Here is a 142406-nt window from a genome sequence, read left to right as displayed (position 1 = left end):
GGAACCGGATTAGTCATGAGTAACATTTAAATAACAGCAATTCAGCCTGCACGGTGCTGAAACTTCGGTAAGATATATCCCTGATTCTTTACTACAGGTGTAAGACTATTGCAGTCTGTGGTGACTGTTAATAAGCTACCCTGTGGAAGAGGACAGATACGTGGTTGAAAGTCCTTTAAAAAAATGTGGTAGAACTTGTAGCAGGCGCACCTGGGTTGTAGGGTTTGGTTACCTGTAAGATACGGGTTAGTGGCAGTTAGAGAGAGCGCAGCATAAGGCTAATAAAAGTCCTTTTTAAGAGCATTGCTCCCGTGGCTTCTCCGCTTGTGCCACTTCCCGCCACATCTGGAAGTGTTAACACGCCGCGTTGAAAGTGCTGCGTACTTCGACACTGGAGCAGAAAGCATATTAAAGCTCTCTGCGTGCCGCTGCGTTTGACACACTGGTGCCAGAAAGCCCCGGAGCTTATTTGGAAGCGGGACGGTGAGATTTCTCTTGGCAGTCGCCGGCCGTGTAGCGGTTTATCGCCTTAGCCTCGGGGCACTGTCACCCCGTCGCTGCGCCCTCTCGGTCCGAGTGTGGAGAGGGCGGGTGCGCTTTAACCTTTCGGCCTGGCCGCCGGGCTGACAAAAGCCTTAGTGCGGGGGGCAGGCCAGGAGGCGCAACCAAGCGGCCCTGTGTTTGAGTGATTTTTGAGGACCCAGAGTAGTGTGTGTGTGTGTGTGTGTGTGTGTGTGTGTGTGTGTGTTTGAGGTCCCTGAATAATGCGTGTGTGTGTTTTCAGGACCCATCCTAGAGCTTGTGTGCAGATATGTGTATGTGGGCGCTTGTGTGTGTTTTTGTGAAGAACTCTTCTGTGAATGCGTGTTTTGTAAGAAACTGAAGCCAGCTTCAACTCTCTAATAACGTTGGCCACTTGAGGGGGTGAAGCCACAGGACAATTTGGATTAAACTGGACTAATACCTGCTTGAAGTAGTGGAGAATATTAGAGTGAATTAAGTCTTTAATTATGTTGTGCTGAATATGAACCGGATTTCCTTGGATTTACTCGCGGGCAACATTTAAACAACACGGCACTCGGGTGCGTACAGCGGTGAAACTTTGGTGGGATATATCCCTGGTGCTTTACTACAGGTGTCAGAGTATTGCAGCCTGTGTGTGAGTGTTAATAGGCTCTCCTGTGGAAGAGCGCAGGTATGCGGGTGAATGTAAGCAGTGCCAGATTAAAGCCGCCTGCTCGGTATCCTCTATCAATCAGGCGTGAGCGCAGCAAGGACACGGGACAAGGTAACACCTGCCTAATCGGGGGCTGCTTGCGTCCGCCGGCCCATCTGCTCCTGCCTGGCCCACAGCTGCCGCCGGGATGAGCAGCAAAGCGCCTGGCTGGGCGAAGCCGTGCGTCCATCTGGGGGGGGGGGGGTGGGTAGCATTAGCGCGGGGATCCGGCTGTCGCAGCGGCGCGGGGTCTTCACACGTCGCCGGGATGTGGCGTGCACGGCGTGCGTGCCGCTTGCCTGTTAACACGCGGGAGGAGTGCCACCTGCACATTGTCAACCCCAATGCTGCAGTTAGCGTCTTATCCTCTCACACACTCCAGACGTGTGGTCCACTCGCATTACGCACGTACACACGCGCACACACGCGCGCGCACACACACACACGCTCACCCCCGGCTTACCGGTACCTCACATTCCCCCTCTCTCTCTCTCTCCCGGCAGTCGCACGCAGGGTCTGCTTTGTAAGGGGGTCTTTAGCATTTTCGTCCCTCGTAGTATGATTTTCCCGCTGTCCTGCTGGAGGTGCAGGAGCAAGTCCACGTGCCGCAGGGAAACGCTCGGAAGCCCTTCCCGTAACCTGCTGTACGCTCGCGCGGCGCATTTCAAACAGCGAGCCCGTAAAAACTGCCCCATAAGGGGACGGTGAAAACTGTGGGAGCGCAGAAGGTCTTTCCGTCCCCTCGGTGCCTTGTGTCCGCTCGGAGGAGAGTGCTGTGACTGTAGACACGGCGCGAGCTGCTGCGGCTGCTCTGTTCCTCCGGTCATAACTGCCAGTTCCGTCTCTTTCACTGCGCATCAGTGGGCCTTTTCTGCTCGCTTGCGCGGTCTCCCCTCTGTTTCATCGGCGGCCAGAGCCTACCGCGGATTCCCCTCAGGCGCGCCTCATGCGCTCCCCATGCGGGCCCGATTGGGGGGGGGGGGGGGCTTGAGTGGGTGAGGGGGGGCAGCGCCCGGCCTGTTCCTGGAAAGCATTGTGGGTAATGAGCCCGGTGCCTGTGCCAGAGGCAGGAGCCAGGTTAATAGCGGTCGGCCGTGTTGGGGAACAGTTGGCGTCGGCAGCAGCGAGGTGGGGGGTGGGGGGGGGAGCTCTGAGCTGAGCGGAGCGCCTTAAGCAGCGTCCTCCGCTCCGGTACGTCGCTTTAGCGCGGCGCGACCGAGGCCGAAATACGGCTTCTGTAATACCCCAAGTGTCTGCGCTTTACGGTAAATTCCCCCCCCAGCCTTTTAACTGAGCGGCTCAGCTCGCATTTAATAATTACTGCAGACTTCTTGTGAAAGGCATAACCGAAACCGACTTCGCCCTTGCGACTGCGGCGGGAGCCCAGGAGAGCGCGTGGCAGACACAGAAAACATCCTGTTTTGGGTATGGTTTTCAGAAATCCACTTCCCCCCCCGCTAAGAACACTTCCCACAGCGTCTCCTTTTTCCCCGTTCAGGGGAAACCAAGAACAAAGAACTTTTTACTGCTGACTGCAAAGGTCAGCTCGCAGTGACTGCGTTTCGAGTGACCTCATAACTCCGAGACAAAGCAGCGGGCGCCCGCGTCTGGCCGCCCTGGGACCGCACCGCGCCCGTGCCAGCGCCCGCGGCGAAAAACAACGTCTGATCGGTCTAGACTGACAGATGACGGGAATCAAGGGATCATATCCACTTTGGCTGTGCATGTTTTTCTCTTTTAAATAGATAATGCTGAGATCAAGTTCTGGCAAGATATTAAATGGAAAAGACGAGCTGGAATGATTTGGCTTTGAGGCCGTGAAGCTTTGAACTGCAGAATGTCTTTCTTTTCCTTTTTTTTTTTTAAATATTTTGCATTACATCACATTCATTTAGTGGACTCTCTTATCCAGAGTGACTTCCAGGACAAAACAACAGAAGTGTGTCCGTTCAAGCTGAATGGGCAACAGTGTCAGACCAGGCTAACACTTCCAAACCAGTGTGTATGAGCATAACCTTATTCAAGTACTATTTATACCCCTATTCATAACACTGTATTTATGTTCCATGTGAGTGACCGCTCGCTGTCCGGGTTTGCTGTGGTTGAATTGGCACCCGATGTCCAACTATGTGTAACGGGGTGGGACTGAATGTTAAACTCTTATTATTCAACCGTGACACCACTGATCGATTATGTGGATGGGTATTGAAATGCCTCAGACGCAGAGTAAATAGTTCTCTTCTCTCTCATCAGAATTCACGAGCCAGAGCCCACAAACCCAGCGTGCAATTATGACACTTCATTGATTGTCGTCATTAATTTTTCTGCCCCGAAAGCAAGCGAATGCAGATCTGTTTGCAGTGAGTCATTGTTTCCACAGCACTTTAGCGCAGTTCCAAACAGTGCTTATCGGGGGGGAGGGGAGGAGGGGACAGGGTTCTGATTACTTGAGTATTCAGTCTTGGCGTCCGAGGACTGTTCAAACGTCGAACGGATTGAAATGCTCATCCCCGGTGGATGCTCTCGCCAGCGGAGCCACAGCCAGGCTGTAAGCAGTAGTTTTCGTTCCCGTGATGAGGGAATCGCTGTCACTGAGGCTCCTACCTGCTTGACCTTGCCGGAAGGCCTCCAGCTGCAGCCTGGCTGTGTTGCGCGACGGACTAGACCGGTTTGTGCCTGGCTCTGCTTAACATGTCTGGAGAAGGCTTTCACCCCTCTGCCCGAAGAAAGCGTATCCTTCAGAGCCTCAGACAGGGTGCGTCGCTTTGTACAGACGACGCCTCTCGTGCTGCGACGCCGTGTGGAACTTCCAAAGAAGTCTCAGGTGTTGAAATGCGGTCGGGGATGTTCTGAGGTCAGGGCGCTCCGGCACACGCGTGCACACGCTGAGAGAGAGCGAGCTGAGGTTCGGTGGAGGTTACGAGCGGTTTCCTTTCCTGGATAAAAAAACACCTCGGAGGTGCGCGTGACTCACCTCTGAGAGTTCAAGTAAGTTGTGTAACGTTACTCTGAAGAACAGTCAACAGGCAGGGCAGGTCCAGCTGACTTTCACTCACAGAGCTGTAGCAGAGCTTGTGTGCTGTGTGCTCCCACCATCCTCTAATGCTGCTGTTAACGTCTCGCTGTCTCGCTGTCTCGCTGTCACTGAGATGGCATCTGCAGTCCTGTGGCTTAAAGTGCACAGACCCCTCTCTCAGTTACTGGTTGGGAATGTGTGGGGGTGGTTAGGATGTAGGGTTTGGGTGGGATGTGACTGTATGGCCTAATGGATAAGGTGTCTGGCTTTGGATCAGAAGACTGAGGGTTCAGCTCCCTTCGTGGTCATTGAAATACTAGGGTCTTAGTAGGTGGTGTGCATGTCAGTTGTGAGACATCAGGGCCCCGTCGGCTTCAAATGATGGCAACGTCTGATGTACAGAATAGGAAGAAAAAACCCCCTTCCGCTGAATATGGATACCTGTAGCCTATGGCACTGTCACTGAGTCACTGGTGCCTTCCCTCAACTGCTGACACAAGGCTGCACCTTGAAGCGGCAGACCCCATTAGTGCGGAAGCACAGGACCTCTCCTTGGCACGTGCCCGTTCCCGCTTTAATAACCCGGAGCTGACAGGTGATCGCAGCCGCAGGAGTAATGAGGCGCGGTGAGGTGCTGCTACCCTTTGCAGTGAGGCATCTTGCTGCTCTTTTACTGGTTGTCTGATCCTCCCAGCCCGAGCGCCAGGGTTTCAGCAGCAGCCAGTTCCGGGGCTGGAACCGCGTATATTCCTACCGAAATACTCGACCAAACTCTTTTCGGCTCACCCATTCCGCGTGCGTACGCCTGCTTTGAGCATAAGCGCTTTATCCTTACTCTGCCGATTGAACCCCCCCTCTGGCTGCTTCCTCTGCTGTTGGAGGTGGAAGCCGAGCTGCAGATAAAGGCTTTGGCGAGTTTCTGTTTTGCAAGCAAGAACTATGCAAGTCTGCAGTGAGGTTGCAGCATATTCTCCCTCTCACATTGGAGGCGCTTATGATAACATTTCAGGCGGGATGATGGTGACACAGTGTGGTGTCTAACAAACAGCCAATAGCAGGCTGGTATTGCCCTGTGTGGCAGCTCCTACACTTTTCTCTACAGCACTTGTAATTACAGCAACAGATATAATCCTTACGCAACTGGCTAGTTACAGTGTTGCTGTTCATTCTGATATGATATATTATGAAATACGGATTGGCGTAAGACGAGTGCTACAGTGAGTGCTCTGTTTGCGGTACGTGCCTGTGTTGTCGGCAGTTGTGTGCGTGAAATGCTATATCTGGATGAATTCTGTCAGGTTGGGTCACGCTTTCCACCCCATCGCTCCTCTGTTGTCTGTTAACACTGGGCTCAAACACAAGTTCAATAAAAATGTTAGTATCCTGCCTTGGAAATAGCCTTGGACTTTGCTTGCTTCCATGATCTCAGAGTTGTTTGTATTTCTCACCTTTACTATATTGGAAGTTCTGTGTGTATGTTTAATTTAAAATCAGTAGGCAGGTAGATTATGGATGTGTTTTTAATGATATAGTTTAGGTCGTGTACTTAACTCTTTCGTGTGACTTTGTGTAATGAGGTTCTGAACCGTGGCCTTAAACCAAAGGTCTGGACTGAATGCTGGACCTGATACTGAACTGATACACTCATCAGTCGTGCCGATGCATGATGGAGATGAAGTCACCACAGCTTGTACACGGAGCGTGTGAAACGGTCTCTCCCGTGGCCTGTCCCCGGTGCAGAGAGGCAGGCCGCCTTGTCTGCGTCGGGTTCGCAGCCGCGAGGTGAGGGCCCGGCACTCTCTGATCAGAGGGCCGGCGGCGGGACGGGAATTCACAACGAGCCGCCGAAGCGCCGAGGGAAGCTCGGCCCTAATAAAGCGCTTTTGTCTGGGCAGGCTGGATTGGGCGGTTTATTACGGCTGCCGACCGGGCCCTTTGTGAATGGCAGCAGTGCAGACAGTTGTGAGAGCGAGCACACGGGGGGGAGGGGGGGGGGGGGAGTTGTCGAAATGCCTTTATGGAGTGCGCCTAGACAGGAAGCGCCTCGGGGCCTTTTGAAGCACTCCGCTGCCAAAATCGGAGGGAGGTGTTCGCGTCCCTCTCTCCCCCCTATTGAGGGCACAAATTGGCTCCGGAGAGCGTGAACCACGCTGGCTGTTTGGAGCCTCGGTCAGAGCAGGCCGGCCCTGAAACGGTAGCTCTTCGGTAGCTATAGCTATTCTGGGTTTCTAATTAGTCTGGCCTAATAAACCTGGCGATTCTAAATCCGTCCGAGCGCCCCCCTCCCCGCCCCGTCCTGCCACACCCCCCAGGACCGGCACGCTGAAGTGTGCCATGCCGTTCTGGAGGAGGATCACATGCGGGGACCCACAAGACGTGGTCCACTTGCTCAGGGCTGTCGGAGGCTGCAGGCTCTCCCTGCGCGAGAATGCGGCCTCTATAACGCTTTTGTAAGGGGCAAAGCGGAACTGATCTGGGAAAGGGGTGTCTGGCCTGGGCCGGGCTTTAAAGAGACCCGCTAGCCCCCAGCTGCCCTGTACCTGCACCCCTGCGGCAAGCGTTGCTAACATGGCTTCCCTCTCTCCCGCAGGGCCCGGCACAGAGGCGGTGGACGGCAGTCTGTCTGTGAGCCAGCATCGAGGGAGAATCGTGAGTAGCTCTTTCACTTTGTTTCGGGGGGAGGGGCGGGATCTGGCAGATATGCGACCGGCGTCCAATCGGGTTCCCCGCGCCCGCCACGAACGGCTTTGATGCGTAGCGTTAATGCACTGTAATCGTTCCCGTCTCGTTCATCACTGTCACCGCTGCCGTGTGCGCTCGGGCTCAGCCGGCCGGGCCGCTGCCCGCCTCTGTGAATGGGCGTAGGTGCGTTTTTTAAATGAGCGGCGCGCTTGTGCGCGGCGTCGGCTGGGGAAAGCGTTTCATCATACAGCTGGGGAGAAGCCGGGCCTTGAGGGCCTGCTGTGTAAGAGACCTTATCGGCGGAGACGTGTTCAGGGCTTTCAGGGCTGGTGGAAGGCGCTCGTGGTGCCTTGCCCTTATTCCTGCAGTCTGTTTCCAGTGCTTCACGTTCACACACTGCAGGTCTTTGTGTGACATTGTTGAGCTTCGCTAGTCGAGTTTCACTGCACATTTCCCTGTTCTTGTTTGGAAAGGGAATTTTACATTGCTTTGTGTACTTCCTGCATTGGTGACACCTTTATCTAGGGCAATCTGCATAGCTTACAGTTCACCGTGTAATCTGTTTATACAGCTGGCTATTGACTGATGCGATTCGGGTTAAGCACTTCGCACAATAGTTCTACGGCAGTGCCCCACCTGGGCCTTGAACCCGCAACCGTAAACGCGCACTGCTGCCCCCTGCTGACCGGCGACTGTCACTGACAGGGCTTACAGGTTCAGAGTCCTGTCCTCCAGCGCTTCTCTTCCTCTATGGGACAGCACAGTGGCTGCAGTGATCCATTTTAAGCTTGGCATTGTGCAAAGGGTACTCTGTCAGCAAGCACTGTCATTTGAAAGACTCTTGCGTCGTACTGGAGAGCTGGCACTTTGGCGGAGCTTCCAGGAGAGCCGCATCAGAGAGAGGGGCCAGACGGAGACGGGGTCCCTCTGTTCCTCCTGAGGTGCTCAGCTTCTCCGCAGTGGCTCACGTGTTTCGTGTCCGGGGGTAGAAAAAGGGAGTAGATTAGCGCCACTTTGAAGCGTTTGCCGGGAGCCGCGGCAAGACCCGCTGTAATCACCGCTCTCTCTTTAATAAGGCGGAGAGCGTTCCCCCCGCGGGGGGCTGGAGTTTAAACACTAAAGCAGAGCCTTTAATAGCAGCGGCCCGGCGCTGGTGCTGAATTTAGACCGCGGCTGGGGCATGCTGGGAAGGCAGGCGGGAGGGAGGGAGGGAGGGCGCACGCGTGCCGCTCTGGTGACGGGGCCTGGGAAAGACTAAATTTGGAGGGGCGCGGAAACGGGGCGAGGAAGCGACGTGTCCTCTGCCCTGGTTCAGCTTTGCTAGCGCTGGCCTGTCCCCTGAGATGAGCCCCCGCCCAGTGCTGTGGCACAGAGGGGTGGCAGATATGACCATTTGTGTGGCTGCCCTTCCAACTACAAGATGGCACAAGCGGACCTATACAGCGTAGGGAGCTGATGCTTTCCTTTGCTTATATGTCTGAATAACGCGGGACAGAGAGAGGTCAGTGCAAAGCTGTGTGGTCTTTGAGGAGCAGTGGTGTTGGTAAGATGCCTTTTGTAACTGACACGGCTTGGTGCTAATTCAGATTACAATTACATTATTATCATTTGGCAGATGCTGTTATCCAGAGCGACCTACATACTGTCCATCTATACAGCTGGATATTTGCTGAAGGGATTCTGGGTGAAGTACCTGGTCCAAGGGTACAGCAGCAGCGCCCCAGTGGGGAATCAAACCGGCAACCTTTTGGTCACAAGCCCTGCTCCTTCCCGCTATGCTACGCTGCCGCCCCCCCCCCCCCACCCACCCACCCTGACGAGCAGGGCGGGGCAACACTCTCCAGTTTCTCTTATTCAGAGTGCCGGCTCTTGCCCCCGCGTGTCAGTCTCGCACAGAGCGTGCGTATTTACGGCGTGCACGGCGGTGGCTGCGTTGCGCGCGCGGGTCACTGGGGACCCGTGACCTCTGCAAACGTGCTCTGCCTCTGGTCGCACGTCGGCCGTGGTGCGTTCGCCAGTACGGCTCGTCCCCTCGCTGAGCCCCTCTGCGTGAGCCGTGATGTCAGAGCGGCTGGCCCTGCTGTGCGCTCTGCCTGTGGAGCGTTACTCGTGTGCGAATCGCACAGATGCCCTTTTACATTATTTGCACATGCACATTACCCACTCGCAGTGCTGGATATTTACCTAAGCAGGCTAGCCCAAAGGCTTACCTCAAGGGTGCTACAGCACTGCCCCAGCTATTCAAACTGGCAGCCCTCCCTGTTGCAAGCCCAGGTCTGCTGGACTGCTGCTCGCTGGTGCTTAGGCCCCGGCGGAGATCCTGCACGGGCTTATGGAACGGCCGTCCTCCCTCACCGTTACTGATGAAAGGGAACTCCATTCCACACACAGATCTGACCGGTACGGTGCTGGCCAGCTCTCGCATCGATTGCCGTCCCCTTGAGTCAGAGTCTGAGGCATTTAAAAAAGGCAGCTAGCGATCGTTGAAGGGAACCCGGGGAAGATTCATAAATTCAGCCCAGGGCCCTGAAGATGAACTCAGAGCTGGAGCCAGAGCAGTGGATGCACTGATGGCGGGGGTGTTTTTTTTTTTGGGGGGGGGGGGGGTCTAAATAACGGTAAAACAAAAGCCCGGATGCGAAATGAAGGCCCTGGCCCGGACCCACGGAATTAATAGACTCTCTTGCGGGTCTTGGGCGCTTTTGATGAGCCGGGGTGTGTTTTTCTGAAGTGCCTGCTTTGCATGGGTGATCAAAAGGCTGAGGTGCGAGTGAGGGGCTGCCAGCAGGAGGGCTGCGGCCGCCTCTCCCTCTCTCCTCTCTCCTCTGAGGAGGGGCGCGCTGTTTGCCCTGAAGTGCCCCCGCTGACGAATTCGGCCCCCTCTTCCCGAGCGTGCGGTTTATTGTCCGCGCGCGTTTGATGCTGGCGGCGGCCCCGCGGGCCGAGCCGAGGCCAGCTCCGGCGGAACAATGAGTAAACAGCGGTCCGAGGGAAGACGGGGCCGTCTGAGAGGAGTTTGATATACTAATTAGTTAATCTCCATTGGAGTCTTCATCAGACGGCGGCCTGGGCTTTCATCTCTCCGTCTTTACGGGAAATGGGGGGGATGGAGAGCTCTGTGGTCTTGGGGAGAGGTGGGAGGTGGGAAGCAGGAGCTGGGAGGTATCTCGTGGGAGGTGGGAGGTAGGGGGTGGGAGGTGGAGGGTGAGAGGTGTCAGGTGGGAAGTGGATGGTTGGAGGTGGGGGTAGGAGGCAGGAGCTAGGAGCTAGCAGGTATCAGGTGGTAGATGGGAGGTAGCAGGTGAGAGGTTTCAGGTAGGAGATTGGAGGTGGGAAGATGAGGAGAGAGTGGCCTGGAGGAAAATCTGTCCTGTACTGTGATGGAAGTCAGGACCTCTGTCGTCTTCCATGGTATTTCACAGTCCTCATCCTCTGTATGGAGCTTTTCAATAAGCCCTCTTAAAACTGGTATCAGGCAGCAAATTACATGCATGTCTGATTTTGCATCTGTTGACAGTGGTGGTGTGTGTGTGTGTCTGTGTGTCTGTCTGTCTGTCTGTCTGTCTGTGTGTCTGTGTGTGTGTGTGTGTGTGTGTGTGTGTGTGTGTGTGTAAGAACATATTGTATGTAAACACGGTATCTGGCAGGTCTGGGCTCTCTGTATTGCAGTATTCAGCAGGACTGGATGCAAAGTTAAGTATAACGTTATGAATGCCTGCCTCCTGTAGAGTGCTTCACTGGGCCTGATGCGGCCTTGTGTTCAGAAGGCTGTGATGAAGGCTGTCGGAGCCGCTGCACGTCGGCGCTGGCCACTTTTGTCTGTGCTTCTGTTTTCAGACTGCAGTTATTATGCCATTAAAATAAAGCCTCTTTAGTCCTCACCGTCACTCCACGGAGTGCCTTTGTTTCTGGATGAGCAAGCATTTTTTCCCCTTTATAAATGGGCCGCCGAAGATTTTTTTTTTTCCTGCCATTTTCTTCAATAAGTGTTTGTTCCAGCCTTCTGTGGACCCTGAAGTGTGGAACGATGTGTTCTCCTGCTTGTCAGTTATCTGTGTGGTGCGGTTCGGGAGCTTCTCTGTTGTCAAACTCTTCCCCAGCAACCCCGGCTAGGCCGTTAACGTAGAAGAGTGGCCGGGGAAGGGTCAGGCAGAGGCCTGGTTTTCGTGTTATTTTACATGACATTACATTATTGGCATTTAGCAGACACTCTTTATCCAGAGCGACTTACATTGGTTACAGTTTTTAACAGTTTTAGCTTCCACAATGTAATGCATTTATGCAGCTGGATGTTTACTGAGGCAATTGTGGGTTAAGTACCTTGCCCAAGGGTGCAGCAGCAGTGCCCCAGCGGGGGGAATCAAACCGGCAAAACTTTTCGGTTATGGGTCCTGCTCCTTAACCACCATGCCACCCTTTTCTCAGAAGGGCAGGTGTGGAGATTCGTGCGGTTGTTTTTCGAGGGCGGAGGTCACCGGGGTGACTTTCGGGAGCCTCCGCCCAGGAAGCGCCGAGCTAGCGGGCTGCAAACCCGCGCCCCGCCCGGGCAGCACGATGCTGTGGCGTCACAACCCGCCCTGCGCCCGAGGCGGGGTTATTAATCCACATGCAGGGGGTGCCTTCACGCCGAAACGGGCTGTTCGCTTATCAATTTCAGCAGGAGATTGGCGTCCCTGTTTTAAATGATTCATGGGCTCCTGTTATTTGCCGGCGTGTAAAGTGGGTCGCCGGTGGCTCAGCTCGGATGGAGGCGCGTGCTTTCCCCCGTTAAAGAGGGCTTTTTTAAAATGGGGGTCGCACAGCCTGGCTCGGAAAGGAAACCGCAAAGCGAGTGACATCTCGTGTGTGCTGTGCTGGGGTGGAGCCCCTGTGTCTCTGCCTCTCAGTCAGCATTAATAGCTGTTATAGCTGGGGATGTACGCAACTGGAAGCCAGTCAAAAACCGCCAGTGGCCGGCCGTCGCCTGCAGCCCCTGTGGTGTGTTACTCATGTCGTGGGTAGTTGTCCCTCATTGGTGGCCATTGTTCCAGGTTCAGCCTGTAGAATCGCCTCTCTTTGCTGAGAGACTGTCGGTAGACCCTGTCTGGCTGTACCCTGAGAGCGCCTCGGCTGACCCTCAGGTGGGTGTTTCCCCAGCTTAACATAGAAAGCGGCGCTCCTGTGAGGAGGAACACCGACTCTAGCCCACTGTACCTTCTGCAGTGACTGATGGATTTTCCCTGCTGCTTCTAGATTTACTGTATCTTTCATTACGGCATGTCTTGGAGTGTTATAAGCAATTTGCTAAAATGACTATATGACTGCCCGTATTTTGTCAGGCTTTTGAAGTCATACTGAAACTACTGGAATCGGAACGCTCCGTTGCACAGATATTGAATAGTAGGCAGACCTCTGTGAATTACAGCCTGCTGTTTTTCTTCGCTGATCAGTAGAGGGCGCCATAACCAGAGAAAGAGGCACACGTGCAGTTATCTGCGTTGACGCGTGCTCTGCTTTCTGTAGGTTATTATGATGAAGACGCTTAGACCTCTGTTAGTTCCCCCTGCTTCACTGCAGTTCCAGTACGTGCTCTAAGTTATTAAAGTCTGAACAGTGTTTTCACAACAGCCCCTGAACCTTTGAAAGTTTACGGCAACATTCACAGGTACAGCACCTGTGTGTGTGTGTGTGTCTGTGTGTGCGTCTGTGTGTGTGTCCCACGGGCCTACCGTGATGTGCCAGGAGCGCAGGCAGGGGGGCTCCCCTTTCACCCCCCCAATTACCTGTTCTTCTTTAGAGACGCTCCGCTGTATGCCCTGGCTCTGCTGCCGCCCGGGCTTTGATTTCCTTCGTCCTCTCAGAGCGCTCGTTCCTTTCATTCTCCCCCCCCCCCCAAGTCACACTGGAGCTTCTGTTAGTCCCCTGCCGCCTGCCCTACCCCCGGTCCCGCTGCGGCGGTCAGTGCTGATACCGCCTTTGAGTAGCGGATCGCCTCAGAGGGGGCAGCGGGTTAGCCCCGTCGGTCAACAGGGGCGGAACTATCTGTGGGCCTGCTTATGTTTTACTGTCATTACTCGGATTGGCTGAGATTAACGAGCGGCTGGCAGCAGGCGTTTTAATTAAAGGGTGGGTTTTACTGCTACAGGAAAGAGGAAGGGCAATTTAAGAATCTGCTAACGTGTCAGTATTTAAATTGAAAGGCTTGATTGCGGTTTAATGCCCGTGATCCCGATCAGCCCTTTGTAAGCGGGGCCCGTACACATGTTGGTGTAAAGAGGCCGCCCCCGGTGCCGCTTAAGGGTATCGATTATCGCCCCGCGTCCATTTCGTGCCGTAAACTCTGCTGCGATTTATGAACTCGCGCTCCACTTTCGAGCGGAAAGCCTACTGAATGTGACTTTGCGGTTATTTTTTCCCCTTGCAGCTCCACGTCTGACCTGAGGGTGGGGAATTTTACAGCTTGTGCTCGTGAGGCGTCTTTAATGCAGCTGTGCCGTGAATTTGAGGCAGTGGGTCAGACCCCGGCTGGAAGATGTGAGCAGTGTTGTAATTATTTGCATGATCTCATCCCGCATGGTTTTGAATGCCTGCGAGTTTGGGCGTTTCGTGTTGGTGTCCCCTCTAGTGCTATGAATTCCAAAGCTTGTGCTTTGCTACACAGCCTCAGGGCTTTGGGGTAGAATCAGTGTCTGGTGGTTCTGGTGGCGGTGGTGAAAAGTGTGGCAGATGTTGGTGTTGCATGGGCACGAGTGGCAGGCCCTCTGGCTCACAGGGCTGCAGTGTAGCATATTGGTAAGAAGCAGGACTTGTAATAGAGCAGAACTCCTAATTGAAAGATTGCAGGTTCGATTCCGCAATGGGGCAGTGCCGTTGTACCCTTGGGCAAGGTACTTAACCCAGAATTGCCTCCGTAAATATCCAGCTGTATAAATGGATAACATGTAAAAACTGTAACCTATGTAAGTCGCTCTGGATAAGAGCGTCACCTAAATGCCAATAATGTAATGTAATAACATAATGGGAAATCCCTCCAGTGGGTCCGTCAGGAGATCCGTTTCAGCTCAGCTCGGGTGTTAGGTTGATAGGCAGGGGGCTCTCCACCCCCGTCCAGTGCTCCCCATCCCTGCCGTACGCCGGATGCTGGAGATCACCGGGCGGCGGCTCCGCGATCCTTCATCTCCGCCCTCACAGCGGCCTCATAAAGAAGCGTGGAAATCGCTTTGACGCTCCGCTGGCTCTCACTTCGCCGGCCTCCGCGTTCCAATAAGAGGAATATTAAATTGAACTGTTGCAGCCGAGGCTTCATCCCCCTGAGCCGTTTGATTTCCCAGCGGATTGCCACGAAGGTGCCAAAACACAGTCTCCAGAGCTGTCCTGAGGCGGCATTTTGGCCCCGCGTCTCAAAATCCCTCTCAGTCTCTCTCCTGCTAATATCCCACTGCCGTCTGCACAGGTAGGGGGACATTAAAAGGGCAGTAAACCTGAGCAAATGCAGACGCTTCATCCAGGCTGGCTGAAAGTGAGTCCTCCGTTTTGGGGCGGCTCTTCTAAAGACTTCCTGCTGGGTTGATGCGTGTAGACACAGATCAAAGGGAAGACTTTCTGAGGTCACGGACGGTCAGCGAGCCCTTGCCGACCCAACAGGAACAGGTGACCGAGGCTGTGAGAGTGAGTGGGGTCGGTTTGTGTGTGCACCTGGTGCAAACGGAGGAGCCGTGTGAGAGCGCGACCAGCAGAAGGCAGCACTGAGCGTGACGGCTGATGAGCTGACTGCTCTGCCCCAGGCGCAGCTTGGCGGCCGCGGAGGCCTCTTACTTTGTGGCTTGGCTTTGCTCCAGGTGGGATGCGTCAGCGTTCAGTACGTAAAATGTGTTACTGTCACTCGTCTTTGTGGAGATAGAGGACAGCCAGCGTCATGCCCTCCTGTCCTTCAGTCTCGGTACACCGTGCACACAGCTCTCTTCTGTACTAGCCAGTGTATCTCAGTAGCCATGAGCTAAGGGTGTGAGCGGGGCTAACTAGTCCTTGAGAGTAGCTTCTGATTAAGCTGACGTGGATGTTGTGCTTGCTCTCTGCAAGCTATCTGTTAATGGAATGGTAATGCCTTCTTGTAATACAAGGGTAATGCCATTGCGTAACATTTACACTTATTCATTTGGCAGACACTTTTATCTAAGGCTTTTATCTGAAGCTACTTTTATCCGAGTACAAAACAAGCAAAAAGCCATATTAAGAGTATAACATGTAACATAATGTGAAGGTAATGCCTTCCTGCAGCATGATGGTAATGCCTTCCTGTAACGTAATGGTAATGTCGTAATGGTAATGGTAATGGGAGTGATGCTGCCCTGTGATGTCAGAGCGGTGCTGTCCTGTAACATTATGATGTCCTGTGACATCAGTGTAATGTCCTGTAATGTAACGGTAGCGCGAGTATCGGGAGGACGATGGAAACGGGCCAAGCTGAGACCTGGACTGGGCCTAGAGGAGCCGCGTGCGGATTCCCGGGTTCCGCGCGCCGTTCTCTCACGAGACGGTGCCTGATAATCCCTGTTAAGATGTTTATAATGAAATTGGATTTAAAGGACAGATTGCGGCGCACTCGAGTTGGGAGGCGTTTATTTGAGGGGAAACGAGACCGGGAAGGAGAAGAAGCAGGGCCGATACGCATCTGTCCGCTTCATGATTTATGGATATTGTTTTTCCCCGCCGTGAATCGATAGCCAGGGAGCTGACAAGCCGAAAAACAATATTCATAAATAATGAAGGAGGCGCTCTTTGACCTCTTCTGTTTCAGGCAGGGGACGAGGGAAGCCGGCCATGGTGAGGATTCGCTCATTTATTTTAGGTCTTCAAAAACTTTTTTTTTTCCTCAGAAACTTTTCGTTAAAGCTAGAATTAGGAACACAGTTCTCTGGAGACATGAATTGATGGCAGGTGTGTGAGACTGCTGGCATGGCCACTCCTTCTTTTTGTTTTTTTTGGTGTGCCATCGTGTCTCGGAGTGCCTGAGAGATCTATAACGGACTTGGTCATACTTTATCCGTATGACTCAGAAACCGCTCTGTTGGTTCTCGTCTCCTGAAGCGTGGGCAGTCTTGACCAACTGTCAACGTATAGATATCCTCCTTTGTACACTTTAAATAACATTATCAGATGGCGTACTGGAGGATTATCTTGGATGCAGTGGCTGTGTTTTTGAATGGCGTTTTTGGCTGCGGTAATTTCATCTTGGATCGTAGTTGTTGGCTGCTTTAGTTTTGTACTGAATGACAGTACAGGATGTAGTGGTTTTATTGAAACGACTGTTTCAAGTGCAGTTCTTTTACATAGAAGGACAGTACTGGATGCAGTTGTTTTGTATTGGATTACCGTATCATATGTAGTAGTTTTATTGTAAGTGATCAGAGGCTGTAGTTTGATTTTGTATGACTGCATCGCACGCTGTAGTTTTATACTGAAGGTCAGAACTGACTAGTAGTTTTATAGGGGATAGTATTGGATGTAGTAGTGTTATTATGGATGACCATATCAGGTGCAGTGGTTTCATTTAGGATGAGTGTAGCGGATGCTGAGGTTTTATATTTAATGAGCACATGGATGACATTGGGCGCAGTGAAACAGTGAAGACATGAAGGCACCCAGGTTCTGTTCAGTTTATGCACCACGCTTCCTGCATCTGCTCCTTTCAACTATTTGGGGCGTGACCTCCCCATACATCAGAGGAGACCGAGGCCCTGTCCACCTTCCCAGGCTACTGCAGCAGAGTGCATGAAGGGAGAAAGGAGGAGAGGCGGATGGATGGGCAGACAAAGGCGGGGATGGACAGATTGATTGAGGGAGGAGAGAGAAGGCAGAAGGGAAGAAAGAGCAATGGGCTGTCAGGGACATGAGTCACGGTCCCCACGCTGAGTTTGAGGGCGCTCACCTGAACGTCATTGTCAGTCAAGCCAAAGTCATATGCTTTCAAGGGCGAAGACACCCCATGCCTCAGCATCAATTCCCTTCATTTTGAGCTTGCTCGAACAACCAGTTTCTCTGGGGGGAGATGCAGCTACGAGAAGATTATTTACTGGTTACGATTCAGGTCTTTGAACCATTGTTCTTCTCTGGCTAAAAGCTGCTACCTCAGTACTCTGGGCATTCGGTAAGGGAAGGAAGTTAATGTACTGAGGGGATTGAATTCTCCCTTAGCAGAATCAGTCTCTCTGCCAGTAGCACTTAATGTAAATTAGAGAGGGAGCTCCAGTGCTTTAATCTCATCAGCTGCGTCTGCTTCCCACCCCTCTGCTTCTCTGACTCCCGGCGGGAGTCCTCGCCTTCTGTTCGGACACGTCCGGGCGCTGACTCACGGGTTACGGGGCGCTTCCGTGTCCCGTGCCGCGCTCGAGCGGTGCCGTGACCCCATGGGCTGATGACGATGAATTGTGGGTAAAGTCAGGGAGCAGTGCCCAGGAGATGGGGCATGGATTCAGTGCACAGTGACGGGGGACTGGATTTCACCAAACGCCAACACCCCCCCCCCCCCCCCCCACCACCATTCTGCAGCCAGGTTCGGATCACCTCTGAGGTGAAGGTCCTCCCCACCCCCACGCAAGGGCGAAATGCAGACAGCGCATCCGTTTTTGCCTCCTCCTTCTCATTTTCTGTCTGCGGGGAAAGTAAGGCGGTCGATTTCTCTCGATATGCCAATGTCCTGGGCTGCCAAGTGCGTCTGTGGAAGAAATCCTCCTTTTAAGAGGAATGTGCAAATCATTATCATCATTGGCAGCTGTCATGATCTTCTAAATGATGCTTTCATAAACCTCCATTAAACCTCCAAGCAAAAGAGTATAGTGTTTCCTGTATCCACTCGAGTGCTAAAATTGTACTATTTCCTGTATCTACTTGTGCCATTTGCCAGCTTATGAACATTACTGGCGCTTGTGCTTATGAAAATTAATTTTCCTGTCACCATTCATGATCCCACTTATCTTAGGAGTATTACATTCCTGTGTTCCCTTGTGTAACCCCCCCAACCCAGGGGTGTTGTATTTCCTGTATCTGCTTGTGCCCCCTCTCCAGATAAGGAGTGTAATATTTCCTGTATCTGATTGAATCGCTCTTCAGCGCTGGTGGTATCTAGCCCCTGGTATCTGCTCATGCTGCCTCCCCCCCAAGCCTGAGAGTGTTGTATTTCCTGTAATCGCCTGTGCCCCCGGGCCTGTGAGTGTTGTGTTTCCTGTATCTTTCTGTGGCTGGATGGCTCTGTGAGAGAGCGCTGGAGCCGCCGTCACCAGAGCACGGTATCACACATCATCATTATTCCCTCATTATCCCTCGCTGATGAGGCTGCTTACCCGCGCGCCTGAGCCGCGGCCGGAAATAGCTCTATCTGCGGGGCCGTCGGGTTAAACGCCCGCGATAAGGTGCGCACGCCACCCCTCCGGGAGAGGGGGGGGGAGTCAATTTGCAGGATGGAGACGGCGTTGCTGCCGTAAACACTTTGGGCGCTCTGATTGATCGGCTGCCGAGCGCAAGCCGCCAGGAACACGGCCGCGCTCTTTCTCTTTCTCTCTCTCTCTCTCTTTGTGTCTGTCTTTCTCTCTCCCCTTCTCTCTCTCTCTCTCTCTCTCTCTCTCCCCTTCTCTCCGTCTTTCTCTGTCTCTCTTTCTCTCTCTCTCTCTCTCTCCCCCTCCTGTTTTCTCTCTGTTACTATAAGCAGCTCTGCTGAGGGTCTGTGCGTTTGCATTAGGGAATCGGCAGTGTGGGGAAGTGTGCCCTTTCGCCGTGGCGACCGCACAGCCGATCCGTGCCACTTCAAGGCTTTTTATCCGCCTCCGCTTGATGGCTTTCCCGACCAGAGGATGGGGCCCTGACATTTGAAGCCTGCCTGGAAGGGGCGCGTGGCGATGGGGACGGGATAAGGTCCGCGGGCCGCTGTGCGAGAGCTCCTGTCACCCCCCTCCTCCCCTCCTCTCCGGCTGTCAGACGCGGCGGATTCCTTGGAAGCTCGGATTCCTCGCTCGCGGTCTCGTCAGAGAGCTGATTGGCAGGCTCCCGCGAGCGCCCGTATCACAAGGGCGGCCGGTCTCGGGGGAGGGGAGGGAGGGAGCACGGCAGCGGCGGCAGCATCGGGAGGAGGAGGAGGAGGAGTGGGAGGAGGAGGAGACGAAGCCGATCGCGGCTGGGGGGGGGGGGAGTGCGGGGGGAGGGGGGTGTGGCCAGGAGCAGAGCGGCGGTGTGGCTGTGCCCGCGGGGAGGCAGAGCGAGCAGTTGGAAGTGGCGGGATCAGGAGCGGATCAGCGCAGCAGCCCGGAACCAGGCGGAGACGAGAGGACAGCGCAGGGCAGGAGAGCGCAGGAGAGAGCAGGCCCCCCCCGCCCGCCTGCTGGACACCCCCACACCGCTGTGCATCAGGTGGCCTCGCGTAGCCTGGGTCACCCCGGGCCCGTTCCTGCAGGAAATGTGAACCCCTCCGCCCTGTTTTTCGGACAACCGAGGCGCGTGCTCCGGAGCTGACCGAAGGGTGAGAGGGGCCCGGAAGCCGCAGAGGGCGGCAGCTGCGAGACGGCCGTCTTCCTCCTCCTCCTCCTCCTCCTCCTCCTCCCCCCGGTCGGCGGCGGCCCCCGATGAGCGAGCCCATGTGCGGCTGTGGCTGCAGCATCATCTCCTCCCTGATGAAGAGGCTGGGGCGCTCCGCCTGCTGCTCCCACCTGCTGGCCTGCAGCCACGCCTCCGAGCACCTGCAGCGCCTGGCGACCCGCTGCCCCCCGCCGCCCAAGGTAACGCGGGGGGGCGGGGGAAACTTTGGCTAATCTTAGCACCGCCGCTGCCGTTTAGGGGAATCTGGAGGAGTCTGGCTATGAAACGTGCGATTCCCGGTGACCGACCTTGCAGCAGCCTGCGAGTATCATTTTGCCATCATCGAGCAGGGCAGGCATGGAAATGCACCGCAGTAATTGATTTTCTAATGGAATGGGGGTAATTTACTGGCTGTCTTGACGACACCGGGCTTGCTTTGAACTGTGGAGCAGTCCTAATGGATGTGATGGTGGAGGGGTGGCTGAGTGAAGCTGCCGGTAGGGATCGTTGAGAGAGAGATGGGGCGGGGTGGGAGGGGTGAGGGGGGTGCAGCACACCACAATGTATCAGGGGTGGGGGGCGGGGGGGGGGGGGGGGGGTGGTGGTGGTTAAGCGTTTGCTTTCTCCCACTTACAGGGTCACTGGGAAATGTACGCTCCTTCTCCTTGATCTCGAATCCCTGACCTGTCTCCTTTTCGCTCGGTCTGCTTCTCACAACACCTTCTGACTGATGGCGAGTGTTTGGGAAAGTGTTGTGCTGTGGATTGTGCCGATTGTGTGATGGAGCTGAGAGTGTAATTGAGAAGCAGGAGCAATATGCTTTCTGCTCTCTCCGCGCGCGGGGGGGGGGCGACTGTCTCAGTGACAGCACTGAAAATTGGAGCCCTGTTGCGATTTCCCCTTAGTGAGCACCTCAAAATACATAACTGGGCAGAAGGAACAGAAATCTATATATTTACTTAAAAATCGGTGGTTTTATTTGATTATGGTGTCGTACGGAAGTCCTCGGCACACTACGAGTTGTTCGCTTTTGATTTTCGCTTTGAAGCGGCGGGGTATCGATCATTACAGTTCTCGCTGAACTCTCTCTGACTGACTGGAAAGCCCATTTACTTCAAGGACTTCTGGTCCCAAGCAAGATATGCCTCTGAGCCCATTAATTCTAATTATAAAGATTGCCATCACTTTATAACCACTTATTAGACCGGCTTGAGCACCGTAATTCATCCATCAGCTTTCTACAGCTGCGAGTTCAATACTCTGTGGCCACGCTGTTAATCTGATGCTTACGCTTTACATCATTGCGTAACGGGCCTCGTTAATCAATACCAGCACAAGATGTCCATGCTTTCAGTAATTTTGCAATGTGCAAATTAAAATATAACTCATAAAATGTGTTTTTGAAGGTTTTACCATACATAAAGTGGGTGTAAGAAGGGGAAAGATGATTTTTTTTTTTTTTTATTATAAAATGCTTTTTATGTTATAGTAGGCTACTGCTCAACATGGATGTGATAGGATTCTAAACAGTGGCTTCTGTGATGCTTGAATGAAAAGAGCATTGAACTATGGAGTTGTGTCTGGGGCGGCAGTATAGCATAGCGGTATGGAGCACGGCTTGTAACCTAAAGGTTGCTGGTTCGATCCCCCTCTGGGGCACTGCTGCTGTACCCTTGGGCAACCCAGAATTGCCTCAGTTAATTTCCATTAGATGAATAGCATGTGAAAATTGTAACCTGTGTAAATGGCTCTGGATAAGAGCGTACCTGCTAAATGACAATAATGTAATGCAGTGTAAAAGGGATGACTGTTTCTCTATGCAGAGCTTTGGGTCTGTGCTCTACCTTGCTATATCAGAACCCCGGGGTGGATGCCACTAATTGCTGTCTTTGTAGGTGCCATCATCGTTTCCTTTCTGTAGGTGTAAGTGACACGAAATGTCAGACGAGCGCTTAGCAACGGAGAGTTGGCACCGCTGGCTCTTTCAGTCCTGGGTGAAGGGCGGTCAGCCTCATGATAAAGAAGCAATGAGGTCTATCCATGGCTGGCCATAGCCACTCAGCGTGTGGTAATGAGAATTCCTCAGCCAAAAGCTTTCAGCAACAAGCTGCACCATCTGAGTCAGATATTCAGCATGCTTCTTATCGTCGCCGATACATTGTTTGGTTAATTGAAGCCAGGCCCTTGGATGTGTTGGCAGAATTGGCAGCAGTTAAAATTGTGGCGTAACATTTTTCAGTGGCAAGTAATGTTCGTGGTTCGAGTTTGATGAGCTCACATGTGCAGCCTCAGAGGGTGTTGCAAGGGGGCTGTAAACTGCCCACCCCGACACTGAGGGTAACAGTTGTGTTTGTCAAACTGTAGAATTGACCTGTTTTTACTTTTATATTGGCAGTTTATAAGCGTGCATCGTACGAGCAAGCTTACAGAAACATACAGACACAGCATTTGGAAAGATGCTGTATGCATAGCTTACAAAACAACTTTGTCTGCACTTCAGTAGGTGAAAATTAAATTACTGTGTTAGAATATTTCAAATAACATTATTACTGACTAAACATTTAAACTGTTCTGCAGATCCCAATCCTGCAAGCATTACAACCACCTGGACTGAATGAAGGGGAGTGTAAGAGTTCTCATTTTTGTCTTGTTTTATTTCTGGATTCTTAGAAAGCTGGGTCACACAGTCGGCCGCACTGTTGAGTAGCCGGTTTCGGGAGTGCAACTGTCCATTGCAGTGTAACAGTTTGCTTGCTCATATGCTTTGACTGATTGTAGATTTGACATTTTGCTATCCAGTGTTTTATCAAAGTATTTCAGTTCAGTGCTTTGTTTTACTGACGCTGCTTAGTGGATTACTGCCTTCATTGCCCAGTATTTGCCCCCCCCCCCCCCCCCCCCCCCCCGTTGACAGTGGCACCCTGTTTTGAATTTCCTCCTGTAAAGGTAAACTGTCCTCTGGTGGAGGCCCTGCTAGTTCTGGTGTCTCATCTCCACGCGATTTTATATTGGTTGCTTTTGTCCCTGATCAACATTACTTTCCATTTTGATTGGCTGAGCAGAGCATGTATTACCATGAGGGCTGCTATGGACGTCCCCCACGAAAGGGGCTGAACTGGTGAACTCTGTCACTGTTAGGGGTTGTAGCAAATGTGTCACAATTACAAGAGGGGAGCCACTGGGGAGACAGTGCTACACAAGAGTGCATGGTGTAGTGAAACCTGTTTATGATCAGAATGTGCTCACTTCCATTTTAGGCTTCTGGTCAGAATTTTAGATAAAAAAAATACTGTACACCAACACCCATGGCTTTCTTGGATCCAGGTTTATTTTTACAGCGTATGAAGTTCAATTATAAGGGTATATCAAACTGAAAATTCCGTCAGATCAGCAGAATTTTTTATCTGCAACCAGACATTTGATAGGCAGTGTACAGCTGTGCACAAAGTATTTTGTGTGTGTGTGTAAAATTATGTAAGAAAATGAAATCTTTTGAGATGAATTAAATCTGTGAGAACTGAAATACACCAGTGGCTATTCACTAAAACCAAAACAGGAATGACATCTTTATATTTGGCCTTAACAAAAACCATTGAATCACAACTCAAAACAGCTTACTCGATGAGCTCTTAACAAAATATGCATATGGAGATCTCAGTTTTCTTTCTGCTTGTTGAGGTGACTCTGAAGACTTTTCTCCCAGTACAGATGAAAGCAGCAGTAATATTTTTATCCATCCACAGAGCTGAAGCTTTTAGCGTCCAGTTGAGCAGCAGTGTGTATGACAAGGTAAATATTGATTTTTCCGAATCAAAGCGGAGTGGAGTGGCTGCGTCTGTGGCAGCGGCTTTGAAGCGGACGGTCAGCGAGCGGCTCGGGGTGGACGAGAGTCGTGCTTCCAGTCAGCCGTCGCCCTTTGTGTTCCTCGGCTTTGATTTCGGTACTTGGGGAAGACAACGCGGCACAATAACGTCTGCGCAAACACGGGCCAGTTTCTCGTGCCAGCCTGTCTGGTTTTTGTGCCCGTCCTCGTCTGGAGGAAAGTTAAACCCAGGTGCTCAGGGCGTCCGACTCAGGTGGCGCCAGAACCTTCCGGCAAAAGCAGGCGGGTCGCAAATGGCGGCTGATTAATTGGCCTTTGCTCTCCCGGCTCCTCCTCATGTCCTTGGCGGCGAAAGGATACGGATCTTCCAGGAGAGCGAATGGCAGACCCGTCCCGCCAAAATCGCTGAAAACTTGTTCCCCTCTCCGCGGGTTGTTAGATTTCTGAAGCCGAAAGCGAGTATATTCAGTTTCTGCCAGTTGATGAATGAATGTGTCCGGTTTCCTGCAGGAAAAAAAAGCTGAACCTGTTTGCCCGTTTTATTCCTGTCCCTGCCGTGATACATTGTTCCTTCGAGGATCCGGTGGTTTCACTGAGGAATTAGAAACGCCTCAGCCAAGGCCAACCTTTCCCAGCGCTGAAAACTTGACGCGATTCTATTTATCTTTAAGGAACTGGATAATGTGCAGCGGCAAAGTTACAAATCTTTTAAGTACATTGCCTTGGCTCTGACTGTGTGCTCTGGTGTGAAAGATGATGATTCCTTTATATTCCGCGTCCGCTTTGATCACACGTTCATAGAACTGCTAGTGACTGGAAGCTACTGCATGGAAACTAGCTTTTTGAAATCAACTATTCTGGCCAACATATGCCTGTAGTTTGGTTACATTACATTATTGGCATTTAGCAAAACACTTATTCAGAGCAACTTACATTAGTTACAGTTTTTTATAATGTTATCCTGGATAGCTGGATATTTACAATTGTAGTTGTGGTGCCCCAGTGGGGAGTCGAACCCGCAACCTTTTGGTTACGAGTCCTGATCCTTAATCACTATTCTACATCTCTGCCCCACAATGAGGATGTCTGAAATATGTGCATTTGTGCATGCACGCTCTCTGGCTGGATAATGCAGTTTGACGTAAGCACCTCCTCTCCCGAGTGCAGCGTTTGGGACAGGTGCGTTCGCAGCAGAGATGAAAATCCCACCGATCTGAGCCCACCGTCGCAGCGGCACCATCTGCTCTTTGAGCGGCACGTTCCTGCAGATTGAGATTGAAGCTTGCCACAATGTCAAGGAAGCCGTTTTCAAAGGGTGTGGTGCTAGCTGGTAGTCTTTAATCTCCCCATGCTGGGTAATAAAGTGCCGCGCCCAAACCTGAAGCGATTGCTGTGTGTCGGATATCCGCTAATTCCTTGAAGGCCTTGCTGAAAGCCAGGTACTCGGCTGGTTCAGTTTGCGGCGGTCTCTCCGAATAGTCTGCAGTTGCTTTTACGCTTTACACTTTACACTTGTACCGCTTGCCCTTGTGTGGGAGTGCTGGGTTTTAGTGAAAGCAATTCTCTGATACACACTCATCAGCCGTGACTCATTTTCACACTGCGAGTGCCGCAGTGCCCATGGAGAGCAAATGCCGAGGATAGACGCACCTCTCTCATCTCAAAAGCGCCTGAACCAGTCATAAAGCGCCAACAGTAGTGTGATGGGGAAGCCCACCCAGCTTCGGCAGAACAAACTCAACCGTGTTCCGTCGCTAGACTCCCGGTCATTGTCAGAGAATGGCACGGGGCAGACTCCCAGGACTCGGCCTGCACGTAGAATGAGCACCTTAGCCGGATAAGCCATTCAGAAGCCCCGAATCAGGTCTCCTTCTTCATTAGGGAGACTTTCAGAAATGATTGCCTGGGTCATAGTGTAGCAGGCCCTCAGTGTTGACACCATAGCTTCGGCCTGCCGGGGGATATGGGTGGGTAGGTCAGCCAGGGTCTCCTCATCTGACCGCTCTCGGTCACACTGTAATTCAGCGGGTGCCTGCAATTTGCTTGGATGGCTTAAGCGGAGTAGCACCTATCTCCCAATGAGTGCTGTGTGACTTGGAGGTCGAAAAATAGCCATTGGCTGGGTGTGAGTGTGTCGGAGGATTGCATTTGTAGGGCCTGAGTGTTGCTGTGTGAGTGCAGCGGTTGCTGCAGTGAGACGGGGTAGCAGTTCCCTAACAGGATTGCATACAGGGAGGGAAAAGAGCATATGAAGAAACACTATCCACAACCACACCCCTGACGCGCTGCGTCTTTCCTGATTTTATTTATTTGTGGTAAATTTGTCACTTTCAGCTTTGCCTGTTGTAGCCAACTGGGAGCGTGCTTGAAAAGTCCCCACGTTTAATTTCAAAATGTGCTCACATTCCTCAGAAGGGTACTCAGAGTTTGCTGTACAATGCTGTAGCGTTCTCACTACTGCTGAGCTTGAAAAATGGATACCTAGCCTGAAAGCAGAAAAGATATTTTCCCCTGCATTAATATAATTAGAGAAATTATATCCTACAAAAAATCAGAACACTCTTGAAAATGAAATGAAAGTAATCCTGGTATTTTGGAGCAGTGAAATATATCTATGTTTCTTCTCTTTTGTTTGCTGAGGAATTCAGTGGAGGTCATTTATTGGAAGTCCACCCTACCTTATTAGCAAAATGGAACATGATTGTAGGTGAAATATTGTAGGTGAAAACAATACCAGCCCAGGGGTGAAAACAGAAGAAAAGTGTTTTTAGCCAGTCTTACAGGTGTCTTACATCTTAGAAGTATTCAGCAGCTGGGACATGCCCTGTATAAACTTTTCTTGTTTGTGTTGGAGAGTGAAGTCTCCGCAGACTTTTCAGATCATTTCCATTATGCTCTGTAGCAGTTCAGTGTTCAGAGTGTATTCAGGCACATAATAATGCGAAGAAAACAGCATCATGCCAACCCCCCTGCCATCCCAGAGGACAAAGATTAAATATTGGCAGTAATAAACTTGGTTATTAGTAAGGAAAGCAGCCAAATTCCTATTGCCCTACTTGGGATATCGTCCTAACAAAAACCAATGTTTTATTGGTAAATTGGATGAAACAAACTGCTCCTACCAGCCCTCCACAATGCAGTACAGAAATGAGAGCTTGAGCTGGCAGTATGTAGGCCTATATGGTGTTTTGGGCATGCGAGTGAGTGGCTGAATTAGTGGAATATAGCAGCCAATACCGTGTAGGAGCAGGCTGGCTGGCCAGCTGACTGGCTTGTTGCCGTGTGAGTGCAGAAATGGGCCACAGTGTGAGATGTGGCTAATGTGAGTTTCACAGGCTGCTGTTCGGGGCGCGGCTGGTGCGAGTTTCACAGGCTGCTGTTTGGGTTATTCTCTGCCCCCAGTCTGCCTTGGGTGCTGCTCCAGGGTGCTGTTCCAGCACACTCTCTCTCTCTCTCTCTATGCAGCTGTGCTGTAGTCTGAGACAGGCACATTTGGCGCCTCTCACGATAAAACCCAAAACCTCTTATCAGAAATCCCTGGATGTGGAAGATCTCTTAACGCTGTCATCCGCAGGATCAAAGAACGTGTCGTCACACCAAACAGGAAATAAATTCTTGACAAGTGGAACAGTTTCTATTGGTGCAATAGCTCTGTACTTACCTTTGAATGGTAATGTTCAAAATCGACAAGTAGCTTACCTTTTTGGATCCTTGGCATTGTCTAAAAATAGCCAAATTGTTGCGTTTTGTTACTTTTTTTGTAACAGTACCAAAACATTACAGGCACTGATTAAAACGGCGTTTTCCCTCCCCTTGCAGATTTGATCGCTTTCACAAACACCAAGTATCCTCTTGGAATCACGCTGCCATTTGTGCTGCGTTATAACAACTGCACCTTAGCCAAACTGCTAACGTTAAGTGGAATAACTGTAGAATCGTATAGCATTTGTGCAGCATTATAACAACTGCACCTTAGCCAAACTGCTAACGTTAAGTGGAATAACTGTAGAATCGTATAGCATTTGTGCTGCGTTATAACAACTGCACCTTAGCCAAACTGCTAACGTTAAGTGGAATAACTGTAGAATCGTATAGCATTTGTGCAGCATTATAACAACTGCACCTTAGCCAAACTGCTAACATTAAGTGGAATAACTGTAGAATCGTATAGCATTTGTGCAAGCATATAGTTTTCAGTTTTCCTCCTTCACACCTGACCTGGTCCTGTATTGCAGCTTTTGAATAGAGAGCAAAGTTTTTTCTCAGTGGTTAGGTAAGGCAGAGGGATTGACAGCCCTGTCTCCCACTGAAGCCTGCAGCTGGCATTTCTGGCAGCATGGCGAAGCCCACTGGCACCTTAACATTTACAGGCACGAAACCCAAAGCCATGCCCACGCTGCCCTACGCCAGACGCGCTGACATGCTTACCAGAGGGTATGGTGTTCTTCTAATAGATCAAATGAGCCAGAAAGAATATTACTCAAGCTCTTACGCTCCTTCCACTGCCCGGGCTGCTGTCAGGGAAATGGGTACTTGCTTTGCGTGCGTGTCCCCAGCAATTTGTTTATTAAGCTAATTGCGGAAGCTTTGTTTTTAGGTAGGAGCCGCCGTGAGGTCTGCTATTTATAGCTTTCCTGTGTAGAACCCACAGCTCTGAACTGCCCCTCCCAGGGGGAGGGGGGGGGGGGGGGGTCTACTGCTTATCTGAAGGAGTGATGCTGTGAGTATGAATAGCCTGGCCTCACAGGGCAGTGAGGTTCTGCTCTTGCCAACACCCAGAAACACACAGAGAAGCACAGCTCCCATTCTGGCTGCCTCCTCTGCCTCTCGGTGTTACGTCTCTCCCAGCCTCACACGCCCAAACACGGGGGCTTTCCATGCTTCTGCTCAAGGTGGGTTCTTTACGGGATTTTTTTGATTCGAAGAGTCCTTATTGGGGGCCATCTTGAGTGAAAATGAAGTTAGAGGACTGACATGTTCAGTGCCATTTTTTTTTTTTTGGGGAGAACCACAGTTCTCTCTGTGGCTGTTAGAAAACCCAGGCCTGCTGTCACTGGTCAGTTCAGCAGGGTCTCTGTGTTTCTCGAACTGTGTATGTCCACAGATTTGGCTGACAGAATGTGATGTGATATTCTGCAGTTAGCCGCACTCCAGCATTTTATTAAAATACATGGGTTCTTCCAGCTTAATTACTTAAGGGCTGTTTCAGAAGCCAGGGGTTGAGCTTGGCCCCCTGAATGGATCAGAGCTTCTCCCTTGTGGAACATGAGGAGGTGTGAGAGCTAGTTTGGCAGGACAGAGGCCAACCTCAGGACACGGCTCCCTCAGATGCACCCTATTCGTTGTGCAGGCTCAGGGCAGCCATGTAGCGAATGCAGCGGTGTGTTTAGAATATCAGCCGTAGCGGTAGGAGCTATTTATGTTGCTTTGGTTTGTGGTCCTACTGCAGCACCCTTTTAGAATGTATGTGTGGGTTTGTGTTTAACAGGACTTTTTTCAGTTCATTTGTACCTTGAGGAGCTATTCTGGAGATGTAATATGAAATATGGGAGGGGTAGATTGCCTTTTCCGGCAATTCAGGCCAGCCTTGAAGAGGTGCGCACCAGACACCATGAACCTTCGGCGGCTCTTTTGCAGTAGATGTGGAAAAATGTGCTGCCATTTAAAGCCGGGCCGCGGTTATGAGAAAATGAATGGTATCCGCTGTATCGCCCCGGCTGTTCTGCACGGGTGCCCCCGACTCCCGCTCCCATCCCGTCTGCTGAAATCGGCCCTGCGTGTCTGACTATTGTAGTATAAAACCCCTGCAAACCCGGCTCTTTAGTAGTCATGCATAATTAAGGGCTCTCACACAGGGGAGCTGGATAAGCTCCGCTTGTTTTCACAGCCTGTAACTATCTTGAGCATCGCTTACGGAGCGGCGCGGGCCTCTGGTGCGCGTTGCAGGGGTTGCCGCGGATGTCGGGCGCTGTGTGTGCGTGTTTAGCGCACGAGATTGCTCTGTGAGAGAATGTGTTGCGTTTATGCAGGCGATTTTCAAATCACAAGCGTATCTCAGCCCTAAAAACACATTGCAAAGATGCATTTTAGCAGCGAAGAAAAGCTATCAAAACACCCTCTTGCATTGGTTGTAGTCAGAATATATTTAGCTTCTGTGGTTGTCTCTTTCTCGTTTACCATATGTTTAGCATGAGAAACTCATATGGTAGTAGTGATACACAAGGTTCCCACGGTCCTTAAATCGTTGAAATTGGTTTCATCCTGGAACAGTCACGGGAATTTGTCAAATATCCCTTAAAATATCCTTAAAAAGTCATGCAGTTACTGTATATTAATAGGTCTGTATTCAAATGTTTCCAAAGGCTAAAAGATTCAAGCATTTCACGATATTGACTGCATCAGTGAAATGTGGCAACCCATTTACACCTAACTCGGAAATGCCACCACAGATGCACAGCTTAATTTGAAAGGAATTTCCCATCAGTCCCTCCTGTTAATCAAGGTAAGGTAAGCAGTTTTCATTGCAGGAAATCTAACAAGGACATTGACGTCTGTATTTGAGGTGGATTGTTGTCATATTCTAGCCTGTTGTTTAAAAACAGAGGTGCGCAGATTATTACATTTATGAAAAAGTCGTGCAGATTTGCTCAAAATTCATTCTTACTAGCCTGTTTTTGACAACAAGCAAAGTATTCAACTAGTTTGGTTGAACTTTCTTTCAGGTCCAGCAATGTCATTATGCAGATGTTGCTAACAAAATTGGCTAGCTCACTGTTTTGTATGACCCAGTCCCAGTGGGCATAGGTGACCGGCGCATGCTGTCGAGAGTTTCTGCAAGTGTGTGCACGCCGGAAATACGGTGAAAATGATTCGCAGAAAGTGTTTCCCTTAGCCGTTTTATCTTCAAAGTATCCCGATTTCATGGGAATTTGGCTACGGCATTTCGGACAGACCAGACTGGCCCTCTGGATCCGGTGAAAAACAGTCTGTAGCCGCCGAAGCATTCCGAAAGTATTTTCTTTAGAAGGCATTCTAAATTTAAGATGTTGAATGGGCAAAAATTTCAGTCTAGGAGTCTGTAACACAGTTAACTGTTGGTTCTCCTCGCTGCTGTTCTGAAGCTTGTTGCCTCTTGAAAGTGCAGTGCATTAAACATTAATTCTCAGGCTTTCTGTTGCCAGTCAATGCATTTCTTTTCCTATTTACTGCATCAATGGATCAATGCGCTCACCCCTGGCCTGCGAGTTTTGCAGCGCCGAGAGAGAGGGTGCAGTGCTTCTGTGCCAACGCTCTATATACCGCATTTGTGTCGACAGGAATTGGCATCACCGTGGCAACTGACGTGCAGGTTTTGAGGAAACTCGAATAACAGGACATCGCACTCCGGGAAAACACGCGGCCGCTGCCAGGCGACGGTCAGGAAGCGAAAACGAAAATGTCAGTGTTTGCGGAGGAAAACGGGAAAGGCGGGTTTTTGCTCGTGCCGGAAGCGTGGGGGACAGCCAGATCACTGTCTCTTTCCTAGTCTCTCTCTCTCTCTCTTCACTCCATCTTACCGGGTTCAAGTTTTTCCCTGTGGCAGAGTGTTGGTCACCTCTGAGCATATTGCTGTCACAAACATAAAAGGTGATGGTGTACCAATGGCACTTCTGACGTGTGGCATTAGATGTCTCTAGTGACAGCTTCCTAACAGACCCTAGCAGCTGAGTCCTGTGAATTTAGTCACTGCAGACAGTTTGGAGTGACATCACTCATTCATATTTGTCATGAATAACTTGTTGAAGAAATGATAGCTGTTATAGTATTAAGATGTTGCTTGGCTTTTGTTTTGAAAAGTAGAAATGTTCACAGGCGGTGTATACTGATGTATACTGATCAGAATGGGGTCTTCTCCCTGTTTTGTCTTGAGCGGTTCAGCATTATTTTCTGCCTTGTTTATGAGTCGTGCATGTGCGTATGCACGTGGTTGTGTGCCTTTATAGGTAGGTGGGAGTCTGTGTGTGTGTGTGTCTGTGTCTGTGTGCATGTGTACTTGTGTGTGTGTGTCTGCGCACACGCTTATGTTTGTGGGTAGCTGTGTGTTTGTTTGTAGGTGGGGGTGTCTCTATGTTTCTTTATAGGTGTGTGTGTGTGCGCGAGTTGGGATCCATTCAGACTGCAGTAGACCTGCCACTCTTATAGAGTCATTGACCCTGCAGTCCGCTGCTGCGTGCTATGAGCTGCCGGCCAATCTGCCTGTCAGCCTGTGTCCTCCCGGGCGGGGGGGGGGGGGGGGGGGGGGGGGGGGGGGGGTCGGTGAGGCATTTCTCTGCCCACAACCCGCATCAGGGCCATCCTTTAGAAAAGGGGACAGGAACAGTCTCCAGCTGAGCCTGACCAAGAGCAGATAACTTCTATCTCCGCCGGAAAGAGGCGTTTTCAAGTCATAAATGAAAGCGGCGAGGCGGGGGCTGCTGAGCGTTAGCGGCCGCCTGGCACATGAAAGGGGGACGCGCGGTGAGCTAAAGACGCGGCGTTGCCGGGAAGGTCACACGCTGGCAGCTCATCAGTCCCGCTTTGAGGGAAGGCTTCTGGAATCAGAGGCGGCGGGCTCGGTCCCGGGTACCAGCGCGAAGACTATTACTCGCGTAAAATTGGTTCCGCTCCCCATCTCCCACCGCTAAAGACTTAACGCTGCCAAGCCGGTATTTCCTCATAAGTGTTTCTGGTGCTAAATAACCGAGAGGTTTGTGTTATTTATCACCTCGCGTACAAGCCGACGCCTTGCGAACCGTACGTTTCTTACCAGGGGGAACCCGTACAATTTGAATGGCAATTAAGGAAATGCAAGTGGTGTCATGTGTAACTTAGCAATCAGCTGAAAACCTAAGAAAAGGGTCTTTGAGCAGCTTTTTTTGTTTAACATGCTCTGTTTTAACACAGTGATGTGGGAGACATATAATAGCAGATAATGAGGATTTCTCGTCCTAATAGAATTTCCCTGGCGATAGACTGGGATGGCAATAGACTAGGATAGCGATAGACTGACCGCCGATAATGGAATTGGCTGGCAGAGCCAGCTGTGACTGCATTTTTTTTTTTTTTTTTTTGAGAAATGCTATTGGCAGATCCCTTCCCTCCTTGAATACCATGTGGGCGGGTGTGACTGGGCACAGGGTTAGGGCTATGGGTGAATGTACAGCCAAACAGAGGTAGAGATGTGTAGGTAGGTACAATTTAGGCAGTGTACACCAAAGCTCGCTCCACTATGATGATGGTAGTGAGAAGGAGGAACGTATACCTGGAGTTAGTGAAGAAAGGAGAGGCAGAAGTCTTTGACATGACTGGACCCCACTCTCTTCCAGTATCGGGGGGAAAACGGTTCAAATGCTCCTTAATCACTCACGCCGCCACTCTGTCACTGACATACATGAAGACTGCAAGCTCATAGAAGGTTGTGGGTTCTAATGCACAAGTTATTATTTTCCCTCCGGTAATTTTGTGTTGTGTATATGGAGCATTGAACTCTGGGCTGGAGGGTTGCATACAGGCTCACACATCTTTGCTGTAGCCTTGAGGAAGATACACAATACAATGACTCCAGCATCAGCACGCCTGGTCATCACATATGAACTACAGTTTACACCTGTTCAGAGACCCCCCCCCCCCCCCCCCCCCCATGCCTGTAAGAAAGGACAGCCTGTACATCTGAGTTTCCTTCTCTTTTCCCCACTCTCTCTCGCTTACATCTGAAAGTACGCCAGGCACTGATGCCTTTAAATCAGCGCTGGCGCTTTATCATGCAGAGAGTAATAAGCTTAATTGTGCTCTGAAACAGCAGCGGAAAGCTGATCAGTTGGCCGGCCGGGAGCATAACAGTCTGAAACGGTTGACTGCACTGGCCGGCTCTGATGCAGCAAGGCATTGTGGGAAACCGGGGGAAAAAATGTGACCCCCACACCTGTGTAGTTAAGCAAAAGCTTCTGTTCCAGTGAATGTCGTTGTCTTGTCCGATTCTAGCCACATATGCTGCTTTATGGGAAATCCATATAAAATAGCATACGTTTCAGAAGAATGACACAATCCAAGTATGTTTTTTATACCAACATTCCAGCAGAAGGTTGCCAAGTATATGTTGTTCAGTGAGGAGTCAGTCTGTTCTAATATGGCAGTAGACAGAAAGTGGACCTCAGACCCAGGAAGAAGTACCATCCACGCTGCATTATGCAGGTGGTCTGCATGGGAGCTGGAGCTATGAAGGTATTAACTGCACTGCAGTTTGAACAGTGATCACAGGTAGTGTGCATCATGCAGTCAAAGCCCCAAACAGACAGGGCAAAACAGAGTTTAAAGGACTGCTTGTGACACGGGAGGTCCTCGGCACTGATCTGGGATCTGCTGTTCTTTAACAGCAGGGAGTCAAGATGAGGTTGGTGAAAAGTGCCAGCCAGACAGGCAACACACTGCAGTGTTGACAAAGCATTTCTGTAACAAAACGCTGTAGATGAACCATCACTGCACGCAGTGGCTCGGGGTGTGCGTCAGCACACTCCTCCTGATGTGGTCTGTCTCACGTTACGAGGCGTATCGCCATTAAGAATAATGATATTCTTCTTTATTTTGCAAAAATAAGCACCGAAACCCACACGCACAGTTCCGCTGCCAAGATGTAGGCTACGCTTTCCTGTGATTGACAGATGAGAATGCTAACGTCCTCTTTAGCCAGAGAATAAAATACAGATCATTACACCGATGCAAACGGAAGCATGAGCGCGCACTTGAGAGCACATTTTGTTGTTAAAAGAATACCACAGAGGTCACTCACACAGTGCTGATGTGATTTAATAAAGGCAAATTGAGGTACTGGGTGCTGTTAGTTTGACACTGCCCTGGTATTAGCTGGGTGACTGTAGTGGGACTGCAGCCTAAGCTCTGAGGGAGAGACACTCCCGTCCAGTTCCAGCTTCCCACTGTGAATTGCTGAGCATTAGTGGTCTTCCACTCATGTCTGCAAAGTCTGTGGTATGTGGGGCCAGCCAACCACATTTCCTGCAGCCATAAGCATATATCTCCGATACATTCTTTTCCCTGTGTTTTTAACCAAATAAGGCACTTCTCTCATTGGGTTTTTTTGATATTTTATGTAGCCTCGTTAAGCCTTGTTGAGCACACTTTTCAGCGTTGTTCCAGTGTGTTGACTTTTATAAAAATAAAAATTTCAAAACATATGTTACACAGTCAGTCACCAACGAGTTTCTGCATTTCAGACGAAGAGCGGCGATAACTGTGGTCTCGCATAACGAGGGCTTTAACGAGCCTAATAAAGCGGCCGCGCGGAAATTAAACACCCGTTACAAAGCTGAAGGGGACAAATGGCCGTTAAGCCCAATTATCCGGGGAAGAATTTCTTTCCCGCGCCTCGCAAAAGGCGGGCGGCTTTGATGGATCATCGCCGCAGAGCGCGTTGCAGGTAATTGCAGCCGCAATCAGTCATTTTCCCTCTGCGCCCCCAGGGAAAACCTGTGCTGTGCGTGTTGAGATCCAGTCGCTGTTCACACCTGATACATTTCACTCAACAACATGTTGCTGAAGTAAATTTTGAGACACGGAGGTTTCTTTTATTTCTTAGTATTGCCAAATTTAAGGCGCCTTTGAATGTTGGATCGTGCTTGTGTTCACCGTTCTTGTGTTGGCGGCAGTGTAGCATAGTGGTTAAGGAGCAGGACTCGTGAGCGAAAGGTTGCCGGTTTGATTCCCCGCCTTGGGCAAGGTACTTAACCCCCAGTAGCTTCAGTAAATATCCAGCTGTATAAATGATAATATTGTAACTGATGTAAGTCGCTCTGGGTAAGAGTGTTTGCTAAATGCCAATAATGTAATGTAATGTTCACTTGTATCATTCAGAGGAATCCTCACCCTCACGCTGGGCTGGTGGACCATTCTTAGTCTGCTCCTTCTGATAATTGTTTTTTATCCATCTGCGCCCTCTACTGGCTGCAAGGTAAAACTGCAAGCAATGAGATTAAAAACATGCATTTCAGTACGTACATTTTTTTTTAATCCATTTTTTTTCTCTGAGCTGATTTACGGTGTTGCCTCCGTTTTACGTTTTCATTATCTGTGTCACACAACTATCGGAATGAGGAGGAGTGTGGGGATAATATATACGAAAGGCATAAATTCTTTTTTCCTGTAGTGTTTCGTAGAGGTGATGATTTGCTCCAGCCGTCCGCAATGATAAATCTTGTTTGGCCAACATTTTACAGTCTCCACCGGTGCCATATTTTTAAAGTGTTTAATCAAGTTGTCTGCTGAAGGAGTCCTCCCCCCTTTTTCTCACGCACCGTGAGTGAGACTGCGTGAGACTCACGCCCCCCTGGTCATACCCGAGTGAGGTCTCTTTGTGGTGCTTAAGCGGTGTGCATATCAAATTAAATTGGGCAAGGTCAGTGGGTGGTTAATGACTAACATGGCTTTGCTGGCAGGCAGTAACTGTGCAGCCCTGCTTAATTCACACATGCGTACCGTTCTGCAAAATGCATGTTCAAAATACCCGAACACTGCCACACTCTGGGGAGTGCTTAGAATCAGCAGCAATCTTATTCGTTCCAGGAAACCCTTGATTACATTCAGGCCAGGGTCAAATATCAATCAAAAATCTCTTCTTTTGAAGCAGAGTATTTCAGTTCAGGATTTGGAAAATATATTTAGGACGTACTGGGTTGCGTCAACTATTTAACATGCAGTTTTTTCAGATGCAGCTGGAGTGTTTGATATCTTGACGTTTGTGGCTCTGCTGAGTACCCTCTGATAGCTGCACCTGTATGTTAAGCAACCAGCACAGAGTGTGAACTTTTACACATCTGTGCATCTTGTTCTTCTTGGTTTCTCACACAGACAGACAGGTATCTTTGAAAAGCTGTTTTAGCAGTTTTACATGTGAAAAACCAAGGGCCTCTTAGAAATTGTGTGAGAATCAGCAGAAGTAGCACCGAGTAATGTGTAGACGTGTCATTTAAATAAATGAACTGGTTTTGAAACTTTGAAATTTTGTAAACTTTGGGACTACCTTTGAAGACTTTGACATGTAACACAAATATGTGTATTCGTTTATTAAGGTTTAAATGTATTTTTGAACTATTTGAAGCGTCTCGAAAGGCACATTTAGTTTCTTTTTAAATATTTACGCACTTAAAATACCTTTTCCACCATTAAATATGAAAATGCTTCAAATATGATTACAAGTCAGATTTTTAATGTTTTTACCCAGATGTGGTGTAAAAAAGTCAAGACCCGTGCTGATCCAGCCAAGGCTGGGACCTGGTGGTACCTCTGTATATTTTTTTGCAACCTTGCGTGCTTATTTTTGACACCTCTTACCTGTCGGGTGTCTGTTGTGATCCAGCTGCGTGTATGTCTGTTCTGAAAAGGAAGTACTTGCATTTCCACAGGAATGCAGATTAGTGGCACTCATTGTGCTCTTCTGACTCAGTTAATTCGCACACTTTTAAAGTGGAGGACCAGAGGCTCAGCTCGGAGAATTCTAATGGGCTTTCCTCGTTAATGACACGCTGTGCCCACAGTCATCTCCTTCCTTTTTTCTTTGTTCCACTCGATCCTTTTGAAACATCAGTATCCCCATTTCCCCCCTCAGACATCTGGAGACTGATGCCACCTGCTGGCCAGATTTCTCAGTTTTATCCTCAGGAACATTTCCACTCAGATCAGGGGTGTCCAAACCTCTACTGGAGGGCCACTTGTCTTGCACGTTTTAGATCTCTCCCTGCTCTGACACAGCTGATTCAAATGATCAACTCGTTATGAACTCCTGAAGCTGCTGAATAACAAACTGATCATTTGAACCAGTGTTGGAGCAGGGAGAGATCTAAAACATGCAGGACAAGTGGTCCTCCAGGAGAGGGTTGGACACCCCTGACTTAGATGCATCAGTTGAGCCGAATTGGTGTTGAGTAATCCATTTTAGAATTACTCATAAATATGAGATGCTCGCAACTCATTAGATGCTGATATCAGATCAGATTTGGCCATGTTCTCTTGCATGCAACATGCACTCGGTGCTGCTTTGTGTGTGTGACGGCTGAGATCTGTGATAACTTGGTGACTCCAGGCCTTGCGTGGCTGTCAGAGGTCAAGATGAGGGGGTAGAAAAGGTAGCGCTTAGAGCTCAGACATGTGGGTATTGGGGGGGAGAGAGAGAAGGAGAGATAGAAACACACTCGCACACACACATACATAAAGAGACCCTTGCAGGCCACTGCCCTGCCCACACCTTCATTCTAACCCCCCCACCTCTTCTGCCCAGTCCAGCCCCTGAGCTGACGCCACAGTAACATTCCCATACATTCCAGTGCAGGCACTGTTCTGATAGTGCTGATGTGTGTGAAATCTTAAGCCCTGTTTCTTACGCCTTATCTTTCCAGAGGGGCTCAGCACAGCCAGAAAGCTGGGGACAGAATACAGTGGCACTTCAGTCCCATGTACCAGTCACTCAGTTTTTCATGTGACACTGCATTCATGTGACATTTCTCATGGATGTGAATACTCATACCTCACTTTTGGTTTACAGTGTGTTAGAAATGACAAAAGTCACTTATTCTCTCTGGGGTTTCTCTGTGATTGAGAAACAGCGTGCAGGTTATTACAGAGATGTGTATGTTGAATAAAAAACATGATTGTTTTCAAGCTGTTTTTTTTGTACTCATGATAATGTATAATATAATGTATAATATATAAAATAATGAGAACGTAATACATAAACGCAACAGTTCACAACTATGCCACCTGACTTCTGCTCCTTCCAAACCTGAGTTTCTGAGGTAAAAAAATGCAGGTTATAACCTAAGAGAGCCCTTTAGTCCACGCTTCTCCTGCCAGTGCTGTTGTTTTCACTCCAATGGAGAGCTGCCTGTCACTCCAAGTTCCTTCACACACACAGCCATGCTCACACACCACCCCCGCTGATCAGACATGTAAACTGCAACATCAAAAAAAAAAAAAAAGTTGTATGCCTCAAATTTACAGGCTTAAAAATAATCACCAATTACGGAGTCCCGACAGCATTTTTGGCCATTTTCCCAGAAGGCAGTGTGGAGAAACTCTCCCAGGCTGGCCGCCAGGCATAGAGATGAGTGGGGAAAGCTGTGCACCTTTCGTGCATTTTTGAATCATTACAGGGCGCCCCGTGTAGCACCCTGTCAAAAATATTGTACCATTAAACAAGTGGTAAAAATGTAAACTTGTGCACCGTATCACGCCAGTTGCAGAACTCCAGAGATGATACGTGTGACACGTTAAACAAGAAGCTGGACAGCGTCAGCAAAGCCGCAGTGTAGAGGGAGGTGTTCCTCACAGGTGTATCAGCGGTGGATGATGGGCTGAAAGAGCGAGGCCTGGCTTTCCTCTCGATCCCTGAACGGCGACGGCATGACCTTGCGCAAACAAGCATTACTTTTCTACTATTGCGAGCAAACTGACAAACTTGTTAAAGTTAGAAAGGCCAGCTTTCATTACCAGGCAGTGCTGACGTTGGGGCTTCCCAGCTTACAGGATCCGGTGCAAAACGCTCAGCCGTGCAAATGCAGCACGCACATTATAAAAGGCGTCCCGCAGTAGTTCTCTGTGTTTCTGTGCTGACCCTCAGCAGACGCGACCCTGCAGGACGGTGCAGTCTGGCCTGCTCTGACTCGCACAGGCCGCCAGTGAGCGTGGAGTGCAGAAAGAGAGGGGGGATGGTGTGAAAAAAATACCAGCCAAGCAATTACGGCCTCGCTCCATCTTTCTCCAGAAGGGCCTTTCTGCTTCCCTATCGATTTGTTTGTGTGTGCCAGGCTTTTTTTTTATATATTTCCTTTTTTTTCCCTGAGATCTCCAGCCCTCAAATTAATCAGAACCCTCCCGACCGAGACTTCAGCCCGTCGCAAATCTTGAACCTTTTGTGGTGCCTAAACAGTCAGTGGCTTCGAATGCTTTCGCTCAACCCTTTTCGCGGGCCTTATCAATCTTTTTTTGCCGAGGCGTAGAATCACCCATTCGGCGTGCTCAGTATTAATCCCGGGGTTTTTTTTGTATATAGATGGGCCACGTTAAAGGCGAAGCTGTGTTTCGGGTTGTGACTGAGGCTTCAGGCCCCGGCCGAACGCCACACTGCACCTTGCAGCACGCTCCTTCAGAGCGCCACGCCTCAGACCCCATCTGGCCTTCCCACAGCGCTGGTGTTCATTTGTTTTACAAAAATTAATTTTAGAAGCATGAATAAAAGATGGGTTGTTATTGCCAATTAAAGAGTGGTCTTTGGGCAGTGCTGGTATTCTCCTTGGGTAAACAGCACTGATGCAGGCACTGTATTGGAGGGTGTTTGTGGGGGTTATTAAAATGAGTGTAATAACATCTCTCTCTCTCTTCCCCCCCCCCCCTCCTCCCCTTTCTCTCTCCCTCTCTCTCTCTCTCTCTCTCCTCCCACAGAATGCCAAGCCCTTCCCATCCTCAGACAGCCTAGCGAAGGTGCAGGAGGTAGCAAGCTGGCTTTTGGAAATGAACCCGGATCTGCTGGGGGGCGGCAGCAGGCGGCGGCGGCCGGGGGGGTCGGCGGCAGGTAACGCCTCGTCCTCGGCGCGGGCGCCCCGCGAGGCGGCGGGGGAGGAGGGGGGCGAGGAGGAGGACCGCATGGACCGGGTGCTGGAGGAGGAGGAGGAGCAGCAGCAGCAGCAGCAGGAGGAGGAGCAGCGGCGGCAGCGGCAGGAGAGGGAGGGGGCCCCGGCGGGATCCGGGCCCGAGGCCGAGGTGAACGGGGAGAGCGCGGAGAACGGGCCCAGGAAGGGGGCGCAATGGGCCTGGGACCCCGAGCGGCCGGAGGAGGACGAGGAGGAGGAGAACAACAACAGCGGCCGGCTGGACGACGAGGACGAGGAGGAGGACGAGGAGGAGGAGGAGGAGATGGACCAGGACAGCGACGACTTTGAGAACTCGGAGGACAGCGGGCGGGAGGAGGACGGAGAGGAGGGCGGCCGCCTCCACTCCCCCTCCCTCAGGAACAATATCTCTGACCCCAACGACAACGTGGAGGTGTCGTCGGAGCAGCACCCCCGCACCCCGGCCTCGCCCTTCAAGACAAAGGTGAGCCCCCCACACCTGCACTCCACACACGCCTCCTTCATCACAACGCCAACCACAAGTCAGCATTTAATACTTACAAACCTCAAACAGTCTGGCACCTTTATAACCAAGGAGTTCATTTCACTTTAGAAGTTTTCTCTTTATAAAGGTGTCGCTTGACCAGAGCTTTGAAGTAGATAAAAATTTGTTCAGCAACAACAAAAAATTCCATGAGCAAGCATTTTAATTGCGCTTACATTTGAGTTTCTTTCCCTACCTGCGTGGGCTCTGAGTCCGTCCAAGAACAGCAGAATTTCGGGCTTTTTTGCACCTGCAAAACCCACCAGGTTTATTCTCTGTTGCAAAGCCAGCGTCCTCATTTTCTTCTAGATCCAACAGCAATACGCTCCCTCTAGTGGACAAATGGGTACATGTTATTTAACAGGTCCTGTGCTCCCCATTTGCTCAGTGTGGAATTTCCATGCATAAGCAGGTGGCAGGTCAGCGCCTCTGCTGTGTCCTGCCATTGAAGAGCGCGTGGAATCCGCGGGTTGCCATACCTCAGCGGCTCCGCTCTGTGTTATAGCGGAAGCGTGCTCCCTGCCAGCGCTGTTGAATGGGTACAGGCGCACAGGTATGCGCTTCAGGGCTAGAAAGGGGCCCTGTTTCTGTCACACCGCGTGAGTGACAGTCCCCTCGGGCTGGTGGCAAAGGGGGCGGGGTCAGGTTGACACGCGGGGGCGGTCTGCTGACTGAAGCGAGTGACTGTGGAGAAAGAGAATCCGCGCCCTCCGACCCCCATAGCAACAGCATGTTTCACTCTGTCACCCCAACCCCCCAGGGAATCCGTGGGGCGGGTGGGGGGTCATGTTGGGTGGGGGTCTTCTGTAACCCGGCCCACACTGAAACAGGCCTTGAGGCAGCCCCCATTGGGCCTTTTTTAATTAGGGAGAGGCCTAATAAAAGGCGCAGGGAGAGTGCGACTCAGCTCAGCTGTTTTAAAGCAGCCTGCCTGCAGTCTCTAACACTGTGAGAGAGTTGACACCCCCCAGGTTCGGGGGGGTAACATGGGCTGTCCCTGAGGCAGATTTACGGCCCGCCCTCTCACCCCGGAGTGGAGCAAATGCGTGTCGCCAGGGTGCAGGTACAATGGGGAGGGGGGAGGGGGGCAGTCCCGCGCTCCGCGGCTCTGAGCGAGGGGAGCAATTGTCTCTGCCGCCAGGCCCCCAGTGAACTCCGCCGCTCGCCTGGAATGCGTCTTTTGTGCTGAGCAATGTGTCTGCAGGGCCTCCTATAGGGCCGTCCGCGCGGACACGCCGGCCAGTGGGGACACACCGCCCGTAGAACGCACAGCGCACAGACAGGGCATATAGCACGCTGACAGAGCGTACAGCACACCACAGCCCGCATCCGCCGCCCAGGGGAGACGCTCCTCTCTCACCAGCATGGGGAACAGAACCATGAAGCGGGTCGCGCTGCTCCTGGTGAGTCCACTCCGCGTGTCTGTACCGCTGATCTCAGGGCCCGCTTTGCCTCTGTTCCAGCTATCGGCGCCGCTGATCTCGTTCCTGTCGGAGTGATCTCAGACCAGCGTTTGGGGACCTGTAAAGGCATGAGTGTTTTTTTTAATGGGAAGTTTGCGTTGATAAATGTGTGACAGCACTCTAAGCATGGACAGCTTTCATTTTCAGTACCCTGTAACAGTGGTACCGTGGGGTTTTTTGTTATGAAAAGAAGAGATGGTGATTTGCATTGTGCTTTGGTAACCGCGCACCCTGACGTATTACTGGTTGCTGGGTTTGCGAGGCGCTCTGTTGACCCGGCAGTGGAGCTGTGGGATGCTGTGGGAATGTGAGCATGTCCAATGCGCAGTGTTTGATAGCTCCCGCATTTGTTTCCTGGCTCTGATACACAGGGCATGTGAGAAAAGCGGGAGTGAACTTTACCTTCAGGGCTGAGCTGGTCTCATTGCTCCAGCCTTCCTGATGTCTGAGCTACAGTTGGCTGTGTTGCCGCTGTGCTCCTAACTCTTCCAGTGCATCTATGTCATGAAAACACTCTGTGATTGTAAAGGCACTGGGTGTGTGCGTCTTGAAGAGCTGAGAGAGGCAGCCGTTAGCAGCTTACCTCAGTTTAGCCAGTAGCTCTTTGAGCTGTTCTCTGAAAGAAATGGTCAGTTTGCTTTATGACCATTGTTTAATGTGTGTCTCTAATTGGAATTTGATACTACCTTTGTCTGTTCAGGAAAAACAATAAGCATCATTAAGTGAACCTCAGGAGAGGGATTACACCGCATAAGTGGCCCTGCTTGGTGTGTCCAGCCAAATATTTCCCCTGTGTTGTATTACCTCTGGTGACTTTAGAGGGATATTATTCAAAGTAGACGAAGTGGAACAAGGCGTCTAGCTGGCCAGCATTTGTTTGGCAGAGGGAGGTATAAATAAGGCAGGAATGCTTTGTCCCGGGCTCACTGCAGCTATTCTCAAAGTCTGAAAGTCAGCGCTGGCCCTCTGACCCCGGTCACTCTCGCTGCGTGACCCCTGGGGGTCACGTCGCTTTTTCACGGCCTTGCTTTCTCACAGGAGGAGGGGAGACTCCGGGGTGGCCCGGGAACAGCCCCCCTCACCCCCCACCCGGTGCTGCGTCAGACTGCAGCTCCATACAGCCGAGAGGTTTCCGTTCCACGCTCGACCGTCCGATTCAGAATCAATTTGTTTACTTTTCTGAATCGTCAAGAAGGTGTTCAGGAGATATTCAAGCCCCTCCTTGAAATTCTGACTGCTGTAGAAAGCGATGTGACCCGCTGAGGCTGTCCGGCCCGTATCCCGGCGACCGGCGCGTATCCCGGCGACTGGCCCATATCCCGGAGACCGGCCCCGCTGTGGGCAGCACTGTGAGGAAACGCTGTCCTTTACCCCTCATTGAACACTTAGCTGAGCAGAAGAGGAGAAGGCTGGCCGTTTGGAAGTGGTGTGAGAGGTGCGCGGGGGTGGGCGGCAGGAATGTGAAAGCGTGACCAGCTGAGAGCACGCTAAATGGCTGAGAGGAATGCGTTTTGGGCTGGGACGGGGGGGGAGGGGGGCATTCCTGTGGGGCAGATGGCTGCACACTCTCAGCTGCAGGTGCTGTGGGCCCCCCTCGCCACAGGGCTCGAATTAGACTCTTCCCCCTGGCGCGTGAAAGGTGTGAGCTGGGATCAGGGATGCCACGTACCGCCCTATTTGGAAATACGGACTCTGTTTGTAGCCTGAGGCCATTTGTTTCATTGGACTACCTTAATCCCAAATGTTATATGTTATGTTATATGCATAGCAGCTGTGGATGGCTTCAGAGTGCCACTGTATTAGACACAGATGATTGCAAATAACAGTGCCAGTGGTGTAATATCAAACTTTGTTTTAATTTGTTGCGATGAAATGATACATTTTAAAGTACCTGATATTTCCGTTTCGCTAGATATCAGTTTGGACATGTCATGTTTTTGCATGTAGATTCTTGGCTTAGGGTGCTAACTACTTAGCTGTCTAGCTGTGGTTGTGCAAATGTTGGCGGCCGGCTTTCTGCGTGGCTCCTCGCGTAGATGTTACGATGCTAGCGTCAGCTAAGCGGCCGGCTGTTTCCAGGCTTCATTCACACAGGGGACTGCTCTGTGAAGGTGACACTTCCTTTATTGGTCGGGGTGGAGTCTGGCACTTCCTGTGCGTAGGTGTGAAACGGACCTGACGGCTGTGGAAACGGGGCGTGTTTTACAGTGTATCAGATGCGCTTTAATCTAAGCAGCGGGCGCCCTTGCGTTGTGTTGGTCTCACATGATGCCATTCGCAACGCGGGCCCCGGTATGAAGCGGGGACGAAGGCCCTCGTAATGGTCTAAAAACGGAGCGGGGAAGATACCAGCGTATCTGCTGCGTTGTTGCGTGTTATAGCAGGGAGGTGGATGGGGACGGGTCTCTGCCGGCAGCGCTAATCTCATGCCTGATAAGCCGCTTCTCAGCTGCGTCAGGGGCTGTCTCTGTGATGCGTCGGGGTTACTCTGAGGGGTGAGGCTGAGTTCGCTTCCTTTGTGAGAGTGTTTACACACCGGCGTTCGCTTTTCTTCTGAATGGGACGGTGAAACGGGCGCACGCTCTCTCCCGGGGTGGTGGCCGCACGACCCTCTAAAGAATGCCCCCCCTCCCCCCGGACCCAGCTGGCTGGGATTAGGCAGCTGATTGGCTCGCTGTCCCTCGCTGGGGGGGGGGGCTGGTGTCTGCCCCTTTGACTCCCCGTAATCCGCGGGAACAATGGCGAGCGGGCGCTCTGAGCCGCCCACGGCGCAGGCCGCTGGACAGAGGGCCCGTTTAGGCTGGCATGCCCGCCCTGTGGACCCTCTTCCTCACTTCGCGCCAGTCCCTCAGGGGCCAGCGACGGCCGCATCATTCACGGACCATTTTCGAACCTGCAGCCCCTCCGGACAGCGGCAGGATGCTCCTCTGGTGTGGAGACAGCTTTTTATTGGCCGGGGGGGGAAAGAGCCGTGTGCGCACAGAGAGCCAATCGGGCTCTGCGCTGGAGCCGGTACCTGCGCACGCACAGGAAAGAAACACTTCGTAAACCCAAAGGGGGATTTCAGGGCTCTCCTGGGACCGGAGTCACTCTTTATTTCAGAGCTTCACAGAAGGAGGAAAGCTTTTCCAACAGCTTCAAAGTGCGTGTATAATTTAAAACATAAATACATGTAAAGGGCACCCAGAAGAGACTATCTGCTTTCAACTACATCAGCGTTTGTTTATAGAAATCTATCAGTTTAATTACTACTGACTAATGAAGGGTTTACACATTCTAAATGGGGTAATTGTATTTCTCTGATGTGTGTTTTGTTTAGGGAATATCTGCATATAAAAAAAGGCTCCATCGTTAACGGTTTTCCTCCCCCCTCCTGTATTCAAAATACCCTTCGGCCTTCTTCTTACCCTTCTTCTTAAATAGCGCTTGACAGCACGCGTCTCTGAAGGAAGCTAAAGAACTTCGAGTTGCTCCAGCACGGTAAATTAGAAGCAGTATAGCTAAGCAGCGTGCAGTTCATCAGTATAATATGCAGTGAAGCCTATGGTGGTATTATGTGTAAGTAGTCACTGGTGATGGTGAGCGCATTAGCAGGCCTGCTTCATGAGTAAAATGCACTCCTCAGTTAGACTTCCGCAGAGGGGGGTGCAAACGCTAATGGCACTTGAGGACTTCACCCTCCCTGCCCTCCCACACCCCCCGCCCCCCCCCCCCCGGTTCCTTAAGCTGTGGGTGGGACAGCTGGCCTGGCCGCCATGGGAGCGGCCCTACGGGGTCATCCCCGCCACGTCCGGAATGTCAACAGCCGAGATGGCTGGGCGGATAGCGGAAAAGCTTGCAGTTCGGTCCCACGCCGCGTCGCGAGGGTGGCTTTTTTCAGAGGGGAGCGGTTCTAACGAGCTCTGGGACTCTCCCTCCTCCCTCAGCGGGGATTTCAGACCGCAGCGGGACCGGCTTTCCCCCCGCCCTCTGTCTCTGCTGAAGAGAGGGCTGTCCTTGTTCTCAGCGGCCTCGGAGAGCTCCGTCCTCGGTGGCCCTCTCTGGCTCCTTTCCGGCTGAAGAGAAAAGCAGAGAAAACATTTACTCTCACCGCTTCCTTTCCGTCTGTGGTGAGGAGGCAGAGTGTGCAGCTGCATCTCCGCCGCCGTGACCCCCGTGCCTGACTGTAAGGCACGCTGCCGGTTTCCAGTCTCTCTGTCCCTCCCATTCACTCCAGGGTTGCCAGCATTGCGTTTGGCGGGCCGGCGCACAACCCACAGGGTTGCCAGTGCAGCGTGCAGCGGATAACACGTGTATTTCTGCTGTGCGCCTGTAGGGGGGAGACAGTTTTGGCTCCGTACCTGTCCCTGCCCCGCTGTCACCTGTAGCTCTCGCGGCGTGACGCGGGACACAGGGTTTCGCTCCCGGCACACCAGGCTGACGTGGTAGAGTTTCCCCTTGTAAGCCCTGGTGTTAACTGAGCTCTGTCACACATCCTTTCTGCCAGCTGTTCTGAGAAAATGAGTCATTCAGATTGCAGAGTAATGAAAAGTCCTTCTGATAGCCTGTCGCTTTCGCTCACGGGCGCGTACAGACCAGCGCTGTGGACGGGCGAAATTGCTTCCCTCTCTCCCCGCTGGGAGGCCGAAGGAGAGAAAGCAGGAGGGGGAGGAGAACTGTGCGAGCCGGCCTCACCTCTCAGAGTCGGCAGTTTCAATCAGTCACGGAGCCGCGCGGGCGGAGGCTCGGTCACCTGCCTCGTCAGCTGGGCCGCGGGAGGACGGATGGCGCGATTATGGATCGTTTGAGCGTCCTTAATCGCGCCGTCCCGACATGGGAACGACCCCCCTGCCCGCCCCCTGCGGCTCAGCTCGCGGGCGCTGATTCATTCGGCACTCTGCCCCTGTCACAGCGACACCCCCCCCCCCTCCCCGTCTGTGCCGTAAATTCTCCAGGCAGGGTCTCAGTAATGGCCGTGCAGTGTGCTTTTAATCAGTGACCGCTGTAGAGCTGAAGGCTTGTAGGCGAAGTTTACCTCCGTAAAGTTTCTCCTGCCGGCCCCTCCCCTTTTTCAGCAAGCCCCGCCCCCTTCTGTACCCCAGCGCAGCGCCGGCGTGACGGATGTCACCCTCCTCCTATTAGAGGCCCCCGGCAACAGCAGCAGCGGCGGCACATCGGAGCGGCGCTGTGCTACAGATGGCTCCGCTTCCTTTTTTTTCCCTCCTTTGTAATTAAGGGTGTAATTTGGAATTGACACGGAGAGCATCATTTAACAGGATGATTAATGGAGAGCTCTGCGGGGCGGAGATGACTGTGTTTGGCAGAGCCGCGATTGGCCGTCTCCGTGGCAGCGCGGCCGGCTGCGGTCTCTAGGTGAAGCTCGGCGGAGCGGTGACCGCGCGGCTCCGCCCCCGCGGACCCGCTGCTTCCTGCCAGCTCGCTTCTCCGCGTGGCTGACCCGGCCAGGTGACTGGCGACCGCAGTTTGCTGCTTGTGCGGGTCCCGGCTGAGTCGCCTCCTTCATTGTTTCCTAAAATCCTGCGCTGACAAAAAACCAAGAAAGCCCTTGTGTTCGGAGAACGGATCCAAGCCATTCTCTGCAGCCGGGGCGCCTGGCCACCTTGCGCTGGGCGCTGTGCTTCGTTACATTATGAAGGAAAGCAGCTTCTTGGCTGCTTTACCTCGCACCTGTGACACGTCGGTGTAATTCCCACTCGGGGCCACCAGAGGGACTCAGAGAGCCGCTCAGAGACCTGCGGCCCTGCCTGCCCGCGGCACAGGCAGCTGCGTCTCCGTAGCAGGAGCTGGGTCGGGCTTATTAATTAATCAGCCTTTCCCTCCGCGCCGTGGGCCTCGGAACAGCCCCAAACAACCGAACGCGCAGTCTGCCTCAGGGCTTCCGACAGGGCGGGGAAACGGCGGGAAGCAGCTGCGGGGACTGTCCTTGAGTGACTCGCGGCGCGGGGCTGGGGAGAGCGCACTTAATAGAGCGTAGTGAGTGATGGAGTGAGGGGGAATGCACTGTGTCATTTTATTAGCGTAGCGGAGGCTCGCGCTGCTGGCAGCGCTAACTCAAAGCAGTAAAGTCTGATGTGTCCGCTGTCCTTTTTGCCTGAGAAAAGGGCCTGAATGAGGGAAATGTGGTAATGGGCTCATTATTCGCACTAAAAGACCGACCACACTCGCGCGCGTTATTATATTCACCTGTTACGCGGTCATAAAGTCTTGCACACAAACACGCGCGCACACACTCGCACACACAGATCGCTTTTAGCCCATCAACATTCAGAGCAGAAAACGTAAATAAATCGAGTCCAAGTAATGAAGGAAAAAATTGGGTGAATGTTACAGTTCCCTTTAGGGGGGGAGAAAAGTTTTTAGGTGTCCCCAATTTCAATTTGAGAACAAATTTAGTGTGGGTTCTCTCTCCTTTCAAATGGGACTGAGTCCGCCTTGTCCCCGCGGCAGACTCATTTAATCATGCGCAGGGTGTTGGAGACGCTCGGCCGAGGATTAGGTGCCCCCGCCCCCCCCATCGCGGTCCAGACACGCCGCCGTATCCCGACATGCGAATACAGACGCGTTTGGGCTGTCTCTCTCAGTTGGACAGGGCGCACGGTTTCTGATTGCAGGACCTCCTCTCACCCTCACACATCTCTGTCAGGCCTGTCACTCAATGGGAGAGGTTCCTTAAGATGTGCATTTGTTCTAAACCGCACTATAAAAGATTCACGGACACGCTGAATTTTTGATGGCTGTCAGCAGGAGAGAGGCTCGTCCTGGACGAGCGCATCATCAATTGCCGTGGGCGATGAATGGGCAGCAAGCGTTGGACAGGTTTGGGGCGTGGGAGGGCTGAGGGTATAGACCTGCCCCCAGGGCAGTACTGTGGGGCTGTAGTGTGCATCATGTGACCAAAGACATGCCAGTAACTCGCAGCACGCACCTCTCACTTCACTGTGAAAGCCCTCCCTCCGTTGTTGAACTTCAACAGCTGGGGCGGAGGCGGTTGCTAGGGAATGTCTGTAATCCTCGAAGCGGCTACCCGCTCGTCTCCGATTCTCATCACGGTCGATCCGTGTGAAATCTGCCCACCTGCCAATCTCCCCGAGTCAAAAACGCACGGGCCCGACCGCTCATGAACATTAATGAGTGGCGGGATGGAGAGCACCTTCGCGGCAGGGGGAGGGAGAAGCCGACCGAGCGTACGCGCTGCATCGCTGATAAATGCAGTATCGGAGTCCTGACTCCCGTCTGGAGAGGCGGGTTGAAGTGACTGTTTGCATTCACTCTGTGGGGTTGCGGGAGTGCGTTGTAGACCTTGAGGCAGCTCCTTGAAGTGTAGCAGAACTCAGTGACGTACAGCACACAGTGGTCAGCCCATTCAATTGCAGCGTGGCAGGCTTGGTCTTGTAATTAGCAAGATTTCCTGTGTGTGCTCGTGTGTGTGTTTGTGTTTGCGTGTGCGTGCGCGTGCGTGTGTGTGTGTGTACTGCAGTGTCTGTACAGGACATTTTCAGGGTGTACAGGGTGTCTGTATTCTCAGGGCGTGCTCTCCTCCGCAGGACTGCGGGGGGGGGGGGGGGGGGGTCAGCTCCGGCCGGGCACGGTCACCCTCACTCCAGATGCGCGCGACAGCCGAACCGCCACGTTCTTCTCCGCTAGTGTTGCCATGGCTACCCCGGAGCAGCGTGGTGCGCGCGCGCCATGGATGAGGGGCTCCGAAACCACTGTGGGTCTGAGGCAGCTGGACTGGCTGAGTTTGCTCCATCTGGTGTGTGTTCAGCACGGACCCGTTCCGAGCGGTTTTGAAGGGCCGCTGAGCATTCTGGGGCCAAATCAGCCTCGGGCATCGCTACTGAATTTACTGAATCTCACATCCATCCTGCCATCAGTGAAGACCAGTCTAATGATTCTGTGTCTGTGCCACCTCTGAACTCCCTCTCTATCCCTTACAAAACACTAGAGATTAAGGTGTTGTACATAGTCTTCCATCGTGCGGGCTAAAGTACACAATTTAACCTTCAGCTACCTCTGTGTGCAGGCCCTCCTCCTCTTCCTCGGTGTACTCCTCTGTTGGCTGAACTTGCTCCTGCAGCCGAATCCTGTGTGTTTAGCTGTGATTTTGGTCAGCGCGGATAAAGGATTAATGCCCCCTGAGCCCACTGTCAGCCCGCGAGGGAGAGTAAGCTCTGTGCTAGCGCATGTGTGTCTCTCGGCTGCGTGTGTGTCTTCGCCGGCGCAGCTCTCAGTCCGGGTGCCGTCGGGACAGTCCGGCTCACCCTCGGAAAGTTCCGGGGCCCAGCGCTGCGGGTAGCTCGGGGAGGGCGCGACTGCGGCGTGCTCAGAGCCGTACAGCCCGTCTGCCTGAGAGACGCCTACTCCTCTCTGCTGCGGTCCAGAGGGAAAGCTGTGCTACTAAGCCAGAGTCGTGAGAGCTGTCCATTTCAGCTCAGTGCAACATGGATACGTACACACACACACACAAAAAGCTCTCTGACCCATCTGCATCGGCACATTATATGGCCAGCGGATTCCATATGCGCAGAGGGATACACACACACACACACACACACACAAAAACCTCTCTGACCCATCTGCATCGGCACATTATATGGCCAGCAGATTCCATATGCGCAGAGGGATACACACACACACACACACACAGCTCTCTGACCCATCTGCATCGGCACATTATATGGCCAGCGGATTCCATATGCGCAGAGGGATACACACACACACACACACACACACACACACTTAAATCCACAAACCCGCTTGATTTCAGATCTTAACGGAAAGTTCCGGATCAGGCTCGCCCCTCTTCACGAGGGGTTAAGGGGAGATTGGCGTCAGCGGCGGGAAAACGCAGAGCACACGTCCGCTGGAAAACGCCATCTGGTGCGAGCGAGTGCGGAGCACCCGCTCCCACACGGGAGGATTAAAACCCAGCGCTTTCAAGGGAGCTTCATCCCCCTTGTGTTCTGTGAGGAATCATATTGAATTTAGCAGAGATGAGATGCTCTGCAGCGGAGGGATTCATGTCTTATTTCACACCGAGCGCGCTTACTGAAGGCCAGCCGGTCTGGTTGAATGTTATTCCGCAGATCAGAGCGTTTTGGTGAGGTTGAAACTGTATTAATCTGCCAAGACTCATTTTGGGAATTCCCCCGACGGACGCTAAAAGCCCGCACTGGGGACACACCGTCCCTCTGTGTCTGGCCCTTTAAGAGACAGCACACGTTCACTTTCCCGCACTGTTATTTTGCCCGTTTGAACCCGGGGCAGTGGAGGTCAGAATACTTTCCTTTATCCAGGAGATTATTAAATATAGCATGTTTTTGTGGTCTCCCTTAAAGTGTCCCTTTTTTTTTTTGTAAGTAGCACATGACCAGCTCTCAGAGATGGATGGCCGAATATCTTTGGCGTGTTCGAGTCACAAGGCCGGTGGCGGCAGGAGCTCCCGTGCATGGTATGCGAGGGGAGAGAGTCCTTCAAACGCGCGGCTTTGAGCAGCGTTGCGCGCACCCCCCAAGGTCACCCCCCCCTCATCGCCCGCATTCCTGCCAATTACCTTGGCCTGATCACGTTAGCGGAGACAGCGGAGGCTCAGCGGAGACAGGCATAGCACATTGTTCCTGAGTCTGAGATTAGCCCAGATGTCATGGTGCCCCCTGTGATTTTTTTCACAGGACTTTCCTAATAAAAGCAGCCCTTTGTCGGGTTTTGTGGGTTTACGCCAACCGAGTTTTACTCCGTTTCACAGTTCCGCAATCACGGTCACACCGAATGCAGGTGTTTAAATAAGCAACTTCGTGCGCTTCCTGACAAAATACAATTTTGTGACTCCTAAATTATTCAGAACACTTCGGGCTTTAGAGGCAATAAACAAGATTTGGAGTTATGGTTCAAGTTGTCGGTGAGACGCACAATATTATACATAAATTTTTTATGTCTGAACGAAACCTCGAAGAAAGTCAGCTCTTTTGGTAACTTTTTAAATTGGTCATTCACGGAACACGATGGGTCGTTCAGTGACAAGCGTACCAGACTTTGATGCTTGGCTATTTTACGACTTTTGCTTGAAAAATTTGCAAGTGGGGCACAGTTTAGAGTTTAAAAAAAGATCTGTTGACTGGTCAGAGGTCAGCAAAAAGGGCTAAAAAAAAATCCCACCTTCGTTAGAACAATTTTCCGGGGCTAATTTTAAAAGCTGCCCTCATACACTGTGCCTCATTTGACCCTGTTTGCTGATTTCAGCTTTCCACAACAGTCATGACCCTCACATTTCAAAGGTTATTTTTGAAACCGCATTTAGCCTAACCCTTTACCCTGTGAGGGGATGAGTAAGAAATCGTTTGCTTCAAAAACAGTTTTCCCCCACTGATTACAAGCACTTTTGGTTTGGACCCCCCCATTAGCCCCTGTCCCTGTGGAGAATCTTTGGAATATCTTCCATTTACATAGTTAGGACTTGCTTATCTTATGGCTCATTACATCACATTACTGTCATTTTGCAGACGCTCTTGTCCAGAGAGACTTATACAGGTTATATTTACTGAGGCAAGTGCGGGTTAAGTACCTTGGCCAAGGGTACAGCAGCAGTGCCCCAACAGGGAATCAAACCAGCAACCTTTTGGGTAGTAGCCCTACTCCTTACACTATGCCATACTCACCAATAAAAGCACAGCTCAAGACAGGACATAAGGGCACACGTCATTTGGCTCTTGCGTCACGTGACACAGAATGACTCAGCAGCTGTATTCCGCGGTGTCGTACAGAAGGCGACAGGCCCCCCCTGTGGTCCACCTGGCGGCGGTCGCCTCTGTCCCGGCCGCGGGTAATTCGCCACCCACTCGCGAGCGGTAAACACTTTAAATCTTTGAATGCAATAACGCCCCGCGCTGCAGAATTGATCCGTCCGCCCACGGCGAGCCGCTTCTCCGCCGCGCGTGATTGGCCGCCGAGAGCCTCGCCTGAACTTGAAGGCTGTTGCTCCGGCTAACGGGCGGCCGGGGCGATGTTCAGGACCGCGGCTGCACTCTGTTTATGAAGAGCGCGGTCGTGCCTAGAGCCCCCTAAGCGTGTGTGCTTCGCCGGCGCCTTTAGCGGGCTCGCTAAGCCTCTTCCTCACCGTTTCAGGCCCTCCCGTTTTACCGCATCGCTCGGCTGAGGAAAACAAGAGAGCACGGAGAGCAGCCGGGTTTTCACAGTGGAAGGAGCGCTGTTTGTGTGTGTGCATGAGCTCTCCCGAAAGCCTGGGAGTTATTTAACTCTGAAAGGAAGCCGAGAACAGAAGGCCACGTTGCTTTGGTGGCGGGTTGGGAAATGAATGTGCCCCGCAGCCACATGGAGGCATGATGGGGGTTAGTATGAAAATGAAGGGAGCGGGGCTGGCTGGGGGTGGTTCTGCATGGATGTGATTAAAGTGAACTGGGCTGGGAGTGGAAATGGAAATGAACAGACTGTAACTGACTCCCTTCAGGGAGGAGGAATAGAATGGAGTGAGTGAGGCTGGGAATGGGTATGCAAATTAAGAGAGCGAGTTAGGCTGGGAGTGGGTATGGAAGTGAGTGGAGTGAGTTATGCTGGGAGCAGACATCAGTACATCAGTTAGTGAGCTCCTCGCTGTTTTTAAGAAACATCTTAAGACACATCTCTTCTGCGCTCACCTGATCACCTGAACCTCCACTACCTAAAGCAATTTCTCATATCCTAAACTCTGTTCTCCACAAAAAAATCAAATTTATTGGTTTAATGCACTTGTCTCTACCAGCTAGCTTGTACCTTATCTGGCCAACTTTTGAAGCCTGGTAATGCTGCTCTTCTGATATTGTTGGCTCCTTATGGTTTTTGGCTTGTGTTGTACTCTGCCTCACTTGTAAGTCTCTTTGGATAAAAGCGTCTGCCAAGTGAATGTAAATGTAGTGAAGATGCAACAGTCAGAGCCCACAGCTCTTCTACAGTGTGGGCATGTGGTCTGGGAGCAGCGCATTACTGAGCTGTTTGTAAGAGGCAGTGCAGCGTGTGAGAGGATCCGGCCTCCCTCCTCCCCCTCTTCCTCCTCCTCTTCCTCCTCCACCGCGGGGCTGGGAGGAGCGCCCCCCTCGCCCCGCCCCACCCCGGCCCTTGCTCGTCCGGCGAGGCGCTTCTCCTCACGGGAGGTTTCCCGAAGCCGCGCAGCACGCCTCCCTCCCTTTGATCCGCCGGAGATGACCTTTTAACAGAGTTTAACCGCCCTGGCGGTGACTCACCGGAGCGGAGCGGTGGGAAGAGCCGAAGCTTCGCGCTAATTCGGCTCGGACGCGCGAGCTATTTATTGACTTCACTTAGGGTGATGCAAATGAAGTTAGACGAGCTGAAATACAGCCTCGCTTCAAGGGTGTGTAGGCTTGTTCTCTGGAGAGAGGGGAGGAAAAAAACGCCTGTGGTCGAATGCGCCAGGCGTTTTTAAATCAGGCCTATAATAAGGCCTCTACATCATCTCCACTTCTTGTGTGTTTGACACGTGCGGCCAAACGCGTTTCTGGGGTTATGTTATCAAATATTTACCCCTTTCCCCTGATAAATTATAGTTTAAAACTTTTCAAGACATTGCTGATTTGTGAGCGAGCTAGCTGTCGAAGAGAAAATGCTGTCAGGTGTATGGCACTTCATTCAGTAGCCTGTGTGCTAAGTGAAACATTCCTGCAGTATTACCCCATACGTGATTTTTCCTGCTGTGCTGTATTTGAATGCAGTGATGTCATTTTTTGTTGTGACTAAGCTCCTTTGCTTGCCCAGCAGTGCACGCTTGTGTGTCATATTAAAGTACAGTACGATTTCACTTGCTTTCCACAGTGAGCACAGTCAGCGTGCTTGAGCTTCAGGAAAATAGACCTATTACCGTATTAACATACAGTACAAGTTATATCGCAGTTGATGGTCAGGTAGCTGTGTGCTACAGTAAGCAGAGTCAGTGTGTGCCTGAGCTTTCAGTAAGAGAGACCTCACACCCTGTCACTGCATGCTAACGCTATATTAAGCGCCGCCACGGTCGGAGTGTATATCACAGATAGCCCCCCGATCCCCCCGGGTGCTAAAACGACATTCGCTCAGACCCCCGTCCCTGTCCACGGGGGTCCTGTCATGCAGCGCGACACCTGTCTCCCGTTGTGCTGCTCCCTCCCTTAAATAAACCTGGAGGTGTCAGAGCCGCGGCGAAGGTGACACCGGTGACACCCGCGCCGCCACGGGGGGGGGGGGGGGGGGGCGCAGATAGCCTCCCGGGGGGAGCGGGGCGGCGGAATTTCGGATGTGGAATCCAAACGCCTCGTTAGATGCGCGATGCTGCGGCGGTGGTCGCCGTTTGAGGGGGTACAGCGGGGGGGTGGGGGGGGAGAGTATATCAGGGGAGCAATGCGGTGATGAAAGGGCGAGAGCCCACGGGGTGCCGGTGTCAGCCAGCGGGGTGAGGGTTCCATACTTTTGAGATCACGACCCACCTATTGAGCCGGTGCTTTCTTCGTTCAAAGTTTTAGCTGTCTGCAGACCTGCGTTTGCCCCAACAAAGTCTGGGCTAATTCAGTGTATTCGTGTAATTGGTTGATATTTAAGGAGAGAGGACATTGGGACATTTGCCAGTATGTAAAGACTTTGTCAGAGAAAGCTAAAACATCCAGATAGAGAACCTGATTATCCTGATTACTTGCCTAAAGTCTGTGACATAATTTAGTTATGTACATTACATTTAGATGGAATTTAAACTGGAATTGAATTGCGGCTGTAAAATGTGATATACATAACATTACGCATGCCGTTTTTGTACATTGATTTGGCCGCCCACCCCCGGGACTCCCGCGACCCGCAGTTTGGGAGTCGCAACAGGGGAGGACATTTTGCCACCAGGCTGTGCTGGGACACGTTCCTGCGGCGGACAGGGGGACCCGCTGGGGGGGAGGGGGGAGGGCCTTGGACAGGCATGCCCCCCAGCTGCTCGGATTGGCAGGCGCAGCGCGTGATGTCAGCCGCAGGGGTATTTTAAAGGGAAGTATTCAGCTGGAGCCTGAACTCGCAGCGTCCACACCAAGCGCCTCAGTATAGCCCCAGTATAGCCCGGCGTCGGCTGTTCCAAAGTCCAGGAAGCTACGCCAAACCTGCCACCGTTCAGCCGGCCTTGGAGCGGGTCCGCCCTCCGCCTCGTCAGCGCCCCCCTCCGGGCTATGAGCCGCTAGCCCGCCCCGCGGCGATGCTCCGGCATTGCACCTTACCGGGCTTTTCCGCCGCCGGCCACCGGAGGACGACACCCGAGGCCATGGAGAGGGGCGTGGAGCCGGAGCCGGCGCCGCCGCTGCCACCGCCGCCGCCGCAGAACGTGCTGCGGATCTTTAGCATCAACATCATCACCCACGGCCTGCCCTTCTGCCGGCGCAGGGTGAGTGAGCCGCGGCTGCCAGCGCTGCCCTCCCCGCCCGCCTCAAATGTCAGGGGTCGCTCCCCCGCCCGTCCCCCAGCCGCACATTCGCCCCATTTACCCCCCGGATTCCGCTCCTTTACCCCTCCCCATGCGGGGAGAGCGCGCGGCCTTTCAGACTCTCAGGGGCGGCATTGGCGTTTTCTCTCCTAAATCTACGAGACGGAAGTTTTCCAGCTTTTTTAGCCGCTCCCCCCCCCCCCCCCCCCCCCCCCCCCCCCCCCCCGTTCCCTTGTTCTGAATGTGCGAGAGGCTGGCGGAGGGCGAGGCTTGTCTCTCCGAAATAGCGCTGACCCCTTCCCCGCGTGACGCAGGTGCCCCCGCCCGCTGCTCTGATGAGACGGAACGCGGGCAGCGAGGGATTATTAATAACGGCCCCTTCCCCACACACAGCGCTCGCTTTGCGCTCTCCCTCTCTCTCTCTCACAGCCTCACTGTTATCCGCTCTAATGCTACTGGACTGGCTCTATTACTCCCGAAACCTACAGTCCTGCCGTCCTGCAACAAAGGGCTGTCCGTTTCACTCTCCGCTTTCTGCCTCTCGGCGAGCGTGTCTGTAATGGCTCCGGTTCAGATACGCTGTGAAGTGGCTGTGTTAGATCTCACCTCGTGGGATGGCTCTTTCTTCGGTGGTTCGAGCGCGCGTGGCGTTGTGGTCGGTAACCCGAGCTGGATCTGCGATAATGTTCAGGCACGCTACACGTGCGTTGTGTGGAGTACCGGTGAGATTTAATTTTTGTTTTAATTTCACCCCGCTTGTGAGACCGCTTGTATTTTAATACACGGCCCAGTGCTCTGCACACCGATACCAGTGTCGAAGCAGAGCACAACACAGCGGTCCTAGCGATGTTTGGTCCCGTCAGAATGGCCTTAGAGGGAAGGTTGGCGTGGTCGGTTTGTGCGGCGTGGACATGTTGTGTGCAGGGGGGGCGGCTGGTGAGGTCGGTCCCTCTCCTACCAAGAGCACCTGAGGATTCCGCAGGCACACGCTCGGACGGCCATGTGCTGCGCCGCTGTGCATCAGGACCCCGACGCTGACCTTAAAAAGACTAGCACCGGCACGCCTATTTATAGCATGCGGAGCTACGCAGTTTTAAAACGCTGCGATTTCAATGTTAAAGCTATTCTTTTCTGTAGTCATGCTGGTATGGGCAGTCTGTGGTTATCTACGCATCGGGTAGCTGAATGGAGTTTTAAATGTCATGTGCACAGATTTGCGTAAGTTGCGATGCAATATTATATCTCGACAACTGGCACCTGACATGTTTGCGCTTCGATCTAAATAAAGCCCTTTGCTGATGCGGAAAGTACAGATCGAGGAAAAACGCCCAACCGTTTTGCTGTGGTCAATATAGGATATAAATAGGGTAATAAGCCCGGAGAGGTGGACTGGAAGTAAAAACACGTTTACAGTTCTCACCAGAAAGGCTTCCAGTGATTTCACACACTCAATATGGAAAAACTACTCTATTCTGCTATAGAAGCTAATTATCTGGGTGTGAAATCGCACAGTGTAAGCTTTATATTTATATTTAGTGTGTCAAATCGTGTGTTCACAACACCCCCCCCCCCCCCCCATCCAAGAGATGTGGTCCCACCGACGTGCTGCAAATTAAATTAGAGGCTCCTTCATTCCGTTGCATATATGGTGTCTTTTCCCTGTAAGGAGCGTGAGAGACTTTTGACAGGGCTGTCTGGCACCCTCGGTACCCACCTGAAGAGTGTGTGCACGTACGCGTGTTTTCCGCCTCACACTCTGAGTTAGGAACGATTTCAGGAGAGACTGACCATGCTAATTTCCCCCCACACCTCATGAAATTTCACAGGAAGTAGTGTACGCTCAATGCGTTAATTGAAAAAGTATCACAATAAGAACAGGCCCAAAAAACTTAACTCCATCTCTAAATTGGCCAGAGTTTCCCCTCAGTCTTCCCACCTGACATTCGACAAGATTGTTCCGCGGAGGCGATGTAGTCTCCGAATTCCCCCCAGAATCGCTTCGTTACCAAATAGCCTGTCTGGGAAGGCCGTTCTGTTGATGGAAACCAATTGTTCTGATGGATTCCCGATGATTAGTAATCCGGGCAGTTCGCATATCCTACTCAATTGCCCTTCACAACTGGAGACGAGGGCCGGCCGTGATCTGGGGGATATATTTATCTCTATTTGTTCATGGCGCTCATTTAAACATCTCTTGACATTTTGCTCTCTTGCTCTGGCTCGGGAGTGTTTCTTGCAAGGGGACTGGCTCGCCGTGTAGCTGGGGGGAGGATGTAGCGGTTGAAGAGCTGTTGAGGGCTTTGTGTGAGCGCGGAGGCGATGGCGCTAATTCACTAACCTGTATGCATACGGCGCTCTCTCCGTTCTCTCTGGTATCCTGTTGTTGAAGGGGGCGTCGTACGGAAGAGGGCCAGAATGCTGGTCTCGTCCCTGATCGGTGCCACGGCCAGCGGTTCAAACAGCTGGAAGGTGGAGTCAGCGGTGTCTTCATTTGCTCCTGCTCACACTGAAAGGGAGATGGGACTCCCGGACGGCGGTGTGGCATAGTGGAAAGGAGCAGGACTCGTAACCAAAAGGTTGCCAGTTCGATTCCCCACTGGGGCACTGCTACTGTGCCCTTGGGCGAGGTACTTAACCCACAGTTGCCACAGTAAATATCCAGCTGTCCAAACGGATAACATGTAAAAATTTTGTAACCTATGCAAGTTTCTCTGGATAATAGCATCTGCTAAATGACAATAATGTAGTAACATAATGTAACGGGACTCGGAGCGGAGGTCTGGGTAAATGGTGGGAGAGGGATCCTGGAAGCACAGGGAGAGATGCGGGACAGGCTGGCGAGTGGCACTCCTGAACAGTAGCCCTGGGTTTGCCCCCCCCCTCCCCCCGCCGAGGGGCTCTTCAACGCTGCACCTGTCGCCCCACCCTGCGCATGCACGTGGGAAAGAATGCGGGGGTCTTGGGTTTCTCCTTCCCACGCCGCTCAGAGCCGGCCCCCTCCTCCCCGTCCCTCCCCTGGCAGTAAAGGTATTGCCGAAATGGTTTTCACCCAGGGCGCAGTCAGTCATGACACTTTGTGCTTCTGTGGTTTTGAGCCGCACAGTGGAGTCGGTAATGGGGTGTAATTGCCGTAATGAGCCACAGGAGACGGGCCGAATGTACCAGACGGGGGCTATTTGAAGCTGCAGTCTTTAAAGCAGCCTGGAGCTTGGCGGAGGAAATTCTACAAGTGCCTGTCTGAGGATTCTGTCGATTATTGCAGATTTACACTCCACGGTGTTCGGTGCCTTATTCTCAAACCGCTTTCAGGAAGGTTATCCAATTAGAACTGTAAGCGGAGGCTTGTTTCTTCAATGCAAGAAAATGTTTCCAAGTATAACGGTCAGATTTGATCAATGGGAGTGCATGCAATGTTATTTTGTAAGCGTTTTTTGAACTTGCTGGCCTGTGTTTAGACGTGCCCAGAATTTTATAGATACCATTTCCACTGTTCAGTCGGGACTTTACAGAGATGGGAGGGTGAGAGAGAGAGAGAGGGAGGACTTGCCCTCCCACTCATCGACTTTAGCGTTTAGCTGTTGACCACCCCGCTAGAGGCTGGCACATTGAAGACAGTCATAGGCCACAGGGCTTCAGTGACATGTGACCGAGGCGGTCCAGACACATGGAAACGCGTGAGGGAAAAAGAGCAGAGACGGATTATCACCGGTCCCGGGAGCTGCGGGTTGCAGCCGGTCTGACCTCGCTCGAAAACCGCAGTTGGGATTAAATTCAGGTGGCCGAGCGGCATAATCTTTCCCCGTGGCGTAAACCCGTTCCCACGGGGCGAAACGCCTGCCTTTAGCCTGGAGATAATGGCATGATGTGGGCTCTCTGATTTAATTTCTCATCATATCAAAATTCTCATACAGTTTTTATATCTGAATTTTTGTTACACACAGGAAAATGACAGTCCCCAGGGTAGATTAACACTCAGTGTGTGAGATGCCCCTGTCTTTCTCTGGTCTTTGTAATAGTTCGGAGCAAGCCCCTTCTGTCGTCTCCCACAGCTGTGCCACGGTGTAAACCGTGTATTCACAGAGGGGAGCAAAGTCCCCCCCAAACCAGCACAATCTGTGGGATTCCCTTTCCCAGAGACTATCCCAGCGTGCACCAGCTCTGAAAGCGGTTCTTCTCCTGCAGACACCGGAATAGCTGGAATTTGTCGGTCTCCGTTGCGCAGGAGATCTTGCGTATAGTATACCGCACTGTTCCCCCGGAACTTACCCGAAGAAGGAAACCGCTGTCCGTGAGAATCTCTCAAACCCTCAATCTGCGGCAAACTTGTCACTCTCTGAGGGGGCCTGGTGGTGCCTTCTTATAAATAGCCGGGACCTGGATTAAGTTTCCAATTAAAGACTGCTGGATTGAAACCCCATCTGCCGGGCTGGCTCGGATATCCAGCTGTTGCGGAGATGGTTATCAGGAAAGGGGTGAGCTCCACAGCAGGGCTTCCCACCCTGCCCAGCCTCACCGTGCAGCGAGGAAAGGTGATCCCGGACCAACCCAGCGCAGCAATGTCGGGTTCCTCAGCCAACAGAAAGCGATGAGTGATTTCTTTAGATACGTCTCAAGTGATTATGGGTTTTGGCAGGAATGAGTGGTCTGCTCTGGGCTTCTTGTGTCCTTACGGGTATGTGTAGGCGGTTCGAATAGGGTCTGCATTCCTGGAGATCTCCCATAATCACATCAGCTTGTAGAATAGCATTTCATACTGATTCCGAGCTTATAAAGTGGCCTTCTTACTCATGTTTGATAATTTGAAAGACTGACAATATCAGCAGGTCTCTGTGCCTTCGAATAGATCTGGGCTTAGATATAGAATTACCAGACTGGTTGTTACAGACAGCACTGTGACAGAAATACATCGTACCACTCTACCAAGGCCTGACACAAAATAAAGCTGTTTTTGGTATTGGCTACCTTGCCGACACATTCCTAACAAAATTTTGAGAAGTCTTGAACATACAGACCTGTTGTTCATCTTGTGTTGTCTGTATATATCTTATATTTTCCTGTGTGATGTAATTTGGATTATTGTGCCGGAAATGTGAGTTTTGAGCAATAACTGGTCTGTAAAAATTTAAAGCACTCACGTCATTAATAAAAATGTTTACTGCAATTCATTATTATTTAAAATTTACTATGCCAAATAATCATACTGTAACCCTAAAACAGGATTCATTTTGCAGAAACACAAAATTTCTTGATTATACATGGCTTTCACAATCTAACATAACATACAATATCTTTGTTCTATTATATCAAGTGTTTTTATGTTTAAAAAAGTAATTTAATTCAGCTGCAATGCCTCAAGGTTATGCAGCTCTCCACGTCAATGTGACATTCACAAGTAGTCTTAACGAAGCTCTCGAGAGCTTCCATTCTGATGTTTTGAATGTGAGATTTTAATGATGAGGCCCTGCGTTCGCCTGCTTTGCCACCTTTGACCGCGTGCCTGCCTCGGACGCGATTGGTGGCGTGCGTAGACCCTTCACCACAAATAACACACAGTCACAGGAATGTTGTCCTGTCCCGCTCATTAGCTAACGAAGGTCTCCGCATCGTTGGGCTCGCACAAGACGGTTCCCTTCAGCAAAAACTGGCACTGTGTACTTAGCAACAGCCTCTGTGGTTTTCTCCTGTGAGCGGCCGTGGCAGAGAATGCAGTGATTTAAGTGCCCTGTCCCCAGTGCCTTTTCGAGTTTGATTGCTTGTCTTGATGTTTAATGCGTCAGTTGATTTTGGTGACACATTGTGCCAGCGGTTATGTGGTATACTGCCCTTGGACATCACATCTTTCCCTCTGCTCCCCATTCAGATGTTTTATGAAAGTGTTTCCACAGAGTCGTGCATATTTTGTCAGGGACGCCACGGTCAGAGTGTTTAGTGAATGAATGTGTTTCTATGGTTTCACGCCCCAGACCTTTCAAAACTATCAATCCCACCCACTTTCCACAGTTTTAAATAGCTGGTAAAAATTTAAGAGGCTCACAAGTGCTTTTTCGAAGTAAAGCTTTATTGTCTGTCCTCGTTCGACGCCGTTTTCAAGAAGCGAATGTTTTTTTCCGAACGGATAGTTCAAAGAGAATGAATCTCTTATTCGCTGACCTATTTAGCACATTTGGAGCAGCCGTGCAGTGTTTTTAAAGTGTGGCTGTTTGTTCCGTTTCAAGAACCTCTGCCCATTCCAATCACGCTCTACAAGTGGGGCTCTGAAGTGGAAAACCTGGGGAGCCAGGTAGCCATTGCAGCCAGGCCCGGCTCAACTCTGGTATAGAATTACTCTAACATAGAATTTCTGTCACTGGCCCATGTAGAGCTCCACCCTATTTACACTGTGTGTTTGTTGAGCAGAGCAAGAACCAGTCATGAAACTGCCTTTAACATGTAATACTTAGTATAATACATAGTATCACTCTAGCAAGGATTCATATGAAATAAAGGTATTTTTATGAGCTATCTGAGAGAGCCAGTAAGCCATTTTAGCCAGGCCTGGCTCAACTGAAACAGGGCTTGAGCCTGAGTGGTTTCATTAGTAAAGGGGGGGGTATCTGTGTGACAATCACTGCGGGGACGGGGTTAGAGAAGAGGAGCGTTCTGCTCAAATCCTCGGAGGAGATGTCCGTCCCCTCCCTGTTCAGATGCTTTCTGCTCACTGTCCTCGGAGGAGACGTCTGTTTTCTCCACATCCCAGAGAGACCGCTGTGTAGCACAGCTCTGCAGGGGGCAGGGAATGGTGAACGTAAGCCAATCGGCGAGGAGTGACGGTTTTCCCTCCAAACGCGCTCAGAGAGGCCCTCGTTTTCCGCGGCGCCGAAAAGAGGCGAAAAGTTTCTCTTTTCAGGAACTTTCCTGTTGACTCGGCCCAGCTGCGCGCCTCGGCCTCCCGCGGCTTCTTTCGGGGATGAGCCTTTCATTTCGGGAGAAGGCCCCGCGGGCCCCCGCTCGGCGTGCCGCGGATGAATGTTTGAAATGGCTGGCGTGGTCCCGCGGCTCAGCTCGGTGTTCCTCAGATGCAGGCCTCGGCTTTGCCCTCCGCCGGCCGCCCCGGGTCTCTGTTTACTCGCAGCATTTGAACGGCGGCGGTCGTCAGGGGCCCGCTGAGCCCTCTGGAAACAAACAGAGTCTAATTTAGGGGCTTGGAGGGTAAGAGATTTTCGAGGAGCGCGAATCTGGAGTATTTGTTTTCGCGGGCTTACTTGCATTTTTAATCACGGCTCTATTGATGCAGTCACACTGGCGTTTGAAACGCGCGTAGGATTGATGTGGTTTTTCCGCAGTCAGTGGGATGGCTTGAGTACCCGTCTTCCCCACTACTTGGTGCCGCTGGGTGACGGCTGGTATCAGTGCCAGGCAGAACAGGCTGTCTCAGTGCAGATGTCCCCACTCACCTGATCAAAACAGGGGGAGTAGGATGGGAATACACACAAGTTGTTGATTTTTCTTGTTTTTACTAGATGGGATGCAGGTGGGCTTGTGTGTGTGCCGTGTCAGCGCTGTCAGTATTCTCCTGCCGTGACTAGTTACGCCCTTGGCTGGTTTCGGTCATACTCCCAACGTTGGGGCAGGTGTATTTACAGTACACACACATGCACACACACAGGCCCAGACCGCCGCGCCGAGCAGACGCGTGACTGACACGAAGCGGCAGAGAGACACTCATCCTGCTGGAGCCGCTGTCCTCCAGCAGACCACTGCGAGGGGCGGGCGGGGCTGCTCCGAGCGTGGCTCACACTGGGGGGACCGTGACGGCCATCTGCACCGCTCGTCTCCCCCGCCCTCTCTATTAATAACCCACATTAGGACATGGCTCATCTCTCCCATATAGCCGGGCAGCTGGGAGGAGTCCTCGGGTTTTTAATAGAGTCCTCGCCAAACTCCAAATTCAGTAGAGATGCGCTAATATGCTGTGTGTGAAGGGCCTTCCATTCCCCAGACATCCTCCCTGCCATAAAGCTTATAAGGCTTTATAAACATTCCGAGTTGGTCAGAATAATTCACACTAGGAACTGTACTCATTTTGCGAGCTATTCGCAGCATGAAATCGGATGCTGTGTCATTACGGAGCCGCTTGTTTTGTCCGAGCCGTCTCTGGACTCGTCCCGATGGCTGCGGTTGCCAGTAGCTGGCTCCCGCGCAGACGGATTGCGGCGCGGCGCAGCTGGAACGGTTCTGGTGGTTTGAAACCCAGCCCGGCCGCGGTAGCGTCCTTTAGCCCAAACGGGACTCCGCTCGGCCAAACTCTGCCCTGCGGCGCGCGGCCCTTGCTTTGGTCCTGCCGCGCCGCGTGGAGGAGCAGCGCGAGACCGCTAAGCGGGACCAAGGACGTAGAAGTTCCCTTCTTGTTTTAGCCGTTTAGCTCACTGTCCTTAACCTGGCTCAGGGGACGCGCGGGGCGCGTTCCTGATCTCCGACAGGAGAGGTAAAACGACTTTGCCCCGGAGGTGCCGAAACTGATCCGAACAGGGCCTGCAGGATCAGGGGCGCACAGCTTCTGAGCCGTGCAGTTTGCTTAAATGAAATGGGGTTTGTAAATTGGAGCAGCGCACTTTGGGCCCTCGCGCCCGTCTGTGTTTATGCATTGCTAATCACGACGGCTGCACTCGGGCGGGTTGGAGCTCCGGGTTTTCCGTGTTTTGTAGGTCTCAGAGCTGCCGGCGCCGGGAGCGCGGGGCTGTTAAGTTCCCTGCTGCTCCATTAGCTCTGAAAAGTGTTTATTTATCAATCTGCTGTCTCCAAATAACTAACACAGCATGCTGGGGTATCCCATTCCCCAACAGTCACAACAGTGTGATTAAAACAGGTACGTGACTACGGTCACTCCTCTGAAGTGAATTTCCATACATAATTGCATGACCTTCATGGCTGCGAGTAACACCTTATGTTTTTGTTAAGTTAATTGAAATTCTTCTTTTTTTCCCCCCCTTCCCTGTTCTGTGAGCTACTTACAGGATAGAAACTGAAGAGTCCCCCCCCCCGTCCAGCCCTTCCCAGTCTCAGGACCGCCCACTTCTTCCACAGCCCGGTTACTATTGGGCCACCCCACACGCACAGCAGCCAATGAACAGCATAATGGATGTGTCCATCCGCACAATTGGAGAGCTCTGCATATAGATCCTGAAGGCATCACATAGTCCACTCCTGTTCATAGGGTTGCTATTAAATTGTAACAACCCACTTGAAAAAGCCTTGAATGTAAGGAGCGCTTTATAGCTCTAGCTCTATAGTATAGTATAGTCTAGTCTGTGAGTCTGTGTGATCCACTGGGCGACACTGTAAACTTAATGAGACTGCAGGGTGTGCGGGGAGAGGCTGCTCAATTATTGCATTTTTTATTGCCTTGTCAGTTGCCAGCAGCTGAATGTTGTGGTAGAGTTTCAATTTGCAGACACTTTAGGCAGGAATCACCAGCATGCTTTAAATAAGCTAACCCCATAATGCATGTTAATGTAGTGCTCATCTGTGCTTCCGGGTGGAGCGTGTCGGTGTTGGAAGTGTTCAGGGGGCTGGGCGTGCGGGGACTCTGCGGACAGGGTCGGTGAGTGGCTCGAGGGTGCCTGTCCGGGATTGCCAGCAGGTTCGGCGGCCATCTCTTGCCAACGGTCCCAGCCCCGAGCGCTGTCCGCCGTCCATCACGGTCCCCCCGGAGCTGCCTGGCCGCGGCGCCTGGCCCGTCTGCCAGGGCCTGTCCTCTCCGCGCTCTCCCGCCGAAATAAACAACACAGCTCCTCCGTGGCCTGGTTCGGTGGCTGCAGGGTTTTAGTGTCAGCCCCAATAACAGATTGTGGGCTCAGTCCGGTCAAACCTTGCACGTATTTGTACCGCACAGCTCTGCTGTGCTGAGATGGATTAGCGTATTGGCCCTATGATGGAAAGCTTCCTGAGTAGCGGGCGTATAGTACAGTACTGCATATGAACTGTGCCTGTTATCAGGCCTTTGCTCAATGGCCTTTATGTTCATTAACATTACGAATGCTGTCAGTGTGCATCGAATAATACATGGAGGTGTGTTAGCGTGTCAGATGAAGGGAGCTGAACAGCGCTAATACCCCTCGTTCACCTCGTGATGCGCTGTGCCCGTGGTGGGTGGTGCTTTGACTGGACCGTGGGCACAGCACAGCAGTTTATGAGGCGAAAGAGGGGTGTTAGTGTTGTCTAGTCAAAGCACAACCCAGAGTCAACAGCAGAGCAGCTTTTTGGTGCATTTTGGTCCTCTTCCACAGAGCAGGCTGTGGGTAACAGAGGAAGGGGTAACAGGCTGCCTCAGCTCCCGGGCCCTGTTCCCCTCAGAGCGCTCAGCAGTGTCCTCAGGCCCTGTTCCCCTCAGAGCGCTCAGCAGTGTCCTCAGGCCCTGTTCCCCTCAGAGCGCTCAGCAGTGTCCTCAGTACCTGTTCCCCTCAGAGCGCTCAGCAGTGTCCTCAGTACCTGTTCCCCTGCTGAGAGCTCAGGCCCGGCTCCGCGTGCTCTTCAGCAGAGGACTCGCTCTCATTGTCCGCCTCTCCCACGTCTCCGTTTATTGAATCACGCGCTGCGCCAAAGCGCCGAGCGACTGAGGAGACGGATGCGTTTTTTATGCAGAGCCGCCCGCCCCCCGTGTAGCGAGGGGGTGACTCTGCTGGCTATTAATAGCACCCCCGCCGGCTGGTGAGCCCGCGGGCTGCGCGTTCTGACAGGAAACTGCGCTCTGAAGGCCGGGACCCAGCAGAACAGACCCGGCCCGCGGGCCCGCTCGCCGCGAAACGTCGCGCTCGTCTCCGAGCGGCTGGTCCGCGTGGCTGTCACACGTCTGACAGGGGTTTGTGTCCCCAGCGCGTGACACGTTAGACTCAGGGGGCTTTCGTATCAGGGACCCGGGCCCGGATCCGAGTACACTTGACCCCAGAGTCCAGTTCGTTTGATTAGTGTGAACACTGTGTACCGTACTGCAGTTTGTGAAGGGTTGCTTCATATTATGTCTTTTTACGGCTTCCTTGTTAGCGTAGGTTAGCAGAAACGTCTCGTCCGGAATGATTTCCAGTTTTACATTAAATAAATCCTGTAACTCACTTGTTCAGCTGGATTTTACTAGAGCAGTTGAGGTAAAATGCCTCACTCGTTTACAACCTTGGAAATGAAGTCTGGCGAGCTCCCATTGATCCCATAGTATTGCACATACTGCATCATTTTATGACCACGTTAAACTGGACTATGCGTTTTGCTTTTATGCATCTACATAATCCCACTGGAGTTGTGAGGGATCAATTTATAATATCCTTCTCCTTCAGGAAGCCATGTCCAGATTATTTTGTATTTGCCCAAACTGACTGCTCTGGACCTTGAATCACACGTTTTAATGCTTATGTCTCCTCTTTATCAGTGCAGATGTGCATTGCTCCCAGAATGCCTTTCTCCAGCACCTGCTGATATGGCACACTCAGTAATTAGGCTATTAGCCAATGAATGAGTAGGTGTATAGAAAAAGTATACAGACATATTGGTAAACGTGTATATCACTTCTAAACTTCAGCATGCACACACACCCATCACACACGCAAGCAGCAGTGAAGAGCACTCGAGCGCGCTATCTGGAAAAGCATTCACGCGTGAGGCAGAACAAGATGTGAACTCACTGCGCTCTCCATGATACAATGGCCGTCAGCTGGAGCCATTCCCTCTCGCCGCGCTTTGTCCTGCCAGTAAACATCTGCATCTGTTCGCCAGCAGACAGTGGGGCCGTTATACGAGCCGTGTTACAACAGAGCACCGTCGCTTCTGGTAGATCGCATTGTTCTGCCGCGTCGCTTTGAAAGAGTTTCAACTCCGGTTAGGCTTTATCGAAGTTCTCGAAGCGTCTGTAGCCTCGTATCCCAGCATGCCGTGTGTACTGAGGTTGTTGCTGCCGCACCGGCCTGAAGAGTAGTGTATCCTGGCCTTTCACACCTCCAGAGAACCACACTTGAACACAGAATGGGTGGAGTTGCTCCCGCTGCCGTGTTTAGAGAGGAGGGGAATGTCCAACCGCGTATCGACTGCCGCCCGTGCGACCGCTCATCGATCTGGCATCTGACCGTGTATCGATTGCGTCTGACTGCATATTGATCAGGTCCGTAAACAACTCAACATCGAGCATCTGTGCGCCTCCAGCCTCTGTGGCCTTCAGCAGGGCCTGGCAAATGCACACACACACGCACAAACAGTTTGAGTCGAGCGGGCAAATCACTCACCCCGTCTGGTAGATCTCACTTCCCCGCGGCACTGAATTACTGCGTGACACAGCTGAGTGCTGCATGTGTTTATTGGGTAAGGCGCGCGGGGGTTCTGCTGAGGACTCGGCTCGGTACACGCTGTCCCTGCCTGTTCTGCCGCACCTCTGTAGCGAGGGCCCTCAGTTACACGTGTGTTGCTGCCGTCCGCTTAACCGACTCCTCCACAGGGCAGAAAGTCTAAAATAAGAGGGGATGGGTATTCTGATGAATATTTTCTGCAGCGGTCCGTTTTTAGAGCACGCGTCGCCGTTAGGACCGGCATTCACTCACAGCGAAGTCCTCTCTTAAGAGGTGGGTGGCGGGTACCAACCCCCCCCCCCCGTTAACTCTCCCGTGGAGTCAAAGGGTGCATCCGCTTCGGCGCTTAATTAGATCTGATTGCTTTCTCTCCGGCCGTAATTCTTAATTAAACCTCAGCGGAATTGCGGAATTGGACACGCAGTCAATCTCGTCTGCCCGGCCGCGCGATACAATGCGGGCCGAGGCTGAAAGCGACGCCACCGCCGCCGTCACAAGGCTCCCCAGTACAGAACCCGTATAAACCCCTTTAATTGAACGGACCGATAATGCGGCTACCGGCGAACTAACCCGCAGTGTCTGTTACTCTCCTTCAGATTGTTCACCGTAATGACAATTTCATAAAAGGACTGTGGGAAAATTCCTTTTGTGTGACTGGCATAATGGACTGCACATGCAAGTGAATTTCAGTGATTGATAGCCTAGCTTTGCGTGAGAGCTTTTTCACATCTACAGTTAACTGACCATCTCTTCAGCAGCATCTGGTGCAAGCCTGGCTGCGACGCTATGGCAGTGTCGTCAGCGTTGTGGAAATGTAGTGAGTGTTGGGTGCTTGCTGGTGGAATAACTTCAAAGCTCCCTGTAAGCGGCTATCAATGTTTATGAGGGCAGAGGAGACACTCTCACATGCGAAGAGGAGGCGCTGTTTTCTCTGACCCCGCCTCTAAGCCACTCTCGCAGTGGATATGAGTGCCTCAGAACACTGCCGATTACTGTGCCATAGCCGGCCTGCCTAACAGCAGCAGAATGCGTCTCCTCCAGGCTGCCCTTACCGTCGTCCATGACCTTCACACGCCTCCTCAGAGCCGCGGGGCGCGCGCCGGGCGGAAAGGAACCCGTTTTTTTTGAAACCCATTTTTTTGGGAAGCTGCCTCCCTGCGAGCCGCCACGTTTTATGTGTGGAAAAGCGACCGTGGCGGGAAAGGAGCGCTGTGTTTTCACATGCCGGAGTCATCGCAGGACGTGACCGTGAAGCGCCTGCCACAGACTCGCCCCGTATGGGGAGGACTCTCAGACCCCACTGCATTCAGAGGGTGGTCCATTCACACAGGGCTGCAGGTGCGCAATAAACCAAGCCGTGACCAGTCAGCCGAACACCGAAATTATTACTCGAAGAATTTTCTTATTATTCTCATAATCACTTTGTAATAAAGTGTAATTCTCTCCACTGCTGCCACTGCTGCTGCTATTTCTACTGCTTTTGGCTCTGCTACGATGATAATAACAATAGTGACGAAAATAGTAATTACCATATACTTAATAATAACCTGCTGTATAATAAGCGTATCCTTATGGTAGTCGGCTTCTTTAGTGTTGAAGTTCGTGCTCAGTAGCGGGCCTCTTGGTGCCGAGTCGTCACGGCGCCGCGTCACTCTCTGCGGCCGTGGAAACGGAGCTGCGGACTGCTAATTAAGCTCCGTCATAAATTCTCGGCCCAGAGACGAACAGCACCTTTAAATATGAATGCTCTGTCCCCTCTGTAATTAATAAACGGGATTGATTAGCGAGCGGTGTGCGGGTGCCGTCCGCACCGGGGCGGGCGGGCGGGGGGGGGGGGTCGGGGGTTAATCACCCCGTCCGCTCGGGCGCGGCGTCCCGCGGCGCCACGATCCGTCCCGCCGTGCCCGTCACCCTGCCGGTCACATCCGCCGGTCACCTGTCCGAGCGGCGTCCTGCGCATCTCCCAGGCCACGGGGGCGGCACTTCCTGGGACAGAGTGACCGGCATTTGGGGAAGGGGGGGGGTCTGCACCGCAGGTTATGCTCCCACTCTCTGCCTGAGTGCTTCATTTAAAGGCCAGCGCCTGAAAGGGTCCAGAGCCGAGCGGCGGAAGCTCTCTCTACCTCTCCGTCTTCCTGCTCTAATGCTTTCAGAGGGACACTTAAGGATGCTGTGAGTGAACGGTGCCCTTCGCCGGCTGTAAAAGTGCATCCGTGTTTAGAGAGCTGCAAAACGCGGATGGGTCGGCGGCGTGGGCGTTTCAAAGGGCGCCCGCCTTTCCCATCAGCACTCTCCCTTATGATTATCACCCTAACTTCAGCCGGCATGTCTGATTACAGCTGCAAATGAATTATGCGCCTGGCAAAAAATAAGTTTATAAGTATTTAAAAATAAACCTGGGCGAGCGGCGGCCTCAGTCCTAAATGCACATTAAACGGTGATTGTAAGGTAACTGGGCATTTCAAGCGAACAGCGGCCCAAACAGCGCTGCTTTTGAAATGGCCGGAATGTCCAACCAGATATTTTCCCTGGGTTTTAACTTTTGTACTGACCCAGCGTAGGTGCCTTTCAGAGCAGACCTCCCACCTTCAGGTGGCACTGCCCGTTTTTCACCGCGTGGGTGCCCGTGTCAGGTCAGAGGGCGTATCGTCCCCGTAGGGCGTGGCAACGTAACCGGCCAGGGCAAGGGAGGGCGTGTCTGTGTCACTCTGCCGGTCACGAAGGTTAGCGACACCCGCGTCATCGCCTGCGGGGTGTTTGCGAAGCCACCTAAGAGTAACATGGCGCACAAATTAATTTCTTCTAGATGAATGACTCACCCTAATGAAAAGAACCAGTTCTGAAGAGAAGGCCATGTATATCGATGCAGGTTTTTTTTTTTTTTTTTACTGTTTGTGTTAGAAACGAGTGGCCATTACAGCGCTTGTCCTTGGAGCAAAGGGGAAGAATGGTGTGTGACATCGAAATGGAAGAGGAAGAGGGGCCTCTGTGAGCCACGGCTCTGCCTCGTGCGTCACGCGTGTGAGGCGCTCGGCGCCACGGGGCCTTAGCGCTCTGACGGAAGCCGGTTGGAAATGAGAGACTGCCGTTCAGCCGGGGGATGGTCCTACCCCCCCGGGTTGATTTCCTTCACCCCCCCAGCCATACAGGGCAGCAGGGAAAGTAGCGTTTTCGTTCCTTTTGCTCCTGGCGCCACCGTTTGTCGTAGTTAGTCCTGTAGAGGTTATCGGCAGGGACCAGTCGCGAGGAGCGCTGGCGTTTGTTTGATCCTCGATTTAAAGGTCTTTCATCCCCGACCCCTCGTCACGTTCAGTTCATTTTTCCCCTCAGTCGCGCACGAGGGATTACCCCTGTTCTGAGGCACGGTGCCCGCCCCCCCCCCCCCGCATGCCTTTGGGAGAGAAACAGGCTTTAGAGAAGAGGGACCTGGAAGAGCGTGTGAGAGGCAGAGAGCTAGAGAGAGAGAGAGAGGCAGGGGAGAGGCGACAGCTGTAATAAGTGTGACCTGCCCGGGAGGCAGGGCAGTCGCTCTCTCCTACAGTGAATGCGCGCAGCCTTAATTGGACCCCCCTCCGCACACGGTGAGGAGCGATGGTTCCACTGCACATCACCTCGGTAAATCCCCGTAACCCACTGAAGCCCTGTAGCTCTCCCACGCTCCGGCTTAAAGATGGGCCGGCTTTGCCATCAGCAAACAAAGGACAGTTCTGAAGTTCAGTTATGTGTTATACACCTACAATATCTTTTTGTTTTGTAGCGGGGAGTTCTTCAGTAAGCCCTTATATTGAACTGACAGGCACGTACTGACAAACAGTAAGTTTGTCAGTAGAAGCAAACCGATAACAAACTCAGTCTCCATATTTCCATGCTGTGTAAATGCAGAATGATGGTGTTAAAAGCGAAGGTTCAGGTCACTGTTCACACCCACATCGTTTGGAGTAGTGCTTACGTAACTAATCAGAGCCATTGTTTTTCTTTTCCATGTTGCCGCGCTGCCCGTCGCTGGATCTCTCCACTCCAGGTAAGAACGTCTCTGGTTCTCATGAACATGTCTTTACAGCTGCTGTCTGCTTTATGCCCCCGTAGACCCAAAGGTCTGACCCCATCTGGATTACACTGTGTGTCTACTGGACTATACTATATTTCTCAGCTGTTGATCATTTCGACCGCATTGTCCGTTAGATTGGAGGGAAAATATTGACCACCTGCTGCTTATTATTTTGAAATTCTGCATTGTAAAGATATGGAAGTGGCCTCTCCACCTAATCCTCGTGTTCCCTGCCAGTGTCACTCGGCTGCACCGTCGGCGTGTGGACACTAGGGGGCAGGGCTCGATTAACTGCGGCGCGCAGACGCGAGCGAGGGCTGAAAGCTCCCCCTGAGCCTCTCAGAGCGCATTTAGCCCTCTCCCTCCCTCCCATTCGCGAGAGCCAGCTAGCAGCGGCGCTCTGTCTCCGCGTCCGCCCCGGCCCCCCTCTGAAGCTCCACACTAGCTGACGACGGGTCCGTCACGGTGTCACGCCTCCGATCGGAGAGAGTCAAGGCCAGCCGCCGTAGGCAGGGCTCCTCGTACACACACAGCCACGCATTTCATTTAGTTCGTATCTGTTCTGTTCTGACTTTGGCCTTGGTCCTCTGTATAAGATTCCACCAGCGTTTGCCACCAGACTCTCTCTTTCCCACGGGCACACACACTCACACCTCTCTCACAGGCACGCACACACACACACACACACACACACATACACACACACGCAGATTCAGGGAGCAGCACGCGCACACACACACATTCTCTACAACGCTGCGGTTGTTATGACAACTGTGAGCGCGGCAATCAATCGTGCATCAGGTTGCGCACCCCCCCCCCCCCCCTTCCTCCCGCCCCCCCCCCGGCTGCAGATCCGCAGTGATTAATGGAAACATTAATTGTGGCTGAGAATCTTCAAAGCGCGCCGGAGCTAGGCCCGGACGCCGTTAAGCAATCGTTAGCTTTAATAATTGTCGGCCAACATCTCCGGTTTGATTTCATTAATGGTTAAAACTTTCAGCGGGGAGACCACGTGTCATGATTAGCCGTTCCCCGCTCGTTTTCACGGAAACAGTTCCAGCGTCGTTACAGTGTTAGTGTTACAGCGCCAAGTTCGTTTCGCTTCGGCGATCTCACCCGTTTATTCCCAGTCCTGTTGCTACCTGATGCTTTTAAGACCCTCTTAGGGTTTCCTACACGAGGGAGGCGCATTGATTTAGCTGGGTGGTCACCGGCCGAGAGAGCCGCGTTTCCAGCCCAGGTGGCTTCAGTTAAAGATCTGAAGAGGCCCCCATTATCATCAAAAGACAGCGGCCGATGTGAACTCCAACTCTTTGTCTTAACTTTCGCGGCGCTTTACTTTTTACGATCCTTCCGGATAAGCCGAAAAAACAGGGCCGGCGTTGCGAACGTTTGACCCAGATGCGGTGAAAGTGTTGAGAAGCTTTCCTTTGTCACGTTGGAATTTTACGTCCATCACAGTTCGTGTTTGTCAGAGTGCGGCGCTTCCTTTAAAACAGGACCCACCTTCACTGTGCATTTTTGCGGTTTGAAGGCGGATCTCCGGAGGCCTGCACACAGCGACCGTCTCTAAGAACACAGATGCACTTGGCCTCTGTCGGTTTTAGCGTGACATACGGCCCGTCCCGCGCTGGGGATCGCTGCTCGGGTTCAAAGCCCTGCTACCAAGCGGAGCTTTATTTGCTTAGCAGATGCCTGTCCCCAGGGGAATTACAGCCCACACAGCTGTGCCTCCGCTGACCTCTGTCTGCAGCTGGATTATTTCTGGATCAGTACATGAAGTGCAACAGAACCTCTCTCCCCCCCCCATTCCCCCCGCGTGGGATTTGAACCCGTGACCCTCCGGGTTCCAGCGTTGCGGCTCAGTCGGTGTGAATAGCAGCACGACACGGGGTCAGTGGCGGCCGCCGGAGCGCGGAGTCGCCGCCGCCGCTACGAGTGTCGCTTCGCAGCTCTCACAGGGACATAGGGAGAGGAGAGGCCTGCAGGGGCATGGCTACAGCCTGGCGCTCTTTTCTCTCTCTTTCTTTCTCTTTCTCTGTGTCTCTCTCGCTTTCTCTTTCTCTCTCACTCCCTCTCCCGATCTCTCTCTGCCTTTCTCTCTCTTCCTCACTCTCCCACTTTCTCTCTCCCACTCTCTGTCTCCCTCCCTCTCTCTGTCCCTCTCCCTCCCTCTCTATCTTTCTGTCCCTCTCCCTGCTCCCCCGTTCTTGTCTCTCTCCCTCTCTTCTTCTCCCTCGTTCTCATCCTCTCTCCCTCTCTCCTTCTTCCTCTCAGTGTCTCTCTCTCCCTCCTCTCCATCTCTCTCTCTCTCCCGGTGTTGTTTGTTCAGACTGCAGAGGAAGCTGTCTCTCACCCACGGCGACGCGCAGGGCTCTCTCACACTCACACGCACACTCACACACACACACTCACACACACACACACACACACACACACACACACACTCACACTCACAGGGCACCCGCAGTGGCATCCTCAGTCACTGAAGCTGGGTGTTGAATAAACAGGCGTGTTTTTTTTTTTTTTTTTTTTACATTAGCCGCTTATTAGAAGTTTCACCACACAACATGACACAGTAAACGGTGCCTAATTACTGTAGCGAGGACACAGGCGATGTGTGGCAGGGAGGTGAAATGGCCCCTTCACAGACCTGCTGCAGGGCAGAGTCCGGGGTGAGGCAGGATGTGTCTGCGCTGGAAGCCTGTTGAATGACTCATCCTGTACTTTCTGAGGCTGAGCAGCACTGGCAGACAGACAGGTGTGTGTGTACGTGCATGTCCAGAGGTGTGTGTGTGTGTGTGTGTGTGTGTAAGTGTGTGTAAGTGTGTTCTTCTAGAAACACGTTTACTGACTGAGGGGGTGTCTGTGTGTGTGTTGAGTGAATGGAACTGTACGTTTGGCGCATGTGTGTGTGTCCATGTGTAATGAGTGGAAGCATGTGTGTGTGCGCGTGCATGCGTGTTTGGTGTGTGTGTGTGTGTGTGTGTGTTTGTTTGGGTGTGTGTCTCTGTCTCTCTGTGTGTGTCTGTCTGCGTTTGGCACGTGTGTGAGTGTGTTTTTGGTGCGTTTGTGCGTGCGTGTGTGTGTGTGTGTGTTTGGTGCGCGTGTGTGCATGTGTTTGGTGCGTTTGTGCGTGCGTGCGTGCGTGTGTGTGTGTGTGTGTGTGTGTGTGTGTTTGGTGTGTGTGTCTCTGTCTCTCTGTGTGTGTCTGTCTGCGTTTGGCACGTGTGTGAGTGTGTGTTTGGTGCGTGTGTGTGCGCGTGTGCATGTGTTTGGTGCGTGTGCGCGTGTGTGCGCGTGTGTGCGCGTGTGTGTGTGTGTGCGTGTGTGTTTGGGTGTGTGTGTGTGCGTGTGTGTGCGTGTGTGTTTGGGTGTGTGTGTGTGCGTGTGTGTTTGGGTGTGTGTGTGTTTGGTGTGTGTGCGTGTGTGTTTGGTGTGTGTGCGTGTGTGTTTGGGTGTGTGTGTGTGTGCGCGTGTGTGTGTGTGCGTGTGTGTGTGTGCGTGTGTGTGTGTGCGTGCGTGTGTGTGCGTGTGTGTTTGGTGCGTCTCTGTGTGTGTGCGCGTGTGTGTGTGTGTGTGTGGGTGCGTGTGTGTGTGTGTGTGCGTGCGTGTGTGTGCGTGTGTGTTTGGTGTGTGACAGAGTGTGGGCTATGACAGAGGGTGTGCTTGCGGTGCAGGTTGGTGAGCAGCGGGGTATTTATAGCAGGCCTCTATTAAAAGCAGGAGAGAGCGCTCCAGGCCCCTGTCTCTGTGAGAAATGGAGATGCCATCCTTCACTCTGAGGGCCGTTTCCAGGGCAGGTGTACACATTATAACCACAGTCCATATTCATATCTCCTCTCTGAGGCTGCCGTGTGGCTGCTTTCACAACCCCCTCTCCTCAAGCGCAGCTCCCATTAGCCGCTCCGCTCTCCTGTGTGGGAAAACAGGATGCGTGCACACATCCATTAACAACTCGGTGCTAAATAAAGTTTGCTAAACAGCATAGTATGGGCGGCCGTGTAGCATAGTGACAACGAGCAGGGCTCCTAATAGAATCGTTGCTGGTTTGATTCCCCATTAGGGCTCTGAAGCAGTGTCTGCAAGGTACGTTACCCACAACTGCCTCAGTAAATATCCAGCTGTATGAATGGATAACATGTAAAAATTGTAACATGTACGTCACTCTGGATAAGAGTGTCTGCTGAATGGCAATAATGTAATGTACGCTGGTAGCTCTCAAGGTGGGTTTAGACCGTGTGGCAGAAGAGGTCTTTGACAGGGTGGGGCGGATGAAGCTACCTTAGGTTTGCCCGTATGCAGGCACTAGCTGTTGCTGTTTCCATGCAGGTTGCCGTAATGCAGTTTCATAGCACCGCCACTGTTCTGTTTCCTTCAAAGCCCTGAAGGTGAGCGCAGTGGCTTGTTCTGAAGGGGTCTGTTGAGAAACGGCGCCCGGTGTTGGGTTTTGAAGTGATTATGGCACAATTCCTGTTGACGTCTGTGCTGGGACGTTCTCTGGAGGCTCAGGAGGTCTGCCATCACTCGTCCCTGAGCAGTGCCACTGATCACTGATCTGTCCCTTAGGGGGCGCTCTGCTTAACCAGGAAGTAGGCCTCCCTCTGATCTCCTGGCTGGCTCGCCATCTCGGTGCGAGACCCAGACCGTCCGCCCCCGCAGGGGGAGCATTTGGCCGCCGTTCTGGGCCTTAGAGTCCTCACGGCTCTGATCTCGCCCGGGGGGGCGCCATCAAACCCCCGCCGTACCGCCGCGGACGCCCTCAGCGCCGCCGCCCACGGGCTGGGGCAGCGGATGGAGCGGGAGCGCCCCGCCGTCCCGGCCCCTGCACATTTGTTCCGAGTTTAAGGGGGAAAATATTTGGGAGATGAGGCAGGGTGAGCAGGACGAGCAGAGGAGGAATACCAATGAGAAACAGGTGCCCGTAAAGGCCGCACTTCAAACAGCGGCGGCTTTCAGAGGTTAGTCCCGGTCGGGGAGTCCCACGGCTTAAAGACGCTCTTTGAGAAGAATAAAATGAGAGCAAGGCTTGTAACTGTGGCGCTGTAAGACTACACCAGAAGGACACTTACAAAACAAATTCAGTACGCTTGGTTTGTCTTTCAGGGTGTAAACATGCGGTACTCTTCTCACCAAATGTCCTCACTTCGCAGCTCGGGACATTGTTATATTTTCTGTCACAAAACGCGGGGACAGCAAACTGATAGCGCTGTGCCCGTTTAGGAAGAGTTCCCACAGCTGCGGAAATGATTCACAGAGCTGCACTGTGCGGCTGCAGCGCAAGTCTGATAGGTCCCAAGGACGGAGCCGATGATGTAGAAAGTGGTGTTACGCCGAGGGTATGTTTGCAGAAGGGTACTTCTGCTGGTAGGTGTGTTCTCAGAGAATGGCTAGTGATTTGCGTGGGTGGGGGTGTAGAGAAGGAACACTGCAGTGTCAGTAGTACAAAACGTGTGTGTGGATATGAGAAAGGGAGAGAAGGGGGGGGGGGAGAGAGAGAGAGAGAGAGACAGAGCTGGTGTCTGTAAGCTGGTATACTGCCAGGGAAGCTGGCTGGCTGCCTTCAGTCGCTGTATAAGTGACTCAGCTCCTCTCCCCCTCTGGGGGGGGCAGGCTTTATTGTACCTGTTTTCTATTGGAGGAAAGGGCTTCTGTTTGGCCTGAATTTGATGTGCTGTTGGCAAATGCATGGAGGGCACACACGGGAGGGGACCTTTGTCACCCCCTGTCAATTGGCCAGGAGGAGACCGAGGGGAGGATGAGACCGCCCCCCCCGGTCGGGTGAGGGATTGGCCTGTCCTCCGCTTTAATCAAAATATTTCATTGACTCGCGTTTTTGGCATGAGCCGCGCTCTCTCGTTTCCTGATCCCTTCCTGCTTCCCTCCCTCCTCTCCACTCATCCTCCGTCTCGGTCTTCCTGTCCCCAGCTCCCCTCAGAACGGGACAGTGCAGCGGGTCGGACCACCCAGCTGAAAAGAGCTTAGAGGGCGGAGCAATGCCGCACCCCTGCTCCCTACACTAATGACAGAGCCCGGGCGGGAGGGGGCTTTGGGAGCCGCACTTCGTAATGCGATTAATGTGCGTTCCACAGAATGAGTACGCAGCGGCCCTCACAGGAGGACTGTTAAACAGAGGCTGTGACCCCTGTCCACCGCCAGCCCAACAGCAGGCTCATTGCTTCAGTCTGAATCAGTTCTGTGCCTCTGTATTTCTGCCCTTTGGCGCTTATTCCATAACCTGATATTGCTGTAGTACACAAATATAGGACCAGAAGCAGAGCTTGCTTGCCGCGGTGAAATGGAGAGCCACCCAGCCCTGCCCTCAAAAGCCCCTCTCCGAAATCAAACCCAGCACAGCGGTGCAGGAGCGGCATCATGAATCAATAACCGCGAGAATGTTTGCAAGGGTGCACGCGGCCCCCCTCGTGTTCTGACCGGCCTCGCCGTCTGACCCCTGTCAGCACCTCTCCGGCTGGCCCTCTCCCGCGTGTGGTCTGCCGCTCTGATGCAGACGCCCCGACTGAAAGCCTGACAGAGCAGAAGCAGCAGCAGCTCGGAAGCTTCTCTTCCTCTGTGGTGAGTGATGGAGGACCGAGCCGAGCGGCAGTGCCGTTACCGGGAGCTTCATTACTGCCTCATTATACCGCTGCGTGCTCCGTTTGCTGGGAGCGAGGGAGAGACAGGTAAAGGGGAGCGGGAAATTTGTGTCAAACTACCGATCGCGGCCAATCCATCTGCGGCCTTTGATTGAGCAAGCTGTTCTCGCGCACCGACTGTCCCTTCCCAGAGTTCACCGGGCAAAACCTTCAATTTTTCAGTTAATTCTCTCCTCGTTGCATGGATGGCAGAAGTTTTGCTGACGCCCTCCCCAAAACACACTGGGGTTTGTTTGTGACCTGTTTAATGTTCTGCCTTCGGTTGTCGGCTGACGAGTTTGCCCGCCGGCAAGCCCGGGGCCCCAATCCGGCACCGGCAGCCACCGTCATTAACCGCGTTAAGGAGGCATCATTAGCTCAGCACTTAAACAGCTTCTTTTGGAAGGCGCGCTCAATGGGCTTCAACCAGGGGAGTTTTCGCATTCCAACAAGGGCAAGCTCGTGGTCTGCGATTGTAATGAAACTGGGAAACCAGATGATGGATATTTTCCTGAGGAGGCAGTTTTAATTGCTGGTGCTGTGATTGGTATCTCTCTGCCCGGTCTAAACAGATGATCTTAGCAGGACTGGGATTTACGGTGTCCCTCCGGGTGGGCGACGCTGTCCCAAAATCTCTATCGCTGCAGTCAGGGAGGTAGGGAGAGGAGAGATGAGGAAGGTGTGATACACACACAAACACACACACACACACACACCCATACCCACACACACACCTGTAACATTAATTCTTAATTAATCTGTTCTACTATCATTCTGGGCCTGTGTTCTGTTATATTCTGTATATTGTGTGTGTTTGTGTGCGTGTGCGTTTTTATATATAATCCTGTTATCTGTTATCACTGTGTAAATGACAAATGCTTCAGCAGCGCGGGCTCTGCAGGCATGCTTATGAAGCATATTTGAGAGAGAGAGAGAGAGAGAGAGAGAGAGAGAGAGAGAGAGAGAGAGAGAGAGAGAGAGAGAGAGGTGTGGAGAGGGGAAGAGAGATGGGGAGAGAGCGAGAGAGAGGAAGAGATGGGGAGAGAGAGAGAGAGAGAGAGGGAGGGAGGTGTGGAGAGAGGGAGAGAGGTGGGGAGAGAGCGAGAGAGAGGAAGAGAAATGGGGAGAGAGGGAGAGAGAGAGAGAGTTGGAGGGAGGTGTGGAGAGAGGGAGAGAGAGGAAGAGAGATGGGGATAGAGGGAGAGAGAGAGAGAGGGAGGGAGAGAGTCGGACAGGCCGGGGCTGCAGGCGGAGTCGGAAAGTGCTGACGGAGGACAGGTGGGCTCTTTAATTAAAGATGAGCGTGGGAGCTGCACTGGCACGGGCGCGGAGGTGCGCCTCTCTCAGGCCCCCGCGCCGCCGCGGCTGTGGGGCGCACCTGTTTAACAGCACCCCGGAGCCCCCGCGCCCCGCCTTCGGCAAAACGAGCCCGACGTCGGGGCGACCGCGCGTGTGCTGCCGAGCTGTGCCTCTGTGCCGCCGTGTGCCTCGCTCTGCTGAAAGGCCCGGGCAGGTCCTGCAGCACCTGGCGGGTGCCGCGCCGGGGACACGGCCCGTCCTCATTAACCATCAGAAGTCTGGAAATAAGGCGCATCTGTTAAGGGTTTAGGGGAACGGAGGCAGACTTGTGTTTAAGCTCTGTGCGCTGTGATAGGGGTATAGACTGCTCTGTGCGCTGTGATAGGGGTATAGACTGCTCTGTGCGCTGTGATAGGGGTATAGACTGCTCTGTGCGCTGTGATTGGGGTATAGACTGCTCTGTGCGCTGTGATAGGGGTGTAGACTGCTCTGTGCGCTGTGATTGGGGTACAGACTGCTCTGTGAGCTGTGATTTGGGTATAGACTTCTCTGTGAGCTGTGATTGGTGTATAGACTGCTCTGTGCGCTGTGATTGGGGTATAGACTGCACTGTGCTCTGTGATTGGGGTACAGACTGCTCTGTGAGCTGTGACTTGGGTATAGTCTTCCCTGTAAGCTGTGATTGGTGTATGGACTGCTCTGTGTGCCATGATTGGGGTATAGACTGCATTGTGCTCTGTAATTGGTGTATAGACTGCTCTGTGTGCCATGATTGGGGTATAGACTGCTCTGTGCGCTGTGATTGGTGTAGAGACATCCCTATGTGTCACGATTGGCGTGGAGAGAGCCCGTCCCCCGCAGAGCCTCCTGCTTCTCCCTGGTGGATCTGCAGCTCCGTCTTGGCTCTCATTCTCACACACCCCCCTGCATGAGAAACTGCCTTTACACAGCCCTGCCCATTCTCACCGAGAGGGAGGTTGGCACACAGAGTACAGCGCACTGCCTTTGTTTGCTGCACACACTTTTTCTTTTCTGTGCTCGCCAGCCCGCTGTCAGTCAGCAGACTCCTGCTGGTGTTTTTCCTGTCGCCGGGGTGATGCTGAACTGCATTTCACCTGTCTGACTTCAGTCGGAAAGACCCACTGGAAACGGGGGACAGAGGAGCACACAAGAAAGACAGTAAAACCCCGTTTGAGTCGGGGAAACACCCAAACAGCTCACAGGCAGAGTGAGTCTGACAGCACTCCCTCCCAGGGGCTGCTGGGAAGACCAGGTGTGATCGCAGTTGATGTAGGCCCCAGCTGCCACGGGGCTGTCATAATACAGTGATACAGCTTACCAATTTAATCAGGTTATCGTGCGGTGCTTATGAAGATGACTTAAGAAGGGAAAGAATAAAGTAATAATGATTGCACCACAATTCCTGTTTGCACCACAGCATTCTGTACTCTAGAAGGGTAGAAGTCCGCCTCTTTGAGTACTCGGAGGATAGTGCACAGACCCACACGGAAAACCGTCGAAGCCGTTGATAACGAGTCAGAATTTGGGGCTGCAGTGTTGCGGGTTGGGCGTGGGGGGGAGGTGTGGACATTCACAGAAGTAAATTGGCTTCCCAAGGCGGACTGAAAGAAAGGAAAAATTAGTCCAAGGCTGTATTTGTGCATTAAGGGTTCGGCCAAGAGCTCTGAAGATTACAGCGTGTTCTAATTAACACTAATTAAGACGTCTAGAGAAATCCAAGCTCCGAGTTGCGAGGCTGTTCTGAGTTTTAAAGCAAGTTTCTCCTCCCGGTAAGGCACATTGAAACTTGAGTCTGAGCTACTGTTAGCTTTGGGCTATCTCTCCCACAAGCACTTTACCTCTGTTTGCCCTTTTGTTGTGCTCTTAAAATGAACAAGGGTAGCTTACCGATGTCTGAATTGATACAGCCCTCTTTCTCAGGGACAGTGAGATTTTGAGAGTGTGGTTTATTCAGAGAGCCTGTACATCTTCTTGACCACTGTTTCTCAGACCTGGTCCCGGGGGTCTAGACGTGTTTCGGTTTTCACTGTAGCAGAGCCCCCTGTGGACCCACTTCAGCTGTGAACTCCTAACAGCTCAATCTACAGTAATTAACTGAGAGCTTAGCTGGAGGAAAAGCCAGCATGCACTGTGTGGATGCCCCTTAGGACCAAGGCTGAGAAACGGGCAAAGGGACATGATTGTGCCGACCAGTTGAGGGGACGCAAGTGTTTATGGGGACCAGTTGAGGGGACACTAGTGTGAGGACCAGGTGAAGTGTCACTTAAGTGTCGGTGACCAGTGAACTCTCTCTCTTTGAAGGTGCATTCCCAGCTCACAAGCCCCTGGCCACGACTGGGAATCTCCCACTCCGGGAGGCCTTCACCTTACTCCCACGTCGCCCAGGGGGGGCGTGCTTTTGCGGGTGTATTTCCTTTCTCTTTCCCCCCCCTCCTTTCTTTCTCCACGCCGCTCCTCTTTCTCGCTCCCTCCCTCTCCACAGCGGATCTAGGCCAGTGTGTCCTGGCCGTTCCGGCAGCGGCCGGGATGATTGGGTAGGTAATGATTCAAGCGCTTATACGCACCGAGGGCTTGAGTAAGCAATTAACATACATTACCATGGAGCGAACGCAGGACAGATGGCGGGCCTCGGAGAAGAACAGAAAGGAAGGCATTAAAAAAAGGGAGCATTTGGCCGATGCCTATGAAGATTATGAGAGACAATTCCTCCCCCTGGCAGGGCTCAGCGTGAGAGACCCCGAACGCCCGGGAGAGCGAGGGGTGGGGGGACACTGCGAGGCAGGCACCGCGCCTGACTGACCGCGGTAATAAAGCGCGGCTTTAGTTAGAATGCATTAAACCGCACACAAAGGCTGTCATTCATACAGTAGCCCTTCCCCGCGTTTTTATTTCTTTTTTTTGTGTGTGTGTGTGTGTGTGTGTGTGTGATTCTCCAGCAGGTTAGGGCTGTCACTGGAATTTCCTGCTCACAGTGTTGGCATTACACCCCCCCCCCCCCCCCCCCCCCCCCCCCAGAGCAGTTTGCAGGTGTCTCCCACCGCGAGTCGCGCGGCTCTTCCCAGAAATAGATTGGGAATAAAGGTGAAGGAGACTTTATTGGCCCGTCAGTGGAACGCGTCGCCTCTTGGCGAGACCTGGAGCCGCGCCACGGATGGGGGTTTTGACAACAAACAAGGGCTCCCCTCAGCTCGGCGGAGCCCGCCCCAGGGCGGCCTGGCGTTGCCCGGCAACCGCCCACAGCCTCCGAAGACGAGGTGTCTCATTGTCGGAGGCCAAACCAAACGAGCTGAAGCCTTTGAAGCCTCCAAACCCCCCCAACCCCCCCCCCCTCGCTCGCTAGGGAAGAAGCGGCATTCTGTGGGGCCGCTGGTGTCCTGTCCGTTCTGATTTCTCCCTGCCGAATGTGCAGCACCTCCAGCTGTGGCTCTGACACTCAGGGCTCAGAGGGGGGGGCGGAGGGGGGGGTGCTGGGTAACGCATGCGTGCTGCGTACTCTCTCCAGAGGGGGACAGGCATGGTTTCCACTCCTCTAAGAGTGGCTGGGGTGGAGCCGTCAGCTGTCGAGCAGTGAAACGTGTGGGTCTTTCCTTGCTGTGCGCCTTGGCGGTATCGCTTACGAGCGGGGTTACGTTTTCAGACCCTTGAGGAACACCCACCTGTGGAAGCAGTAGGATGTGGATGTTTTTTGCCGAGGCCCCTGAAGCGTTCTGCTCCTCCACCGCCACTTGTGCAGCGCCCACGCAGACAGCCGTTCGGGGGCGGAATCTCTGCGTAAACTTTCCTGCGCGCGTCCGTGGAAAGCGGAAGTCATTGGAGAGCAGCCGGGTGTCGTTCCGCCTCTCTCTCGCTAACGGGAGATATTGACGTTGCCAGGTTTCCGTTGGGTTTCCGGGCCGGCAGTGGTACTCTCTGCGCGGAACCTGGCTGCACTGACAGAGGTTAGCCGGGGTCTGGAGCGGAGGCCGTCCCGGGCCTCGGTCGGTGAAAACTCTCCAAGCAAACCAAGCGGGGTCCTTGACCTGCCGGGGGAGCCAGCAGACCCCCCTCGCCCCCTCAACAAATGGAAAATGGCATTCGTGGAGAGGGCCATTAGAGTTTATTGAAAAACTCAAAAAGCTGACCGGCAGCATACCAGCGGGCAGAGGGTTCTGGGCCCCTCCAGACAGCGGCTGCTCAGTTAGACTCAGCCTTTTTCCAGGCGCTCCTCCCGGTCCTCCGGTCCCGGGTGCGCTGTTTTTTTTTGTCCTTTTCGGGAGGGAAGGGGCGGGGCCGCCTCGGCAGGGCCCGCGTTCGCTTCCTGAATGGCTAATGGGGCAGGGTTCACGGCCGGAGCGCTCCTGTGAGAAGGGGGCCTTGTTCCGGAGCGCGGCGGGCCGGGCCTGGAGACGGCTCAGGCTGCTTATTAGCATACAGCTGGGCCTGGCCGCACGGGGAGAGGCAGCGGCAGCAGCTAGCCGCAGTGGCAGATGGGCCCTGTGCTTACAAGCAATTAGACCGACTGCATTAAAAAAAAATCTGCCTGTGTGAAATCAAAGGTCAGGAGTCCAGAGCCGAGGCTGGAGCGTCACGCATCCCCCGCACTGAGGCTTGCGGCTCAGCCGGTCCTGGGGGTAGGTCTCGTCCCTGCTCGGATAGGCCGCAGAATATTTTAAAGCCCTTTTCTCAGAAGCGTGCCGGACCGTGTCTTTTGAGCACGCCGGTCGGGCTGCTCCGCCTCCAACCAGCTAGGTGTCCGCCCCGATGCGTGTCTTCTTTTGCTTTTTAAATCCTCTGCAGTCAGTCAGAGCAATTTTTTTTTTTGATTAACGCGATGTTTTTAAATCTTTCTTTAAAGATTTATGAGGGTTTGTGAGGGTTTCCAGAAATACACGCCCGCCCCCAGCCCTCCCCTGAGTTTGGTGATATTTTGTGGCCCTCATCCGCGTGGGGTTTGTCCTTTCCCCCGCTGCGGAGCACGTATAGGTCATGTGTACAGGCACAACACTGCTGCTGTGTCCTCCCGCACCGCAGTCTGCGCCGGTCCCTAACTTTCCGAAAGGAACGCAGCTTTACAAACCCGCGCCGTACAGAGACGTGCTCGTTAACAAGCCGGCTTTGCGGGGGGGAGTCAGCAGCAGTTAGAGGCTGCATTCCGCCCTGTGATCGGCAGATTTATCCGTGAGGGAGCTCTCCCTGACAGTAACGCTGGGGTGAGAGCGCTGCATTTTTGTGGCGATGAGGGAGCGCGTTTCGGGGACATGGTGGAGACGGTTGCTGTTAAACAGGCAGAAAGACTAATAATAATAATTCCGCAGGTGTTCCTCCCGTCTGCTCGCTCAGCTCGCAGCGGCGAGGTTATGGTTCTGCACGGCAGTCAGGAACCCCCGATTCCGCCCTCCCAGAAACTGACTTTAACTCGCAGGCGGCGCCGCAGGAGCGGGGGAGGGTCAGCGAGGGCGACAGGTATAGGCGAGAGCCGGCACACACCGAGCCTTCCGGTGCCGGAGCGCTCCTTTCAGGGCCGCCGCGGGTCATCAAACAGCCGGCGGTCCTCGGGACGGGAGAGAAGCGGGGCGGAGGGGAGGAGAGGTGAGGAAGCCCAGGGTGAAATCGGCCCGATTCGAGCTGGGAAGGCCGCGTAACGCAGACAGCTCGGCGGCGGAGGGCGAGCCGCCTGCCGTGACAAGAATGCGCACTGACGCAGAGTATCATTAAGAAGATGACAGGCTTTATTTTTAGCGCGCCCGGGAAGAAGCCCGCCGCGCCGTGAGGGCCGGCCTCGGCTGTGCGGAGTGGCGGAGGACCAGGCTGTCGCCGCCACCCTCTCCCCGCGCTCTCTGTTTGTGACCGTCCAGGATTTCACACTGCGACACCTGTTATTATCACAATGGCAGCCATCGCAGGAGTAACAGCCACAAGCCTGGCTCAGACCTTTCAAGCCTCGCTGTTTTAAGGTTTAGGTTTTTAGCTCTAAGTCTGCCTGCTCTTATCCCCGAAGGCTGCGGGTTCCGTCATTACCTGAGGTGGTATTTTAAAGCGATAGGGGTGAACCTAAATGGAGTGTATGGCTGTATCAGCTCAGCACTCCCCAGTGACAGGGATGGGCTAGGAGATGTTCTGTGGAACACTGGTATCCTGTATCCTGCCATACCGTGATTCCAAAATCAGAATAAACTCATGCCGGTTCAGGCGCAGCTCAGTTTGAGTACTGCTTGTACTGTACTACAGCGTCACATGAGGGATGTGACTTCATGGCTTGACATCACCAGATGAGGCCTACATTTGGACGCTGGAACCGCGGTGATGAGGCTTTCAGGATTGGTGCCGGTCCCCTCCAGCACCAACCGCCCTGCTACAGGACCACTAGGGGCGCAGGCCTTTAAATCACCAGCATGGCACCCAATCACAAGCAAGCACAGACGTCATTGTCCAATCAGAGATGGACTGGAGCGCAGTGGCAGCCTCACGGCATTCCTGCTTTGGATCCAAGGCTCTGCAGCGAATGAATGAATGAAAGAGTCTTTGGCTAAAGAGCCTAAGGGGCATTATTATCCCACGCACTACCTAGAGCAGTGTTCTCAATCGTCGGAGCCGAGCTTCCTTCACAGCAATGCTGCAGTTAACCTCAGCTCTTAAAGGAGCAGGACCGGTCTCATCCGGCTCCTTGCCTACACAGCACGCAGTGTCTAAATACAGCTTCAGACCTGCGATTTCCACTGAGGCAGCTGCTAAAGAGCTCAGCCAGGCTGACCTTCCGAAGGTGTAATAAAGTGAGAAATTAAAGGGGGGGGGGGGTTGGGGGGGCAACGGGGGGAGGCGTGGGAGAGCGGGAAGTGCAGCGTCTCTAATTCAGTCACATTTATTAAGGAGGGAGAAATGATAATGAAACTAGTTAATTAACTGCAGGCGCCCGTTACATGCCCATTGGGACATCTCTGTTTGTGTTTGTTTACAGTTTCTTTCCCCGGCTCTCTGAGATTGTGGAGGGGGGGGGGGGGGGGGGGAGTATTTATTACACATTCAGTGGCACTAGCTTTATGAAAGTGGGGGGTTTGTTTCATCACAGCGGCCTTGGCAGTAATGAAATGTCCCTGGTGCGACGGGCCCCGGGAGGCACTGTCCCGGGGTAGGGGGGGGATGGGGGGGATTGACAGGAGGGGAAGAGGGGCTGGGAGGGGGCAAGGTTTGGAGTCCCTGCTAGGGGCTGGTGAAAGCTTGGAGGTCCTGGCAGCAGAGTCCACTCCTGTTGTCTCAGGTGTGCCATATGAGTGAGGCTTTTGAGTGCAGTGGAATGCAGGGGTCTGAGGGACCGATTTCGATTGTACCCCCCGGAGTCCCGAGACCCGAGAGGCGACCGGGACACAGAACCGCTCTCCCCAGAGGACGTCCGCCCAGAGCACGCGGCAAACCCCCTCACGCCCACCCCCCACCCCCTGCTGTTTAAGAATACATGAGCCCCTGCCTCCCTGCAACACCGACTCCATGTATAATGTATGGCCGGCAGATTGCCTTTGTGAATAATACAGGGAGATGTTATGTTGCCTGGGCCCTGTGAGCGGCGCGGACCCCCACCCTGTAATTTAAACCACTCGCCCTACGCCGAGAGGAAACGCCGATGATCTCCGAGCCTCTGGCCAGAAAGCCTTTCCTCTGCCAGCATGCCTCCTCCGTTCAGTTGACGTCGCTGGTAAAAAGGGTCTGTACTGCATTGCAGAGCAGGTGTTTGACACAAACTGAGGTAACCCGTTCCTTAGCAGAGCCAGACGTTCTTCTAACCTCTGCGTGCCGGTTTATAAAGGAAAAAATAAGTTCCTCAGGGCAGTTTTAGGCTGGCCACGGTTTTAATACGTCCACATTAAAACAGCCGTTATCAGAGTGGCTTAATTAGAAAATGTTCTTGCGCCGTTTGAAAGCGTATTCGCCCCAAATTGAGATATGTCGGAAATTAATGAGGCGCCGAAAAGCTCATTGTTCGCGGGAGAAGAAAAGGGCTGATTGGCAGACGTGAGGGGCCCCGATCCCTGCCCCCCACCCCCCCCCCGCCCCCTGCCCGGAGCCCCGCTGGCAGCTGGGCCGCACATCTGTCCGTCCTGTGCGTGTCCTCCAGCCGGGCCCGTGCCACTCCGCGGGTGCTGTTCATCCCCCCTGCTCGGCGCGGAGAGGCCGAATTGGAAACGGCATCTGCGGCAGCCTGCTGTCCTGCTCTCTCCCTGGCACGCGTCCGTCCCGGCCCCGTCCCGGCCCCAGCGGGGAGCGGCCCCCCACTTCCCCCCGCGCCCCCGGCGGACGGCGCTTCCCAAACCGCGAGAGGGGAACGGCCGTCCCAATGGCAGCTCGGCTGGCACGGAGGCCGGAGCGGGGGAGGAGGAGGCGGCCGCGTCCTGCCTGCGGGGATATTATCCAATCCCAGCGCCAGCGGCAAGGTCTCCACCAGTGGGGTCGTGGGCACAGCGTGGTGACGGGCGAGGGGGCAGCAGCCTTGAACCCCCACCGCTGTGGCGGAGAACCCCAGATGACTTAATTTCAGCTGCTGTCTGCAAGGCTAGCGCGGTTTGCAGGGAATGGAGTGAATGCTGTTCTGTAGAAAGGCTGATGTCCCCATCTCAGGTAGCAGTGCGAAGAGGCGGTGCAGCTGGTGTCTGACACCTGTAGCTGCGATCTGCAGCATCACTAATCAGGTCCCCAGGTTCAGGTCCAGATGTGCTGGCCCAGACCCAGTCTGTCAGCACCGACGGGGTTCCTGTACTGGGGACGTTGAGTGGAGGCAGGGGTGGGGGTAAAAATGTGTCGGCTCTAGACCCGTGAGGCTTGTCACTTGGCCAGCCGAGCTGGTAGGTGTGTGGAATGCTTTGCTCCTCGCCCAGGGCTGCGAGCTCAGATGAGGCGTGGTTGGAGCAACCCGGCGTCCGCTGGCTCTCACACCTCGCCTTCATGGCCAGTACAGCTCTTCCAGCCTGGAGGAAAAATGAGGCATCGATTCCCCACCTCTCGAGAGCAACAGGGCCTTCAGCACCGGGTGTTTATTTAGCCTAACCCAGGTGCATAAACAAGAGCCACCCTCAGCTCTCTGAGGACTTGGAATCTTCCTTTAGGTCATAGGAAAACGCCCTCCTCTAAATGTTTGCTCCCTTCTGATTTAATTAGCTCTGTCCCAGCCTCTGTCTGGAATGAAACACTAATCACTGCTCCCATAATGCTCTGGGAGAGAGTCCAGAAGCTTCTTTCCTGTACCTGTCAGCTGTCTTTGTTTCTTGAAGTGTTTTCTATTGCTTTGCGTTTATTAGATTCATGTTTGTGTATTATTTTTTCTCCCAAATGAATGTTTTCCTTATTTTAGAGTGAGGCTGTGAGACCCTCTCTGTGCCACACTCCGCCGCCTGTCTGAAACGGTATCAGCTGAGAGTGAGCTACAGGCTCCCCTTCTGTCGCTGTGAAATTCATTTCTCCGGGAGCCGTCTCTCCCTGCACTGCTGACGGGCGCTCGCGGAGAGAGAGTCTTCCCCAGGCTTGACGGTGGATGTTCCAGGCAGGAGCCCAGACCCGACTCGGTTGTCTCAGTTTAGTGACGTGCAACGGCAGGTTTCTCTGGGAATGTCCTGTGCTCTGCGGAATTTAAACCCATTCTGTTATCTGTCAATCAAGGGCAGGTCTGTAATCAGCGGCGGGACTTAGCACTGTACTCCTCTCCAGTCCTCTGGGACCGCCACCGCCACAGGGCAGCGGCGTGCGGGATGATTGAACCGTGAGGTGAATGGGACTCGCGGGGTCACGGCGTGGGCAAGCACCCCCCCCCCGGGGCTCCTCTCACACCCCCAATGCTCAGCCAGTTACGCGAAATCCTGCGCCGCTCTCCGCGAACGTGTGATACATGGAAGACATTCACACTTTCAGGGTTCAGAAGCTGTGCCGTAATGGAGCACAGGCCTCCTCTGCCCCATAGATTCACAGATATTCTGTTGGTCTGCGTTGAATATAGACTGCATCTTTTCTTAATCAGTACTGCAAAAAACCACAGCAAGGCCTTGCTATTGTGTTGCATCAGCTACATATCATCGAGGGGGAACACTCCCCCCAAACCCCCCAAAACCAAATCATAAATCATCTTTTTTCCTGTCTGTCATGAGATGTATTTACATTTCTCGTGTTCGGTTGGGGGGGGGGGGGCCCCTCCACAGCCACCAGTGAAAAGCTCGGTGCTTGACTGCACTCAAAGCCATCATCGCACTCCTGCTGGGAAGCCATTACAGATATATTAATATTAAATACACATGCAGACGGGAGCAGATGCTCGATTTGAGACGTGCGAAGCCGGAGTGCCGTGCCTAATCCCGTTCGGGAGGGTTTAAACGCAGCCCGGCGCTCTGTGAAGGGACCCCCGGTGGTGTCACGGAGCGCGCTCCTAGGGGCCGTTCAGGCTTCGCCCTGAGGCGCGGTGCGCGGAGGACCCGGGTCCTGTCCCCCTGTGCGGGCCCCCTTCCGGCGGATGCTAGCGTGAGCCCTTTTTTGGGTGAATTCTCCCACTGCTTGGTGGAGAGAGAACAGGGCTGGAAGGGTCAAGGAAGAGCTGTGTGGAAGAGGTCCGCTCGACTTCACCAAGCCCTGCTGCAAGATGTTCCACCTGCATTCCTTCCAGCTTAGAGCATATTCCAATATTCACCTGTCCTGAGGATTTATCGCAGTGTTTACCTCATGGAAGAAAGTTCCTCAGTTTCCATTGGCTCTGCCTTGAGTGATTCTCCTGCTGCCTCTGGGTCCTACCTCCCTGCTTCTCAACCCTAGCCTCACCTTGCAGCCTGTTCCGCTCACCTCTAATCCAAGGGGTTTAGGAAGCCTCAGATCTTCCACGGTTGCCTTTAGGAAACTATGGAACTTCTACAGAGAGAAGCACTGTATTTTGAGGAGATTGTGGGTGTAACTTCAAAGTAATCGTTCATCCACCGTTGTTCAGAGGTAACAAGTTTTGACTTTTGGTTTGTGTATTTACTCAGCTGCTTTAGTACACCATCATACCCTCATGTTCTCTGTACCCCTGAAAACATTTTTCGCTGCAAACACACTAGCTCGCGAAACGGACGGGTGTGTTCAGGGGAAACTTTGAAGGAGCTGCTGGGGTTCCTCACCCCCCGTGCCTCCTTCCCACCGCCGGCAGACTCATGAGAGTCCGTGGCCAGCGCGTTCTCCCAAGCTGTAATTACGAGCTATTTTTGAAGGAGAGTGGCGCTCATCTTCCTCCCCCGAGCGCGAAGGAGTGTGGGCGTGCAAACCCGCGCGGCGGTACACGCCGGCCTCGAACGCACCTCCCTAACTGGGCTGAGGTTGACTCACCCTAAAGGGCACCTTCCGCACAGCGCGGCGAGGCCGTATTATAACGAACTTAACCACCTGCTCGGATGCCATTTAAGATTTTAATATGTCCCTCCGGACCGGAAAAAATAAAGTTATTTTTGTGTGCTCTTGCGGCGAGGCGGCGGAGTTCTGAGGAACATTTTCTGAGGAACACGCTGCACATCTTCCTGAAAATTGACATTTTCCCATACTGAGGAGACAGCAGTCCAACTGCTTTGTGGTTTCTATTGTTGTTTTTTAACAATAGATTGGTGCATCTTTTCGTCATGATTCATCCGCTATGTTCAGGCTTTGGTTTTCAGCTGGGAAGTGAACAGAAACTCATTCTCACAGGCTCAGGAGACTGAGAGTCTTTTTGCTTTGTCAGTGGAGAGATCCCACTCAACAGTTTGGGAGGTGTTTGCCTGGATAGGATAGATAGAAGGACAAGTATAAAATGGCATAAGAATACCAGCATTGGGGATTCAGCTGCCAGACTAGCAGGGCTCTATAGGATTGCAGACTAGCCTTACTAGCATTACTTGCATAAAGACATCTCACTATAGCAAGTTAGACATACATTTAGGTTAGGTCCGCAACCAGCCCATCAATTGGTCAATGTATCTGATCATATTTAAATATCAATGGGTGAAATCTGAGTTGGAGAAAGAACTATAATTAAGGGAAGCTGGTTACCATATCTTATGCCCAGTGTTTTCAGCATAAGCTCATATGCTTCACTTGTTTATGTATGTGTTTTAGACAGAATATTAGTGAGAAACAGTGATGTACATGATGCATGGTAAATAAGTGCGCTGGCCTCCTTTGATTAAAATGCTAGCGAGGCCTGGCTTCTTCCAGGAGACATCTGGGGGCAGGCTATTCTGGAACAGGCTCCAGCCGCCATCCTGTTGGTGTGTACACATGGCAGGACTGGAATGAGCGCTTCTGAGTTGTTAATCTCCACCCTGGATATCGCCATCACTGCAGCGGTTTGCTCAGATGCACACAGTCTGCCCACGCTAGGCGGGTGTAGTGCGTTCTACCCTGCAGTGTAACGCAGTGCACCGCGCTGCGCACCTGAGCGCAGACAGACTTGTTTGGCCCTGTGTTCGGAGCGGGACGTAGCACCCATGCGTTTTATGTTCTTCCTTCTGACGCAGTTTTCATAAAATAGCCCCTTTCCATAATAGCCCCTCACAGCGTGAAAGAAGCAGACGCATTGGCCTTTTTTCGTCAGCAGAGGAAGGTTAAGGCCTTGCGCTCAAAATTGCTTCAAATTATCAAAGAATATTACTCCGATACTGACCTTTATGTTTTTTTCCCTCAGTATTATTTGGTATTTGTTTAGAATGTGTGAGGGATTTTGCTACCAGAGTGTTTTCTCTAAAACTGCTCTCCGAGATCAAGCTGAATGGATTATCGCTTTTTATCAATGCCTTCTTTTTTCCCCGGGCCGTCGTTAAACTCGTGTTCCATTCCCATATTTTCTCCCGTAAAGATCTGTAATTTGTAGCAGTGTACAGATAAAAATGATTGATACCACATAAAAAGTAACACAAGAGCACGGATTGTTTCCAGCACTACAGAGAGGCCGATATCTTTGTTTCACGGGTGTAAACACGCTGTTGTCGCCGGGGTCTCTCTGAGGGCCCGGTAATCTTCGCGAGGCTGAACCGCTATCTCCCAGGACTCCACGCAAATACAGGCGGCGTGAGAAACGCTGAGTATCGCCACACGGCGATGCACTCCCCCCCCCCCCCCCCCCCCCCCCCCCCCCCGCCCAAAACAGCCAGACCTAATTCAGACTGTAATTTCACCTTTCACCTTTCTTGATTCGTGGGGTCTGTGCGACGAAGAAGCAGCTACTCTACCCAGACACGTCCATATCCACTTTTACACACCGCTCTGAAAGGAAAAACACGAGGGGGAGATCGCGTGTTTCAGCGCATCTTATTTTGGGCACAATATTTCATTTGTAAAGGTTAGCTGTGTTTTAGATCACGCTGTTATCGTGACACGTTTGCGATCGCATAATGCCTCCCTGGTGCCAAGCACTGGGGAATACATTTCCCAGAAGTCACAGGGGTGTCTGTTTTCTCCCATGCCACAAGAGCCCTTTCATATACCTTATTTCAACACCACGAGCAGCTAGCCTGCGTTCGACGCCTCGGTTTATTATAGACACTGCAGGTACCACTGCACCAATCACCATAACTGCACCTACATGATGGATACTGCCTTATTAACTGTTTTATTTGTATTATCCACATAGATGTAATGGACCATCAATCATGTTTGGAATAGAGGTAAAATCAGTCCCTCCAAGGTGATGTCAGATTAGTCACTGATAAATGATTGGATAGAAGAGAAATCCAGCACTGAGGGTCTGATCTCAGATTAAGCTTTTTCAGTCATCTTTTATACCAGGGATTCCCAAGGTTTTGGTGATGGTGGGCAAATTTGGGGAGCCTGCATTGGGTGGACGGTCACAAAAGAAAAAAAATAAACCCATGAAGCTAACTTAAGTGTACAACCAAACATTTTATTTACTTCACCTTCAAAATGTGTACTTTCAATCAGTAAGGGACTGATGTTCATAATATAATAATGTCCTAATATACTTCTTTAAACCAGATGTTAGAAATTCTGCACATAGAAGCTGTAGCACAAATTGTGCTCATCAGACATGCACCAGTGGTTGACAGATCCAGTCATGGGACCCAAATCATTTCATCTCGTTACCTTAACATTTAGAGAAATGGATATCCATTGGCTCGTTAGGTAGCTAGTGCCCATGTCTTATTAAAGGTAGAGTAGCAGGTAACACATGCAAGGTGCCAGTAATTTTTTTTGAAAGGACAAAGGTGTTTTATAGGGACTGTGAGTTTGAACTGAATATTGGCTTTAGAGCTTGGCCTTGGGGGGTTGCACTCTGCACTCTCTTGAGTGGGGGGGGGTGCACTTTGGGAACCCCTGTTTCATGCCATTCTGACAGCCTTCCTGATCTCCCCAGGCGTTGTCTGTCCACCTGCTTGTCACCAGTGGAAATAGGTGGCCGTTGTTCCAGCAGCAGGGCTCTCTATCTGTCAGCCAGGGGCCTCTGGGTGCAATTCACTCTCCTCTCCCCCACATTACAGTATCTTTACTTCTGAAGCGCTCCTTCCGGACCGAGCTCTCCCACAATTCTCCCATGGAGCAGCGCAGATAACGCGAGCAGAGATACAAAGCAATTACAAGAATGTGCGCAATCCAGCAGCTGAAGTGGCTAAATGGCTACATGCATCAAAGACGGGAGGCATTTCGCCATCTGGTATGTTCCCTCATCCGCGACGGTGAAAGCTCCGCTGAAGCAGAACTGGTACGAATGCATCGCTCAGGTTTGTGTATAGAGAGAATACCGCACGGGGGGGGAGGGGGGGTTTGCTGGATAGGATGGTGTGCACGGTACCCCTTTTTTCTGTTGAGAACCATGACAAGCGAGGCCACAGGGGTTAATCTGGATCAATTTGCTGTTTGTCTATTGGATGCGACTGTACAGGTCAAATGGATGCTTTCCGACCCGTCTTACTCCCTCATGTTCCCATACACAGTCACACCCAGGCCGGGATCATCTGTTAAACCAGCACTGTGCTCTCTCAGGAGGACTCTGTGTTCAAACGGATACGCCCCCAGGGACCCTGGCAATGGCCATTAGTGAGCCACTCGGGAAGCTAATTAAGACCACTCGGCACATTCTCAGCCGTGACTCCACATCGGTGGCCAGACCAGGAAGAAAGCTCCTCCGTTGAAACCTCGGGTCCTAACCTGTGACCTGTGGCGTGATGCGACAAGCCGCATACACAGCAAGCGTGAGCTCCAGCGCCGAGTCACGAGATGGACAGGTCTTTGTAGCGCATAGCGCATACTCCGCACATGGCTCTCTTAACAGGCTACTGTGGTATTTCCCACAGTGCTTTGCTCTCTGGGTCCTCTGCCTTGCTCACCACCAAGAGCTGCACAAACACCCCTATCTCTCTTCATCACCGCTTGAGCGCAGCGGCTGTTCCCACAGTGCGGCCGTCGGAAGCGCGTGGCCACCCCCATACGTGCTCTAGTTTCTTTGTTTCTGCTTCTGCTCAAATGGCGGAGATGTACTGTAAACATCCTGCTAATGCGTCCATTTCAAAAGCGCCACGACGCCGGTGCCGCTTTCCCCCCTCGGCTGCTTTTTGAGACGAGGAACATCTCGGCCATATTTATCGGTTGATTAAAAAAATCACCTGAGTGTTTCCGTTTCCTGTTTGCGCACTAGGACGTACTTTCGAAACTTAAATCCGGTTGGGCCTAGAGTGTTTGTCTCCAACCTACGGGAGGCGGCAAAGCGTGGACTCCAAACAGCCTTTCCGCGGTGTGATCAAATTGAAGCATCGCGCCGGTGGTGGGGAGAGGGGAAAAAAGGCCGGTTTTGATTCGGAGCGTTAATGGACAACAAATGGAACGCAATATTAGCCTCGCCTCAGTAATTCAAAGCAATATTGCATCGCAGGTGTCTGTTCAGTTCATCGCCTGCCGGGACTCCTGTCAGCCGGGTTCCCCGTCACGCGGTCTTTGTTCCGAGCGAGGTTGGGCACCCTCTCGCACCGGCGCCTCTTGACAGGCTCCGGCCCACTTCGTTTCAAGTCTCCGCCGTGTCTCTCCGAGCAGCGGGGCTCCCCTGAGGCTGACGGGGCCTTCAGACAAGCACCCGGCTGCCAGGCGCTTGTAGAACGGCCCAATCCAACTAACTGTCAGTTACTCACCTGACAGAGGAGATGAATAATTTAGCAGGAAGCGCTACATATCAAAAGTTCTCACCGGTGTGTCTGTTCACAAGATCTGATTACCTAAAACAAGTGCTTTCTGTTTGTTCCTTTCTTTACGCCTGAGGTTACAGACTCAGACAGTGGTATTGGCAGGTGGGGTTTTTGTTAAATCTGGTATCGGAGTAACACGTTGGAAGCGTTTCATGAGCTTGACTTGGTTATGGCGTAATCGGATTGAGCAGGAGATGGAGCAGGATGGAGCAGCAGTGCCTCTATGTCTATGGGTTTAAGAGGCCTTTCCCAGCTCTGCAAGCGGACAAGGCAGGAAGTAGCCTGTTTAACTGTCCCGGTGCTGTATGTGAAGCAGGTACAGCTGTTAAATTACTGTTTTCTTTTTCACTGTGTGAGACAGCCGAAAATAGACAGTTTCCACATCTGACTGTTCAGCTGTAAATAAAGCTAACTGGTAATTTAATTTTTGTAAATCTTTGAGCTATTTAAGGGCTTCACTGCGCTAATTGAACAATGAGGTGTTCTGTTCTCAAAGGGAAACATATCTGTGTGTTATTACAGGCCATATCATTTGTGCATAAACAACTTCAGCTAAAAATATGAGCTAGGTAGTAGCCATTAATACCTCAGCATAAGCTTGCAGTCTTCAGAATGATAGGGGGAGGCATCTTTGTCTTTGAGCCAGGACTAAGCGTTCTTTCAGAGGGAAATGGCACTGCACCAGGAAGTGCAGTGTACATCTGGGAGTGATGTTTGAAGAAATGTACTGTAAAACTGTCAGTCTGTGATATACCGTATATTCAATACCCACACAGCTTTCTCACACACACACACACACGCACGCACATACACATATACACACACACACACACACATACACACACACACATACACACACACACACACACACACACACACACACATACACACACACACACACACACACACACACACACACACACACATCCTTCAGTTTGAACTGCATAACTGGCTAATTGAGAATTTTTTTTCTTGTTATAGCAGGTGTTTATGTGACATTAGCACTACGCGTGAGCCTTAGGAGAGTGTAGAATTGTTTTCAGAAAAAAGATTAGTGGTGGGATATTAATGACATTTATTTGTGCTGCCCTCTATTCTGACACTTCAGCTGCTCTGTTTTACTAAGAATCATGTCAGTGCACCCCCCCCCAAAGGGTAGCCCAAGCATTAATGAAAATGTATAGCTGCGTAAAGTGCAAACTAGTGTCCCCCCTTATTTATTGTATAACAGTGTGTCCTCACACTGTGTTTTGCTCACAAATCGGAGCCATTTGTCTACCTGCAGCTCAGGGTTATTATTTTTGTGTACATTCAGAACAGGATGGTGCCATTTCCATGAAGATCCTTTACAAGCCCTGCTTATGGATTTGTAGTTAGTGTCTAAGTCATGACCCTAAAAGGGTCCATAACATTCTACATCAAGCACACTAGCACTCGTGTGATGATGATCGGAGAGTAGTTATGTTGGCTCTGATGGTAATATTCTTTAGTGCCATGAATTTGCATTTTGTTTATGTAGATATACAAAACACAGCACACTGTGGCCTGACACTTTTGCAAATTCCCACACCCACATTTATTTTCTGTAATTCCATTTCCGCTCCATTCAAGCAAGGGAATTTGCAGTAGAGTTTGATCTGTTCCCAGAAGCGTCCTCTTCAAGCCCAAGTGCGGCTCACGTGGGTTTCCTAAACGGCCGCTTCCCCCTCCCCTGTTGGCGCGTTACCGCGCAGCGGAAGGTTAACGACAATGGCTCGCAGATCCTTCAAAGGGCCCGGCCCGGCCCCCTTCCACATACCACGCATTCCGGCGGCTGCACAAAGGTTGGGAACTGTCTCCGGAGGGGATCTGGTGAAAACTCCCCCCCTCCCTCCCTGTCCCCCTCACCGCGCTCAGCTCCATGGCAACAGAGGGGGGGGGGATAACGTCTGGTCGCCCGTGCACGTGTTACACCTGCTCACCTGAGCCCCCCTTCCTGAAAGCCAGGGAGCAGGTGAGTGCACTATATTAAGAGTCTTCAGTTGACTATCAGGGAGGGGTCACGGAGGCCTTTTCTTTTTGTCCTTCCGCCCTTGCGAATGTTTACTCGTCATAAAGCTCGAGCGGAGGAAGGCCGAGTCGCCGGAGAGCCTGATAATATCCAGATGCCCGCAGCCGGGTTCCCAGAGCCAGCAACTGCCTCCGCGCTACTGCACGACTTCAGAGAGTCCCCCTTAATGAGTAATCGCCCGATGGTAGCGCAGTAACGTGAAACACCTGTGATTTCTGGCCCGCCTTTGTGAGCTTTAGCAGCGCAGCGTCCCGTTTCCAGCCTGTGCGTTCAGCGCAATGATCTGCTTGAGATTTTTATGTTCTTGTTTTGATTTCGTTGGGGTTTTTTTTTTTCCCCCCATGACTCCTGTGATGGCTTCTCTTTTGAACTTCCCCCTGACGGTTGAGTCTCTGTTCACCAAGGACACTCAGTCGGTATGTTCCAGACATGCCGCTCGCGGGTGGTTCAGAGGGCTGTCCGTAAAACTGCAGGCGAAAATGTATGGCTTGTACTCTGTGTACACATCATTCCCTTTGTTATTGTATACATTATGCACATTATAGGGATCCGCGCCCATTACAGATGATTTGCATTGCACGTTGATGTACATCAGCTTATCCGCTTAAGTTTTTACACAATCCCAGGGTTTATATGCAACGTCTATACAGAATGTATGCAAATAAATCCGGGATTATAGCTCTCAACAACTTAAACTGTATGAGAACCTTCTCATGAGAGCCCACAATGAGTTGCACTAATGCAGCTTCCTTTGACATGGAAATGGCTTTTCAGCTGCACATGCTGTTCTTGGTGTTTGAGCTGATGTTGTGCTGGGGCCTTTGTGGAGGGAGCCAAGCCAGGGACTTTCCTGCTTTGTCCCTCTGAGCCACGGCGCAGGCTCCCTGGGGACGTCGGTGGGCGTTGCGTGGGGCGGCGCGGTGTGTGTCCTCCCTCTGTACACTCCAATCCTGCGTGTGCGTGCGTGTGTGTGTGTGTGTGTGTGTCAAACACAGCACTCTGAAAAGGGACCGGTGTATGCAGGGAGATGTGCGCAGACAGCAGAGAGATGCCCGCATGGCCGGGCAGGTATCTTACAAGTGACTGATTCAAAAATGCAAAGTGTGAAGGCCGTGACAATTGTGCTCAGTTTTGCCGCCACCTTTACACGCTCATGATTTGTTCAGACTTTTTTAAAAGCATACCGTTAAACACCAGAAGAATGCTTTCTACTTTAATTAGCCCCACCACGAAGACCCATTCAGATTTGTTTGCCTTTGTTGTGGAGTATTAATCTTGCACAGAATGTTCTCAGTGGATGTTTGTGATACTTAACACAGATAGAATTTAAACATCTAGAATGCAGACAGCTACGATTTGAAGTGTAAAGGTTAAAACAGTTGTTTGTTGAAACAGGATAGGCTATTCTTGTATTGCAGTAAACAAAGCTGATTTTCATAGGGGTGAAGTGGACTATTTTCTTGTTCACCCCCGAGGTCATTTTTGGATTTTGTGGATGTGTGTTAAGATGATTATTAATTACCAAAGAAAGAAAAATCCATAGTTTTGTTCTCTCTCATCTGTATTCATGAAGTGTGTAAGAGCCCTGCATAAAATGACATAATTCATAGATATTTTGAATTCTGCTGTCTGAGGCAATGTAAGTAAATTCAGATCTCCTTGCAGTGTGTTAATATTTACAAACAGCTGCAGTTTCCTGAATTATTTGTTGGGGAAAGCAAGGGGTCTAGTGTTTTTTTTTTTTTTTTTGGGGGGGGGGGGGGGGGGGGGGGCAGGAGAATGTCAGAATAGCAAATGAGCCAAGATCGCGCATTCCTAGATGGCGATGTTTTGAATGAGAAAAGGTCTCAGTGGTAATGCACCCATCCTCAGAAACACCTAAAGCCTCAACGCAGAGGCGGTAGGTTTACTTTATACGACAATCTGACACTGTGAGTTCTGATATTTGCAGGTGCTGAGTGGCTGAATGCCTCGGTTTGTTTACACTGTGAATGCAGTCACCTGTGGGGACACTTTGTCCCCCGTAGGACCGGTTTGTACGGTGTTTTAGTTACCCTGCCACATCAGTAAATGCAGATTTTGCTCTGTAGAGTAAACAGCGGAGTGTTGACCAATGGAAGGGGCTAGATTGTGTGGCGAGGATTGATGCAATCGAAACCAGCGCAACAATACTCCCTGCAGGGACCATGTTTACTCTTCATATTGCGTGGCCGTTTTCGCTGTTGAAAACGATCGCACTGGCAGTTTAAAATTCTGACAGTTAACCCTTACAGACAAGCCTGGACACATTCAGTAAATTGCATGCCTGGAGGCTGCCGTTGTTCTTTGGTCGACGGTATATAATTTAAGTTCCCCCCTCTCTTTCGGTCCGAACAGATCAAAGTAAACGCCCGGCGTTTCTCCTTTCGCGTGTCCTTTATTTAAATGAGCAAAGCAAAGCTAAGTGCCACGACAGGTTTGTTTTCCAATAAATAAATAATCCAAACAAAGGCCTTTTCTTTATTACTTTGAGGAAAATGTCAGAATAGTAATGAGGTCTTCAAACGCAACACTTGTAAAGAAACGTTTCAGTATTCTTCAAGTGTAATACTTGCGTTTTGTTTATTTGATTTCTCTCCTTCCACCGAAACCGACATTAAGAATCGCGTTTTCTTCTGTCAACACTAATTTGTATTTTCCCATCTCCTGCAGCCATAGCTCTGACCAGTTAAGTGAAACCTTAAATCAAACGGCAAAACCCATTTTGAGTACTTGGGTGTCTTATCTTATACAGCGCACGCGTGACTAGTTTGTTACAGTCCTCAAGTTGAAAGGGACCAATTCGGACGTTGAAGGAGAAGCAATTACCATCTATCGGAGTCACAAGGTGGCATCAAAAAGCTCGGTTTGTCGGAAGACAAGCTGGCTTTCCATCCCTCTGTTTACATTAGGCTATACATTATATACCGTATGTGGTATATTGAATGACGACTCTGACACTTGGTGATGTTATTATCTCCGCTGGAGAAGATTGGCCACCGCACGGGCAGCCCTTTTTCTGTAGTTTGCCGCAGCTGTCATTATTGCGCACGGATGTGTCTGACGTGCTGTGTCGAAAACATTGCTCTGTCGATGGTTTCTTGGAAAGACAGCAGGAAATTACGTTTTAGAAATGCTAATGCCCTCTCATACAACCCCCCCTTAGGGTTTAACAAAGGTCTCGTGGTGAAAGGGTGAACTGGAATTTTGTTGTTGTGATTACTTGGGGGTAAATGTTATCCATCCACGACTGAAAAAGCCTTAAAATCGGAGCACGGTGAAAATGCCACCAACACTATGATAGTGAAATAATGTGTTGGAGGGGTGCGGTGATGCTTCCGCGTGGGGCGTCCAACAAGTGCGAGGCTCGGTTCGGTGCATTTTCATCAGTACAGAATACTTCGGATTCCTCCCTGTGTTTCTACCCCGTAGCGTATGTGCAGTCGCTCCCCGGCGCTCTGCTCGTTTAATTGATGTACTGCGCATACTGTTGAAGCTTGGACTGCACCATTCGCCTCCCCAGCAGCGGGGAAGATGCGAGTCGAACCCCGAGCTGAAACCGACTGAGCAGAGGCTTTGGGAGCGAGCGCGATCCTCCCCTTTCTCCCCGACCGCCCCCCCCCTTCCACCTCCTCCTCCTCCTCCTTCCGACACCACCTCCGCTTTCTTCTCGCCATCCCTCCCCTTATTATCCTCCCGTAGTCCTCGGGGGGCTGGCAGTTGTGAGAGAACTGCTGAATTGTTATCGAGCCTCTGTTGGTGTGTGTCACGGCGGAGGCTCTCATTGCCGGCTCTGCAATTCGCCTCCCTAGTTCGGTGACGTGCCCGAGCATGTTCACATCAGAGATAGTGTCGAATCTACCTGAGAGTGCACAGCTCAAGCGTTGTCAGAGAATACCTACCAGGCACAGATATTGGGGCTTCAGAGACTGGGAGTGAAGAAAACCGCACAGGATTACAACGATGGGGTTCTACGGCACTTTAAAGATGATCTTCTATAAAGTGAGTTGGTAGCATTTCTGGGTCTTTTGTGTCGACGGTCACCTAAGCTAGCTAACTGCGCAGCGCATTTTAGCTCGTTTGTTTTTTTACTGTCGGTAGCTTGCTTAACGTTGTCTAAATGTCAAAGGCTTTGGGTGGTGATGTGGTTGTACCGAGACTGGCATATTCACTTCGCTGCCCGTGAAATGGATGATTGCAGATTCTAATTCAAATGGCAGACGTGTCGCGCTAGCTACCTGAAAATCTCTGTCCACTGTTGAAAAATGGAGAAAAGAGAACTCGCAGGAATTCGTTTCTCATTTCCGTACGCGATTACAATGTTATTTTCGTTGTAGACTGTTTTATTTCCCCCTGCCGTATAACGCGAGGGCATCAAGAATTTCAATCCGTACATCAAGGGCATTGCTTTCGTGCTCAAAACGGGGGGATACTAAAGAGATGTTTCTAAAATCGCTTTATTTTACATTTGTGTTTCAGTCAAGTCATTCCTTCTTTAAATACAGTAGCAATGTAACTGCACCTGCAATCGACTGTGTACCACCGAGAGCTCCCGCACATCAGCAGTTTTAAGCATTTATTGCACGGATGCACCTACACCACCTCTCGCATGGGACGATACGTCTCTGCAGAGATGTTATAATATGTTTAATATGATGTGATGGGGTGCGGACTGGAGGGCTCGTAACGAGTTTTTGTGGTGTTTACAGAAGCGGTCAAAGCAAGCTTCTGAAAGATGCACTTGCCAATGCAAAATTGTGCTGTAATTATTCGAGTGTTCACCACGAACCGTGTCGTGAATTTTGGTTGGGAAAAGTCGATTATGTACTTTATTGTTAATTATCTTATTTAACTGCAGCTTGTGAAACAATGTGCGTGTGTGTGTGTGTGTGTGTGTGTGAGAGAGAGAGAGAGAGAGAGGAGGGGGGGGGGGTCAGTGTTTCAGTTGTCTCGCAGATGTCAGCTCAGTTTTCCTTTACGATTTCGAAGTGGCGTTGGAAGTATGAACCCAAAGCGTGCACAGTGCAGCCTGTTGAAGCGTCTGTCCGTATTATTGTGGCTGTTCTTCGAATACGAAAATGGTTGATACCTACAGGATGATGTATGTTTTCAAGTGTCTTTTCCGATAGACGCGTTCCCATTGAGTTGAACGAGTTTCTGTGCTAGTGCGGCGATTGTCATGTTCTCACAACTTCGTGAAAGAAGTGAATTCGTCAACTTGATATAAAATGGTCTCCCCTCCCAAGTGTGACGTTCCCGCAATAAAGCGAATTGTTCCCTTTAATACACCTACAGGCTTGAGCCAAATGCTTTTACTGCCACCCAGACGAACCGGAATCCGATTTGAAAGGCTGTAAGGTGTTTTAAAACGATTCGCCATGATCACATAAAGCGGGGATACAGCGCCACAGTAGCAGAGGCGCTCCCCACCCCTCTCCACGCACCGCGTTTAGACATTTTCCGCACGTCCACGGGAAAATGCGTTTCCCCAACCCGCAGCTGTTAGTAATTCTGTTCACCGTGTTATGTAAACAAATTGCTTGATCACCTACAATTCATTAGCCATGCCACGTCCTAGATTCAAGGAAGGAAAGAGTAGTGTGGACGTATGTATATTTGCAGATAAACGATTTCCTATTTTAGGTCTAAATGGGGAAAAAAATACAGGCTGTTTATCATGGTTTCACATGCTGGTGATTTCTCATCTCCGTAGTTTAAAAATTACATTCCCAGCAGAGTGCTATGCATGCGCAGATTTAGTGTGGGAAATTATATCCTATGCTGTTGACTACATGAATTTTACTTCCCGAGGGATCTGTATGCACACTGCCGTTCCCTGTCTAACTGAAATTGCATGGCCTAACCATCTGTGACCAAGCACTCATATTCCGTAATGACCAGCTCTGAAAGCTTTTTCACGTCTGAATTTTCAGTTAAGCAGACAGAGGAAAGTTCAGTGGCCTTTAAATTCTGTCTCAAACTACCGTTTAATTTGATTTCTAGTTTGGTTAACTAATACAAGTGGTGCTGGTGGAAGCATCCATCAACAAATTCAGCATACTTTGAAGAGATGTTCTATTTCATACAACCATGGACTTTGTAATCTCTCACTCACACACACTTACTCACTCATGCTTGTGCGCACACACATTTGTGTGTGTGTATGTGTATATATATGTGTATACATACTGTGTGTGTATACAGCAATTTCAGGCTACTTTACTGCTATATTCACTACCTAACTACTTTTAAATGAATACTGCTGAGAGCTGGAATGATTTTCTTTCTCAGGCACTCAGTTTTGCATAATTCATTCATTTTACCATATTTGTAAGAGAATGCATAGTAGTTATAAGCTTGTCCATTTTTCTTCTCTCTACAGAGCATGGTTTGAGTTGGCATGTTTAGTCAGTCAACTGCAGAATTACAACAGGGGAAAAACTTAGCCGTTATATATTAACAGTTGCCTTGTTCAGAGACGAGTCAGAAAGGGGTGAATGATTTGTCATGCAGACAATAACAGAGGCGAGACTGGTATTGATAGCACCTTCCCGAGCCGTGCCCTGTGTGTCCCGTCTCCTCTCTGTCAGAGGGAGAGATTGCAGAGGTCATTTCATTCCTCGTTAGGATGGCGGGCGGTTTACAAACGGCACTTTGCGGGCTCACCTCCACAGTTACCACATGTCGGCCAGAAACGTGAACGAATGGGTACGCTCAAGGGTCTCAGCACTTGGGAACATATGTCTCTCTGTCTCTCTCCATTTCTGTCCCTCTCTGTCCATTATTCTCTCTCTCTCTGTCTCTCTCCCGCCTCTTGGTTTTTCTCTTTCACTACCACTTTCTCCGCCTTTCTCTATCGCTCCCTGGCTTTCTCACTCTCTCTTTCTCACCCTCCTTTGTCTTTCCCTTGTGCTCTCTCTCTCTCTCCCCCTCTCTCCTCTGCTCTGGGTAGCTTTGCACTGCCATTTCAGTGAGGTCATAGCTCTTGAGAAGTGGGACTGGCAAGGGAAAGCTGATCCTGACCAACCACCTTATAAAAGAAAACCACTTCCTTAGCAGGAAAAGAACATTTGAACAACAAGTAAATAACAGAAATTCTTACGCCATATTGAAAACAGACCTCTTCTCTGTGTTCCGGTACTGTCCGGTATATGCGAACTCTTTTTTTTTTTCCCTTCCTGGTGTCTGTTGTGGTTTTAATGAGATGTTCTCGTCCTCCCATGGGAAATGAGTTTCCAGTGATGTGTTAGGGCCTTGATCTGAGACAGATCTCATCTCCTCCTACCCCCTCCACTTTCATACAGTGAAACAGCACGACGGGGGGTCTTTGATCAAGTCCCCAGGTCTGTGTATCCACAGTCTCTTCTCTTTAGACGTACGTCCCAGATGTCCTTATGTAAAACTGACATCTGTGGAGTTCCAGGCATGGTATCTGAGGCTGTCAAGAATATTTATTCTTGCCCTCAATGTGGCAAAATGATGCCTCAGTCTTTCCTCTATGCCAGTGGCTTGTAATTCCATATTTACTACGAGTAATGACAACAGACCCGAATATATGAAGACTTTGACTTTGGAACCCGTCTAAGCTTGTTGCTGCGAGACTGAGCTCTGCCTGTTTCACGCCACCGACGCTGTTCTCAGATCAGCCCGTGGTGACGCTGAGTGCCGGCTGCATTGTGGAAAGTGAGTGAGTGGATTAGGCCCACTTTGTCTGGGATTCGCGCGGATCAGCTCAGTGTCAGGATCGAGCAGTGCCCCACCCTCCGAGCCGCACTCAGGCATCCTGAGAGTCTTAAGTGCTGCTGCATTTTTTAAGGGGAAAAACACTTGGGCGAGGGTTTCCTCGGACCGTGCTGGGACACCGTGAAGTCCCGGGGGCCGAAGCGGCCTCCGAGTGGGCCGCATCCTGCGGGAAGCGGGATCGAAGTCCTGTAAAAGCGCAAATAAATTTAAATTAAATTAAAAACTGTTAAATGTGGTCTGGGACTTTCTTGAGCACTTGGACAGTGTGCGCTTTGTTTGGTGGTGTATCTAGGGTGGAACTATGTGCTTGAAGCAGGAGAGGAGAGGAGAGGAGGGGCTCTGATGCTGTGTGTGTGTGTGTGTGTGTGTGTGTGTGTGAGAGAGAGAGAGAGAGGAGAGAAAGAGAGAGAAAGAGAGAGAGAGAGAGAGAGAGAAGGGGGACAATAAAGAATGGGGTTGCTCTATTTTCCTCCCTGACCAGCGGTATAAATCAGGCCGGTGTCTGGTGCCGGGGATGCAGTCGGGCACACTGCCTGCTGCTGTGGAATCCAGCAAATCAAAGCGATTGTGCTCCCCAGAGACCCGCCCTGCTGCAGACCTGCGGTGCGAGAGACAGCGCTCCGCCCGGGGGGAGAACAAGGGTCCCTGTCTCCCCCCTCCTCCCCCCTCCGTCATCGTGGGGCGGAGGAGGGGATCTCCACGCCGAAGCCCGGAAGGAGGCCGCTCCCCTCACCGTGAGGGTGTGTGGAGGGGTTAGCGCACTGATTCTTAATCCTGCTCCTGGGGCCCCCTGCTCTGCACGTTTTCCATCTTTCCCTGCTCTACCTACCTGACCTGTGGCACTTTCAGCTGAGCACACCCGATTTAATCAAGCAGCAAGGACAGATAGAAGATATGCAGGACAGGGGGCCTCCAGGAGGACTGAGAAACACCGGGTTAGCGCGATAGGGTTTCCACGTCTCTGTGAGCCGATGAAGCGGGCAGTCGAGCTCTGGGCTCAGCTAATCATGAGTGAACTAGTCCCAGATATCACACAAAACCACGTTGTGTGTGTACATAAGCATAGTACGAACCGCTCCGTCTGCAGAAGAGACGGGCGCTGAAGTTCAGCTCTCGGCCGCAAGTGCTCACACAGCAGGTTGGGTTTTCCTACGTGCAGGTGCGTCTCCGAAGTGATTCCCATCAGGGGAGGTCTGCTGATGCGATGGGGGCGGCTTGAAGGCGTGAGGGAGGCAGCAGTGCTTACTATCAGGCTCTCTGTTCCACATCAGTGTGGCGGAGCGGGTTTGGGCCCGAGTCACTGTTTACTTAATGACGAGATGGATGGTTTCAGCTTCATTTCATTTCCTCCGGTGAGAGGTGGATTATCGGATTCTTTGATCGGTCGTACGCATTTGGACTGGCAGTCTCCATGGTCAGGTTGGTGCTCTGTGGTGCTCTCTGTAGTTAAGTATCCATCCCTGGTAGTCTCTATGGTCATGTGTAATCCCTAGTAGTGTCTATGGTCAGGCATGCATTCCTGGTAGACTCTACAGCCAGGGATACATCCCTGGTAGTCTCTGTAGTGGCACTTCCACCTCACTGTCCACTGACCGCTCTCTTCCTCTCTCCTTTTGTCTTGCAGATGAAGAGAAAGTTGGACCATGGCCCCGAGGTCCGATCTTTCCCTTCAGGAAAAAAGCCCTGCAAAGGCTCAGAGTACCCAAGGTAAACCCCCCCCACCTCTGTTATAGTCCTTTGTTCATCACACACAACAGGCCTCCGTGCCCCTCACGAGACGCTGCTCTCCGAACGGGCTCATTCACACAGTCTCTCCTCTTCCTGTCAGTACATGTGATAGTGCCTGCCCGGGTCACGGGGGCCGCGAGTGACGGGAGAAAGGAGAATATTTGTTTTAGGGAGTTGAGCGCTTTCTCTGCGGCTGAGGCTAGCGTCATACTCCAGAAATAGAGCCGGCTGCTGGCTTGGTGTGCCTTCTCACAGTAGCACTGTTGGAGGGGAGCACAGAACTACGAGGGGAAAAAAACTCAGTGATTGTTTTACAAGCACGATTGGCTGAGATTAAAAGAAAGTGAAAGGGGGATGCAAGCGGACGGAAAAAATTCCACAGTCTCCCCCCGTCGGCCTCGCATACCTCACCTGCTGTGAGCTTACAGCCTTTTCGTTTTGTGGAGTAAGAAACGAAAAAGGCCGCATTAATCTGGCAAGCGTGTCTCTCTCTGGCAGCGGCTAGGGATGGTCAGCTAGGTGCTGTCTGTGGGGGGACCCGGGCTGAGAATGGGAGCAGAGAAAGAGGGCAGGAGGAATCGGGAGCAGATTTCCCTGGTCTCTCGGCCGTTTCTCTGCGCCGGTCGTCGCCCCGCCCCTACCCTGTGAGAGGACACGCCCCTCTCCTCACTGTATCTTTGCTGGTTGTTAAGTGCGTCCTCAGTTAATAAAATCACCGGGGCCAAACGGCAGCCGGCCGCGGGACGCTCTCACCTGGAAACGAGCAAGCTGTGACTGCAGTTGCTTGCAGGGCCGTGCCGATATCGTCGGCCTTTAGGTGGGAAGAGGAGCCTACAGTTCAGTGGTCTTCCAGGAGTGCTGTGGAAGAAGGACCATCAGATATAAGAGCAAAGGAGCTCAGTGAGGGTGAGCTGAGGGAAGTGGCACAACCACTGTGTCCCGTGGAGCTGGGCAGCTCTGACACACCCTTCAGATTCCTCCCGTCTTTTCATTTACTTACTTAGCAGGCATTATACAGGATGACTTCCTGTTTTACACTGTTCCCGTTCTGTACGCCTTTGATTGGACAATTTGAGGCATGTGACTGTGGTAAAAGACACAGCATCTATGTCCCTTTCAGGATTCAGACTGGCAGCCCTTGGGTTCAGATACTGAGTCTCCACACTGGTGACTCGGTCCTCAGTACAGACCTTTCCCCATACAGTCGTTCCGTCTGCATCTCCAGCGATTATAGCTCGCTTTGTTTTCAAACGCAGGTTAATGCTTTGCAGAAGGAAAAGCATTGTCGCTCCTCCGAGCTGAATATTTGTACGGGTTGCCAAGTCTCACGCTCTCTCGTGCGACACTCCCAGCATTTCTTAGCGCTCTTGTCGAGCCGCGGCTTTCTTCCCCAGCGACAGCAGCTCCGTGGCACAGCCGCCACCGCCGCCTGGCTGGCAGCGTTCCCGCTTTAATTGCCGTACCTGGGCTCCCCCTCTACTTTAAATCCCATTAAAAATTCATCCGCTGTTATGAAACGAACCCGTCCCCGCGCAGTAGAGGAGGAATGGGGGGGGGAGTGCTTGACTTTCAAGGATGCTGTCACAGGGCAGCGAGGAGGAGTGCTGAGCTCTGGGTTTCAGCGTTTTCGCATCATAAGCACCACCCCTGCGCTTTGAAGAGCCTGGGCCGCCGCCCCGAGCTCCGGCTCCCAGCGTGCACTCTGATACCCGGTGCTGTGTTTGGATAACTCCGCGCGCTTTGAAGATTTTAAGTGCTCCGAGGGCCGGCCCAAAAGCGCGCCGCCAACAGCTTCAGCGACAGCTTCAGTCTGCCGTAAACGCGCCGCTGCTTCTGTTGGGACGCCGCAGCGAGCGCGATTACGGCAGATTCAATTAACAGGGGTCAAAGGTCACACGGTCACATGGTCACGCAGTCGTTTTAGATGCGATTTACTGTGGCGGTTCTGGTAAACTGCCGTTTTGCGTTATGTGCATTTTTTTTTTTCGACGTAAGATCATTAGCTATGTTTTATGAAGCGATGGCAGATTGAGGGGCCAACTTGTCTGTACAAAGCCCAGAAGCAATATGTTTGTCTCATTAATATCAATCGCTCAGCTCTGCCTCTGCTTGCAGAGCTCTATTACAGTGAGTCGTTTGGTAATTATGGAGTGCAGACTTCCATGGGCCCTCCCTGCCTCGCCCTCCCAAACACACAGGAAGCCCCCGTAAGAGCGCGCTGAAAGCCTGTTCTGTTTGTGTTTCTGAACACTGCTCTTCTCCTCCTCTTTGGTGTAGCAGTGTTCTGCATAATGCTCTGCACAGTACTCCAGATACGCAGGCCTGTGTCGTGGCTCCTGTTTTAACGTGCCTGTAAAGTTTGAAAATCATCCTCAAAGCTGATAAGTGCAAGCTGCATGTGGTGTACATTTTAATAAGATCGTTTTTGATGAAAGAAATGCTCTGCTTGATGATGTCAGATTATGGAGTCTGAATATCTTTATCTGCCTATCTCTCCTATCTGTCTGTCTCTCTATTTTCCTCTTTCTCATTCCTGTCTTTCCTCGCTCTCCCATCTCTGTCCTGTCTCCCTCCCTTTGCTGTCTCTCTCTCTCTCTCTCTCTCTCTCTCTCCCCTCCTGCAGCCCGACAGGACTTGTTCCGTACCCGGCCACGCCCACCACATTCGGGGACCTGCGGGCAGCCAATGGGCAGGGCCAGCAGCGGCGCCGCATCACCTCCATCCAGCCGCCCTCCGGGCTCCAGGAATGGCTCCGGACCTTTCAGGTAAGCCCACCCCCCCCCGCCCCCCCCGAACCGGAGCGCCAGAGCGCTCCCAAAAATCCCCTGCACCTGCTGGTCGGGCCACCTCTCTGTTCCCCGGGCAGGACTCGTTTGTTGTCCTCTGCACTCTCTCTCTCTCTCTCTCTCTCTTTGGACATGCACCAACTGGTTGCCACCGTCTGTCCCGCTCCAGGCTGTCCCCAGGCACCGTACTCTCTGTCTCTGTCGTAATTGCTTCCCTTTTAAAAAAAAAAAAAACTTTCCATGTTCGAGCATTTGCTTGAGTGCGGAATTACCTGTTCTTACATAATTGGGCGTGGAATGAGTCGATGCAAAGATCTGGCAACCGCTCAGTTTTTCTCCTCACGCTCCGCCGCAGGAGCGTAACGTCTTTAAGCGGCTGCGTTCGCTCTGACGCCGTGTTTAAGGTGCGCCTCGGAATCCACGCTGCTTCAGGATAGGTGTCTGGTGATGAAATGAACTCCTCCGGCGTCACGCTTTGGCTGCTTGCCTCGGGAAAGTTAACAGGCGCATAAAAGCTGCAGTTGTTTTCCTTTGTAAAACTTGCTACTTTCATAATGGGTGTCACAAAGTGACTTTTGAGCGGTCAAGTTTGGTCTTGTCTGACTGACGTGCAGTCATCTCATCTATTCAGAACACGCAGTGCAGATTCACACTCAAGCCAAGATTGATCTTTTAAACACTTCGTATTAAATGTTATTCAACCCTGTTGTTGACTTTGGTTTATTTAGTTTCCTAGACTGAAAAAAAAGGTTTCTGTGTTTGGATCAGTGTTGCCATCAGTCTTTTTACCCCTGTCTTATACTTGGAAAAGATAACACGGAAGAGTTAAGTCCATGTGGTGAGTCGACTATTATGTGCTGCATTTTTCAAAAACCACATCGCAGTCACAAATATGCAGCAAGACCGTCCAGTCAGGCTCTAAGTCCGCAATCTCCTTTCCGCATCTCCAAATTACCCTTTTCAGAGCATTTCGGTCACGACTGGCCCCGGGGTCTAGGCAAAAAAGCGCGGCGATCACTCAGAGACAATCACCGCGTCTCCCGCGCAGCACGCCCACGGCCGCAGACGAGATAACCCATCCCAGACGCTTCCTCTGAGAGAGAACGCAGCCGGGCCATTTCCCGGGCTTGTGTCACGGCAGCCCGGATTTAATTTCATTGAAGAGGCCGCTGCTGCTCCAGCCGTGTCCGAATTACAGGGCGCCCGGGCCTGGGCAGCTGTTTGTTTTTGTTTTCTTGTGTCTTGGCACAGGCTGCCCGGTAATGACCTAAGCGTCCAGGAAGGATGCCCGCTGTCTGCTGTTGCTGAGGAGACGCGGCGTAGTCCGACGCAATTAGTCAGAAAATAACCCCCCCCCCAACCCCCCTTCCCCCAGCAAATTACATAATTAAAAACGTATTAGCTTTTTTCCTTCCCGGTTTGTTTTATCTCGGTGGAGAGGGCCAGTCCTGTTAAATGGTGCAGGCTCTTGGAGCGCGGAGAATACCTGTCCGTTTGCACTCATCTCACCGACAGTGACTCAGGCTGCCCCCGGGCCAGGGGTGTGCTGGAGCCCCTCCCTGTCCACTCCTCCGTCCACATTCGAATTCCACCTCCCCTGCTCCATCTCAGCGGAAGGGCAGTAATCAAGGAGGACGGAAATGAATACGGCAGCAGTTAGCCTTTAGCGCACGTCTCCTTGATTCGGCGCTGAAAGCCCCGCGTTGGAGTCCCTCCTGCTGTGTTTGGAGAGGGACCAGCTAGCACGTTAACAGGAATGTAAATCTGAGCTGTGACTCCATACACTCCAGGCTCAGAACGAGGGTCCCTGTGACCCCACAGAATTTGAGGTGTCGCATGCACAAAGCAGCCAGATCGCAGGTACAGCGTTTCAACGCTGGGTTTTGATCTCGTTTTCTAACACCCTGCTCCTCTCCTAAGCAAGGTTTACTCAGTGCAGTGCTAACTAAACGATACAGAAGCAAACAGGCGCTTGTGGAGGATGATGAGCAATCCCTCACGGAGCTGTTTATTCAAGATTCATGTAAACAAGGGCTTGATGCGAGTAACCCGTTTTAATGCACCTACCGCGAGCTGGCAGCCAGATCACTCCCACACACGCACACACACACACACACACACACACACACACACACTCACACGCACTCACTCACACGCTCTCTCCTGTGCGCCCCGCAGAGCTGGAGTGGGCCGGAGAAGCTGCTGGCCCTGGACGAGCTCATCGACAGCTGTGAGCCCACGCAGGTCAAACACATGATGCAGGTGATCGAGCCGCAGTTCCAGAGGGACTTCATCTCCCTGCTGCCCAAAGAGGTGAGCAGCGCCACCCCAGCCCCTGCAGGGCCCGCCTCGTCCCTCCCACAGGGGAGGGGGTTTCCTGGCACGCCTCCGTTCGCCTTTCCATCCCTCTGATAATGTGTTAAATCTGTTTAAAACTGTCTAATCATACAGGTCTAGAGGACCTAGGAGAGGCGTAAGCCGCTGAGAATAGGGGACATTTTTCTAGCCCACTAGTAAAACATGTCTAAAAGAGTATTATGTATGTCTATATTATGTGTGTCTACATAAGGAAAGAAAGGGCTTCTGGGAATGAGGGGTGGAGTCTTAGTTTCTGCGGTGCTGTTCCCCCAGTGTCTGAGTGTGAGAGGGAGGGACCCCCATGTGACCCTCACACACTCTGTTCCTGTCAAAGGAAGGGCGCTTCGGCTTCTCAATGCAAATGAAACCCCGCCGGTATGCCGAATTAGCGGGCTTTTAATCTCGGATCGGAAACGCTGCCGTTAGCCTCCACCGGGCCCGTGCGAGAATCTGAAATTGAAATGGCCTCTTTCAGTCGCCTCCGCCGCTCGGCTGTACGGTGAATGTAGCGGAGTAAGCAACACAATAAACAGCCGTCTGTGTGATTTTGATTCGACTTGACACGTCGTGTAGACCGGACGGAGTCTGGTAATAAATGACACCAGTAAGAGCGGGCTCGGAGTAGAAGCGGGGCGGCTGGGAGGGCGAGCTGAGCACGTGTCCCTTGTCCCCTGTCCCCTGCAGCTGGCCCTGTATGTGCTGTCCTTCCTGGAGCCCAAGGACCTGCTGCAGGCGGCGCAGACCTGCCGCTACTGGCGCATCCTGGCCGAGGACAACCTGCTGTGGAGGGAGAAGTGCAGGGAGGAGGGTGAGTCTGACGCACACATATACGCACGCGCACGCACATATGCACACACACACACACACACACACACACACACACCTTATACACATACACAGTACTCCTTATATACCTCTCATATACACACACACACTCACTCCATCTCTTGTAAAGACACATTGTCACTTAAACACACACATTCTCATTCTCACACTCGCGCTCATAGACACACTCAAACCCCTTGTATACAGAAACGCACCCACTCTCATAAACACAGACGCTACTATACCCTTTATACACACGCCACTCACGCACAGAGGCATGTTCTGTGTACAGCTCACACGTCACTCAAAGCTGCATCCACCCCACACACACACACACACACACACACACACACACACACACACACACCCTGCAGCAGAGCAGTGGGGCTCAGTGTGGCTGGCAGCAGGCTTAATGCCAGCCTGCCTCCGATTTACAGTGCTCTCCTTGCGCTCATCCACAGCTTTGCCTTACCACGCTGCTTACGGTTGTAATCTTGCAGGTGTGGATTTCACAGTGGTTTGAGCTGGCTGGGCGTTTGCCACGCCAGCGTTCAGCGCGGTCAGGTCTCCAGGATACCCGCTACCCCCGCACAAAGTCCCCCTGTTAGCCTGCTCAAAGTAGCGCGCAGCTGAGAGCGACTGCGGGCCTGTCATTAGCAGGAATCTTGGCTTGCACCTCGTCAGCAGCTGCATCAGCCAGCTTGTTGAGGCTTACATTATAATATCCGTACCAGACCTGCAAGCTGTCTCTCTACAGCTTCTTTTTTTTTTTTCCGCTGGATGTTATTCTCCCCCTCATGTCGGAGCTGGAGAGGTGGTCAGTGAACAAAACGGGGCTGGTGTTGCTGTGTTTTCGCAGAGGAAAATGCTGTTTTTGAGGTCGCGGCGGCCTTCCCCCGCCAAGTAAATGTAATAGAGAGAAGCCAGCCGCATTGGCCAAGAGAGAGAGAGCGCAGGACAGATTAGACCCTGTTTCACATTCAGCAGGTAGAGAGGGAGCAAGAGCTGCCAAGCAGAGGCTAAATAAACCCACATCAATGGACTCGAAGCAGACCAGCCCCCCGAGGGGCCCTGGCATGGCCGGGCAGGCACACAACCCCCCCACCCCCCCTCACTCGTTACCTCTCTTCTCGTTAGGTATTAACGAGGCGCTGCACGTCAAGAGGAGGAAGGTGATGAAGCCCGGCTTCAGCCACAGCCCCTGGAAGAGCGCCTACATCAGACAGCACAGGATAGACACCAACTGGAGGCGAGGAGACCTAAAATCCCCCAAGGTACAGTGCGGCTGCCCGCCCCCGCCGTCTCTGCCAACAAACGCGCTTTACTAATCACCACAGAGGGTGGGGAAGGCCTCGAACGCAGGCTATTTGTCTTGAAATCTGCGGCGGTTCAACCCCTGCTGGTGCGCTCATAGGAGGTAATATTTTAAACAAAAATACTTTTTCCACAGTTCTCGTAATGAAAGAAATTCGTATTCATGGAAGGTATCCCTTCACATGTATATAAAGGGGAAAAAATGCAGTTTTTTTTTTTATTTGAAACCTTGCATTTTTGATGAATGTTAAATATTTAAAAATTCAGACATTTCTTCATTTTTGTAGATTTTTTTTCATGTGTGTGCCAGCATTGACTGCAGATAGATGCATTCTCTTTCATGGCAGGGTGCATACTAAATAAGGACCGAAGATGCCAAAAATATTAGACAGCATAGTCAATGTGTGCCTTATAAATGGTTAATGATGGCGCAGCTCCCGATGAAACATCCCTGTCAGAGTAAATGATCAGCCTAATTGGCTGTTTGATTGAAAGAACTGGGAGACGTCTTTGAGCGCCACTTCCTGATCGGCAAACAAGTTCAGGAGCGCCAAAATCGCAGGCCGCTCCTTCGTTCTGTGTTTTCACTTTTCATTTATTTTTTTTCTCCCCGTTGTCTGAAATGATTTGGGAAGATTCATGCCTGTTTCCTTTGTTCCTGAATGTCTAAAAGGAAGCTGATTAACAACATTATTTCCTGAAGCCTGCTACAGAAGGTTGAATTTATTCTCTAACAATGGCTGCCCCTCGCTGCCGCTGATGTCTCTGTAGCTATTGTGTTCCCTGGTCTCGCTGGCCCTGCTTTGGAATCTTCCCACATCAGCAGTTTCGTGACCCAGTATTGCGTTAGTCTGGTGCACCTGGGACTTCCGCACCTTTGATGTGTGAACGCAGTCTCAGGCTTGACCCTTGACCTTTGAACCCTCTGCCCCCCCTTCCCCAGGTGCTTAAAGGTCACGACGACCACGTGATCACCTGCCTCCAGTTCTGTGGCAACCGCATCGTGAGCGGGTCGGACGACAACACGCTCAAGGTCTGGTCGGCCGTCACGGGAAAGGTAAGCCGCTTCTCGGATTTATCTGTAGCCTTACAAATCGCTTCACAATACCACCCACCCCCCCCACCCCAAATTAAACAGCATTTCCAATGTGCTGAGATGCTGGCCTCCCCCCTTAGGGGTGTGAAATTGACACGGGTTGTGATGGAGAGTAATTGGTGCACAAGGCCTCGTCGAGGGGGCCCCCATTGCACGTCTTGTGTTTGTCGAGCCAATCGATCCATTTCATTACGACTCAAAGAGGGTAAAGCCATCAGCAGTCGCAGACCCAAATGAAGGAGGCAGTTTCTTTTCTCTGGCGGTCTCTCACACCCGCGCCGTCTGTACAGAGCGGCCGGCCTGCCTGGGGCGGGGTCTGGCCTGTTGACGGCTTCATCAGAGCCCTCTGGAGGGGGGGGGGGTTGCCTGCGTGTGTATCGATCCCTTGTACAAAACCCTCCGTACGGCCCACAACAGAGCCCAGCCAATCCTGCGCCAGCCTCCAAAGCCCCTCCCATTCCCGGTTTAGCTTTGGTTTATGTCCCCCTGTGGCGCACGCAGGGCTCCGCAGAGTTCACCGTGATTCACAGGGCCATTAGCTTAACGTCCTCGGCTGCGCCCGGTTTTCGCAGTTTTGCAGGAAAGGTTAGGAGAGAGCGCTCTTTAGGTATTCGTGGCCGGGGCTGGCTCTGTCTCAGAGGCCCCGTGGCTCCGTTTCATGCTGCCCTCCGTTTGGGCCGGCCGCCTTGAGAGCGCTTACAGATGGTGCGTCCGCCTCCGTCCGCTCCACGGCTCTAATGAAATCTGCCTTAAGAGCACAGCGCTGCACTCCATCCTGTTTTTAAGCAGGGGGGGGGGGGGGGGGGGGTGATGGAGGAGCTCCCATGTATGTAATTGCATCAGAATTCAGCCGAGTGGCAAATGAGCAAATGGGAGCTGCCGGGAGGGGGTTGATTGTTTGGGGGGGAGGGGGTGGAGTTAATGCGGCGTGTTGAATCAATCCGTAATTGCCGTCAGTGTCAAGGATGCGCAGACGCTGTGATGGGGGAGGTTCGGGTTTGGACGGAGCTGCTGACTCATCCCAAAAAGGACAAAGCAGGAGTGGCCCGAACCGTTGACCAGGTGTCCTTCTTATTTTTCCATTAGACAGTGAGCTTATTGACAAGATCATCGGGAAAGCCAGTTAATGGAGCGATGTCCCCCGGAGATAACGGGACCAGAGCGGTGTGTGGGGACGATTCCCCGGTGGCAGGCATTGTTTAGTCCTGTCTCTCGAAAGGGCTATGACATACACACAACCCCAGGGGAGAGCGACATTAGCCACCCATTGTGTACACCAGAGAGAATGATCCATGCAAAAGAAGTGACGCTTACTTCTATACGTGAGTCATTTGCCTGGCGGACACCCTTATCAAGGTTGAATTGTATAGTTTGCATTTTACACAATGCCAGGCTTAGTTTACTGAAGAACATGAGGTTGGGTACTTTGCACAAGGGGACGACGACAGTGTCCAGATCAAGATTCCGAGTCGTGAGTTAACAGTCCAGTTTGCTGACCGCCTCTCTGTGCCTCTGCCGTGATGATACAGTCAGCCAGAGTGTTGGACTTCAGGCAAGGGGACAGCCTAGAGAGGCAGTGCATTGTGGGAGATTTAAGTCAGTGAAGGGGAGAAGGTCAGTGGGACTGCCTTGAGCAAGTGACAGACAGACATGGTCTCTCTCCACAGGCTGGCTGTTGTGCCTGTGTACTTCTGTTTTTCTAGCACTCAGTGTCTAAGTCATCGCTTATCTGCAGTAAGCCTCCCAATTCTACAGGGTTCCGGTAATCAGTCTCCCCCCAGGCCATAGTTGTAGACACACCGATAGATTGTGCCATAGATAAAGGTTTGACTCTGACTTTTTAAGCTGGCCAAGAGATTCGGGTCTGCAGTTTTTTTCCAGGTCATGGACAGTTTCGAGTCGGTTTCAGTGTTGACATTGCTGAAATTCCTTTGGTGAGAATGAAAACCACCTCTCTCTCTCTCAAGCCCCTCCCCCTCATTTGTCTGCCTGTCCTTCAGGCGTCCTCCGGGTGTTCTGGCTAAACAGTCGGTTCAGGTTTGTTTCCTTTTCTCCACGGGTGACCTGCCGCTTTGAACGCCACGCCCGCAACAGTCGAAGCCCCTTTTGCGAGCGCGTCATCTCTGAGCGCTTTCAGCTTTGCGCTTGCTGTGTCGGGCGCCTGCGTGGCTTCACGCGAGCATATGGCGGAAACTCGGCTAATGAATTAAAATGAAACGACGGCGGGTAAAAGCGTGCCCGCTCTCCTTCCTCTGGTGTATTCCCTTCAGATCCGCGGTGGCTTTGTCCTTCCGGCAGAGGCTGAACAGCGAGCGAACCGTCCATCCATCTGTTCACGACAGCGGGACTCCCCGTGAGGGCGAGAGTGCACCCCTGTGGCGGGCCGATTTTAGGGGGTTTGAAGTTTTCGGGTCAGTTTTGTGAGGCGTGTGGTACACCTGGCTTACTGGGGAGTCGGTCATAAACAATGCCCACCTGTTCCCTCTCTTCAGTGCAGGTTCCCTACCGGATGCGTTTGTAACTTGCTGTCTTTGCTTTCCCCCGCGCTGGTTTCACTGAAATGAATTAGAGAGATTACTGTAATGCCCCCGTTTGGCGTCCTCGTCCCGCCCCTCCGCCTAATGACAGACCGGGATTGGGATTTTGCTGCTTTTTTTTCCCCGCGAGTGCGGCCGCAGCAGTCTGGGCCACACGGCGCACTCGGCTGCACGGGGGTGCACGCTGGGAGTAATCAAGAAATGATTGCGAGAGAAGATTACTCCCATTCTGTGTTAAAGGAGATTATAGAAATTCTGCCTTTGTGAAAACGTCGGGTGAGAGCGGCAGACGATATAATCCCTGTCATTAACAATAGACTTGGCCGTTTTTTTTTTTTTTTTTTGTTTTTTTTAAACTCCAAGGACCCTCCCCTCCCCCCCCCCCCCCCCCCCCCCCCGTCTGTCCATTCATACAGCTCCTGGCTCACATAGCCCTGAGCCTTCATTCTTTCCGTTGATGCTCCTCGGTCGTGCCTGTTGAGTTTCGATGCGCATTCCTCGTCCGGCGGGAGACCTCTCTGCCGGTTTCACTCGTGTCTGGGCCTGCCCGCGGGTTTCTGTGTGCGGAGGCCACGCCCTCAGCCCGTGTCTGCTCCACGCAGCGTGCTTCAGAGGGGCGTGGTCAGTCCGTCACTCAGATCCAGACAGTCGCTGTCTGCTGAAGCTTACTGACCTCACACCAAGGGCCACAGCGTCATTGCTGCATTGTACTTTTGTTTGTTCTTGGCTGTGTGTGTAATTTTTTAAAACGATAATCTTTGGCTTTGCTTGAAGATTAAATTTGTATGTATCATGATCTGCGTGTGTGTGTGTGTGTGTGTGTGTGTGCGCACTTATGCACTACCAGATAATGCACATGTGCTCCTTACAGCTGGAAGTGTTTTCTGTGGTTGTGTTGAATGCTGCTGAACAAATCCTTTGCAAGTGAGGTGTTCTACCCCTATGTCCTCAGGAGACACTGCCCCCCCCCCCCCCAGTCTAAACCCCAGTCACGTCAGGAGTTCTCACAGCCCGGAGTATGCCTGGAATGGCAGGTGTGAAAGAGACACTCCCTTTCCCTCAGCCGCCGCTTCAATATTTACCATCGCCCTTGGAAACCGGCGCGCGGCCCCGAGCTCGCTGCTGAGTGGAATGTGGAGGCCACAGAGCACTTTCTGATGCCGAAACGTGTTAAATATCTGCAGCGGTGCATTCCCACCCTTCTCCCGGTTCGCCGCAGGTCAGCGCTGCGCTGTGAAGGGCAAGGGAGAGGCCGCCCTCCTCCCCAGACCGGTTCTTGTTCCTTCTCGGAATGCGCTATTTTTCGGGATTAACCTCGGTCCCGCAGAGATCTTTAAAAACGCGGGTCCCAGGAGAAGGAGCTGGAAGTGCTTCTCATTGGCGGGTTCTGATGTCTTTCGGACCATTGGCAGCAATAACCCTCTGTGGCTGGCCCGGTTCGTCTCCCTTAAGATGGAATCTGAAGTGGATTTGTGTGATTGTGCTCTGCCTTCATTGCGTATAATGGAGCAGCTATTTTCTGTAGAACAGGCTGCTCTCACTACACTCCTCGGTCTGGTGCCAAAATGAATCGCACCCAAGTCGTAGTAAGAAAGGTTAACCCAGTTTCCCAGGGAGAGGTGGGTGGAGATGTGAAAGGGTTTTTTTTTTTTTTTTAAAGACTGAATGAAGCCTGTAGAAATGGGTCCCAGTGGACCCCAAATTCAGCCTGGTGGGGCTGCAGGGAGGGGGAGAGAGAGGTTTGACAGATGCCTGAAAACGCCTGCATTCCTCAGATAACCCAGTCAGGTTCAGCCCAGACGCGCGGTGTTGACGGAGCGCACGATTTGAACAGGTCACGGTAAATGAATTGACACAGGCAGTAAATATGCCGGAATGTGCGATTCTGACATCCTGCGATAATTTTCCTTGAGTAGGGCTGCTGTAATTTCACCTTTATTGCTCAGCAGTGTATTTTTGGAAGCCATTGGAAATGGCCATTTAGAGTGGGTTTTATACCATATGAGAAGCACTTGGCATATATTGTAATGCCGTGAGTCCTCTTCATGTCATTATTGTGCTGTGTGGCAGAAATAAAAAAATAAAAAAAACAGGAAAAATGTAATTGAGGGCACATTGGATCAGTCCCACCTCTCAATCTTCAAAAAAAAACACCCCCCCCATAAAGGGTAGTAATCCTCTGCTCCTAACAGCTGGGGTTGATTCTTTTGTGCCTGTGTGGGAGGCAGATAAACAGACGCCTAAGACCCTCTGTTTGAAAGACCCGGTAGGGTCCTCTCCCAGCCTCTGGTTAAGTAGGCCGTAATCACAGGAGAACAGGAGAATGCTCACACCGCAGTCCTGGAACAATGCTGGCTTCTCATTTGTCTGAAACAAGCACCTTTATGTAGGCAACCTGAAGTGAAACATCAGTTATGAAATGGATAGCCAGTTAAATATTTCTTACATTAGCTTTGTCATTTTATTTTAGGGAGCAAGCACAAAAGAGTACAATAATTTGTCATTCTCTTCTTAACATAACTGGAGCCTTTCCTCTGCCATTTTCATTCTTGCTAGACCAGATGTTAAGGCTGGGGTTGTGTTCTGATAATTGTGTAAAAGACCAACTATGCATATTGCTGTAGTTAACTGTCCAGAATGCTTTGCCGCTCAGTGGAGAATTGGCCATTCTGTAGAAACAGTGGTATGACAATACAGTTCTGATCCTTCCCCCTAAGATCAAAGTGCTTCTTAGTCAGTTGTTAACCAAAAGTTAATTTTATGCATTTCATGTCTTTGAAGAGATGTGAAAAAGCCGTGGTGACATTTTTACATGAGTAAAAAAAAAAAACGAGACAGGTCCAGTTTCTGTCAGTTCAACCCAACCCCCCCCCCCCAACCCGCTCAGTTCAGGCCTCGCATTAGCAAAACAAATTGAACTCTTCTCTCTGTCGTACGGCAACACATAATTTCACAATTTGGGCCGTCTTCATGCCCTGCCACCAGTTTTAGGTATGTGACAGAAACCGTTCTGCACGGAGCGCGGGCACGACTCTACAGCGGTCGCCTCATGAAGCAGACCTGCCCGCTGGAGAGCCCTGCAGATAAGACAAACAGACCTGTAAGGTGGGGGAGCCCCGGGGGGGTCGGGGACAGGGCAGAGAAGCAGGCAGGGGGCAGAACGCCGAGGTAAACGAAGCGTGGGGTGATGCGGTGCGCCGTGAGAGAGGGGCACCCCAACCCGGAGGCACAGCGGGCCCGGCCTCAGCAAAATCAGTCCTCTCACGAACGGGGAGAAATCGGCGGGAAGTCGCGGGACGCCTCCATTCCTGCTCACTGAATCGGCAAATTACCATCAGTTAAATTTGAAATGTATAAAACTCGGTAATCGCCGCAGTCCGTATCCAGCTCATCATCTCAAATTGGACTGAACAGGTACTTCAGAGGGCTCAAGTTTTGATGCAGATGACAAGTCGAAATGATACCTTCGCCGAGGAGTGTGCATTAAAAGGTCACAGGCATTCAGACTCATTACCCGCGTAGATGTGCGTAGCGGATGATGATGATGTTCTTGCCTTCTCCCCCCCCCATCACCGGTGTCAAGTAATGAGTCGAACAGTGTGAACTGATTCTGGGAGCGAGCTGTGTCAGGTGGCTTTGACCCTCCGTGCACCTCGCTTCCCCGTGCTAAAGCCTCCCCCCCCCCGCCTCTCTTTTTCTCCCTCCCTACAGTGCTTGAGGACGCTGGTGGGGCACACGGGCGGCGTGTGGTCGTCCCAGATGAGGGACAGCATCATCATCAGCGGCTCCACGGACCGGACGCTCAAGGTGTGGAACGCAGAGACGGGCGAGTGCATCCACACCCTGTACGGCCATACCTCAACCGTGCGCTGCATGCACCTGCACGAGAAAAGGTAACCCTCCGGCCCCCACACCGACGCCCCGCGCTCAGCTACTGCACCAGCTGTGCTGAAACCTACATGCTGTTACAGCATACATATAATAGCTGTAGCATACGAAAAGCTTCAGTTTTTGAACAAAGTGCAGATTTGGCTATCAGTGAATGGAGCTCAGTGCAGGTTACTCCTGAGACAGGATGCGTATATGCTGCTAGAGCATAAACTTTTCACAAATTATATAGGTCACAGGAGAACGCGTCTGTGCTAGAGTCCGTGAAACAACGTGCTGACCACATGGCAAAGCTGTCAAAAGAATGCTTACAGGCCAGAGTCCGCGAACAATAGGCCGGCCACCTGGCACATGATAAACCAGACGCAAACAGCGCTCTGCCCTCAAAGACGTGGTAAACAGTGCATCTGGTGTTATTAAACCCTGCAGCAACATCGTGCATCACAGGAACGAGCCCGCAGATCTTGCGTGTAAGAGCGGCGTGTTTGTGAGAGAGGTTACGGAAGAACGCTTTGTTTTGTCTGTGGGAAAGGAGTCGGGCCTGATGAGCAGCGGTGTTGCCTTGTGTTGTTTACGAGCGTGAGGTGGTTGGTGTTGCGGAGCGTTCACCTCCCCAGGACACGCCGTGTTGTGTTCTCGTGTGGTGTGTAATTACAGAGAGAGAGAGAGAGAGAGAGAGAGACCGCGAGGCGAGCAACGCTCACCGCAGACTACCCAACCCTGTCCTGCCCGGGGGCCTTCCGCAAATTAAGAGCGCCCCTCTCTCTGCCTCTCTCTCTCTCCCTCTCTAAACACAGTGCCGTGCGCCCAGCATTCAGAACGCCCCGCTGGAGGGCTGAGGGGTTGGAAAGGTCGTGTCAGTCCTTTGTTCGGTTAAGAGAGGGGGGAAAGTAAAACTGCAATTCTGTGTGTGTCAAAATAGGGAAGGCGGCGAGTCTAATTTACAAGGACTTTCGGAACAGCTTCATTCTGTCGCGTTGTGAGGGAAGAAGAGCGGCAGAGGGGCCGGAGCTGTCTGCGGGCAGCGCAAGAGAAGCTTCAGCCGGTCTGTTGTGTGCGTTGGGGGTTCTGGTGACTGAACGTCCTGTTTGAATCTGTCCGGCAGGGTGGTGAGTGGGTCTCGGGACGCCACGCTGCGGGTGTGGGACATCGAGACGGGCCAGTGTTTACACGTGCTCATGGGCCACGTGGCGGCGGTGCGCTGCGTGCAGTACGACGGCAGGCGGGTGGTGAGCGGTGCCTACGACTTCATGGTCAAGGTGTGGGACCCCGAGACGGAGACCTGCCTGCACACGCTACAGGGCCACACCAACAGGGTCTACTCTCTACAGGTGAGCAGTACTGTACCCCAACAGGGTCAGCTTTCTACAGGTAAAGAGCTATGCAAGTCACTCTCGATAAGAGCGTCTGCTGAATTACAACAATGTAATGTAAGCAGTATATCAGCACTGCTCATCAGAGGTCAGGCTGTAGGATATGTAGCACTTGGATCTAATTGTGGATCTGCTCTCGTAACTGTGTCTTCCTTCCATTGAGTGTCATATGGAGCATGTATGCAGTGTGAGATACCAATTGACTCAATTACAGAACATGGTTTGAGTCATGTCTAGGGGCAGGCGTAATGAGTAGACTCTGTCAGACAGAATGTATATAATTCTACAGATCAAATGTATTCCCCTTAATTGCAATAAGGGCTTGTCTCAATTAAAATGTACTGTTAGGCTTTCATGCTGATGTCATAGATTGACAGTGGAGCACAGGAAAATCTCTGAACCAGTGTTAGAGCAATTTGTCAGTATGTGCAAGATTCATATTTAGAAACTTTGTGTTCTTTCATTTTTAATTAATTCTGACAAGTTATGATGGAACTTGATTGCTTTGCTAGCCTTTGCATAACTAATCATTTGTTTCTGAACAGTAATTTTTGAAAATTATTTTGTGAAAAATTAGAGCACTTCGCAGGAAATGAGCAGTTTGTTTGTAAAGGGCTGGATCCTACGTGGAGTGTGGGTTATCTTGTTCTCACTTCCACAGTTATCCAAAGATGCTGTCATTTCAAAATGTGAACAAAAAAAATTATGGTGATTATTATTATGAATGGTATTCATATTGTTGACTATGATAGGGTATAGTTGAAAATGAACAGCTTATCTTTTGTCTGGCTGAGTTGATGAGACGCTCTTGCTGCTATGAAGTTTGATGTCTGTGGTGAGGTCTGAACACGCGCGCCTCCTCCTCCCCCTCTCCCCGCAGTTTGACGGGACCCACGTGGTGAGCGGCTCCCTGGACACGTCGATCCGCGTGTGGGACGTGGAGTCGGGGAACTGCATCCACACGCTGACGGGGCACCAGTCCCTGACCAGCGGCATGGAGCTCAAAGACAACATCCTGGTGTCGGGCAACGCCGACTCCACCGTCAAGATCTGGGACATCAAGACAGGACAGTGCCTGCAGACGCTGCAAGGTGAGTAAACCCCCCACCCCCCGCCGCCCCTTCCCGCGGCGATGAGCGCACCTCCGAGCTCAGCGGCCTTCAGAAGCAGCCCTTTCATGTCCTGCAGCCAATTATATGCTCCACCGTTCGCCGAAAAGCGGAGCTGGGGAAAGCGCCCGGCCGGGTAGTTTTTAAACCGAAGGGAAAACGTCTCTCGGCTGTTTATTTTCGCATGCTTGTGTGGCTGCCGTTGTCTGAAGCCGCGGACTGTCTGTAGCGCAGGGGCCTGGCTGAGTCATAATGGTTAATGCTGTTTCTGTTCAGAACAGCGTTTCGCGAAAACCCTCTTATCTGTATTCTCCTCCCGAACTTCAACTGGCAAGACGAGGCGGGGAGAGGGGACAGCTGGAGGCGAGTTCTCGCTCTTAATTGCTGCAAAATTTCAGAATTATTTTCCTGCAGAGTGAAGCAGGATATGGTTTAACCATAAAAAGTGTAGATACAGGCCTAGTGGGAGCTGTTATTGACCCGGCAGGGTTCTGGGAAGCTGGTTTTACAGAGGGGCAGTGCCAGGGCACCCCTTAATATTGGGTCAAGGGGCAGAACTGAGTAGCTCCCTTGGGACATTAATGCTGTTGAGATAACCTCACCACATAGTGTGGCTCTGACCTGCGGAAGGATACATTAGTACTGTGGACCTAACCTCACCACATAGTGTGGCTCTGACCTGCGGAAGGATACATTAATACTGTGGACCTAACCTCACCACATAGTGTGGCTCTGACCTGCGGAAGGATACATTGTTACTGTGGACATAACCAAACCATGTAGTGTGGGTCTGACCTGAGGAAGCGAGCATTAATGCTGTGGATATAACCTTGCCACATAGTGTGGTTCTCATCTTAAGAAGGATATAGAGCACTTAACTTGGAGAATGTCAGTGAAACCGATATACTGAATGTAACCGTAGGTGCTGAACAATTATCAAAAGTACTCCAAAGTATCAGTACTTTAACATAGAAAATAAGGTCCACATAAGACGTTCCTTTGCTGACAGTCCTGGCGTTTTGATTCTTTCATCTTCCCTAAATTGCACCGATTAAATTAGACCTTTCTGTTGTTAACCACTCAGTATGAACATCAGTAAAGCCAGGTGCTGTTTAGTGAATACAGAAAAGCTTCAAAGACAAGTGAAATGACGCAAATATTGACTTAATTGAGACGATTCAACTCAGTTTCGCGTTTACAAATACGCCTGGGTAAATCACTGTCACATCAACCAAACCAGGTTCTTTAAAGAACACGACGTCGCAAGTGAAAGAGTTATTAGATAGCCCACCAATCATACCCATAAGCCATAATCGTGTACTTTACTGTTTTCTGGACAAACGATGCATGCAGTGATTCATTTAAGCCAGTGCAGCAGCTGTGTTAAACAAAGGGGCATCTCAGAGGGTATGCCAGACAGAGGGAGAGGTGCTGAAATGGGGGGGGGGACTGAGATCACCAGAGGGGGTGTGCCTTTTTTTTTTTTTTTTAATTTAAGGTCAGTTGACTAATTGGGTCAGTGGGCTGTCACTACTGTTCATTAAAATACATAGAGGGAAGACAATGACTGAAATGCTGATGACTAAAGAGTAATGCGGTACAATGCTTTCAGTGCGGGGCTCAGAGCTTTGAAGTCAGGTGCTGCTGTCTGTGCAAAGGCAGGCTCTTTGAACAATGGAGATTATCCTCAATAAAAGGAAAGCGTGGGTTAGGCGGGCGCGTCACCCGTGGAATTAATAAACGCAGAAACGCCGCGCGCTCTTAGGCGGTTAATCGCCGATCAGCCCTCTGCACGTCGGAGTGGAAGCCCTTTGTGCTGCGTCACGTGACTTTCTGATGTGAATCCTCGCTCGTTTTGCTGTGCGCGTTTGTGGGGTGGGGGGGGTGTGTTGGGTTTGGCATGCTGTTGGGTGTGATGGCGTGTGTATGTGTGTGCTGGTAGGTGTGTTGGTGTGTATGTTGCGCGGAGGGGGTGTGTATGCCGTTTGCGTGTGTGTGAGTTTGAGTGTGAGTGTGTGTCCGTCCCTGTGTCTGCCTGTCTTTTACCTCTTGAATGAAGTGGTTGAAAGCAGGGTAGTGGACCAGCACAGTAATTAACACGGAGGGCCTTAAGACCCTGGGCAGACCCTGTGAATAGCAGAGATAACCCGTATGTCACTCGAGTGGTAATGGCTGTGATTTCACGCTGGGGAACACGGCTCAACCTGTTTAAAAGGTTATTCATTTGCAAGTGTAATGTCATGTAGAGGACTTAATTATACCTTAAAAGGGGACTTTGCAGGCACACTGAATTTCAGAAATGGGTTTAAAAATCTGTTCCTTTCTTAGTGTTCATTAAGCAGAATAATGTTGTGCGTTTGGGTGGCCTCGGCGCTCTTGATTTGTTATGTACAATGAATGGCCCTGAAGGTAGACTTAGCGGGTCCGGCACATTTTTAAGCAGAGTATTTATTGAAGGGAAAAAGGCTTTCACTGAAACATCCCCAGAAAGTTCCTCTAGTTTATGAACATTGAGTAGCCAGGGCTTTTTGTTCCATCTTTGCAAGGACACGTTTTTAATGGAGTATCCATGGAGGCATTTTAATTCATTCTTCCTTTAAGTGAGCTGTTGCCACTGCTGCTGAGTGAACTGACACTCTCGTCTGTGTTAGAGAGCTCCTCAGGCAGATCTCTGACAGTGATCAACACACAGACTTTACCGTGTTCACAAAAAGGTGTGTGTGTGTGGGGTGTGTGTGAAAGGACAGTGGCATTGGTAAAACCAGCTTACAGCACACTACAAGCTGATGGCTTTTAGTGTATTGTGTTTTGTGGTCCTTCTCAGTGAACGGTCCAAGGTTCCCTTGAAATTAATGTGGAAAAACTGAAATGATGAGATGTGGCTTCCTCGTAAGTATCGCAGCCGTAGCTGGAGTTTCCATGAGGCATAGCCATGTGGCATGAGCCACGCCAGCGCTGATCCCGCTGAAAGTTGCATTCCCTCTGAGCCTGTCCAAACTCAGTGTGAACTGATTTTTATATTTTAATCTGTCCACTGCCACACTGCTCTGCCCAACCCACTGCACGGCCAGAAAATACTGCAGTCAGTGCCGGAATCTCCTGGAATCACAGCTATAGTGGTTAAGCTTATTTAAATTGCCAAGCGGATTATATTTGGAGAAACTTGCATATCGCATAGTAAACATATTTGGTGCATTTTATAATGTGAGCTATTAACCAAAGCAAATCAAGCTAGTTAGGTACTTAATTCCAGGGTGCAGCGGTAGTCTTGTACCCTTTTGTCCCAAGTACATTCACCCTACCATTATTACCTGCAGTAGACTGAGACCTTGTGTCCTCCCGGCCTTGGCTGAAATTTAGTCTTTTAACTGTTTTCTTGTTCTAATATGGGAGTTTCCACTGTAGACGTTTTGAATTGAAATGTTGCTTGCGTAGTTTTGGCCCCATAATGCTCTCGCACAGAACCCCACCACACCTAGGCACTTCATGTTTCAAGCACATTGCTCGGAGGAAAGGTCAGAGGTCAGAGGTTACAGCTGTCACATTTCCCCTCCAGGTCCCCACAAGCACCAGAGCGCCGTGACCTGCCTGCAGTTCAACAAGAACTTTGTGATCACCAGCTCGGACGACGGCACCGTCAAGCTGTGGGACCTGAAGACGGGAGAGTTCATCCGCAACCTGGTGACTCTGGAGAGCGGGGGCAGCGGCGGCGTGGTGTGGCGCATCCGCGCCTCCAACACCAAGCTGGTGTGCGCCGTGGGCAGCCGCAACGGCACCGAGGAGACCAAGCTGCTGGTGCTGGACTTCGACGTGGACATGAAGTGAGGGACCCCCCCCCCCCCAGGGGGGAGGGGGTTTCAGTGCGTCTCGCCGCGTTACGTCAAAACACTCCCCCCTCACCACCCCCCCACGCCCTTTCCCCCTCTCCTACACCACCCCCACACAACCTGACCCCTGCTACCCTCACCACCACTGCAGCTCACCCCAATGGGGGGTGCTCTCTCATCCCCCGTGCGGTCTGCTGGGAAGGGGAGGGGGGGGAGGGAACGAAAGGGAGGAAGCAAACGAAACGGACACAGGCAAAAAGTCGCCACGGAAACTCTCGGGCGACCTTTCCGTGGGCCAGGCAGCTTTGCACAGAGACTTGTTCGCACAAGCCTGACGCAACTGTTTAGATGTACAAACAAGTTTATGGACTCACCGCTGTACAAATACATTTAAAAGGAATGAAACTAAAGTTGTTGACAAATGGTATATGGTGTAAAGAAAATGTCGGACTTTTTCAACGTCGAGTTGGCCATCTTATTTTGGGGAGAAAAACGTAAAGAAATAAGATGAAGCCAGGAACAGATTCGACTCTTTCAAACCAGGAGGCAACCGCCTCGGGTCAGACGTTTCGTTTTTTGTTTTGTTGTTTTGTTTTGTTTTGTTAACGTTTTTTTGCCGTTTTTTTTTTTTTTTTGCCATCTTTTGTTTCCTGGTTTGAATTCTACAGAGAAAGCAAAAATCGTACTGTGAATTTTACTTTGTACATTTGATCCATTGAATGAAAACGTTTTATCGCCTACTGCTGCCAACAACAATCAGTCACAGTATTAACCCGTTTCTTTCTCTCTACGTCTCTCCACTTCCTGTTTCTTGTTAAAGCTGAACCTGGACGTACCGTGCTGGACCGGCCGGCTGTCCCATGTTACCCACAGAGTCTGGCTGGTTTAGCCCCTCGGTGCCGGCGCTAACAGCAGAAATGGGGGCGGGGGGGGGGGGGGGTCTCTCTGAGCTAACGGGAACAGCGGCCCGACCCCAGTACTGTATCCCCCAGTGGCCAAACTGTATTTATGCTGCTAAACGAAAGGAAAAGTGGAACTTTTACAGCTGCGACGTTTTAGTCTCAGACTAAATTTCCAAATTAATTCTAGTTTGGACTTTTTAAAAACTTTAAAAAAACGAGACACACGATAAGAAACAACAACCGACTTTTTTTTTTTGTTTGTTTTTTTTTTTGCCACTGAAACTTGAGCCAAAATGTGCCTCTACGAGGCAGAGAGGAGGAAGGAGTGGAGCGAACGGAGACGGGTGTACCTGCCACGGGTGTGCGGACTTACGTGGTGTACGTGTGTGTGCGCGTGTGCGTGGTTGTGTGTGTGTGTGTGTGTGTGTGTGTGTGTGTGTGTGTGTGTGTGTGTGTGTGTGTTTGTGGGCAAGTTTAACACATTCCTGAGGACAACGCTCCGTTAGCCTGTTCCATGGGGGAGCCCTAGGTTGGAGAATTGACATGGAGATGGTGAAGCTCGGGAATTGAAAGGTCCTTTCGATCGACGGCGAAACATTCACAGGTTTGCGTTTCACGCATTTGATCATTTCAAATGCAACAAAATGGCAAATGCGATTAAAGTACACGGACATAAACTGACAAAAAAAAAGACAAAAACAGTAAATTTCAACTAGGGGCAGGTCAGTCTTAGTGTAATGAGTATTAAGCTATTAAACATGTTACAGTGTTTTTGCTGTGAACTGACTTTTGATATGAACAGTGATGGTGTGTGAATGGGAAAGAAAACAAAACAACACCACAGGCAAATATTGCTGAACGTTAGAAGTGGCCAAACAATAAGCCTCGTTCTCTAGGAGCCACACGACTCGAGCCGAACTGTGAAAGTGGTAAAAGCACTGTATATTAAACAATCTCGTTCTTTCTCTGCTCTGTTATTATTTTTTTTTTTCCTGTTAATCTATAATCTGGTTTGAAAAATCAGATGTTGCAGGTTGTTTTATTTTATTTTTTTTTCAGTTAATGTAACTGCCTGATGTAACAGACAGGAAAAAAACAAAGGGATTGTGTCTATTGTTTGAGTCACTTAGAATTTTTATTTTCTTATAACTTAAGTGCAATAAAATGTGGGTTTTTGTTTTCCATTTTAAGCATTTCAGTTGTCTGTGTTTGTCTGCGTGTGGAAGTTGTCCTGTATGTTCAATAAAGCTTCTGCAGTATATTTATGTAGAAAATCTTTTCCGGACATGGCCGTTGTATACACAACACAGTACATAACGTAACCAGCGGGCGCATATGATGCAGGTACAGGCATCATTACATAATACCTGTCAGCTGATGTCCGATGTGTCCCACACTAAACGAGAGGTGCATTGTGGGCAAAATATTGCCAGTGACAGCCGCTGCCATTCAGTTACATTCAGCCAGGCGTTCCTGCCCTGCTAACCGCGAGCTTGGAGTGTCTTTTCCCACAGCTCTGGCTGCCTGACAACCAGCCACCACCCTGATTTAATCAATTTACTTGTTTTCTCTAGTCCTGACAGTCTCCGTGGGGCTGAAGCGACTTGCCAAACCGCAGTTGCCCTCAATGCAACACTGTGATAGTACTACAAAGGTTTCCATTTAAGAACTGTTTCTGTTTTTTCTTTGAGCGCGTCAGTTTTTTTTTTTCCGTATCTGCATAATCTGCCTCAAGATCAGACATGTTGTTTCAGGATGACTGATCTGTTCGGGGGAACGTCGGGATATCTTCCTCGGCGGCGGCGGCGGCGGCCAGGAGGGGAAGTTCATCTCTCAGCGTGTCACCGGAGATGTGCGAGCGGAAAGTTCTCAGAGTTCACCTGTTGCTTTATCACGACTTAAAAGGCAGCGGTGAAGGATGCGTCTGTTGGCGTGCTGATATTGGGAGGAGCTCGCTGGTTCCCTCTGCTCGGGGTCAGGGATTCTGCTGCCGTTTCCTTTCCTGGAGGACGAGAGGGGCGAGGGATTGACAGATGATGGGCCGTCTCGTGTGCGTGGCCGCGATCGCCTCAGACGAGCGTGGCCAGCGCAATCGGGCTGCCAAAATCGCTCTGAATGCCTGTTGCCTAGTGACACGAGCATCCCGTCAAAAAAAAACGGCAAAAAAACAGACACAGCCCTGCCAAAAAAGATCAGGAGAGAGAGACAAAAAACCCTCCAGTTTACAGTGTTCAGGTTACTCCTCAGACCGATTCATATTAAACTACCGCCGTATAATGAATACTTGAATCAACGAAACCTAGACTTAATGCTTGTGGTGGTAACTGATTTTTTTTTTACCTTGATGTTTCCAAAGTTCATATCCTGATTCCATTTTGGAGATATTAATAAATGCTGTGAAAGCTGCCAAGTACAGATAAAAATCTCTAAAGCAGTGCAGGGCCAAAACAGTGGCATTTCAAAGACAGTAGTATTTCACTCAGTAGTAGGAATGAGTGGCATGATCCTCCCCTACTATACAGAGACGTTTATCTCAAAATCCCACATCCGCAGTGACACACTGATTCTTCTTTACAGCTTCAAGGCGGCCTTGATAAGATGGCACAGTGATACAGGGCTGCTCACGTAGGTTAGAAGGAAATACACCCTTTCTTTTGCTTTGATTTTTAAGACATGTTGAGACATGTTTAATTGTTGATACAGTACATAGTAAAGAAAATCTTAACAGGTGAAATTATGCTTGATACATTGGCTGCGTTTGATATATGGACAGATATTTGGACTTGTCTGTACAGAATGGATATTTTGGGCTGAAATGGGGAGCTCAAGTATACAGTTCCTATCAAACAGGTGCACCCACTGTAGGACAGTGCACAACACCAATACATTTCTATCAAACTGGATGCATTTTTCCCTTGTGGCTCGCAGTGAAGATTACAGCATATTTTATGGATTATGTTCCGTGAAGATTTCTCTCCATCTGCTCCATCTAATCCTTTCTCATTTTTTTCCACTCTGGTTTTACATGCTGTCTGGAATCGGCTGAGTTCCCGTTTAAATACGGGGCTGGATGGCTGGTAATACGGTGGGCGTGAACCGGAGGGAGCTGTAGATGCGTTTTTCGGCGCCGTTTAACGCCGAGGAAGGATGAAGGAGCATTGTGTAGGGAAAAGACAGAATGCGCACTCCTCGGCTCTCGGCGTCTTCTCTGCTCTGTTCGTCTGGCTGGGCAGGAAGAGAGGGGGGAGGGAGGGAGGGGGGCTGGGAGGCCCCTTCAAGAGCCTCCAGTCCTCCGTCTTTTTCTAAAGGAGATCAGCTGCACTTGAACCCGAGGTTTGGAGAAGAGCAAGGAGGGACGTGGGGGATGGGAGGCTCCTGTGATCAAACAGCTTGTGGAAGAGGAGGTGATTTATGTACAGAGCAATGTTCTTAACACACCAGCACGCCCGCAGTTCAGCAGTCTGTCAAAAGCCGTGCATGTTTTGCTACTCAAGATGAAGCCTGTAAAATGGACCTTAAGTCAACACTCTGCATACTCTATATTGTCTCCCTACATCTGTGTGGGTGATTTTATGGTCTGCTTCACCAGACTTCACTTGCCTCGCGTGGATATAGTCATTTACACAAATGCAGTAGCTGGATATTGTCCAATGTGCTAACATTTTATGTCAGTTGGTTGACACTGTTTAATTTAGCAAGCAAGCAACTTAACATAAATTCAGGGAATGGTTTTCTTTAAAACTCTTAAGCACCTTACAGTTGCAATAAAAGACTCAGAAAAAATGCTATACGATTATTTGTAGGCTTTATGAATAATAAATATTCATATTCCTCCTTTCGTATTGTATTAGACTAATATATAGACTTGGTAAATCCAGCCAAATACTTTGCCTGGTATTATTTTTGGATTATTGTTTTTTTTTTCCTCAGATGGGGATTCTGGGTGTTGTCTATGTCTATGTCTCTCTGTCAGTCTCAGCAACCCTGACATTGCTGTTAAATGCAGGCCTGCCCCACAGGGCTGTTTGAATAAGGTATACAGTCAGTTTTAACAGGGGTATCATCAAACTCTGGGCCTGATCTGCTGACTCCTTGCGCCCCTATTCTGCCCTGCCCCCTGCCCCCCCCCCCCCCAGGACCTTGTCCTTGGGCTCCAGGCTGTTACCCTTCATACTCAACCCAATCACCTGAATGCTACAGACCGCTCTGACACTCGCAACTTATCAAGGCTCGGGATCTGAATATGCCTTTGGAGCACTTTTACAACAGCGGTATCATCTGTGAAATAGGGCTTCGCATCCATTTTGATAGATTGCTTGGAGATGAAAAGTGAGTCCCACCCGGGGTGCCTGTCGAGGGCGATCGGAGGTGACGGCGCCGAGCTCATTCGCATTCACCTCGGCTGCCCGCCATTTCTCATTCGCAGCATCCAAATGGCAGCCGTGGCCAATCGCAGAAGTGCGACCGAGTCCGACCTCACCTGACCTGGTGCTAAGCGTCCGTTGCGGACCGGGGAGGGAATTTGGGGAGTGGGGGGGGCGGGAGGGGGACTGTTGTGCACCCTGCGGCATCATTTGGGACGTGGTGGTGGTCCGGCCGGCCAACTGGCATCTGCACCTCTGTTTGTTTCCGCCTAACAATGGCCCCTGGGTGATGTAATGAACCGCGCGAGCCAGAATATCAGGGTTCAAGTCACGGTGACCTAGTTTAGCATAATCCTTCGGGGACGCCTGATGGGAGTGGAGTAGACTGAGGCTAAATTGTTCAAAGGAGCACACAGACAGACTTCCCAGCCTGTGCCCAGTCGCTGTCTTGCCCTGACATACTCTTTGTGGTTGTGACCCAGGGTGGTTCTGGCGCGGAACGACTGTGTACAGGGATGCGTATCAGGGTTGTTTTGGGTGTGCTTTCTGCTTTGTTTTGGGACCGTTTATTCATTTTTTGGTGTTATGCGATACAGTTCATGCGTCTGTCTGTGTTTGTTTGCTTCTACCTTACAGTTAATCAGACTCCATAATATTTACATAGCTGTCAACAAAGATCATTCATATGCTTGACTTGCCCTAATTCCTTGCCTGACAGTAATGTTTATGCAGCCACAGCATGTTCATTTCTACATTGTGTCCAGAAAGGCTTCTTACTTAGCAATGTGTCTAGATATCCTCTTGATATAGAAGTTCTAGATCAGCTCTGTCCGTTCAGAGTTACACTCAAATGTACATCACCATTTCATCCCGTATAATCTGTTCAACTCATGTGAAAACTGTGCTTTTAAAAGCTGCTGTTAATCGTTAATCTACAGTGTGTGGTAGCTATTGCCTCGATGGTAGACTCCACAGTGGATAAGACGGCATAAGGCAAGAAAGCATCGACCAGTCTGGGAATTCTGTATCTATGGGCTGCAGTGAGAACTCTCTTCCTGTACAGTCAGGGCAGGTGTCTCCAAAAAGAGGAGCACATTTCAGAACAGCCCACCTGAATCAGGGTGCTGTCAGACACCGCCAGGAAATGAACCTGCTCTGCTCTGCTCTGTTGGTCTCCAAATCATGTTCGGTCATCTGTTCCAAAAGTCCCTCTTGTCTCAAGCATGGGAGACAATAGGAGACGATGACAACTGTCACCAAGCGGTGTCATCACAGGAGGAGCCTGGCGATGTACCTCTGTGAATTGGGTAAAGCTATTCTCAGCCAGCGCCTGTTCTTTCCCCCGGGGGCTGTGTGCCTCGGTAGAGCTGGCCTGCGAGCAGCAGGAGCACCTCGCTTGTCTTTGAATTATCCTTCCATCCATCCGTATAAACAGGAGTGAGAGGGAGGCAAATTACCTGTCCGCAGTTTGGCACGCGGGGAACGCAGGCCTGCCCGGGTCCGCTCCGAGCCTGAGAGGGGACTGTGTGTACAAGGGCGTGAGCCCATCTGAAACCCCCCCCCCGCCCCCCCCCCCCCGCCTGCGTACTGCTCCCGCGGCCTGGACAGGTCCACCGAGCGTAACAGTGCGCAAAGGAGCAGCCGAGAGGTCAAGGGATGGAGGAAGGAGCGGAAATGGCAGTCTCCGACGTGTGCGCGCGAAATAGAGGCCCGGGGTGGAGCTCAGAGTGGACGGAAAAGGTGGTCTGCATTACATATCTGTTTCAGGCCCGGTACTACTGCACAGGAACGGCAGGTTTTTTGGGGAGACGGAGCGGGGGGGGGAGGCGGAGTCCGCAAGACGGCGCGAGGGCTTTGGAATTGGCGAGAGCCATCTGCGCAGGGCGGGACCGAGCGAGCGGCCGGGCCCGCTGCCAGAGGGCAGGCAAGGTGATGCGCAGCGGCGGCGGGAGCCAGGCCCCCCCCCGACCGGCCGACCCCGCTCCTGGAGAATACAACCGCCGCGCACCGTCGTGACCAAGAGCTGCCTTCCGCAAGACCCGCTCGCTTCTGCGCCGCCTGTTCCCTCTCACCAGGCCGTCCTTACCTGAGGAGCAGAAACAGAACAGTCTGTGCGTGCGTGTGTGTGTGTGAGTGTGTGTGTTTCCTCAATCCTTGGCAGAAGACAGCGGGTGCTGACAGTTCGTAAGGCACGAATCGCTGCAGAGGCGGTCGCAGCGGAACCCCCCCGCCCCGCGGTACAAACCTGAGTCACTGGAGCACTCTGCCTCAGAGAGGGAGAGAGAGAGCCAGCCCCACGGCAGATAATATAGAAAAACACAAGTAACACGCTTTCCACACCAATGAACCATTATGACAGGGGGAATGAAAACAAAAAAAGCTGTTCCACTCTAGTCAATGGCCTTCCACGTGACCTTCTCCCGGTCTAGCTCGCATTGATCTGCGTCCCATTGATTGGCAACGTCTATCCCTGCTGAGGTAGAAACCCGTCGATACTCATTGACCGAAGCAGGGGCCCGGCCCAGAAATCTCTCGCATTACGTGATTCTGTAGTGGACACACGGCGCGGGAATCGCTGCCATCATAAACAAATTGATCCTGGCCAACTTTGGTTGGGGAGCTCTCTAATAAGGACGTCAATAGTCTGCTTCGGTGCCGAGCTGCAGTAAGGGGAATATGTTACCTGCAGTAGAGATGCAAGCTTCTGTGATTTCATTAGAGAGCCTGTTGCTTCTGTCAGTGCTCTTGATTGTGGCCTGACTCAAAGTAACCATGGACATCTGTGGACAGAGAAGTCAACCAAAGATGAACATTCGCACATCCTGAACTGCTGACATGCTCAGCAAATGATCTAATAGACGATCAATAGTTCCTGTAAATATATTTATTGGCGGGAATGCACCTGGTCCTAAATGTAAAGTGAGGAGACAAAACATTTCTTGTGCAGGGCTTCATGAGGTCGCTGGTCACTGAAAATAGCAAAAAGGGGTCAGCAGTGTACCAAAGTAAGGAGCAAGGCTCACAACCCAGAGGTTGCCAGGTCAATTCCCAGGTGTGTTACTGCTGTTACCCTTGGGCAAGGTACTTAAACCTAAATTACCTCACTAAATATCCAGCTGTAAAAATGTAAGCTATGTAAGCTACTCTGAATATGACTACCTCCAAAGCAAACATAATGTAATGTTGACTAATAAACAAGGAATATCTTGTTGGTGTGCACTTGGTTTGTATAATAATAGATATAAATTTGCTGACTGTCTTTTTCCAGATAACTTTAATTAGCATTTTAATACTGTTAAATAAATATAGAAGTCACGTAATGGCCTCAGGTTCCCTTTAATAGTATGACATGCAGTCACTACAGGCAATTTATCAACTAGACATGCCCCCCCCTACTACCTCAGTGCTCCTGTAAAATTCATCCAGCACATACAAATCATCTTAATTATTTCATAGGTGTATAATTAATATTAACTGTGGCATTTTACTTTCAGCTGGTCTCTATAATGGATATCCCATTTATGTTATGTGATTTGGCTTTTCGCTGTCCTGATGGTTCTTCGTCAAACATGTTTGTATGTCAGGTAATCGCAAGCCACGTCTCATTGCATAGTGCCATATCCAGCTGGTCCTGTCCCACTGACTGTACTTACCCCAGTTATGTACATACTGTGGTTTATTGCATAACAACACAATGGTCCCGTGAATATACAGTTATCAGCAGGCGACTTTGTAAAGCTGTAAAGCTGATCTGAGTCCTGCATATTTTTGCGCATTTACAATTTTGTCACACTTGTCATGTTCAAATCTGTTTAATTCCTTTGTGATTTTCGCAGAAATTATTTCCAGCTAGCAAATGGCAACTTTATTGTTGGCCTTATCAGACTTTTTTTTTGGCTAATTTTATTCTTGGGCATAATGTAATGGCTCTATCATCAGACAGAGTTTTATAATGAATGAGAAATGAAGTGGCCAAGGGTCTTTTCATTCTCCGTTGTGCCGCCGAGTGCGTGTTGCAGTATCACAATGTACCTTAAGGATTTTTATCAGCTTGTCATTATTTCAAGCAGAGATCCCTGCTTATATGGAACCTCAGCCATTAATAAGGTACATGAAAGATAAGAGGCTGGGACTTCAAAGGTAGCCAGAGGAAATGTAGCGGATGAATTGCTGGAGTCTGTCAGATCTCAGACTCCTCTTATAAACGAGCGATATGCTGAGCGTTGGGCAAAACATATAAAACAAATTTGAGAAATTCAGCAATGTTATTATCAGGATAATTGTAAAATCTCTTCTGTAGCGGGAGTATTGGCATTTTATTGAATGGGCATGACAACAGTACAGTGTTCTTCATAGTGCTGATCACCATTTGTCCGCAACAGGGCTGATCAACAGGTGGTCTGTTGTGAACCTTGCAGGCTATCGGCATGTTTAGCCACCATGAAAATCAATGCAAATGGTGCACCTGACACACACTTTGCATAGGGCCACAGATGCTGTCCTGCAGGATTCAGTCCTTGCAGAGCCTGGACAAGCATGTGCTGGTTCACTGGACTCTGAGCTGCAGATGCCAACCACCCTGTCAGCTCACTTGCAGACAGACTCCGAGTCATTCAGGTCTGGCAAGAAGGCGTTAGTCACATTTTCACCTCACTAAGAAGCAGTGAAACAGGAAAAGCGCAGGGACTTTACACTATTGCTGCTGGAATGTTGTCATGTCAGAATTACAGTAAAAGCAATGAGCGAAGTTCCCAAGATGTCATCGATGTAGAGCTGGCCAGTCCAGTCAACATCGGCCTCTACATACGGCATTTTGCATGAGCCGGACTGTCAAACTTCACACATCACTGCCCTTCTACCCGTTTGTTGCACAAAACAATTACATTATCATCCTGTACATGGGGCCACACTCCTTTAAGATAAATCAATGAAATTTCTTTATTTATATGTAGCCCCACAGCGTAGAGAAATGGCAATCCTTAGCACCTAAGAAGAGGGCATTAATATGCATTTTAGCATTAAAATGGCCTTTGTGGCTGAAAGCTGATTAAAGAGGGCTCACAGATATCACGATGTTGATGTTTGGATGTTGTGTGGAGCGCCGGCGCTAACCGTGAGTAGCCATTGTGCAAATGCAGGCTCGCTGCCCTAGGGGGGTATTGTGGGGTGTGGGAGCCTGGCCCTGCGGTCTCCCTGTTCCAGAGGGAGCATTAGCAGACAAAGGCGAGGATTATTCCACAGATTAGGAACATATTCTTATGAATGGAGAAAGCCACCCCCCCCCCCAACCGCCCCCCCCCCTTCTCTGCGCACACAGAGCGGAGTTTGCCAGTGGAAGGTGATGCGGGTGCCAGCTGACTTGGTGCCTAATTGAAGTAAGACAGTTTGAGCAGCTCATAGAGGAGAAGTATTGCGGGGCGGTGGATCTTCCCAGCACTCGGAGCGTGACAGGGGCTCTGGGTAATGGGGGGGTGAGGAGTGCGAGGGAGGCTTGGAGCTGCTGATCTGCTTTGGCACGACGGAATCGGACAAGACTGAATAGAACCAGGAGAAGCCTTTTTCGTGGAGGAAGGTGAGGACCTGTCCTCTTCCTTCTCTCTCTCTCTGCCCTCTCCCCAAATCCACTGCTAAGGTTGCTGGATTCTCAGGTGAGTCTCACCCAAACCTTTCGATAATAACATTGGCATACCTGCATAAGAAGACAGTGCTGTCATGCAAACACAGTAAGAAAAAAAAAAGCAAGTTAGGCCACAAATCATGAGATCTTTCCCAAATATCCAGGAGGGGTCATGTCTGGTGCTGCTCTTTACACACTAAGCCAAAAATAAACGTGTTTTTCATATATTACTTACATAATTCCTTGTTCATATTGTTCTTACATACATAAACTGGTATAATTGAACGACTATCATTTATCCTTTAGACCTATGCTTCTAACTCCAAAGTGTGTGCAAATCTGTAAGTGTCTCAGCGACCTTGAGAATTCTTTCTATGGTGAGAAGATTTAGGGTTCAGCAGCAAACCATCTGTACCCTGCTTTCTCTTTCTTCAGACCAGTGGTGCTGCACCAAAGGAGATCGCAGACAGACTTCACTTCCTGTTCATCCGTCCCTCCCTTCCCCTCAGCCTCAGGTAAGCATCAGAGCTCTGCCCCTCCTGCTCCTGTGTCTCACAGGCCAGACTGAGCCCAGCTGTGCTCTCTCTCTCTCTCTCTCTCTCTCTCTCTCTCTCTCTCTCTCTCTCTCTCTCTCTCTCTCTCTCTCTCTCTCTCTCTCTTTCTCTCTCTTTCCCTCTCCCTCCCTTCACAGCAAACAGACCGCAGCCCTTCTCATCCCTGTGAACGCTGCCCTTCAGGAAGGGCCGTGACACTGTGGAGCAGTGGACTGGGGTCATGGACTTGCACCCATTGGGTTTGCCCTCTGAACGCCTCATCTCTTTGCCGAGGTACTTGACCTTGACCTTGTAAGCATCTGACAGTGTCAGTGGTGGGTATGGAAGATAAACGCTACGCTTCACCCTGGATGAGGGTTTTGCGCTTATGAAAAATGGAATGTAACACTCCACTTTCAAGGCAAGGATAAGCGCTATCCCATGCAAACAATAATTATGATACAATTTGTGTTGTTATTGCTGTTTGCTTTTTTTTTTTGAAGTGTTAAAGTGTTACAAGCCCTGCATACTTTTACCTTTCTGCTTGATAGAATCCGACATTAGCCTGTAAGTAACACTGACTTCAGCTCAATTAGAATTCTTTTTAGAAATTCTCCTCACCCAGAATTGTAATAGTGCATTGCTTTCTTGCACATAAATGAAATAACAATAGACCAATTGAATACAAATTAAATGTTACTAAATTCTTTCTTTTCTGTAACCCTCTTAAGTACGCTTCCAATTGCCATACACCCCGTAGACCCTGTTATGAAAAAAAAAAATATTAATATCAGTTACAGGAGGCAAGAATCTATGCACCTCATTTATCATGACTCAACAGACATGGATTAACCAGACAAAGCTCTAAGTCATGTATTTATGTTATCATTTTAGTGTGATGTGTGTATGCCTTGAAAACATTATTAAAAGTAGATTTACACACTGCAGTAGAGTGTTAATCTTCTTCCACACTTAGTCAGTTGCAGTCAGGTAGATTCCTCTACAAAGCAAAAGAGATTTAAACACGTTGCTGTTTTCACAGCCACTTCTATGAATGTGACTTTCGTAAGGATACTTTTTTCTCTAAAAATTTGATTTGTGAGACTCATCTCTAGATTCTATGTCTGTCTGCCGCACTGAGGAAAAAAAAAATGCCTTTTGGAACCGCTGCCAGCGATTCAGCGGTTCTGAGAAAACCGACTTAATCACAATAGCTGTTCAACAAAAACATGGCTGTTGTTCTTGGTGCTGAAAGACACGCTTTATGCGACCAATACTTTCCGCGTTGCTTTAGATTTGTTTCTAAACGATCGCCCGCAGGTATTCCGAGCCGGTATTTATCACCAAGGAAGTAAGGAAAAAAAAAACACAGGTGTGCAGGATGGGTTTCTGTTTTGACGCACAGACCTGGCGGCGGTAAACGAGTTAGAGCTTGTTGAAATAATAACAGCCCAGGGGCACCCTAACGAACGTGGCAATCAGGCTCGTCTTCAGCCAGGGGGTGGGCAGGGAAAAAAAATGAAAAACCAAAAAAAAAACTTTTTT

The 142406-nt window shown here is 51.4% G+C and overlaps 1 protein-coding gene across 2 annotated transcripts; it reads left to right on the top strand.

Annotated features, from left to right (window-relative positions):
• Positions 1–40151: 40151 nt before the first annotated feature.
• LOC118793087 (F-box/WD repeat-containing protein 7) lies at positions 40152–129658 on the top strand. Of its 2 annotated transcripts, none has more exons than XM_036551078.1 (11): positions 40152–40392; positions 108229–108311; positions 110956–111097; positions 113297–113431; positions 114161–114284; positions 115439–115575; positions 116559–116672; positions 122960–123141; positions 124242–124467; positions 125390–125600; positions 129175–129658. In XM_036551078.1, the coding sequence occupies exons 1-11, from the start codon at positions 40213–40215 to the stop codon at positions 129441–129443; spliced, it is 1803 nt and encodes a 600-aa protein (XP_036406971.1). In that variant the 5' UTR covers positions 40152–40212; the 3' UTR covers positions 129444–129658. The 2 variants fall into 2 exon arrangements, with proteins under 2 accessions (XP_036406971.1, XP_036406972.1); XM_036551079.1 differs by lacking the exon at positions 40152–40392 and adding an exon at positions 102573–102863 and having other exon boundaries at positions 129175–129443.
• The last annotated feature ends 12748 nt before the right edge of the window (positions 129659–142406 follow it).

This window comes from Megalops cyprinoides, chromosome 18 (genome assembly GCF_013368585.1).
Source record: "Megalops cyprinoides isolate fMegCyp1 chromosome 18, fMegCyp1.pri, whole genome shotgun sequence".
NCBI classification, from domain to species: Eukaryota; Metazoa; Chordata; class Actinopteri; order Elopiformes; family Megalopidae; genus Megalops; species Megalops cyprinoides.
This window is presented reverse-complemented; position numbering and strand designations above follow the sequence as displayed.

What these genes read in the sequence shown, in the direction of transcription:
- LOC118793087 (XM_036551078.1), top strand. Translation starts at nt 40,213, where the DNA reads ATGGACCAGGACAGCGACGACTTTGAGAACTCGGAGGACAGCGGGCGG. An exon ending in AAAGGCTCAGAGTACCCAAG is followed by an intron (nt 108,312 to 110,955) that starts GTAAACCCCCCC and finishes CCCCTCCTGCAG; the next exon opens with CCCGACAGGACTTGTTCCGT. An exon ending in AATGGCTCCGGACCTTTCAG is followed by an intron (nt 111,098 to 113,296) that starts GTAAGCCCACCC and finishes TGCGCCCCGCAG; the next exon opens with AGCTGGAGTGGGCCGGAGAA.